The sequence below is a fragment of the Pholcus phalangioides genome, unplaced genomic scaffold, assembly GCF_987345545.1.
Source record: "Pholcus phalangioides strain wild (caught in Gottingen) unplaced genomic scaffold, Ppha-v1.0 ptg000020l_1, whole genome shotgun sequence".
Lineage (NCBI taxonomy): Eukaryota > Metazoa > Arthropoda > Arachnida > Araneae > Pholcidae > Pholcus > Pholcus phalangioides.
This window is the reverse complement of record NW_028301613.1, coordinates 5,209,583-5,324,182: the sequence shown is the minus strand read 5'-3', so window position 1 is coordinate 5,324,182 and position 114,600 is coordinate 5,209,583. Positions and strand designations below refer to the sequence as shown.

The 114,600-nt window shown below is 40.2% G+C and overlaps 2 protein-coding genes across 2 annotated transcripts; both read right to left on the bottom strand.

The window, feature by feature from the left end:
• Window positions 1-3,157: 3,157 nt before the first annotated feature.
• LOC149070826 (ras-related protein Rab-20-like) lies at window positions 3,158-52,554 on the bottom strand. The gene is made up of 6 exons (XM_089248684.1): window positions 52,225-52,554; window positions 16,545-16,638; window positions 11,930-11,986; window positions 9,071-9,183; window positions 6,824-6,920; window positions 3,158-6,629 (listed from the first exon to the last, which is right to left on the bottom strand). Exons 1-6 carry the CDS (start codon window positions 52,245-52,247, stop codon window positions 6,375-6,377), a joined length of 639 nt encoding a protein of 212 aa, XP_089104810.1. The 5' UTR covers window positions 52,248-52,554; the 3' UTR covers window positions 3,158-6,374.
• A 6,240-nt stretch (window positions 52,555-58,794) lies between these two features.
• On the bottom strand, window positions 58,795-111,727 carry Pask (PAS domain containing serine/threonine kinase). The gene is made up of 20 exons (XM_089248483.1): window positions 111,550-111,727; window positions 109,824-109,905; window positions 95,400-95,649; window positions 94,371-94,564; window positions 93,013-93,177; window positions 92,026-92,166; window positions 90,146-90,289; window positions 85,457-85,580; window positions 82,290-82,459; window positions 80,846-81,012; window positions 78,818-79,707; window positions 76,914-77,098; window positions 74,357-74,518; window positions 72,565-72,693; window positions 72,312-72,446; window positions 67,718-67,914; window positions 67,474-67,607; window positions 64,946-65,083; window positions 64,559-64,811; window positions 58,795-62,850 (listed from the first exon to the last, which is right to left on the bottom strand). The coding sequence occupies exons 2-19, from the start codon at window positions 109,893-109,895 to the stop codon at window positions 64,612-64,614; spliced, it is 3,597 nt and encodes a 1,198-aa protein (XP_089104609.1). The 5' UTR covers window positions 109,896-109,905; window positions 111,550-111,727; the 3' UTR covers window positions 58,795-62,850; window positions 64,559-64,611.
• Window positions 111,728-114,600: the final 2,873 nt, after the last annotated feature.

The following is a 114,600-nucleotide window of genomic DNA, read 5'->3' as shown; positions in this document are numbered from 1 at the left end:
ATTTCTTTTGTCCTGACCGTAAGAATGACAAAGTGAGTGGGTGAGTTACCAATTTAAGAGGTGAGTGACCATATGAGACCTAGTGATTGTAATCACTCATACAGTCACTAACTTGATTATGAAAATGGTCACTCATGGTCACTGGTGCAATCACTTGATCATTCACACAGTCAGTCAGTCACTTGGTGAATCACTTAGCCATTCCTATTCGAGGAGGGCGAAATTTCCAGATCCTGAATAAAGGTCAAACATTTTTAAAACATAATAACTTTAACTTAAGTTTTAAAGAAAAGATCTTTCAGAGAGAGTGATAACCACGTTCCAAATATTTTCTTTCCTTTTGGGTGTAAATTTTTTAATCTATCATTGACGGGGCCGTAACTAGGCTGGGGCAACCATGGTCCGAAACGAAGACTCACAAAAAAATTCACACTTTCTTTGCATAATTTTTTTACTTTTTAAGGGCCCCCTCCCCAAAAAAAAAAAAGTCTATTCATGGGTCCCTAGAAGGTACGATCTTTGATCTCTGTAATGTAGTTTCCTTATAACGAGATTCGTAAAACAGGAAATTCTGCTTTGGCATGGAACATGTGCTTTATGTCAGTCCAAATGTTCCGTTATTATTAACACACAAAATTAAATTAACGTTAAATAGATCTTTGGTGTTGTGTTAACAATATGGCAAGTACTCATACACCAGGCATCTTCAACCTATTGCTCGCGAGCACTTGATCAACATTTCAACTGAACACCTTTGTAAAGATTGCATTCAAGAATTGAAATCTTCTGATTTCATGCATTCATACGTCAAACTTGCCGTAAGGGTGCTCTTCTTTTGATGGTGAGTACGAGCAGCGCTCGTGACTAGAAAATTGTGGAAGACCTCTGTCCTAAACTGACTTCAACTCTTAGAGATTCGAACAGCTCACTTCACTAGTCTAGTGGTTCCAAAAACGGCTTGCTGTGGCATTCTGAGATTAGTGTACTTGTAGAACAGTGTACTACAAGATATTTCGTATCCCTTGCGTGAGATAACCAGTACATGGGCCACAATCCAATAGAAAACCTGAGAGAAATCTCGGGTGCAGAGCCGGCACCTCTTACCGTGGTGTAAGAGTAATAATTGCGTAATAAATTCGCAAATAGTTTAAACATTTGCAAAGTTTGAAGGAATCTGTAAATTTGAATGTGGTTTCTGAAAAAGTAATTCCCACAAAGGAGAAAAAAATAGTACAAATCACGTCAAGTAAAATCACTTGCAATATGTAGTTCAGTCCTGTAAAATTCAGGTTGTACGATAACAGCCCATTTCTGAATTTCCCTGTTACTGGTGCTTACATAAGGTCTTCATTGTAATGTTGACATTGGTGGAAAAAGTTGTTTTACCTCTGTCACGGAAAAGCTTTACGAACGCAGAAGAGATTGTAGAAATGAAATTAGGCTTTTCGCATGGACATCATCATCAGCAGCATCGCTTCGACAGACAGGTGTAGGAGGTCGCCAGAGTGGTGCAGTGGTAAGATATTCGTCTTCCATCATGAAGGTTACCGTCAAAGTCCACAGGTTTGAATCCGTGGAAGAACGTCAGAAACAAGTTCTTTACCTACTGAGCTTGGGGCGACCACCGATAGATGGCGCCTTCATTTCCCACCCAACTTAATTGGTTGAAAATTGCCATATTGCGATATATGACGAATAGGTGTGCCGTAAAGTAGGTGTAGCCTCCTTGAAATGGAACCTCAATATTTTTGGCTGTAATTTAAACATTTTACTTCCCTTTCACACTTTTTAGCTGTAATTGGCAACTTGACTAATTTCTTTCAGCTGTAACTGCTTTTCTACTTGTCAGATTTTCAACATTGTTTAACATAAAAATGACATACATTTATCAATGTCGGATTCTCTATGTCAAACTATGGCAACAAATGTATGTAATTTTTACGTTGGATGATGTCAGGTCAAATATAGTTTGTCACTGGATTCTCTATGTTTAATCACATTCGTTAGCTGGAAACTTCGCAAGTCGAGGCATTTGTTTGCTGAGGTATCACTGTACAGTGAAACCTATTTAAGACAGTTACTGTACGAGATGAAAACTTGTCTTCAAGGGAATCAAAACATAGTCCCGTCATTGATTAATGCTTTTGTGTGTGAACTTGCAAGTTATTCATCTGCCTGTTTCAGCTTCCAAAAATGCTTAATTAAAGATGTGAATTTTTTTTTATGTACTTCATGGGTACATAATTCATTTTAAAATATCTTAACCCACATGAACTTATGCAGTTGAATATCAAAAGACAATACGGAGACATTAACTTTCATGCTTGAGAAGATGTAAATAAAAAGTTGAAATCATTGCAAATCATATCATGAAATTATTGCATGAATATCTAACTCAAAAGTAGGTCCGGGGCTAATCATTTCATACTTAATCTCCCGGGCTTCATATATCTGTAAGCAAACTCAATATTTGAAAAATCAAGAATTCTATACAATTTTTTAAATTATCGATGTGATGGAAAACCTCACTAAATTTCCGCATTTCTACAGTAAAATCGGCAATTTTAACACTGATTTCTATGAAGATCACCCTTTTCCTGACCCTCAAAGTGATGCTGATGATGACGTCTTTTCAAAAAGCCTCGTTACTGAGAGTATTGAAAATGTGACAAACCATTATAAAGGCATAAATTATTATGCATATATACTGGTAGCATTGAAGAAGTGACAAGCCATTGTGAAGGCATATACACATCTGAAATGCATTGCTAGCTAGGGAACCACGGTAACTAAAGTAAACATTCCGAAAGTGATTGTTGAATCCCAGAAACTGTTGTTGCCCGACAGTTTTTGCCCATTTGGGGCATTTGCCCTGCTCTGACGAAATTTTAAAGTAGCCTATCATTCAAGTCGGGTCCCATTTGGTAACATGCAAAATTTGGTGACGATTGATCTAAAATTGTAGATTTGTATAGAGAACACACACACAATCAATTTTATATATATAGATGATGGGAGCACACTGAGGGGTTAATAAGCCGCTGTTGGGGAGGCTGCCCCGATGTTTAAAAAAAAAAATAACTCGCCATTTTGAAAGTTGAGACATTTCTGTTAGGAAGACAATATGAAAGAATAAGATAAGAAAAATCAAATTTTAAAAGCTTTTTTTGTTTTATTTCCATAAAATATATGTACACAAAAACTTCCAATTTTATTTGTATCACATTGAAAAAAATTTTGAAAACTGTAACTGCCTCATATATAAAGACGTTATAAACAAATTATCGTCGCCGTCATCATAATTATAACCTAAAGAAATCTATATAATCATAACATTTAATTTTCTCACAGGGAAAACAAGCGAAATTTTTTTTCTTTACTTAATAGAAGCACCACCAGATCTACTGGTTTTTTTTTTTCAAACAACATAACGATAATTCACACTAGTACAAACATAAACACATACAAACACACCGAAAAATAAGACGCAACACACACATGAAAGGAGATCATTTTCTAAGATATATATATATAAAAGATTTCAAAATAAAACGCCTAACTCATGTTAAAACACTGATTTCACTATAACTGGTGTGTGTGTGTTTGATTATTAAGACTACTTACGGAATAACATTCCGAAATATATTCAATTTTTTTTTTTTTTTTTTTTTTGCATAGATAAATCGACTATAACGTATGTAACACATAGATTTTACTATTATACATATTGCTTGATATGATTGCTTGATTCGAAAGCCTTTGTTATATGCGACGGTTGCAAAGTGTTCAATTTTGAAATTTTTAATAGCTGCTCACACACAAAATAATGCAAGAATTTTATTTCGCAACCCCTGTGTCAAGAATTCTATTTTCATTTTGACAAGATTTTCATCTGCACCACCCTTCCTTTGACAAGAATTCTATCTGCAAACCTCCCCATTCTGACAAGTTTTATCTGCAATCCCCCCCGATTTTGACAAGTTTTCCCCCTGAATCCCCTGCAATTTGACTCTCTCTGCCATGATCAACTTCATTCAAAATAAAACAGCGACTACACTGCAATCAGCTATCAAATAATATTTCAATATACTACTACATTTTAAAAAAAGTTCTGGAACATTTTAAATTTAAACCCAATTGTAAATGAATTTCATCATTTCCTGCTGAACGAGAGAAGAGTATCATGTGACTGATTAGTCAGAACTGGTTTCATACAGTTGAAATGCGTACCTTGTTATTAAAGGCATTCAAACCTTCCCATCGCAGGGAAAAGATGTTGAATTTCAAACAGCGTTCAAGTGTCAAATTTTGTGATGCTAGGAAAATCTTTTGTCGATGCTTTTCAAAACTATGGTGAAACCGAAATGAGTGGAACTAGAGTTTATCAGTGGCATCAATGGTTCGAAAGACAAAGTATCAAGGATGACAAGGAGTCGGGGGTAGCCATAAGTATATCCACAATGGATGAAAAATTCTCTTACGACACTGCGAGGAGAGGCAGGATGTCACATTTTGGGAATCACTACCACAGGAAAACATTGTTAGGGGCATATTGTGTACAGTATTACATAAGCAAGAACCCCCCCCCCTCTTGCCAGCAAAATTTTTGGCACCTGCGTTGCATTTGTTGATGATCCGGGATCAGTATCTTTTAATGATGTTTTATGTATCAGCGTGTAGTAAGAAATATTAATTCAATTATATTATTTTCTCATTAATTTTCTCCCGTGGATTCAATCCAGCAATTTGCAACTGTTGCATATAACATTCGAAACAATAAGCAGAAGAAGAAAAAAAATCCATAAAACAACAACATTGTCATCAATATAGGCCAATATCAATTTCTTCAACATGTGTATACATATAATATATAGACGCCCACATCAAACTCCCATTTTTTTTTTTTTTTTGTAGCAAATTTCGGTATCGAATTAATAATTTTTTTCTTAAATCTCACTATAATATAGGATAGGGCTTTTAAGTAAAAATGACCATTATAACGATTAAAATTTTGAGCTTCGTAAAAATATTTGCCGGTTTGGAATATTGATGTACGTAGCCTCGTTCTCTCTCTCACACGAAGAATATATTTATGTTTCCTTTTTATAATGTATATGCAAATCCTATCTCTAACCGTTTCAGAGTTATTTCGGATAATGGATTATATGGAAGGGAAATGCGATAAGTCTTAAGAAACCAGAATTTATGAAGTTTCTGAAAAATGTACATGCAAACTAAGTACATATTCAAGAAAGCAGGGCCGATCTCATCAGATGCAGGGCCCAGTGCGAAAATAATTTAAGGGTTTCTTAGCTTTGATTTTATATCTTTGGTAAGGAAGGAGAATCGGCATCTAAAGATTCATTCATTACCATGAAATATACAGGAATGCTGAAAAATATATATTTACCAATGAATATTCCGAATTAGAGGAAAAAAACCCAGAATCGAGAGAGATAAAATTTCTAGAATTGTAATGGCGATTCAGAATTAATGAGAGAAAAATCCCAGAATATTTGTAGTCAGAATTAATGATGGAAATCCAGAATCAATGGAAGAAAATATCCCAGAATTGATGAGAGAAAAATCGCAGAATTGACAATATCCTGAATTGATGAAAATTCAGAATTAATGAGAGGAAAAATCCCAGAGTTAAAAAGATGTTTGATATATATATATTTCTCTTCTATTACGATAAGCATTGCCTCCCCCCCGTTAGTTGCGGTAACCTGTTGCACAGCCCCTACGGGTGGCTCTGTCTGAAAGAGCAGAAAAAAAATTTGGATAAGATTTGGTTAATTTGGCCGATTGTAGTAGCTGGAAGGGTGTTTGCAGAATTGGTGGTCACATATTTCAGCAAATAATTCGATTTTGCACTTCGCCAATCTTTCAGCATCTGTAGCTTGCTGGTAAACCCAGATATTTTGATGAAAATTATGTCTCCTTTTAGAATTTTTTCTGTACTTTCTGAATATGTGCTAAGTTTGCATATGTAGGTATTTGAAAAACTTTACGAATTTGGATTTTTCAAGACTATGCGTTTCACTTCCATAATCCATTATCCACCATAACTCTGAAACGATTAAAGATAGGGCAGGGTTGCCATGGTGTTTAATATTTTACTTGAGCTTGTCTATTATCACCCTCTTTCATTTGGCAGATTATGTCATGTTCACCCTGTATACTAGACACCACACAGTTGAAATTGAACAATTTGATTGGATCCACAGAGAAGTGAGCAGATTTCTTTTTGACTGTATAATGTACAATAAAGGTGTGTGTGTGTATTCGAGAGTCGAGAGAGAGAGAACAGGGAAGAGAGAAGAGAAAAAGAAAATGTGTGTAAAAGTGTTCAATTAATATCGATATCATGATCACCTGCAGCAAGAAACTGGAACCTTCTCTTTGACAACACTGGTGCTCTGCAAAAAAAAGCTGTTCTCTTCCGTGACTACTGGCCGTGGTTCCGAACCGCCATTTGGATGGAAGTGTTGGAAAATGTATTCAAACATCTCGTCGACGTTGAATCCGGTTTTGCTTGAAGTCTCGTAGTATGGCACTTCGTTCTCCTGCTGATCCACCTGCGGGTTGAGGGTCTTTGCTAACTCTTCTGCTTCCTCTGGAGTCACCTGTAGGAAATATTAATCGGTTCACAAATGATCCCAAAACGATAGAAATAAATCCACTGCATATATTTTTATGTGCACCTTTATAAAACTGGAAACCTGTCTGGAACAGAAAATAATTTTAGTCTTTCGATGCTCCGTTCCGAGACACATGACATGAATGATATTCGAACATATATATTATATATATTACTTACTTCTCGCTTGTTATTTTTCAGAAGATCTCTTTTCGTCCCAACAACTACTCTCAGTTTTGCAGTATTCACAGAGTCAATCAATGGAATGTACCTTTGCCTGTATCCAAAACAAAAGAATAAAGATAAATATATTTCATTTCTAGAACCAAACACGAAAACTTCGGTTTACAAATGTTTTGCAAGACAAGCAAAAAATGTTTAAAATTTTTTGACCGGGGGGGAAGAGCAATCGCCCCACCCAAAAGCAGAATATGGGGGAAATTTGTCTGTCCCGCAAAATACGGGATGATCCAATGCTTCTACATAGAAAGGCTGGCTGCACACACTGGACCAATATCTATTCGTAGCTGGAAATGTCAACTTCAGTTCCATTCAACAGCTGAAGATATCTTCCTTCGCTCCATTTGCAGCTGAAGATGCCTGCCTTCACTCCACTTGCACCTGAAGATATCTGCCTTGGCTTTACTTGCAGCTGAAAATATCTGCCTTCACTCCATTCGCAGCTAAAGATAGCTGCCTCAGCTTCACTTGAAGCTGAAGATGCCTGCTCCTGCTTCCTTTTTGTTTTTTAAAAAGTAAACGCGAGCTTCACGTATTCCCAAGGGATCAGCATGATCCGTCCAGGGAATTTGTTAGTGTTAGTAGACATCCATGCCCGAACCGGAATTCGAACCCCAGACCTGCACAGTGAGAAGCTAGTTCCCTAACCACTCGACTGCCAGGCGGCAAACGGAAAGATACAGCGGCAGCTAAAGATGCCTGCTTCTGCTTCATTTGCAGCTAAAGACGCCAGGCTCTGCTACATTCAAGCAAGCCCCTGCACAACAACTTTCGGACGTCACTGATAGCTCAAGAATCCCTGGCTGTAAGTGAATTTGTTCAACCTACCATGGCAAGCAAGTCCTGGTAGTAATCCACAGCTCAAGACACCTGGCTCAGTGGATTTGTACTACCCTTCTCGGAAGCCCCTGCGAACTACGTTTCAGTAGTAAGGACCCCATAGCTCAGAGTCCTTGGTTGTTAATGGATTTGGACTACGACCCATCTTGGGAGCCCATCAACCCAAGTTTGGGTCACGTCCCATAGGTCAAGAACCCCTGGTGTAATTCAACTGACACTACTCAGCTTAGTTATATTAACCTGTGTAGCGCCCGTTGTGTGGATGTAGTTCATTTAAACTTGGTATATATGTTACTGTGCCATGGGGAAAAATATAACTGTGATAAAAAGTGCCACTTTTTCACCTGGTGGTCAAAAACTGAACTAATTCTCATATATTGCATCTTTATTCTCCCCATGGTCCATATATCCTATATACCAAGTTTCATCAAATACCTGCATCAGAATGGGAGCTACATACCTGTGAGTAGTATCGGTTTATTTATAACCACCCTGTATATATTTGTAAGGAGGAAGGGAAATCGTCATCCATCGATCCATGCATTATCACAGAATATACAGGAATGATGGAAAAATATCTACTCGTCAATCCCAGAACTCATAGAAATTGAGAATTAAAATCCCAAAATGGATGGATGGAAATTCAGAATTAATGAGAGAAAATTCCCAAAAATGACGGGAATTCAGAATTAATGAGAGAAAATTCCCAAAAATGACGGGAATTCAGAACTAATGAGAGAGGAAAATCCTGGATTTGAAAATATATTTGATATATGCATATATTTTTTAATTTCCATTACCGAAGTGCAGGGGTGGGGGGCCGCCCAAACCATGGGGGCCAGTGCGACCGCACCTGTAGCACACCCTTAAAGGGCAGCTCTGAGTGAAACAGCCATAAAATTGTGTTTCTTATCAATGAAATCATGATGAATCCACGAACAAATTGCCGTCATCACAGAAGCAGGTAAGAGCTATCAACAGTATACAGAAAACCTCTGATTACAATGTTAAGTTAGTTGGAACTATTGCTAACTTTGAGTCTAAGGATGACACAAAGTTTTCCGTCTTCCCAACGGTGTACCTTCCAACATGGAAAGTCCCAGAAAATTGGGAAAAAAACATAGTTAAGGACATTTTTCTTGAGTAAAACCAGGATTGGCTCCTAAGAAATTTGGAGATAGCTCTTAAATTATTTTCCGATTCATTAAGCCCTTGATTAAGGAAGGTATTTGCTTAGAAAGAACACAAGACAAAATCAAATCATAGAAACTTTCTCTCAGTTAAAAGAAAAGTAAAAAAACAACTATTATTCATTTCTTCTGATTTGTTGCGAACACAAATTCTTACCTAAGAGCCTCGAAGCTGCTTCTCGACGTCAAATCAAATGCTAAAACAGCAGCTGCTGCATTGCGACAATAGAAGTTACTCAGACCAGAATATATCTCCTCTCCCGCAGTGTCCTGAAAAACAGCGATAGAACATTTGAAAAAAGACAGCAATATACGCCAATGTTAAATTACAGCTGGGCCACGGAACTAGGATTTTTGCTGCCCCGGGGCAAACATTTTGCCACCCCCACAACTTTAAAATTTGATAATTTTATAACGGTGTTCTTTGTTCCCACTTAAAATTGCTGCCCAGGAGAGTTGCCCCCCCCCCCTCGAGTTATGACCCTGAATTATAGTAAAACCTAAACCTTGATTATGTAGTATGAATGAGAAGCGCTTGCATTGGTGAATCAACACATTTGCAGACACACGAATATGTATCGGCATCAACAATATATAATTATTATCTATTACATTTTGAAAAGGCATAAAATGAACAAGGATATTTACTGAAAATATTATAGCATAAAAGCTCATATTTTAGATCTTGAGCATGTACGACTGCCCCCATGTTTTTACCCATTAGACGCCAGCGGTAATAAGTTGTGCCAAATTCTACATCTTGACTGTTTATATTTGACACTATGTATCCAACACGAGAATGATTATAAAGCTGTGAATATGTCAATAGATTAAGCTACAAATTTTTTAGATCTTGACCGAGTAGGTTTTAGCAACTCACCTTATAGGATTTTAGTGCAAAATCAAACTGTCACCAAAATCTGCAACAACCAATTCTTAATTTTCATTGAATATATATAATTTGACAAACGTTGATTCCAGTCAAACAAAAAGGATAAATTTCTCCTGAACTGGAACACTGATATGGTTGATTGTAGGTTCCTTCGAAAGCTGGTCAAATGGATAGGTTTTCGGTAAATTTGACTGATTGTAGCTAGAAAGGATGTTTGTGGAATTGGAGATTAAAAATCTTGGCAACAATTTGATTTTGAGCTTTCTTTGAAAAGGTTGTTCAGCACTTGTGTAGTTTGTAATTAAAACCAGATACTTTGATGAAATTGGTGTCGCCCTATAGAATTTTTTCTGCTCTTTCCAAATAAGTGCCTAGTTTGTGAGTGCAGGTCTTTCAGAAACTTCACAAATTTTTGCTTAATTTCTAGACTCATTTTTTTCCCCATAATCGATAATCCACCATAACTCGAAAATGGTTCGAGATAGGACAGGGTGTTGATAGGGTGTTGGCATGTTTCACTTTGGCTCTCATCTACCACTCCCTTTTGTTTGACAGAACGGGTTACGTTCACTCTGTATATTGTCATTTTAACATCACTTATGAATAAAAAAGCAGTTACTCCTTATAGGGCTTGAATTTCTTATGAAGGTCAAGGTGACCCCCACACCATCAGTAGTTTAGGTTATAAAGGTTTTTAACAACTGGCTGTTGTGAAGATGAATTTTTTTTTTGGAAAGAAAATTCAACTGCCTTTGCGGGGAATTGAACCCACGTCCTTTTCCCTGTCAATGCACATGAGCTCTAAGGAAAGATTGAGATATTCGTTGCCTTTGTAGTCTAATGGTCTAGGGCATTCGGCCGGAAAGTGTATGGTAGCGGAGAGTGATGTCATCATTTCCTAAGTTTTAGGTTAGTCTAAAATCTGGTTATTCTAGTGTTAAAAAGTGTTTCACTGTAGTTGCAAAATGATAGGAGTGTCTCTATATGATGGTGATAAGACGTGTATAGTAAGTAGCGTCAATGTGTTTTGTGTAGAAATGCCTCAACACAAGCATATGCCCCGTAGTAAGTTGTGTGATGAATTCTAGATTTTGATTGTGCATTTCAGGCATCCAGTGTTGTGAAAACCCGCAAGCTGTGGCAGGCCTATGTGTAAAAATGTCTTCAATGGGAATCTAACCACTACTACTAAACCAGACATGCACCTCGTCCATATTCCTCTGCGGAACCTCTAACGAATTAGTACATGTTGGAATGTGTGTGTATGTGTAGTGAAACCTGGCGTGAAGTTTGTTTCTGTGTAATGCTTGTTATGCATAGTGCTGCCATCTGCTACCAGTTTTTCCAACTATGAGTGAAGTGTAATGATTGAATGATTTATCATTGTAGGCCTGTTGCTCTCTGTGGCGAGGCTTTTTAATGGGGAGGTCGGCTCACAGTTGCGCCTCGAAGTTGGGAACCACAGGAAACCAACTTCAGCTGACCACCACTGTGTTGACGGTGTGGTTCGAACCCGGATCCTCGCAATGCAAGCCCGTCACTATGACCACTCGACCACCACAGCGGCAATGGGAATCTAACCACAAGACTGTGTGTATGACGCATTAAATTTTATACGTTTTCGATCTTGACCATCCACTGATTTGAGATCCCATTAAGAGGAGGCGATCTAGGATCTTCTCATATATACAAGATAAACTAATTTTCCTCGTATTATCCTGCTCTTGACAAGGGCAATCGCCCTTATTCCACGTCTATCCCTGGATCCATGCCTGATATTTAATAATTACTTATTACAGGCATCCAGGGGTGGATCTAGAGCTCACTATTGGGAAGGGTGATTTTTGAAACTGTTGTGGATAAGCCCCATTCGGCCCCATATTTTCCTTGAAGGTCCCGGTTTTCAGTTTTTCTGTCCACAGTGAATGTGACAAGCAAACGAAACGGAGACTATGCAGTTGTGTCAAAGAAACAGAAACTGCTTGGGCTAATCAGTAGTACCGTTTGTGAGCTTGTCTCTTATTCTGCGCAAGTCAGCTTCGTCTCTCTCTCTCTATGGATCAGCCTTCAAAGAAATGGTAGGAACACAGATACCACACACAACGAGATCTAAATGAAACTCACCCATATTGAAACATTGTAATGGCCCCATCTCTTCATTATAAATGATGCTCCAATGGTCTGAAAAATATTGAAATAATACATCTATCACACATCACGACAGTTTTTTTTTCTTTCACTTTTACAGTAAAACTTTGATTAACCGTCAGTTTCTGTTATCCGTCATTGTCTAAAAAAAATATATAAAAAGATTTCTAACTATAATTTCACTAACAAATTCCCTGGACGGATCATGCTGATCCCTTGGGAATACGTGAGGATAACGTTATTATTATAAAAAAAAAAAAAGTACAGAAAAAAACAGTTCCAGGTTTTAAGGTCCAAAAAGATTACAGATATGGTCCGTGCAAAATCCCACCTGCACTCATAGATTACCCCCGTTTGTAATTGGTAAATCCAAAAAACACCATGTGCTTTCAAAAATTTAAATATGAACGCATTGCCTGTGAACTATTTATGTCCAAAAAAGTGCTTGGAAGGACCAAACAATTTTTTCCGAATTGTTCCATAGCATTTTCGTGCCTCAAGTTAGACTAGCTGATATGACCGAAAAGCAGTTGCCACAGGAAGCACTGCTATTAATAAGCAACGTCCCGACACAACCCTCTTGTGAACTCAAAAGTTATGATGGCAAAATAGCATGCCTCTTTCTTCCAGAAAATGCAACTCCACTTATACAGCCTATGGACCAGGGCATAATTGAAAATATGAAGCGGCGTTAAAGAAAAAGCTTTTATCGAAGGCTTGCTTTCATCTGATGATGACTGTCAAAGAATTTCGGAAGAGATACAACATAAAAGATGTTTTTTTTTTTTTTTTTTTTCAATATCGCTACTGCCTGGGCTAATCTTACATTGAAGTTTATATTGATCATTTGTGTGTGTGTAAAATTAAATACAATATGTATTTATTCACTTTTAAAGGATTTTATTTTCATTTTCGTCCCAAGCCCGCAATGAAATCTCGTTACTGTACATGTGTATTGATAGATTTCTGTCATCCGTCTATTCGGTTATCCGTCACAACTCTGGTCCGAATGGTTGACGGTTAATCAAAGTTTCACTGTAGTTAAAAAATATCAATGAAATAACATCGCAACATATAGTCTGTATTTAAAAGAACACCAACGATTCCAGCATATATTAGATTATGCAGGGAACGTTTTAACCACCATGTAACGTCATTAACAAATTAAAAATAATTAAGGATTGGTACTAATTAAAAAAATATATTAATTGTTTGAAAAAATGGCTTCTTGAATAGTTTAAACATTTAGAAATATAATCGTTATATTCCCTCTGACGTTCTCCGAACAAAAATTAATTTTTCATTCTGCTTTTTTCAAGATTCAGTTTTGTGAGCCAAACCAACTGCGTGCGTGCACAATCACTATTACAACTACTGAACCGCACGTGCACCTCATCCATATTCTTTTGCGGAACTTCTAACAAATTGGTACTTGTTGGAATGTGCGTGTAGTGAACCTTCCGTGAAGTTTGTTTCCGTGTAATGCTTCTTATGTTCAGTGCTGCCATCAATTTCTTTAACTATGAGATGGGTTGCTGGATTAAATAATTGCACCTTTGTAGGCCCGTTGCTCTCTTTTTAACGGGGTGATGGGTTCACATTCGTGCCTCGAAATTTGGAATCTCCGAAAACCAACTTCAGTTGAGCACCACTATGGCGATGGTGGACGTACGCAATCACTGAAACTGTCCAAAAAAAAAAAGCAACCACCAGAGAGACACTTGAGCTGCTCCACAACATGCAGGAACATTGCTCAAGATCATTATTTCCCGTCTGTCTGTGGGGTTCACAGCTTCTCGTTTTTTTTTATAGGTGTCAAATCTTTGATGATTTTTTGTGTCAGTCATAGGTAGAGGAGATTATTAAAATTTAAAATGCTGGGAGCGGGCACGATGATGTCAATTAATATGTTACATTTACATTAGATCAGTGGGTTCCGTTATTGATGCTGGTATAGGGGTCATTGCCCCCCTTCCCTGTATCTCGCTCATGGAGGATTTTAATATACCGTATATACTCGTGTATAAGCAGAGTTTTTTTGTGGGAAAATTCGTCCCTAAAGTGGGGGGGGGGGGTCGGCTTATACTCGGGTCAGTTTTTGACGAGAAAATATCGACCCCCGCAATCAATAGTTATTTTTGTAACTATAGATGGCGCTAATAATTAGTAGTGATAGATGGCATTGCAAATCATCAGAGTGATTTTTGTAGCTATAGATAGATGGCGGTTGTGTTAGTACTTTTCGGGTTAAATCCACGTGGTAATTTTTTTCCCAGGCAGTACAAGTGTGTGTCATGATTACCCACAGAAAAATCATTGATCTAGTGTTGTATCAGTAAGTATCAACGATCAAAAATGGAGAAAGCAATAACTGTGCTGCAGCTCAGACATATAACGTCAATGAGAAACAAGTGAGAGAATGGCGGAAAATGAAAGAGAAAATTTCAGCCATGCGGAAGACAAAAAAGGCTCTTCGAGGAAAAGTATCTGTGTTCCCTAAACTTGAGAAGGAATTGAATAAATGGGTGCTACACCTCAGACTGAAAGGTACAATCGTGACAAGGACAGCCATATGTCTGAAAGCATCGAAACTAGCTGAGAGTGTTAAATTCAAAGACACAAATCCAGAAAAGTTCTATGCATCAGGTTGGTGTACTCGTTTCATGAACCGTTTCGACCTGTGCTTACGCCAGCGAACAAAGATCGCACAAAAACTCCCAGAAGAATTGGAAAGCAGATCTTTCTAGGAGTTCATAATTGAACTGCGAAAAAGACATGGATTTGAACTGTCACAAATCGGTAATATGGACGAAACCCCGGTTACTTTCGATTTTCCAAGCAATAGAACTGTTGATGAACTCAGAAAAAAAACCATCTTTGTTAGAACAACTGGGCACGAAAAAACACGATTTACGGTCGTGCTATCGTGCATGGCCGATGGAAAGAAATTGCCTCCAATTGTGATTTTTAAAAGGAAGAAAATTCCTCCGAACATGAAGTTCCCACCAAGAATGATCGTGAAAGCCCAGGAAAAGGGCTGGATGGATGAAAAAGGTATTCTACAATGGATCCAGGAAATATGGAACAAATGGCCCGGAGCAGTGTTCGAGAAACCGGCATTATTGGTATGGGATATGTTCAAACCCCACAGAACCGATAATGTCAAAGCCGAGGCAAAGAAATCGAAAACATCATTGGCTTTAATACCAGGTGGGCTAACGTCGATTTTACAGCCTTTAGATGTGAGCATTAACAAGCCTTTCAAAGACTATTTGAGGCATTTGTGGATTGAATGGATGAGTTCCGATGATAAAGAAACTACAAAAAGTGGTGCCTTGAAGAAACCTGACATTGGCCTAGTGTGCCAATGGGTACATGAGGCGTGGAATTCTGTTTCCGCCGAAATTATTATCCGATCCTTCAAAAAGTGTTGCATCAGCAATGCGATGGATGGAACTGAAGATGATATCCTGTTTGAAAGTGACAATGGCGATGACAGCCCAGATGAAGATAAAAACGAAGATGGATTACGATGAGCTTGCAGACTCAGAAGAAACGAATTAAAAAGTTTGAATCATTTTCTATTGTAAATTTGCGTAAGCTATTCATTCCATTTTACTTGAAAATATAATATTTTTTTTTCTCTGAAATGCACGGATTTTTCGGGGTCGGCTAATACACGGGTTTTCAATTTATTGCGGTTTTGGTGGTCCTGAAGTGGCTTATACACGAGTATATACGGTATATAATTTTTTGTGGGTGTTACAACACCATGGGCTTTTTTTAGGGGAGAACAGATTTCAATTGTTATTGACAGCTCTGCTCCAATGCAGAATGTTTTGCATTGTTCTACAAGGAACCCCCGGCCAACAGGAAATGTTCTGCAATGCAAGTTCCCATAACAGTGTTTTCTGCATTTTTCTTAGGCTGCGATTAAGTCATTATAATTGAGATAATATAGGAAAATAATTTTCCTCTTTGATGAAGTATAGTCAAATCCAAGGGCGTAGCCAGAAATTTCGTTCGGAGGGGAAACCAAAGTGATAGAACAATAGATACCATCTTTTCCCCTTTTTTCGGTCATTTTCTCACATTTCAGGAAGGAAGGGCAAGCCCCCCTCCCCCCCCCTGGTCGAATCCCAATATAACGAACTCGACGAGAACGAAGAAATCAATACATTGTAAAGAAATTCCAGGTTTTTGCATTTTCCTATGTACATTGGTGCGATTAGAAAAGTGTTCGCTATAACTGTATTTGTTAAAACGGGATTCGATTTTATCAACATTTATATGGGCTTTGGAACGTTATATGGGGGGGGGGGGGGTTACGGGACATTTTTATGAAAGTCGGGACGGCCAAAGTCATGTAAAAATACGGTAATGTCCCGGGGGAAATATTGGGGATATGGTAACCCCCAAGACGTAAGTGTCTTGCAAGGGCCGTCCCTGGCTTTTGGGTGCTAGTTATAGGGTCTTATTACATTTCTGTCAATGTCTCAGCAACATGTCTGTTGATACTTCCCCCGTCAATGACTGTTCCGCATGCCATCTTTCTACGAAATACAGAGTTATTTATCTGCATAACACTTACACTGACTGTTTCTTGGAAACGCCGGTCATTATAGCGTAAGATCAGACTAGTTTTTCCGACATGTGCATCTCCGAGGAGCACCACTTTGGTATCACTGGAAAAAAAAAAAAAAACATTATTTTAACATAAATATTCAACTCATCACGATAAGTTTCATCGATAACAAGATTTTGATGAAAGGAACATTTTGAGGAAGAAAAAAATGACTTCCAGAGATTCATTCAGAAACGCAAAAAATGAAAAGGAAAGAGAGAAAAAAAAATGATTTAATAGGTCATCCTCCAGTTATCTCCAGAGATAACCACTCACAAGAGAAGACGCCTGGCATTTGAAAAAAAAAGAAAAGAAGATAACATTAATCTGGTCAATATCCAGCGGCAGCAGGTTCTCTCATTCTTTTATCAAATTCAAATGCACAATATATCATTCAAGGACACCCAAACGAGTCCACATTCTCTTTTTTTTTCTATTTTCTTATCACGGGCTCATCACCACCGCTCGTGTCTTTCCTTGATTCTCCAGTACACTAGCTGTGGCGCTGCCGTCTCTTTTCGATGACGTCATGGGAAAACAAAATGTCCGACAGGCTTTTTTCAAAAAAAAATTTTTTTTTTCGTTTATAGTTTTTATCTTACTTGTTGGTTGGATGCTGCTCACGATCGCAATAAATACCTCGTTTTCACCCACTTTGAGTTGACGTGACGAATCTTAACGACACAGTGTCAAGGCGTTTTGTTCATGGTCTCAACTCAAGACTTTCTTCTCAACATCGAATACTAACGGATCGGTTATCAAGATTGATTGTACTGATTGACCTCGACGAATAAGAAACCTGGATTGATTTCCGGCTGAAATGAACAAAAAGTCCGACGCGACTTATCAAAAGCAACCGGAAAAATTCTTGCCACTTTTGATTGTCAGAAACAAAAAAAAGAAAACAGTAAATATCACAGGCTATTCGATAGTCCTCAAAGTAATCGGCATCCCTTGTTTCTATTTGAAAAAGTCTCTTTTGGGAGTAATGAGGCCTACAACTGCGCCAGGGAAAGAAATTGCTTTGGGGGCGACCAAAGTGACAGAACAATAGACTTAACCATATTACTCCATAAAAATCAGCAATTTTTTAACATTGTGGGGAACCCATAGCCCCCACATCGTCGAGCAAGGCTTTGATCAATGGCGAGCCCGCAAGCCAGATTTTTCACGGGGGCCTTTCTATAGTGAATTTATAGCATGAAAAACAAAAAAAAAAAAAGATGGTAATTTGTCCCGGGCCCCAGGGCTAGAGCCTTGTCGGATCAACCCTTGTGGGGGCCATGGGGATCCCCTGGTCCCCCGCCCTGCTGCAGTCTTGAACTGCGCATACCGCTGGTGGTGAAAGTGGGTTCATGAATCATAAATTGAGCGTACACGACGCGGTGTATCACCACAGAGGCAATTCACTACCGTTTTACCTCCGAGTAGGTAGCTGCGAGGAATTGGATTATTGTGGAACAACTTATTTCAAGTAAGTTTCGAGCATTTATGTGTGTTCAGGTGCCGCCATCTATCTTTTTTAAGGATGAAACTCGCAATGAATGGATAGTGGAGTGTTTTATGAGTGAATTCAAATGTTTGTTAGATTCTTTTCACAAAGGAAATCGGATCGCAATGAATCTGTGCCTCAAAGATGATTAAAAAAACCAAGCTGACCACTGTCACCAAAGAGGGAAACGAACCAATTATTGCATTTAGGGGCCGTTCAAGTGTTACGTAAGCAAATTTTTAGCCATTTTTGACCTCCCCCTACCTTGTCAGCAAAATTTCGTCATCAGCTCTGCCCCTCTGAATCCTAACTCATATTTTCATAAAGGGTGGTTGCTGACGTAAGCATTATCCAAACCCCCCCCCCTTGTCATCAAAAGTCAGCAAATCGGAACCCCCCCCCCCCCCAGCGATGATGACGTAATACTTGAACGGCCCCTTACCACAATGCCCCACACAGCTCGGATCATGGCTACTACCAAATGTTTGGTAACTCGGCGCAAGCAAAGCATCCACCGTGTAATGTTCAAGTGATTGAAGAGTGAATTCTTCGGACCCTCTCTTGCCCCCCCCCCCCAAGTTCTGATCCTAAGAAGCAACTGAAGAAGGAGTTAATTGCCATAACCCCTTCGTCCCGTTAGACCGTGTTGAATGCGGCCCACGTTGAGTCAAAGGTCGAAAGTTTTGCTCTAAACCAGTGTTTCCCAAAGGGGGAGATGGAATGGTCCGGGGCGACAGAAGCTATGGGTCGGGCGGACCTAGAGCTCGCTGTTGGGAGGGGTGGTTTTTTTAACACTGAATAGGGTGACCATACGTTCCGCATTGTCAGGGACAGTCACGGTTTTTGTTTTTTGTTCCGTTTTTGAAAAATACCCATTTTATTTTTCCTGGGGGGGGGGGGGTCACTCCCACCATAGATCCGCGCCTGCTCTGGGTTCGCTTGAGGTGGGGGGGGGGGAGATGAGAGAAAAATTTCTGAAGAAGGGGGCTATGTGTAACAAAAGTTTGGGTAAACTGCTCTAAACTTTTTTGTTCCCTCTCATTGTCCACTTTTTCTCTCATCGCCCCCAACTCACCAAGCCCATAGAATCCTATGTTACAACCGTAGCCCGTAGCTTCTATCTTTCACCGGGGGCGATATTGCCCACTTTGGGAATCATTGTTCTATACTAAACCTTGGGACACTGTTGAAGTGTGCGTCCAGAACACTCGTGATTGTCCCCGTGTGCCCAGCTGAGAGCTCTTATGTACTGTAGACGAGATAACAATTCCGCAAAGTAGCAACGCACACCAGACGAGTCGGTCACCTTTCTCTTCCATGGTTGACCACGAGGTGAAAAGAGAAGAGAGACACCTGTTACGAGACCATTGCTGCTAACGTCACGTTCCCCTGTGAAACTTGTGTCAGGCTAGACCTCCTAGACAAGCCTAAATAATACAGGCACCTTACGACAGGCACACATACGCACACACTCAATGAGTGAACACAGACTCAGCAATAACAAGGAAAATCGAAAAATAAAATTGGACTCTACATTTTTGTGGTCAGAGTCGTCCAAGTATGACCAGTATGTGACGTCACCAGTAAGAGTAGTCAACCAATCATACAGTAGCAAGACAGCGATTAGCCCGGCTTTGATCGAGAAACAATCAATACGCGACCAATGAGGCTTTTTGGATCACGTGATATTTCCTTTTTTTTTTGAGGAACATACAAGGTAACCAATATGGAGACTTCCTGTGCGATTCATGAAACAAATCTAAATTAAAGAAACATAGAAATGAATTGTTTTTTCTTCTTTTTAATGGGAGCTAGAAATTTCGATTTTTTTTTTTTTTTTAAACTTCAAGTTATCAATCTGTCTGTTTTTTCCTTCAAAAAATGCTTGATTAAAGCTGCAGAATTTCTTCAATATAATTTAATACATGGGCCCATAATTAATTTCAAAACATCCTAAACTATACGGATTGATGCAATTGAATAATATAAGACAATACGGAGACATTAATTCTCATTTTCCCACTTGAGAAGATATAAATAAAAATTTTAAATCAATGTTATTGCATGAATATCCACCTCAAAAGTGGGTCTGGCTCATTATTTTATATTTAATTTTCTAGGCTTCGTATCTCTAAGCGAACTTAATATATTTCGGAAACCAAAGATTCAATTTTTAAAATTATTGACGTGACGGAAAACCCCACTAAATTTCCGCATTTCTAAGCTAAAATTAGCAATTTTAACATTGATCTCTATGGGGATCATCCAGTGTATGTCCCTCAGGAGCGATGCTGATGATGATTATGACGTCTATTCGAAAAGCCTCACAACAAAGAAGGGACTCTCCTTCAGGGCCAGAAACCAATTCTTGCACAGAAATTTCAAGTTTCAGAGCAATATGGCACTCAAGTGGTGCTGATAAAAACCATTATTTCTTCTGTTTCTTCTCCTCTTTCTCTTTTTTTTAATAAAGGATTTCAACAGGCCAGAAGATCCGAATAAGAAACATTGCATCACAATGTGTACAAAGTTTTCATTATACGTATATAAATTATAATTATTGCTACGGTCGACCTTGACTCTTACTTTTCAGCTCGGACGCTGATAAGGAGTATCTATCTCTCTCTCTCCAACGACCGCGGAATGATAAGCACTGACACACGAAATCTATTCTCGACTCGGAAACACAAAATGCTACTCTACTTCCTTTTCACATTACATAGAATTACCATTTTTTTTGTAATCATTAGAACTCGCCCCAACATCTACCATAAACATTATCTGGCGCCAAAATCACCAACAATCAGTTATTAGTCATTTGCGGCCCGGTGCAAAAAAACAACATTCTGTGGATCTCTACAATACCTATATGTATAATGGGGAGGGATGATGTCCCCTCCCACCAGAAGGGGTTTTTGCGTTCCGTAAAATATAGGACAATCAATCGAACACACAATAAATCCAAGGTAACGACCGACGTTAGTTTACCCAAATTTGCAATTTTGGGTAAACTAACGTCGGTCGTTACCTTGTATTATCTAACCCAAAAGGTAATTCATTTCTATGCAATAAATCGCTCTCAGACCAATTATACCTTCCCACCAGGTCGGGGAAATGCTTAGGAAAGACGATCCGGGGGTTGGGGGTGTCACATATAGTATACGGAATCAAATGATTTCTTCCTGTAATATCCAGTTTGGTCCTAATATCTATCTATCTATCTTCTATCTATCTTCTATATATATAAAATTGATTTTCTGTGTGTGTGTCTGTGTGTGTGTGTGTGTGTGTGTATGCTCTCTATACAAATCTACAATTTTAGATCGATCGTCGCCAAATTTTGCATATATACCAAATGGGACCCGACTTGAACGATAGGCTACTTTAAAATTTCGTCAGACCAGGGCAAATACCCCAAATGGGCAAAAAACCGTAGGGCAACAATGGTTTTTGGGCCTCAACAATCACTTTCCGAACGTTTACTTTGGTTACCGTGGTTCCCTAGCAATGCGTTTCAGACGTGTATATGCCTTTACAATGGTTTGTCACTTCTTTAATCCTGTTAGTATATGCATAATAGTTTACGCCTTTATAATGGTTTGCCACATTTTCAATATACTCTCAGTACTGAGGCTTTTTGAATAGACGTCATAATCATCATCAGCATCGCTTTGAGAGTCAGGAAAAGGGTGATCCTCATAGAAATCAGTGCTAAAATTGGCGATTTTACTGTAGAAATGCGGAAATTAGTGGGATTTTCCGCCCCATCAATAATTTTAAAAATTGTATTGAATTCTCGATTTTTGAAACATTCAGTTCGCTTAGAGAGAGCTACAAAGCCCAGGAGATTAAATATGAAGTAATTAGCCAAACCTATACTTTTGAGTTGGATATTCGAGCAATATCATTGATTTCATTTATATCTTCTCAAGTATGAAAATTAATGTCTCCATATTGTCTCTTTTGATATTTATTTGCATAAATTCATGTGGGTTAGGATATTTTAAAATTAGTTATGAGCCCGTGAAAAGTGCATCGAAAAAATTCCACAGCTTTAACTAAGGATTTTTGGAAGCTGGAACAGACAGATGGATAACTTGAAGTTCGAGGTGGGGGGGGGGGGTCGAAATACCTAGCGCCCCTTAAAAAAAAGAAAAATATATATTCATTTCTACGTTTCTGTGTAAATCTAGATTTGTTTATTTCATGAATCGCGCAGGAAGTCGCCATATTGGTTAACTTGGACACGGTTTGTATGTCCCTCAAGAAAAAGAGAGGGAGATATCACGTGATCCAAAAAAGCCTCATTGAAGAAAACCCGGGCAGCGCCGGGTATTATAGCTAGTCCCAAATAATAATAAGAGATTGGGGGCACACATTAAGAAAAAAGATGGGGATAGAGAACAAAGAAAAGGCACGAAAAAAACAAGAATTCGGTCAAAAGCCAGGGTGCATAAATCCAGAAAAAAAGGGGGAGGGGGTGGAAAATTCGAAAAAAAAAAATCTGTGTTTTAGAAAACCAAAACAAAGGGCAAGAGGGTCAGACACTCGTAAAAGGGCGGGGGACAGAAATTAAGAAAAGGGCACGGGAGAGGGCGAAAATTAAGATAAGGATGGGGGGGGGGGGGACATATTTTAAAAAAGGGCAGGGCGAAAATTCAGCAGAGAATGGGGGGAAACAGACTCAGTAAAGGGGCAGAAATTCAGAAAAGGACTTGAGGAACAGATTTTATAAAACGTTGGGAAGGGGCAGAAATTCAGAGGGAAAGACGGGACAGGAAATCAGAGAAAGAAGAGAGGCAGAGAGTTTAAAAAAATCGGGGGCGAAAATTCAGGAAAAAAAAACGGGAAAACAGGATATCTCTTGAAAAAAGCCGGTAGAACAAAAAATCAGAAAAGGACCGGGGGGGGGGGGAAGTACAAAGCCAATACCTCCTAGATACTAGGTCTAAGCTATCTAGGAAGTATTATTGACAGAGAGCAGAGTTCCCAGCGGAATCTCCTCGATCATTTCCTTAAGCCGGGTTTTCCTAGGAATAGGTTCGTCGTGCAGCGTGAACTGAATTAGAATATTTCGCGCCGACAGAAACGAGTTGCATAATCACGCTACGCGTTTGTGTTTTCCCAGCGTGGCGCATCAGATCAGGGCGGCTATATAAAGTATATGGCTTTGGCATCAGCTACTCTGTCGTCTGCATGCTCCGGTTTGAAGGGAAGGGAAATAAAACACACACAAGAGTGAAGAGAATATCGGCACAAAACGCGCGGCGCAAGACGCATTTGACTCCTCCAGAAGCAGTCGGCCAATCACGCCCGACGTAAAAGCGCTGTCGTGAGGCGTATATTGCGCTCTGAAGGAAAACAGTCGTGCTGCTTTTCTTGTTGGTGAGTGGGCGGCGTGTCGCGCTGGGCGAATCACGTTGCGCGTGGCGCAGGAAACCTGCTCCTAGGAGCAGGTTTCTACAACATTTGCAGCGTGAAAACGATGATTGGTCAAAAAAACCGGAATTTCAGGTTTTTAACCAATCAGTATTTTCACGCTGCACATGGCGCAAAAGTTCTACTCCTAGGAAAACCCGGCTTAAGAGTCATTTTCCCCTTAGAGCAGCGGTTCTCAACCTTTTCTGACTCACGGAGCCCTTTTCAGAGTATAATTTCTATGGCGGAGCCCTGTTCAACTCGAGGAGCCCTTCTGGAAGTACCCTTTAGGCCTTTTTTTTTGTTTATCGAATTTATTGATTTATTTTATTATTCTCGAGTGGCCGCGGAGCCCCTGGAAAGTGCACACGGAGAGCACCGGTTGAGAACCGCTGCCTTAGAGACTAAGAATAATGATTATTTTTTTCTGAGAAAGAGATAGAGTGAAACTCCCCTAGGCGGCCACCCCTATTCCCCGACCACCCCCCCCCTCCCCATTCGCAGCCAGTTTTCCTCGAAACGGGCAATAGGCTTCATAGCATAATACAAAAATCACCCCCCCCCATTCTGCGGCCACCTCTGTATGCGGTCAGCGGCCAACCTGCCCGCGGCCACTTCCTTGTAAATATAAGAGTTTTAAAAAAAAACAATGTTTTTTTTGCGCTTTTTTTTTTTTTTAAGTTGCTAGTGCATTTAGAGCCGGTAATTCTTTTTGTATAACCTTATCACCTTTATAACATCAGCACAGTGGCGTCGGAGCCGGGGGTGCTCAAGCACCCACGATAATTTGTGGCATGCATCCGAGCACCCCCAGAACTGATTCAGAAATTAAAATTTCCGATATAAAACTAAAGACGAGCACCCACAGTTTCGAAACACTTCCGACTCCCCTGCATCAGCATAAATACCTTTTGGGAATCAATCGGATTTTCTGTTCATGTATGACACTATCATACAGTGTACACATTTGTAAATAGGATGACAAAGGCTAATGCTGCTAGCTGGTGAGACAGTTTAAAAATTTGCTCCCGGGGGGGGGGGACAGGGTAAACCAGCCAAATATAGTCTATGACGTTCAGGGCCGTCTTAAGAGTATCATGCTTTCCCCCCCCCCCAGGGCCAAGTGGTTTTTCGGAGGCCCTACCTGGTAAATCCTAGAAAATTTCAACCGGATCTCATTTTTGTGGGGGGTGGGGGGTCGGGCCCACGCGTTAAGACGGCACTGATGATCTTTACTGAAAGGTAAAGGATGTGGAAGTTTCGGTTTTGAGGATACTTTCTTCAGAGATTCGGTAGAATAACAGTGAGAGGGAGTACAAAAGAAATGTGATGAAACACCATGTGTACAGTACTTGCTATAAAGGAAGAACAGATCCCGGATAATACAGATTAAGGAATTGATCGGATGATCTGGTATTTCAAGTTCTGCATAAGATACAGCGAAACTTCGATATACGTAACGATACCGAATCAAGAAAAAATATCTTATGAATTATCATCAAAAATCGACAGTCATAATTATCATCACTTGTCATCAAATTTATGCTGCTGTTGGCAACATCTTCTAAATTGGCGTTTTCAATTTGGCGTTTAATTGATTAGCTGATAAAAAAAAAAAAAAACATTCAGTTGGATGTGTATTGCTCCTGTTAAAGTGGTTTATCGCAATCCACTTTGATTGTATCGCACAAAAAAAGTAGCAATACTGAACACTTTCGTTGATTGCAGACGGGATTAATCGTTATATCGAGTATCGTTGTAGCGAGGTTTCACTGTATATGTATCTGTTTTGTGGTAGGGAATTGTAAGTAAATTCAGCATAAGATTTTTTTTTTGTGACATTGAAAACCGTTATTTTTTGGCACGCCCTCTCTGAAATGTGCTTTTGTTTATTTATTTCTTTTCATTGTGCTTTTTTGTGCTTTTGCACATTTATAGAGGGCGTTATACAGCCCCTATTCGACGGTCAACTCCGCAGACGGCCGCTTTTTTTTTTTTTTTTTTGCGGAACGCCGAGTGGTCGTCTTAAGAACCGTTCACACATGTGCAAATATTGCGGTAGCATTGGGAGTTTTAGCACACCCCGCTTTTTTTGGCGACTTTTTTATTCCTTCGTAAGCAAAGAAATGGGGAGCAGTCATCGGTGAAAATACTTGAAGCGGGTTTCAAACCCGCTTTTTCCATTTCCTCATGTGAACGGGGCTTTAGAGGAGTTTCACTGTATTTCTAGCTACACCCCCCCCCCCAAGAACAATATCAGTAAGTATATCAACTTCCTAGAGCTAGGGGGAGTAGGCTAACACCTTGTTCATTTTTCATCGTCTCATGGTATTTGGTATCACCAGAGCCGTCTTAAGAGCATCATGGGTCCCCGGACTAATTGGGTTTGTTTGAGGCTCCCCTACCAGGTAAATTTTACAAAATTTTAACCACTTCTCATTTTTGTGAAGCCTCTCTTCTCTTGAGGCCCCGGGCGGGCCCATGCGTTAAGACGGCACTAGGTATTACCCATTTTGGGACAAATACACCACCACCACCAAAAGTTTGAAAAACCCTGTTCCCAGTGTTTCAAGTTCCTACACACTGTGTGTGTGTGTGTATTTTTTATTTAATTTGAATTTCACCGACTGACGCCAGGGATTGTCGCAGGTAAATGGAAGAGCAGGAATAGCGGCTCCCCCCTCCTTCCCACGTAGAGAGCACAATAGCCCCACAAAGAAAAAAAAAACAACAATCGAGCGACAATATTAAGCGAGGTTAACAACACCATGTTATTCCTGATCACCCTTGCCAAAAAAACCGTCGACTTGAGTGACAAGGTTAAACGTTATTTGAAGGGGGGGGGGGGCGGCAGGCCCTACTTGGCAAATGAAATTGGGTAAAAAAAAACGCCGCTCGAAAAAGTGTGTGTTTTGTTCGGCTCTTTACAACAAGAAAAATAAAACAAGGTCGATGCGGCTTCGCCCTGAGAAACGGAGCGCGCATTTCAGGCGCCAACCGGCACCAAGGCCAATGTCAACAGCATTTATTTCATATATATATATATATAGCCACTTACATGTCATGCCGTGTTCCTTAAAATAGAGGAAAGGCAGAGCAAAGTTCTCTCTTTTTGACTGTGACTGTCAACCCCAAAGCCTCCAAAAACGCTAACTAGAATCTGGATCAAATGTTAAAAAGCGGTCGTTAATTTCGGGTGCCACGTGACACCCCCTACCCTACAGCTCATCGTTTGCATATCGGCGGGGGGGGGGGGTTGGCGGGCGTAGCCACACACACACGAGGAACGGCATGAATCACAAACAGACGCATGCAAAACATACGTAAACACCTGTCAGCAGCCCCACCTCCCACTCTATACCTCTTATTCTTCCTTTTTCTGACTCATACTCAGCTCTGACGGAGATTTTTTTCTGGGAAAGAAATATATCGATACATTCAAGGTGAATGTAAATAAACAGCGAAACCTAACTTGGGGGGGGGGGGGGAACCACCTCAAAGCCTCCTAGATGTAGTATCTAGGAGGCTTTTTGACCGCCTGCGCCTACCCATGCGTCGGGATTTTTTTTTTTGCTCTGTCCCGGAATTTCTCTCCCCCCTCCCCCCTCATACATACGCTCGCCGAGAAACGACTGCGTACCACCGTATATCATCCTTTCCCAATTCATCCTCAGGTATAAATAGTGCTTTAGGACAAGGTACCGTTTCATCCTTTCCCGATTCATCTTCTACTCCACTTTTCCCCGAAATTTTTGTGTCCCCCCCCCCATCGCCCCTTTTCATATACGTGTGTGAGAGCATCTTTTTCTCCCATCCTCCCCAAACTCAAGTCCACTCATAGTTGATGAAAAAAAAAGGGGCCCGATTTTATATTCGGGGCCGTTCAAGTATTACATAAGCTAATTTTTGGCCATTTTTGACCCCCCCTCCCCTCCCTGGCAGCAAAATTTCGTCATCAGCTCTGCCCCTCTGAATCGTAACGCATATTGGTGGGGGGCATGGGGGGAGGGGGGCTCGTGCCCCCTCCCCACGATCAAAAATTTATTTCGGAATAAAATACCTTCATATGTTTTATTATAATCAATTTCTGTTAATTTCAATGTTATTTGAAGGCTATGAACTCAAAATTTATCTTTAATAAATTCATTGCGACCCACCCTCTAAGCGATATAATGATAAATCACATAAAGGCCCTTTGGCCCGCGGACCAAATATGGCCCTGGGGGTTATCTGATGCGGCCTGCCCTCCTCAAACCTAATTTTGTAAAAATGAACTAAGCGGCGAATTTTCACAGATAGCTTAAGTGTCCCGTGGTACGATTCCAGAACATTTAAGCGGCCCGTGGCAAATTTTCAGATCACTTAAATGACCCGGATTATTTAATTCTCAGATTATTAAAGAGCAACTTTCAGCCCTCCCCCTAATGTTTTCTTCATGTCGGTACCTCTGCTGAAGATCACTATCCATGATTAAGATCGGTGTTTCCCCACACAAAGGAAGGAAGGATCTAGTCTCGACATGTGATTTTACTGGTTGGTACAGCGGAGGGGGGCGATAAGAAATGTTTGAAGACACGGGTTAAGATGTGAAGGTATTGGGGGGGGGGTGCAAAGGCAGTAGAATAAACAGAAATGGTATTTATCTCATGAGGATGAAACGGCACTATTTCGCACAGAGGATGAATCAGGAGGGACATCACCCTCAGAAACAAGAAGCGACCTCTTTGAGATGAGCTTTTACTGCGTATCTCGATTATATTTACCTACAGACATAGCTGTCAGGCCTCATTACGAGTAATTACACGGCAATTATCCGTGCTATATCATTATACAGGCAGTCCGACGTCCCCCCAGTCAATAATGAAACCAGTGCCACGGGCTACGACCGATTAACAATGCAATTGATAACAATTGTTCGGTTTTGGTTTTTTTTTGTCGGAATAACCGAAGCCTGCAGCAAGACTATAAGGCTTCATAGACCAACTAATAATCTACCTGAACTTCATTAAAATAATTGATACGCTCGGGTCGTTCAACCAGTTTACTCAGTCAACACTCGTAAAAAAAAAAAAAGCGCAGGAATTGTCTAGACGAGATGAAAATGCGAGAAAAAAATAACAATAATTCGAAATTATAGGTATGAAATTAACGTCTGGGCACGTCAGTGAGTGTGTCTTGAGGGGAAGAGAGAGGGAGAGAATGAAAAAAATAAAATAAAAGCTAAGTTGAACATTTGGGATTCATGACATGACATGACGACTGTCTGGGCACGTGGCGAAGGAAGAAGAACGAGAACTCGGCAAAAATAATGACCGTTGATGACGAGAGACCCATGTCTGGTCTTCACAAGGTAACCAAAAATAACTAGGAACTTATTATAGCCACTAGGAACTTATATAGGCATTCATTTCATTGTATGGGAACCTCCCGGTATTAGTGTATGAGAGAATCAAATCTCATATATATTTTCTCGAAAACTGTAACCACGTGTGGCATTTCCCGATCAGAAAACCAAAGACAGAATTGAAACCTGACGGAAGAGAGAAAAATCTCTTCGTATCCTCATTAAAATAATTGTAGCTCCATAGGATACAACAATTAGATGCTGGATAGAGAAAATCTGTTTTTAACCATTCTCAAAGAAATATCACTTTCGATGATACGGAAAATGAAGGCGTGAAAAACAAATTGTTTTTTTCAACTCTGAGGAGGCAGTCACTTTGCGCAACACGTAAATCAAAACAGATGAAGGCGCGTGAACAGTAAAAATATTTTTAAACCCTGAGGAGGCAGTCACTTTGCGCAACGAGTAAATCAAACAGATGAAGGCGCGTGAACAGTAAAAATATTTTTCAACTCTGAGGAGGCAGTCACTTTGCGCAACGAGTAAATCAAAACAGATGAAGGCACGTGAACAGTAAAAATATTTTTCAACTATGAGGAGGCAGTCACTTTGCGCAACGCGTAAATCAAAACAGATGAAGGCGCGTGAACAGTAAAAATATTTTTAAACTCTGAGGAGGCAGTCACTTTGCGCAACGCGTAAATCAAAACAGATGAAGGCGCGTGAACAGTAAAAATATTTTTAAACCCTGAGGAGGCAGTCACTTTGCGCAACGAGTAAATCAAAACAGATGGATGCGCGTGAACAGTAAAAATATTTTTCAACTCTGAGGAGGCAGTCACTTTGCGCAACGCGTAAATCAAAACAGATGAAGGCGCGTGAACAGTAAAAATATTTTTAAACCCTGAGGAGGCAGTCACTTTGCGCAACGAGTAAATCAAAACAGATGGAGGCGCGTGAACAGTAAAAATATTTTTCAACTCTTAGGAGGAAGTCACTTTGCGCAACGCGTAAATCAAAACAGATGAAGGCGCGTGAACAGTAAAAATATTTTTCAACTCTGAGGAGGCAGTCACTTTGCGCAACGAGTAAATCAAAACAGATGAAGGCACGTGAACAGTAAAAATATTTTTCAACTATGAGGAGGCAGTCACTTTGCGCAACGCGTAAATCGAAACAGATGAAGGCGCGTGAACAGTAAAAATATTTTTAAACCCTGAGGAGGCAGTCACTTTGCGCAACGCGTAAATCAAAACAGATGGAGGAGCGTGAACAGTAAAAATATTTTTCAACTCTGAGGAGGCAGTCACTTTGCGCAACGCGTAAATCAAAACAGATGAAGGCGCGTGAACAATAAAAATATTTTTAAACCCTGAGGAGGCAGTCACTTTGCGCAACGCGTAAATCAAAACAGATGAAGGCGCGTGAACAGTAAAAATATTTTTAAACCCTGAGGAGGCAGTCACTTTGCGCAACGAGTAAATCAAAACAGATGGATGCGCGTGAACAGTAAAAATATTTTTCAACTCTGAGGAGGCAGTCACTTTGCGCAACGCGTAAATCAAAACAGGTGGAGGAGCGTGAACAGTAAAAATATTTTTCAACTCTGAGGAGGCAGTCACTTTGCGCAACGAGTAAATCAAAACAGATGAAGGCGCGTGAACAGTAAAAATATTTTTAAACCCTGAGGAGGCAGTCACTTTGCGCAACGCGTAAATCAAAACAGATGAAGGCGCGTGAACAGTAAAAATATTTTTAAACCCTGAGGAGGCAGTCACTTTGCGCAACGAGTAAATCAAAACAGATGGATGCGCGTGAACAGTAAAAATATTTTTCAACTCTGAGGAGGCAGTCACTTTGCGCAACGCGTAAATCAAAACAGATGAAGGCGCGTGAACAGTAAAAATATTTTTAAACCCTGAGGAGGCAGTCACTTTGCGCAACGAGTAAATCAAAACAGATGGATGCGCGTGAACAGTAAAAATATTTTTCAACTCTGAGGAGGCAGTCACTTTGCGCAACGCGTAAATCAAAACAGATGGAGGAGCGTGAACAGTAAAAATATTTTTCAACTCTGAGGAAGCAGTCACTTTGCGCAACGAGTAAATCAAAACAGATGAAGGCGCGTGAACAGTAAAAATATTTTTAAACCCTGAGGAGGCAGTCACTTTGCGCAACGCGTAAATCAAAACAGATGGAGGAGCGTGAACAGTAAAAATATTTTTCAACTCTGAGGAGGCAGTCACTTTGCGCAACGAGTAAATCAAAACAGATGGAGGCGCGTGAACTGTAAAAATATTTTTCAACTCTGAGGAGGCAGTCACTTTGCGCAACGCGTAAATCAAAACAGATGGAGGAGCGTGAACAGTAAAAATATTTTTCAACTCTGAGGAGGCAGTCACTTTGCGCAACGCGTAAATCAAAACAGATGAAGGCGCGTGAACAGTAAAAATATTTTTAAACCCTGAGGAGGCAGTCACTTTGCGCAACGCGTAAATCAAAACAGATGAAGGCGCGTGAACAGTAAAAATATTTTTAAACCCTGAGGAGGCAGTCACTTTGCGCAACGAGTAAATCAAAACAGATGGATGCGCGTGAACAGTAAAAATATTTTTCAACTCTGAGGAGGCAGTCACTTTGCGCAACACGTAAATCAAAACAGATGAAGGCGCGTTAACAGTAAAAATATTTTTAAACCCTGAGGAGGCAGTCACTTTGCGCAACGAGTAAATCAAAACAGATGGATGCGCGTGAACAGTAAAAATATTTTTCAACTCTGAGGAGGCAGTCACTTTGCGCAACGAGTAAATCAAAACAGATGAAGGCGCGTGAACAGTAAAAATATTTTTCCAAGTCTTTGTAAAAAAGAAATATGCTTGTGATATAGAAACCAAGACGGTGTGAACAAAATTACCTTTCAAGCAGTTACTTTGCGGAAACGGACGGACTTTTTGCGGCCAAAAACGTTGCAGAAATCCATATTTTTCAACAACGAGGAAACACTCAATTCGTTGCTTGCTGAAATATAGATGGAGAGAGGTGCGAATAATATTTGTGTGTGTGTGAAAAAAATGCACGAACAACAAAATTATTTTTTTAACTCTGCGGAAGAAGTCATTTTGCACGATGTTAAAGGATAGAGATAGACTCAGGGCCATCTTAAGAGTATCAAGGGCTAAGTGAATTTTCTGAGGCCCTATATGGCGAGTTTGCTTGCTTGCTTTCGAAAATTTCAACCAGATCTAATTTTTGTGAGTCCCCCCCCCCCAACTTCCACTCTTCTCGAGGCCCCTGGTACATGCCCGGGTGTACTCCATGCGTTAAGACGGCACTGGATCGACTGAGGAAGACGCAGACAGAAAGATAATTTTTCCGATTCCTAGTACGAAAGAAATCTGCTTGATGCAGAAATAAAGACAGATTTTTGGGTGTGAACATAACGTTATTCTTCTACGCAGTTCGAAGGGGTCTTTTTGCACGATGCAGAATAGCCGAAATGAACATTAAGGGAAGTGTTGAACGACAAAATTAATTTACATCTCCGAGGTAGCGGTCACTTCGATTGATGCAGAAAGGTGGAAATAAGGACGGAGGAAGGTGTGAAAAAAAACGATTTTTCAACTCCGAGGAAACAGTCACTTACACAACGCTGCACAGCGGACATCGAGACAACTACTAATGGTTAAACCATAGTTCCACAACCTTCTTGTTCCATCGTCCCGCTTTTTTACAATTTTTTCCCCTCATCGCTCTCCCGACTCCAACCGAACCATAGGATCTTATACTAACACATATATAGGCTTCTACCTCCCCCTGGATCATTCCATCGTCCCCACCCCCGGGGACGATATTTTGGGAAACACTGAGTGTAACGGACAACTACTTTAAGACTAACTATTAATACAGAAATCAAAACTGAGGAAGGGGGGGGGGAAGTTGTGAACAACAAAAACTATTCTTCCACTCCGAGGTGACACTTTGCACAACGCGGCACAGCGGAAATCAAGACGTTAAGGGGGAGGTGTGAACACAACAAAAATTATTCTTCCACTCCGAGGTGACACTTTGCACAACGCGGCACAGCGGAAATCAAGACGTTAAGGGGGAGGTGTGAACACAACAAAGATTATTCTTCTACTCCGAGGTGACACTTTGCACAACGCGGCACAGCGGAAATCAAGACGTTAAGGGGGAGGTGTGAACACAACAAAAATTATTCTTCCACTCCGAGGTGACACTTTGCACAACGCGGCACAGCGGAAATCAAGACGTTAAGGGGGAGGTGTGAACACAACAAAGATTATTCTTCCACTCCGAGGTGACACTTTGCACAACGCGGCACAGCGGAAATCAAGACATTAAGGAGGAGCATTAGGGGGGGGGGGGGTGTGTGAACAACAACAATTCAGTAGAAGCAGTCATTTTTCACACCGTGCAGAAAGACAGAACTAAATGGTGTGAACAAAAAAAGTGTTTTTTTTTAACTGTCACATTCCATTATACGGAAAGGCGGAAATTCTGACGGAGGAATGAGAGGGGAGGGGAAACCATTTTCTCTCTTACACGATATGTAGCAAGGGTGCTCAACCTTTGTGGGGATGCGGGCCACTTCATTGGTTTGTGAAAAGCTGTCGCGGGCTACCTAAGTGATTCTTAAGTACGTATTATCTGTAAGTGTGCCGCAAGTGATTTGCGTGATCTAAAACAGTGCCACAAGTTATTCGAGTGATTTGTAAACATGCCGGGGGGGGGGGGTCACTCAAGTGATCTGGGAATGTGCCGTGGTGATCTGTAAGTGCGCTGCGGGTCGCTTAAGTGATCTGAAAGTGATTAAGTGAGCTTCGGTGATTTGTAAAAATATGGATTGCATCACTTAAATGACTCTGTGAATGTGCCGTGGGACATTTAAATGATTTGAAAATTTGCTACACGGGCCCACTCAAGGGACGGACGTGGAACAGCACGCACCGCAGGTGCAGTGATCTTGAAATGTGCTGCCTAGTTCATTTTCACAAAAATCAGCTTTGAGGTCAAGGGTCAACTCAGATGACTACAAAGGCCACATTTGACCCGCGGGATATGGGTTGAGCACGTGTGATTCATCAAGGTACGTATTACCTTCCTTCAATACGGAAATAAGAACCGAGTTTTATGAGATAGAATCAAGGTCACATATATAATGCCTTCTCGGGGCAGACTTTTTACTTGAGGGCCTCACTTGAAAGGGTTAAGCTCAGAAAAGGAGGGGATTTGGGGGCCCTCATTCACATTGGGCCCCCCCCCCCAAGCCTAGTTACGGACCTGGATAAAATCAATATCACAAGTTGAGATTTCCATCATGTGGAAATCAGAATGAAAGTGTAAAGAGATTTGAAAAAGAAATCTCGCAGGGAACCGTCACTTTCAACGATGGGGGGAAAAACGGGAGAGTTTAGTGAGGAAGACCATACATCCCGGGGACAAAAACTATCATGTTTTAGTGTAAGAATTTCCTAGAAAAAAAAAAAAGAAGCATGTTTTCTTCTCTTCGCCGACGACCCGGATTTCAATCTGTTTGTTACATTATGAATGAATTAGCCTTGAACCCAGATGATGATATTACCTCACACGGATTTACACTAGGCTTATAACAAACAAGTTTGAAAGTCAAGGCCATCAGTGTCACATCATCGCGGGTCCTTCGGAAAGGGAAGGGGGGGGGGGGTAGCAGCAAAACATCTGCAATGATTGAATGATTCCACCACAGGCTCGGTTGTTAGAGTAAACCTAAGGGTGCTCAACCCTTGTCTAACTGTGTAGTGGGTTATTTGAGTGATCTATAAATCTGCAGCGGGCCGCTTGAGTGACCTGGGATTGTGCTGCGGGGTACTAAAAAGATGTGGAACTGTACCGCGGGCGGCGAAAGTGCTCTGGAACTATGCCGCAGGTCAATTGATCTGTAAGTGTGCCGTAGGTCACTTGAGTGATCCGGAAATGTGCCGCTTCCTTCAATTCTAAAAATTAGGTTTAAGGTCGCGGACCACACATCAGATGACTCCAGTTCCAGCACACTTAAGCCTCCCGCGGCACATTTGCAATTCACTTGAGCAGCACGTGGCACATTTCAAGGGAATGAAGTGACCCTCGCTCTCCTAAAGGTTGAGCACCTTTGCTTTTTCGGCGTTTAGGTGGTTGCGGGAAACTTCATTAATTTGAAAACGAATCGCGGGCCACTTGAGTGATATGCAATTGTGTCATGGGTCACTTAAGTGATCTGCAAATGTGCCGCACATCCCACCTGAGTGATCTGGGAAAAGCCCTGCAGATAATTTTAATGATCTGGGAATGTGCCGCCTGCTATCTAACTGAAGTGAAAACCTGTCCAGGCCACTTAAGTGATATCAAGCAGCACCACAGTACGTAAATGTGATGCTTGCCACTTAAGAGCGATGTGGAACTGCACTGCGGGTCATTTAAGTGATCTGACAATGTGCCGCTTAGTTCATTTTTACAAAATTAGGTTTGAGGTCATGGGACGAATGTGGCCCCTGGATTTATCTGAAGTCGCACGCGAGACCTTAAACCTAGTTTTGTAAAAATGAACTAAGCGAAACATTTACAGCGAGTCGTGGCATATTTTTAGGTCATTTGAGTGACCCGTGACATATTTACAGATTATATATTTGAGTGATCCGTGGCACAATTCCAGAGCATATAAGCAGCCCGAAGTGCAGTTCCGCATCACTCAAATAGCCCGTGGCGCTTGTACAGATCGCTTGTGACTTGCGGCACAGTTCCAGAGCACTTAAAACGGCCGTTTAAATACCGTTTAAAAAAGCCGTTTTAAATACCGTTCAATTTCCCGCGGCACAGTTCCAGTTAATTCAAGCCGCCCACGACACATTTCCAGATGACTCGAGTGACGGCAACAAATTCCCAAATCACTCAAGTGACCCATGACCGCACAGTTGCCGAGCATTCACGCAACCCGCGATACATTTCAGGCTCGCTCAAGTGACCCGGGGCACATCTACACATAACACATTTTAATTACAGATCACTTATGTGACGTGCGGCACAGTCCCAGAGCAGCCGTTTGAGTGATGTGGAACTACCACGGGCTGCTTAAGTGGTCTGGAACTATTCACTCAAGGAACTGGAGTCACTCAAGTGATCTGCAAACATGGCACGACTCGCTCTTTAAATCGGCACATTCCTACGGCCAGATCACTTATGTGGAAAGAAATTTCCATGTTTCTCCAAGTACAATATTCATAGGCTGACCATATTTCCTCGAGAGAAATGCGGGAAATTGGAATTCCAAATACGGGACATCGCCAAGAACAACGCCGAAAGTGTACAAAGTTGCCAAATATTGCTGAAATTACGAAAAATCACAATGGCAGGGAACCAAGCGTTACTGCAAATTGCAGTATATTAAAATGAATTCCACGAAATAAAACGTTCAACAAGACAAATTATTGTTCTTATTTATAGTTGTAATTATCATAATATAATAAAAATCCAAGTAGGCGTCATGTAAAAAAACAGGAAAAACCGGGACACTTTTGCAAAAAAGTCGGGACGGCAAGAAAAAGAAAGAAAACCGAGATTGTCCGGGAAATACGGGACGTATGGTCACCCTAAATATGTACTGAGATATTCGAGAAACGGAAGAAAGGGTGGGGGGCAGCATTAAATGAGGTAAAAACAGTTTTACCCGCTTTTAACGCGGTTTTCCGAATACAGTTCGAATCCCGTTATAACGAACTTCAAGAGACCGGAGAAATCACTCCGTTAAAATGTGATTTCGTTATATTCTAGGTTTTCGCATTGTTCCTACGTAAACTTATTTGGAGGAATTAGAAAAGCGTTCGTTAAAACGAGAATTTCGCTATAACGGTATTCGTTAAAACGGGATTCGACTTGTATATCTCGGTGAATATTGCACTTAGAAACATGGAGATTTTTTTTTTCTTTCTTTTTTTAGTTGGCATCATTAGAGAGAGACACAGGGCAACAACTTTCTAACTGGGTTTTTGGGGGGGCCAAAACGGGGGAACTGAATAAAAAGTTAATTGCTTCATTTTAATACAGTCGAATCCCGTTATAGCGAAAATCTCGTTTTAGCGAACGAACACTTTTCTAATCGACTTGGTCGATACGTTTACATAGGAACAATGCTAAAACCTGGAATTCCGTGATAACGAAATTTCGCTATAACGAAGTGATTTCTGTGGTCTCTTGGAGTTCGTTATAACGATATTCGACTGTAATTCCAGGTTACTCAAGTGACCCGTGACTGCACAATTACCGAGCACAGTTATGAAATCCCCCCATGGACCCCACATCCTGGAGCGGGGCCCCTAGGCTAGGATCTTTTGCGGGCCCCCTGGTTAGATTTTTCACGGACCCTTACTGTAGTTAATTTATAGCGTGAAAAAGCAAAAAATGATAACTGTCCCGGGCCCTGTCAGCCCCCCCCCCCTGTGGGGGGGGGGCCATGTTCCCCCACCCCCATTTCCAGCTCACTCACAAGTTATCCACATAATTGCAGATCGCTTACGTGACACGCGGCACAGTTCCACGTCACTTAAAGCGGGCCCCACGTGAAAAGAGGAAATAAAACCTTCGCACAACCCCCCTTGAAACATGAATGGCATTTCTGAGTAATGTACCCGTTATTTAGATAAACTTTTTTTTCCTAATTGGAACTACACCCCTCTAGGATCAACGGTTCGCCAGTGCCGTCTTAACGCATGGGCCCACCCGGGCACCTCACAAAAAATGAGATTCGGTTGAAATTTTCTAGAATTTACCAGGCAGGGCCTCAGAAAAACTACTTGGCCCGGGGGCCCACGATGCTCTTAAGACGGCCCTGCGGTTCGCCAGTAAAAATGCTACGCATGCACCCTGTGTAGCCCTGGGTTTTTAACTGTGCCTAACAACGACGCGGCTGCTTCTTCGGAATATTTCCCCCCCCCCCACACAAGCTTATCAGCTGTGGTTGTATATTTGCACACTGCGCTAATCACAACGGGACATGATGGGAAACATGGCGGCTCCATCGCTCTTGTGTGTCTGTGTGTGCATAATCGAGCAGCAGCGCCGGTCCAAAGCGGTTTTCTCCCCGTCGATAAAACACACCAGAGAATTTTCTATAAAAGAAAACAGGTCACATTTGGCGCCCCCCCCCCCCTCCCGCACATAAGAAAGCAACGCTTTCGGGAGGAGGCTCCATATCATTATCACTATGCATGCATTTTTTTACATAGTTATTTAAAAAGGAAGAAAACTTTTTTGCGTCACGACTATAACGAAAACATTTTTAGCTACGGAAGAGGCAATAAAAATGTCGTGGCTATCAGTCTGAGACTTTCCTTTCCACGCCACCTGGTGGACGATTTCCTGCAACAGGCTTTACCCTTATTATTTCTGTGATTCACTCGAAAAACTGAAAAGCCGATTATATATAAAAGTCTTGACAGCGCAGAGCGCTTTTTCAAATGCTACACACACACGAGAGACTTGCGCACCTCTGGCAATACGCAGGAGCCTCTTTTCCCCCATCCTACTGCGAATCAGGAATGCGTAAGAGCCTTGCGCATAACTAGAAATACGTCGAAGCCTGGCTCAATCCCTAGAAATGCTCAGGAATGCGTAGGAGGTTTGCGCATAGCTAGAAATACGTCGAGGCCTGGCTCAATCCCCTAGAAACGCTCAGGAATGCGTAGGAGGCTTGCGCATAGCTAGAAATACGTCGAGGCCTGGCTCAATCCCTAGAAATGCTCAGGAATGCGTAGGAGGTTTGCGCATAGCTAGAAATACGTCGAGGCCTGGCTCAATCCCCTAGAAATACGTCGAGGCCTGGCTCAATCCCTAGAAACGCTCAGGAATGCGTAGGAGGCTTGCGCATAGCTAGAAATACGTCGAAGCCTGGCTCAATCCCTAGAAATGCTCAGGAATGCGTAGGAGGTTTGCGCATAGCTAGAAATACGTCGAGGCCTGGCTCAATCCCTAGAAACGCTCAGGAATGCGTAAGAGCCTTGCGCATAACTAGAAATACGTCGAAGCCTGGCTCAATCCCTAGAAATGCTCAGGAATGCGTAGGAGGTTTGCGCATAGCTAGAAATACGTCGAGGCCTGGCTCAATCCCCTAGAAACGCTCAGGAATGCGTAGGAGGCTTGCGCATAGCTAGAAATACGTCGAGGCCTGGCTCAATCCCTAGAAATGCTCAGGAATGCGTAGGAGGTTTGCGCATAGCTAGAAATACGTCGAGGCCTGGCTCAATCCCTAGAAACGCTCAGGAATGCGTAGGAGGCTTGCGCATAGCTAGAAATACGTCGAAGCCTGGCTCAATCCCTAGAAATGCTGCGCGTAGGAGGCGTGTCTATTTCCCCCCCCCCCATCAAATACTGTACACTTGCGTATCCCTATGTACGTGCGTACTCAAAATATTTAGGAAAATTTCATTATACATAATTAGTAATACGGAGCTAATTAGGTAACACATAATTACGTAATACAATTGACATACAAAGCCTTCGCCAATCCTAGGAACACGTAGGAGGCTTGCACGCCTCTCATAATACGCAAGAGCCTTTCCCAATACTACGAAGACGACGTAGGAGGCTTGCCCAATCCTAGAAATGCATAGGAGGCTTGCAATACGTAGGAAGAATTGTATAATATATAACTACAAATCCGTAGGAGGGAGTAGTCCCATCAAATGCACACTCGATGCCTAGAAATACGCTGGAGCCGTACTCAAACCGCTACATAGGGGCCATTCAAGTATTACGTAAGCAGATTTTCAGCCATTTCTGACCCCTCCCCTGTCAGCAAAACACCGGTACCCCCACCCACCCGTCAGCTAAATTTCATCAGCAGCTTAGAATATTTCATATCTTCAAAAGGGGGTGGTTGATGACGTACGCAACATTCAATCCCTCCCCTCCCCCTTGTCATCAAAAATTAGCAAATCCGAAACCCCCCCCCCCCGCCACCTCGAAGCTGGCGTAATACCTGAATGACGCCATATGCGTAAAAGAGATGCATGTGTATCCCTATTAAATCGAAAGAAAGCTTCCATGTCCCCCCCCCCCCCGAAAATACACGAAGAACCACTGCAATAATGGATAAGGGGCCATTAAAGTATTACGTAAGCAAATTTTCCAAGCAAGTTCAACCAGATTGAATTTTTGTGAGGCCCCTCTTCTCAAGAGGCCCCCGGGCCGTGATGCGTTAAGACGGCACTGCCTCCCCCCCCCCCCCCTTGTCAGCAAAATTTCGTCATCAGCTCTGCCCCTCTGAATCCTAACTCATATTTTCATAAAGGGTGGTTGATGATGTAAGTATTATCCAAACCCACCCCGACCCCCTTGTCACCAAAAGCCAGCAAATCGGAAACCCCCTTTCCCTCCCTCCTGCCCCCCATTGATGATGACGTCATACTTGAACGGCCCCTAATTTCTCTTGAATTCCACTCTATCCTCATACGGAAAACACAGAAAAGGAAGAAGAGTGGCAACGGGGACAGCTGCATACATTTGACTTTCCCATGTTTACTTAAAACGTCAACTGCTATTACCTGTCATATATCGATTCCCACCGAGAGTAGCACATTCTTCATTCCTTTCTTTTTGACAATGTTGGACAACATGAATCAATTCACGACGGGAATGCTCGGGGTCGGAATGCTAAAAATACACAGTATGAGAGAGAGAGAAATTTCCCGAGTCATATTCCCCCAATATATTGCTCAAGAATGTCAGAAACCGCCATGATAACAACATGCAACGCGGTGGTGAGTGCATGTTATTTTAACGTCCACGACAAGGGTGCTCAATATTTAGGGGGGAGAGAGAGAGTGCGGAGCCACTTCACTGGTTTGTTTAAGAACGTGTCGCAGGCCACTTAACTGATCCGGGACTGCGCCGCGCGTCACTCAAGTGAGCTAGCTAGCTATAAGGGGGGCCATTCAAGTATTACGTAAGCCCCCCCCCCCGAAATGTGAGAAAATGACCGAAAAACGGGAAAAAGATGGCCAAATCCATTGTTCTGTCACTTTGGTCCCCCCCCCCCCGAACGAAATTTCTAGCTATGCCCCTGCCCCCTTGTTAGCAAAAGTCAGCAAAACACTGACCCCCCCCCCCTTGTCAGCAGCTTAGAATATTCCATTTGATCAAAACGGGTGGTTCATGACGTAAGCAACCTTCAACCCCCCCCCCCCCCCGTCATCAAAAGTCAGCAAATCCGAAACCCCCTCCCCCCTTGATGCTGACGTAATACTTGAATGACCCCCTAAATATAGGTGCCAATTCCCAAACTTGGGAAAATGTGTGCAGTTAGTTGATCACGATATGAAATTAAAAGATATTTCGCATTGAAGAAAAAAACGTCTTACAAATAAAAGGGAAAACTGGGAACTTTCTTTAGTATTGCATAGGGTGACTATATGACCCGTTTTCCCGGGACGTTCCCGTATTTTTCACCGTCCCGATTTTTTTAAAATAAATGTCCATTTCCCCCCGTATTTTCAACGAACGAAGCCTACTTGAATGGCGCCCCACTGAAATCACCAATTGAAATTATTTTGCCAACTTGCAAAAGAAAATTATGACCACGAATATGACGTCATATATTTTTCACGTAATTAATGTTTGTTTTGTTTTTTCTCCATAGAGTCCATTTTAATTCACTGTACAACGCAGTAGCACTTAATTTCCCACCACCGTTGGAGATTTTTTCCGGTGATTTTACCAATAATTTGGCAACTTTTGGCGACAACTTCCAGTTCTTTCGTACTTGAAATCCTAAAAAATTGAGAAAATATGGCCACAGCCTCGAATTGCAAGAACTGAAAGAGTATTTTTCTCTAGGGAATTTTTCATTCAAGCAAAGCATAATTTGAGGATTTTTCTATAAAAGAGACAAAAATCGGATGCATCTGGAAGCATTGGCACCTATGTACCGCGGGTCATTTGAGTGATGTGGAGCACCACGGAATGGAGGTGGGAGGGAGGGGGGGGGGTTTCCGGCGCTTAAATGCTCTAGCACTGTTACTCAAGTGATCTGGAAATGGGCACCACGGGCCGCTCAAGCGGTCTGGAAGTGTGCCGCGGGTCACTCAAGTGATTCTGGAAATATGCTGCGCGCCACTTGAGTGATGCGGAACTGCACCACTGCATCAAGTGCTTGCAGGTCACTCAACACTGCTCTAGAACTGTACCGCGGGTCACTCAAGTGATCTTTGAACATGCCGCAGGCCACTTCAGTGATGTAGAAGTGCACCACGGACCGCTTAGGGTTTAGATTCACTTCTCTAGAGCAGTGTTTCTCAAACTTTTTTTATTCCATGGCCCCCTTTGGATCACATACCTTCTCATGAACCCCCCCCCCCCTTCTTATCTAGGTGCGAGATCCTTCTTGCTTATTGAATTAAATTTAAGAGAAACTATAATGAGCAAAAACTTTATAAATAAGGTTGATCTGTAGACTCCTGGGAAAGACGGGGGGGGGGGGGGAGGAAGAAACGATCACCCCCCCCCCCCATTCGAAGAATTTAAATAAATGGAGAAATTGGCCTGTTTCGTAAGATACGGGGTGATCCAACGAACCTACACAAAAAATCGCCCCTCTCGACACATCACCTTGGACCCGAGTCTACCGTGGGCTAGAGTTCAGTGAGCTTCTTTCTTGGGGGGGGGGGGCGGAAGCGGAGAGAGGCTTATGCAGCACGTGTCCCAACATCAGATGTCCCAGATCAAGTGGTGTTCAAGGCCCCCCGGGTCATGCCCGGATGGGCCCATGCATCGAAATGGTTCAGGTTCTAAGAGACTCTTCTGAATTCCGGTCACATTTTTTCCCATCATACCTTATTAGAACGCTTTATTTCTTCAAAGCCAACTTTTTTTTTTTTAAAGTTCTCTTTGTGGACCCTAACTACCTTTCGTGGCTCCCCTTTCACTTAATCTTCACCCGTGCCTCCCCCCCCCCCACCATAATATCCCAGGACCGCAAGGTGGCCATATGGCCCCGGGATGAGAACCACTGATCTACAGCAGCGTTCCTTAACATTTTTTTGCCCGTGGCCCCCCTTTCAAGCATAATTTTTTCTCGTGGCTCCCCTGTCTTACCCAGCGTCTTTGACCCTCATTTAGAAGCAAGATCCTTTATACGTATTGAATTGATTTTTTCAGTGAATTTATACTGAATGAAAATTTTGCAAATAAGATTGGCCTCCAGACACTGGCCTAGAATTTATTGAGCTCCCCGTTAATCCGAGTTCTATTCAGGACCGTCTCAACATCGTGGGCCCCCTAGGCAAAGTGATGCTATGGTAGTCCTATACTTAGCCGGAAATAAACAGCCTGCATATTTCCTACTTATGTTCAAAATTTATTGTACTATACAAAATATCATAAGGTGGAGTCCCTTATGGACATGAGACCCTCCCCCCCGGGCATGGCCCCTCACAAGAGTGGGACTGAAAGAGCTGCAGCCCGGGGCCTGATATGGTTTTCATCATTTTTTTGTTTTTCACACTGAATAATATAGAGGGGTCTGTGAAAAATCTAGCCGGGGTCTGCGAAAAACCCCATCCTTGGGGACCTTCTGCAAAATGTGGGCGGTGAGGATCGGGTGGGTCCACACCAAAGCTGCAAAGCTGCATCTTTCAAGCGGCTTTGGGTCCACACCCTAAGGCTGCCCTGGTTTTATGGGTGGTTTTGTTGGATTCTGTAAGTGTATATAGTCACTAATATAAAAGCATTATTTCTTCACACCTTAATTTTTCTTCTCAGCTCTCTGCAGCCCTCCAAACCACCTGTCATGGCCCCTTTATAAATTTTCTTTCGTGGCCCCCCTAAAGTATCCCAGTACCACTAGGGGGGCCATATGGCCCCCGGTTGAGAACCACTGCTCTAGAGCACTCTATTGCTCGCTCGATTACCTCGCTCTGTAGGTTTATGGTTTCTTTGCTACTCTTCGAAAACTTACCGCCCTGGGCTATAGCCCCGCTCCCCCATTCCCCCGTGACCGACATGGCTGGAGCATATCAAAATTTTGACCGGGAAGTGTTTTTTTTTATTCACAACCATGTGCTAGCACGAAAATATTGAATTCGGGCATGTAAATTTTTGGAGATTTGTCCAGCCCTGGGTACGCTGCACCAAAGAAGAGCCCAGTGCAGTACCAACAATTAAAAAAAAGGTTGCCATCACTGCGGCTGCCTGCATTCCACAAATGCTATCCACTTTTTCTCGGCCTGTGTTTGACTTGTGGGGGTCCTGATAACACGGACGATTCCCGAAAAGAGCATCATCATCACCATCAAGCACCGATAACACGCTAAAGAAAACGATAACGCCATAAGAGAAAATGCCACTGATAAAGACCAGACAAAAGATAACACGGAAAAAAAATACCAGCAAAACATTTCATATCTAGAATACCATAATAACCCTGGCTCTCGGCATCATCATCATCATGGCATCTTCTTCTGACGTTATCTCGAAACGTTATGACGTCATTCGCTGCCAGTTGGGCCATCGCTGGACATTGAATTTTGGACCATTTGGAATTCATAACCGATGACCCGCCACTTTTTTGTTAACACGCTGGTCTGACAACAATGGTTGGCTAATAACAACATTGCTTTGGGGGGGAAACGATGACTCACTGATGATAAGACGTCCATTATTTCATGATATAATGTTCTGACAGCAATGAATCACCGATAATGAGACACTCATTATTTTTGCGAAACGATGTTCTGATAATAATGGCTCGACAATAATGACACCCGTTGTTTGGAAAACGATGGCTCACCGACGCCATTATTTGACGATATAATGTTCTGACAATGCTTCGCCGGCAATGGGACGCCAGTGGCTCCATGAAGCAATGGCTCACCGATAACAAGACATGTTATTCCATGATGTTATGTGCGGACAACAATGATTTACCGATATAATAAGACATCCATAATTTTAAGAAACAATGTTCTGACAGTTTCTTCCCGCAATGGCTCACCCATCTTTTTATGAAACAATGTTCTGACAACAATCTTTTACAACTAATGGGAAGCAAGTTGCTACACGAAAGATGCTCTGACAATAATTGCTCACCGACAATAAAACATCATTTCACACTATGCCATTCTAACAACAATGATTCACCGATGATAGGGTACACATTATTTTACGAGGGAGTGTTCTGATAACAGCTCACCGATAACTCATAATTTTACCCGAAACAATGTTATAACAAGAATGGCTCACCGATAATAGAACGGTAGTTGCTCAATGAAACGATACTTTGACAACGATGGTTCACCGAAAATAGGAGTCCCGTTATTTCCTGATATGATGTTCTGACTACAATGGCTCATCGATAAAAGAACACGCCCATTATTTCGTGATATAATGTTCTGACAACAATGATGCCGCTAAAAAGACAAATTATTTTATGAAATAATGTTCTGACAATGATTCACCGATAAAACGATGCCCATTATTTCGATGAAATAATGTTCTGACAATAATGATTCACCGATAAAACGATGCCCATTATTTCGTGGAACAATGTTCTGACAATAATGATTCACCGATAAAACGATGCCCATTATTTCGTGGAACAATGTTCTGACAACAATGGCTCATCGACAGAGCCATCTTAAGAGTATCATGGGCCCCCGGGCCAATCGATTTTGCTGAGGCCCTACCACACAAATTCTCGAAAATTCAACCAGATCTCATTTTTGTGAGGCCCTCTTCGCTTGAGGCCCCCCCCGGGCAGAGCCCGGGTGGGCCCATGCCTTAAGACGGGACTGCTCACCGATAAAAAAGAGACACTGATTAGTTCGTGATATTATGTACTGACGCCAATGGCTCACAATACTAAGACACTCATTATTTTATGGAACGATGTTCTGACAACAATGATTCACCGATAATAGGACGCAGGTTGCTACATAAAACGATGCTCTCACAATTACTCACCGACAATAAACATCCATTATTTTTATATAATGTCCTGACAACAGTGTGGTTCACCGATACTAAGACACCCATTATTTCACGAAACGATGCTCTGACAACAATGGCTCATCAATAAAAAGACGCAAATTGTTTCGTTTACTAATGAATGTTCTGATAAAACAATGATGATTTATTCGACGTTCTGAAACCAGTACAATCCCGTTACTGTTTAAAAACAATGCTTTCTTCAACAACAATGTATTTTTCCCACAGTAATTTAAGCTTATGATTTGAACGACACAGGATGTGATTTTTGTTATGTCTCTTCCTGATGATAATTTTTTTTTTAACGTGAAGGGCATCATCATCATCACACAATTTTTTTGTGATTGTGTCATATCGTAACGGGCGTCATAATCTGTAAAAACACACACGCACACTGTAATTATCATGTGAATTATCTTTGAAAAAAAATTGATATCCAGTTCCGATAACGTTGGTAATTATCGCATTGCATGCTAATAATGGTCTCTTATTCAGAAACTAGTTACAGAAAATTTTTCACCCGAATTCCAAGATGGCGTCCTAGTGATAGCGGACTAGATTCTTTTCCCCTTCCCGAAAATGTATCCAGTGTCGCATTGTTGAGTGGAAAAACTGGGATCCTATATAGCCCCCCCCCCCCACCCCTAGACTTTTATCTTTTATTGATCCTGAAATTACCTCCTCATTAATCTCAAATTTTCATTGGTTCCGAAATTATTTCTTACATAAATTGTAAATCTTCATCAAAATTCTTGATTTTCAATCAATTCTTAACTTTTATAAATTTACAATTTCTATCAATTCTGAATTTTCATTAATTTGCGATTTCTATCAATTCTGAACTTTCATTAATTTGCGATTTCTATCAATTCTGAACTTTCATTAATTTGCGATTTCTATCAATTCTGAACTTCCATTCATTTAGAATTTCTATCCATTCTGTGAACCTTCATTAATTTACAATTTCTATCAATTCTGAACTTTCATTAATTTGCGATTTCTATTAATTCTGAATTTTGGTTAATTTGCGATTTCTATTAATTCTGAACTTTCATTAATTTGCGATTTCTATTAATTCTGAATTTTGGTTAATTTGCGATTTCTATTAATTCTGAATTTTGGTTAATTTGCGATTTCTATTAATTCTGAATTTTGGTCAATTTGCGATTTCTATTAATTCTGAATTTCGGTTAATTTGCGATTTCTATTAATTCTGAATTTTGGTTAATTTGCGATTTCTATTAATTCTGAATTTCGGTTAATTTGCGATTTCTATCAATTCTGAACTTTCATTAATTTGCGATTTCTATCAATTCTGTGAACCTTCATTAATTTACAATTTCTATCAATTCTGAACTTTCATTAATTTGCGATTTCTATCAATTCTGAACTTTCATTCATTTACAATTTCTATCAATTCTGAACTTCCATTCATTTAGAATTTCTATCCATTCTGTGAACCTTCATTAATTTACAATTTCTATCAATTCTGAACTTTCATTAATTTGCGATTTCTATCAACTCTGAACTTTTATTAATTACGGAATAATTTTTTTTCATTATATATATATATATATATATATATATATATGTAATTTAGAATTTCTATTAATATATTCTGAACATTCATAAGTTCTAAAATGATTTCTTTAATGAATTTTTACTAATATTCTAGATTTCCATCAATTCTGAAAGGGAAGAGCAACAATGAAATTATTACTCTAGGGTGGCAATTCGGCAAAAGCAACAATGAAATTCTAAGTTTAGGATATTAATATGGATTGATGACTGCATCAATATGTTTCCAATTTTGGAACTGCAACAATATTATACTGCTATTCATACTTTGGAATGGCAATTAGACAACTTTGACAATGAGATTAAACATTTATTATTATTAGAGGTATATTATTAGATACTTTATACACATTATATATTAGATACTTTATACACATTATATATTAGATACTTTATACACATTATATATTAGATACTTTATACACATTATATATTAGATATTTTATAGATTATATATTAGATATATATTATTATTTATGATATTTACATTAGCGATTACGACAACAACGCGATTCCGACATTAAGATGGCAATTAAATAACGGTAACAATGCGATTGATTCAAATTTTAGGATGGATGATTAGGAAACATGCAACAATGCGTAACTAAATTTCGAATGGGCAATGGGGGAACTGTAACAGTCATTGTTAATGGAATGGCGATTATAGAATCTAGAACCACGTTGTAACAAAAGTATAACGATGTTTTCCTTCGATTCGGAACTGAAAAAAAATGTAATTACAATATTAGAAGGTAACAATGCGATTCCAACTACGATTGAAATTTGGAAATTGCAGCAATATGATTCTCAATTAATTCGCCACTGCAAAAATGTGACTAGGAAACTGCATCAATGTGATTCCAACTACAGAATGGTAATTAGGGAATGGTAACAAAATATGATGCCCACATTGGGACAATTAGGGAACTGCCACAATGCAATTCCAACTTTTTTTTTTTCACCGCAACAATGTGATTCCTACTTTAGGATGGAAACCGCAACAATGTCATTCCGACCATTATTGAAATTTGGAAACTACAACAATGTAATTCTCAACTCGCCACCGCAAAATGTGATTAGGAAACTGCAACAATGTGATGCCAACTTCAGAATGATAATTACGGAACGGTAATAACGTGATTCCAGCACTGGAATGGTAATTAGGGAACTGCAACAGTGTGATCCCAATTTTAGGATGGTGATTTAGGATTCTGCAACAAAGTTATGCCAACATTGGGATAATGATTAGGAAACTGCAACAATGTGATTCCGAGTTTAGTACGGTGATTAAAAGGATATTGCAATGTACACGTATTCTTCAATGATAAACGGCAACAAAGAAAAAATGCACAAGAGAATTAAAATGTAGAGATATTTCTTCACGTTTCTTTTTTCCCCCCGACAAGAATATCGCGCACATCCAGGTGACAATTAACGGTTTCGATTGTTAAAAACATACATCATCATTATGATTATTGGCACTCACGATAATGGGCGTCGTCAGTCGAAGAAAAACAACGAACGATGCCAAAATGATGCCATTCGACACATAAACACATTGACCTTCAAAAACGCTGTTGTTGTTGCCAACTGAAGAAAAAGAAGAAAGTAATAATAATCTTCTTTTTCTATTAATTTGATATAGGTGAGAGTGTTGTTCGGTCTTCTTCTTCCTACCACCTCATTGACAACATATATTTTTAATCTCATCACAACAATAACACCCCCCCCCCCCTTGAGAACCACCTGATTACCCGCCTATGTGTGAAACGATAACAAAAAATGCCTTGCTTAAAAAAAAAAATTAAAGAAAAGACATTGTTGCTGTAAGCAAGAAAGATATTGTTGATAATTTATTTTTTTGGGTAAGAGAACATAACCATTGTGTTGCGGCTTGAGGGGGCGGGATACATTCTTAAAACACACTTCTTTTTTAAAGAATACCTTTTCCATTAGAAAGCATTGTTGAATTATTTTGTTAAAGTGTAGCCCTATATATTTTTTTGAGGCGAAAGAAACAATTATTTTTCCAAAACTGTTCTCTCTCTCCCCAAAGCAACTTCAAGAACAACCAGTGTTGCTATGGCTGTGTTTGTCTTTATGCCAAAACCATTGTTGCTTTTCCTAGTCTTCCCCGTAACCACCCATTGTTCTATACCTGGTATTTTCCGTGAACAACCATTGTTGGCGAACCTTTCTTGTATACCAATCATTGTTGCTCTATGCCGTTTTTGTTTCATTATTGCTGCTACTGTATCGAAGAGCAGCCATTGTAGCGCTATAACTGTTTTTTATTATCAATAATTGTAACTTTACCCGTTATTATTGACAAACATGGTTGCTATGCCAAGTTTTCTTCTGACCAATCATTGTTACTATGCCGGTTTTTCTCCCCGACGAAATAATCAATCATTGTTGTGCATGGCTATGCTGTGGTTTTTCTAGCGGTCATTGTAACTGCATCCGTTTTTAAGAAAACCTTTTCTAGCCTTAATGTTAACCTGTTTCTCATGAACAATCATTGTTATTTCGAAAACTATTGTTGCTATGCCTATTTTTCCCTGATTAACGGTTGTTGACACGCCTGGTTTTTTTATGCGCAACCATTGTTGCTGTCGTCCCTGGTTTTTCACGCTCGTCTTTTCAGGTGGTCATTGTTGCTGCATCCGTTCGAAAGAATAATCATTGTAGCCCAAATCTTTTTTTATCAATCATTGTAACTTGCTTCAAGTAGTTCTCATTCTTGTAAGTAGTTCTCATGGGCAATCATTGTTGTTTCGAGAATTATTGTTGCTACGCCAAGTTTAGTCTTATTCACCATTGTTGCCACACTTGCCATTTTTTTTTCTATGCACAACCATTGTTGCTGTCTTCACTCAAGCACACAACCATTGTTTATTGCTATGCACATTTTTTAACGGCATTTTTAGAAAACGGCATAAAACATTGTTTGCACTCACCTGTTTTTTTTTATGCCGTGAACAATTGCAGACCATTTATTTCACGAATTACCACTGGACTTACACGGGACCTGCGCATAAATTAATTTTGGGGGGGAGAGGAGCGATCTTTGTAGTCTTCGGCGCAGAGTCTTCGCGGGAGAAGGGAGCACATGGGCTGTGCATATAGAATACAAAAGCCATCTAGTTTTGGGGTCCTGGGCACGTGCCACGTTTGCCCATGCTAGAAACAGGCCCTGGCGACAACGATTATGTAATTCCACGATACGGCCTCGTATTGACATCATAAGGGCCTTCACACCCCCCCCCCCCCCCAAGTATATCTCCGGTTCGTGAGGGAACTTATTTCATGGTCCGGTGCGGCTGTCCAAAGATGTCCTGAAACCTCCAAACACGCACACACTTAGGCCGGGGCCCCAGGTCTTCATCTCGCATTGACATCATCGTAGGGCCCCACCCACTCAAGTTCATTTCTACTTCTGCTCCCATTTTACGGCCCGGTGTGGCTACAGGACCCTGTAATTTTTTCATCTCCACTTTTTTACGGCTCTTATTTCACGGCGCGGCTACCGGACACCGTAACTTTTTCATTTCCGCTTCTTACGGCTCCTATTTTACGGCCCGGCTACTGGATCCTGAAACTTTTTCATCTACGCTTCTTGCGGCTCATATTTTAACTTTTTCTTACGGCCCGGAGTGGCTACCGGACCCTGTAACTTTTCCATTTCCGCTTGGTGTGGCTACCAGACCCTGTAACCTTTTCTTACGGCCCGGAGCGGCTACCGGACCCTGTAACTTTTAAAGGTGAAACTTTTTTAGCCCGGGGGGGGGGGAGAGTGAATTTTTGTGAGGGAAAGGAAATTCATCACAAAAAGTAAAACACCTTCTTTTCCCTCAAAACCTGTTCCGTAGAGTAACTGATTGTGTGGTGAAGCTCCGAGAAGTATATTGGTGGTGGTACCAGACGGTTATTGGCAAAGCCGCTTGAAAGATCTTAATGCAGCTTTGGTTATTGGGCCTGTCACTTTTTCACCTCCGCTTCTACGGCTCCTATTTTACTGCCCGGTGTGGCGACCGGATCCTGTAACTTTTCACCTCCGCTTCTACGGCTCCTATTTCACGGTTCAGTGTGGCTACCGGACCCTGTAACTTTTTCACCTCCGCTTCTACGACTCGGTGTGGCTACCGGACGGTATGGACGGTATTTTACGGCCCGATATGGCTACCATAACACCAAACATGGCCCCCGGTTTGTCCCTTGCGGGATATAAGCGGATTACCTAGCGGCTGGGCCATGCTGGAAGAACTCTCCTGGCATCCGGGTACGGCGGACATCCCGGCGAGGCTACCGGACCCTGCAACTTTTTCATCTCCGCTTCTTCTACGGCCCGGTGTGGCTGCAGACCCTGTAACCCCCCCCCCCCCTCCTGAATTCCACGCTATGACCTTCTTAGTGAAATCATAGGGCCCATCTTTACAAGTTCATCTCTAGATTTACTGCGGCTATTTTACGGCCCAGTGCGGCTCCCGACCCTGAGAAAAAGAATACTTTTTCTTTTCCTTAATTTCACGCTACAGTCTCGTATTGAGATCATGGGGGGGGGGGGCACCCCTACCCTTCAAGTTGATCTCCGCTTATTGCGGCTAATATTTCACGGCCCGGTACGGGCGGGCTACCCAAGTCCGGCACTGGAACTGAAACCCCTGCTGGGGGGGGGGGACGAACTGAAACTCTCCCCCCCCCCCTCCTGCAAACACACATTTTAGCCGGGAGGCCAACAACAGACACACATTATACAAATCAACAATGATGATGATAATAATAATGTGATAACAATAGCAACTTACGCTTTCCTCATGTTCCTCGCCATGTCCAATAATGCTTCTGTGTTTGTAGAATTACAAAAAAATATATATATTTAAGAAACGGTCACATAACAGTCGACGTTTAATTAAAGAACAATCGTCGTCCGAAGTCCTCCCCTAACAACAACAATCGCAACAATTAATCAATTTTCCTTTCGCTTGTCACAACAATAACAACTTCTTTTCTTCTTTAAAAAAGAAGTGAAATTAATAGAAAACAAGAGCCGAAAAGAACTAGTTCTTGTTGGGGAATCGCGCCAAACACAAAACGCGCACGTCCGACTCCGGCGCTCTTCTTTCCAGAAGTGAAATGATTATGTGCAAAAAGAAAGAATGAAAAATAAAACGATCGTCTGCTTTTTTTTTGTTTTTTGAAGGTTAACTCAAAATCTTTCGTCGCCAAATTTGGCGAGATTTTCACTTTCTTCCCCCACCCCTCTCTCTCTAATCTTTCGGAGATTTTCTAGTTGCTAGGCGTTAGGCAGTGCTTTCACATATGGAGGAAATGAAGGCGCATAGCAACCGGCTTGCTTATATTGTCGTGTTGTTTGTTCCCCGTGGCAGTGCCGCGTGGGCCCACTCGGGCACGGCCCTCAAGAGAGGGGTGGGGGGTGCGCCTCAGAAAATCAAGAAGCTGTTGAATTTCTCGAGAATTTTCCAGGTAGGGTGTCAGAAAAATTACTTGGCCCTGGGGCCTTCTAAGACGGCCCTCCATGGATCCTGTAACAGGGTCCCCACGGCTGGGCAGATATTCATGGGGGCCCCTCAGAAAATCAAGAAGCTGTTGAATTTCTCGAGAATTTTCCAGGTAGGGTGTCAGAAAAATCACTTGGCCCTGGGGCCTTCTAAGACGGCCCTCCATGGATCCTGTAACAGGGTCCCCACGGCTGGGCAGATATTCATAGGGGGGAGGGGCTTTCATAGTGAATTTATAGCGTTAAAAAAAAAAAAAAAAGAATTATAAGAATCGCGTGCCGGCTTTCAGCAGTGTCAGCTCCACCCCCACACTATCATTTTAAGATTTAAAGCATATATGTGTGCTCAACCCATGTCCCGTGGGCCAAATGTGGTCCTCACAGTCACCTGAGAAGTTACCTAATTTAGTAAAAATGAACTCAGTGGTACATTTTTACACATCACTTGATCGACTCTCGCGACACGTTCCTATATTATTTAAGTGACCCGTGGTACACGTAATAAGAGCAATTGATAAGCGGCCCACGGTGTAGTTCCTTATGATCAAAGAGCCCCATTTTTAAGTGATCTCACATTTGCAACTCAATTGAACTCCACTTGAGTGATGTAGAACAGGGTTCCCCCCCCCCCTGGCCCTTTTCTACATCACTCAAGTGGCCCGCGGCACATTTCCACATGACCAAAGTGGCCCATGAGGCACTTGATAAGGGCAATTAATAAGCGGTCCGCGCTGCAGTTCCACGTGATCAAAGTGGCTCATTTAAGTGATCTCACATTTGCAGATCACTTGAGTGACCCTCCAAGTGGCCCGCGGAACAATCCCAGATTACCTAAGTGACCCGCGACACGTTTTCATACCAATGAAGTGGCCCGCACTCTCCGGGCATAGCAACCGGCTTTAATAGTCGCTATATCCCGACCTCCATGCATCCTGTCGCAGGGCCACTAGGGGCTGGGCAGATTTTCATGGGCCCTAATTTATAGTGTGAAAAACAAAACCAAATTATAACTATTGTGCCGGGTTTAAGCCCTGTCAGCCCTCCCCCCCCCCCCCCCATCCATTTAAGATTTAAAGTAAGGGTACTGAACCTTTATGAGATTGCGGGCCACTTCATTGGTTTCCGCTGTAAATGTGCCGCGGGTCACTTAATTGATGTGGAACTACACTGTAGACAGAGGCGAATTTAATGGCGCGAGCCCTCTGCCCCAACTTCTGAAGGGGCCCTCCCTCCCCTGAAAAACCCCAACTTTACACCTTTTTCTAATTTAATGGGGGCCCCGAGTATTCTATTTTGTGCCCTCAACCGACCTTAATCCGTCTCTGACTCCAAGTCACTTAACTGATCTATAAATGTGCCACGGGTCACGCTGCTTAGTTCATTGTTACAAAATTAGGTTTGATGTCGCGGGGCCCCATCAGACGATTCCGAGCGCCACATTTGTCCCGCGGGTTGAGCATATATGATTCAAAGCACTGTCAGGGCCACTAAGTGGAATATCGAGATCTTTTCGGGCTATCGGACAGAAAAATATTTCATCACCACAACTGGAAGGGGACTCGCGCGCCCCCAAAGAATTTATTCTGAATTATGTTGGGTGGGGGCCCTGGGAACCCCCCAAAGCAAACTAATAGTACAAAAAAAGTAGAATTCATTCCGAGCTCTGTTTGGGTAGCCATCGTTGTTGGCTCCAGAACATCGCTCGGCCCTCTTATGACTTCCATATTAATTAACAACAATTACGGTATGTCAACCATGTAAAGGGGGGGGCCTCCAGACCAACCGTGGCCTCCACTCGGCCACTCGCATGTAGACGGGGGGGCCTTCATGAAAATTAAATCTAGCAAAAAAGTTTTGGAGACAAGCGTGCAAATTGGTAAGCAAGCATTTCTAGCCAGATGGGGAAGGGCCCTCAGAAAAAAAAAATGTCCGTGGGGCCATCTCCCACAAGGATGGGGCTAGCAGGGCTACAGCCCTGATGCCCAGGGACAATCACTATCATTTTTTTATTCATGCTGTATATTTCCTCTAGAGGTGCCCATGAAAAGTGTGGCTCAGGGCACACGAAAGATCTCAGAGGGGAGGGGGGGGGGGAAGCTGCTCCCAGGGCCGTCTTACGGGCATCATGGGCCCCCGGGCCAAGTGATTTTTCTGAGGCCCTACCTGGAAAATTCTTGAAACATTCAACTACTTCTCGTTTTTCTGAGGCTCCCGCGCCGTGCCCGGGTGGGCCCATGTGTTAAGACGGCCCTGGCTGCTCCAGGTGCTTATCCGGGAAGGTGTGAAAAGAGGGCCGAATTGTGCATGTTCGTTTGATAGTCATTTTACGGGGCAGACCCCAATTATCCCATACTATTTGGCTCTTGGAAGGGCCCATCACTGCACACCCCCCCCCTCCCGGATCCGCGCCTGAGCGAAAACAGACATCATCATCATCAGCTGGGAATAGAACGGAGACAGGCATTTTTCAGCTGTGAATGGAGCATTAGCAGGCATCTTCAGATTCGAATGAAGCCGAGGCCATGGAGCCCCCTCCACAAAGGAGGGGCTTACAGGGCTCCAGCCCTGGAGAATTATATTTTTTTCACGCTTTAAATTCAATATAGAAGAGCCCACCAAAGATTCCAGCCTAGGCGCCCCAATCTAGTATGTGGGGCAAGGCCGTCTTAAGAGCATCGTGGGGCCCCGGGCCAAATGATTTTTCTGAGGCCCCACCAGGCAAGTTCTCGAAAATCTCAACCAGATCTCATTTTTGTGGGGCCCCTTTTCTCTTGAGGCCCCCGGGCCGTGCCCGGGTAGGCCCATGCCTTAAGACGGCACTGATGTGGGGGCCATGGCTGAGGCAGATACCTTCAACTGCGAATGAAGCCGAGGTAGACAACATCCTCAGCTGCGAATGGAGCGAAAGTAGACGTATATTCAGCTTCGAATGGATCGGAGACAGGCGGATTCGGGGCGATGTATCTCGAAGAAGCGAGTTATAGGACCCATCCCGTATTTCACGGGACAGACAAATTCCCCACCCCCCATATTAATCGTCACTTGGAAGGGCCGATTGCCCCTATAAAATCTCCCTCCCCGGATCCGTGCTTGCCCTGCTCCAGGACGTGTGCCCCCCCCCCCCCCCCCAAGACGGCCTTCCCTTTCATATGGCTCTTATTAAGAAACAAAACAGAGTCCCGATTTTTCAATAATATTATTATGGCCTCGATTTCTAAAACACAAAAAGAAAGGGAAATCTGACTCAATATCCTCTTGAGATTTCGAAAATAATAATAAAAATTAGAAGAGGATATGGGTATTATTATTACATATCGCGAGAAAAAAACTATATGCTAGTTGCTAACCGCTCCGAAGAAAAAAGTCGCCAAAGCAAGCCAAGTGAAGGGAGACGATAAACAGCCACGCCGACGACGTCCCCGATCCCCGCGCGCGCGCTGATTGGCCGAAAGCCCAAGAGGCGATGGGACCCATCCTCCGGGATCTGACCAATGGCGTGGCCGGGGCTCGCAGCAGCACGTGTTTCCATGGCATGAGCCACCTGGGGCAAGGTTATTATTATGAGAAAGGAAAGAGGAATTTAATATTAAAAAAAAGTCACCCACACATTATACAATAACAGCTCCTGTGTCGTCCTGGCGATTGTTGCCGCAACAATGGCAACGTGAAAATAAATTAATATGGTGATTAATTCTGTCATTACTTTTCCCCCCCTGAATAATGCAGCATAATCACCTGCTAGTGTTTCCACCCGTGACGCTTTTTTTTAGAGCATGTATGATTGCCTTGCCATGTGGTGGAGGCATACATGCTCGCCACCACCCCCGCCCCCATGGCCTGCGGGCCAGATGTGGTCCTCGCAGTCATCTGAGAGCCCGTTAAATCAAACGTAATTTTGTGAAAATGAATTAAACGGGACCAAAGGAACAGTTCCAGCTCACTTGAGCGGCCCGTGGTGCCGCGGCACATGTTCCCAAGACTTGAGTGACTCGTGGCATATTTATACAGATCAGTTGAGTGACCCGACGTAATTCACGGCCTCCACATGCTAGAGCAGGGCTACCTAGGCTGGTTGTATTTTGTACGCCCCCGCCGTCAGACTTTCACGGGCCCTTCTGTAGTTGATTTATATAGCGCGAAAAACCAAAAAAATTATGAAAATTGTCCCGGATCCTAGGGATAGAGGCAAGAGATAATTACTCGACTGACACAGTGCCAGAGCACTTAAGTAGCCCGTAATGCTGCTCCACATTAAGTGGACCGCGGCACACTTCCTGATCACTTTAGTGACCCGCAGTGCCATCTGAAGAGCATCATGGGCAATTCTCGAAAATTTCAAGAGGTTCTCGTTTTTGTGAGGTGCCCGGGTGGGACCATGCGTTGAGACGGCATTGGTGACCCGTTGCATGCATGGAGTAATAATAGTAGTATATATATCTTTAGTTGCATGCAGTCGATTCCGCTTACAACGTTTTTTCAGGCTTTTTTTAAAAACGTTATAAGTGGGATCCACTGTATTTACAGATTACTTGAGCGGCCCACGGTGCAGTTCCACATCACTCAAGTGACCCGCAGCAAAGTAACTTGAATGACTCGCGACACATTTCCAGAGTCCTTAAGCGGCCCGCGATTCAGCTCCAAAGTACTCAAGTGGCTCTCAAGGCACATATTCGCTAGACTTACCGTCCCAAATCCCTCGAATGGCCCGCGGCATATTTACAGATCAGTTGAGTGACCCGTGGCACCATTCGCACATCGTTCAAGTGGCCTGCGACATATTCGCACATCACTCAAGTGACCCGCGGCATATTTACAGATCAGTTGAGTGACCCGTAGCACCATTCACACATCACACAAGTGGCCTGCGACATATTCATACATCACTCAAGGGATCCACGGCATATTTACAGATCAGCTGAGTGACCTGTGGAACCATTGACACATCACTCAAGTGACTCACAGCATATTTACAGATCAACTGAATGACCCGTGGCACCATCCGCGCATCACTCACGTGGCTTGACCCGTAACACCATTCACACATCACTCAAGTGACCCGCGGCATATTTAAAGATCAGTTAATTTCCTCATCACTCAAGTAGCCCATACTCTCCCAAATGTTGAGGGCACCCTTGTTCTGAAGTTAGATGACCGGGCCGAGGAAATGCTTCCAAATATTTATACGCGACACTAGAATTCTAATGAAAAGGAAACACATGAGAATATTAACAATTACAATTCAAATCGTTTCCACAAGGAAAAGGAAACTGTGTCTCTCTCTACCATTTGCGCACACACACAAAAAAATTGTTCGCAAATGGCAACAATCATATATTTCTCGCTTATCATTAATACTTTTATTCTCAAAAGATAGAAAAACAGCGCGTCATTTGAGTTTCGCCATAAAATATAATACAATTGCCAAAAGGGTTATAGCAACAATGGGGCAGGGTTTAGATCAAGGGTGCTCAACCTTCTGGGCAGTGTGTCAGAAACGTGGCGCGGGCTGCTCGAGTGATCTGATCACACGGATCTATCAAGTGATTTGGAAATGTTCCACGGGCTGCTTAAGCGATCTGCAAATGTGTCGCGGGTTGAGTGATATGTAACGTGCCACAGGTTGGGTGATCTGTAATGTCCCACGGGTTACTAAAAGTAACTGGTGATCTACAAATGTGCCGCAGGTCACCCCCCTCATTATGGGGCATAAATTTTTCACTGTTCTTGGAAAAATGTCTTATTAGTCCCTAGAAATTCAACAAAATGCATGAATTCTCTTAAATTTCAAACACCAAGTGCATATGTCTGCAAAGCAGCAGTTTCCGCTTACATAACAAACAAGAAATTCTCAATTTTACCGAATTAATTTCCGCACTTTATTGCTAAACACTGAGAAAAGCAAAAACAATACAATAGGGAGAGAAATGACACCTAAACGGTCACATACGTAGAACACAAAGGAAGGATGTGTAATAATGATGAGTTAGCTCACCCGGATCATAGGTGCTACGGACAAGTACAAACACTCATATATATACATTACTCTCCTAAAGCACATAATCACAAATATTATCACCTATACTTCTCAAAAATACTTTTCTTTTTTTCTCTCTCTCTCGCTATATATAATACAATTATCAACAATCACATTAGAACAGATACTGATTCCCTTTGAAATGACATTGTCTGAGGATATAGATTTTGTCATTGCACTCTCGATCCATTACACATTCAACGAAGAGAGCTTCACAATATTATAATGATAATGCATGTTCAGTCCCAGTGTCGTCTTAACGCATGGGCCTACCTGGGTCTCAAGAGAAGAGGAACCTCGGAAAAATGAGAAGTAGCTGTGTTTTTCGAAAATTGGCCATGTAGGGCCTCAGGAAAAATCATTTGGCCCTGGGGTCCATGCTGTTCATAAGACGGCCCAGTACAGTCCCCCAAGCACGAGGCTACATCATGTCAGACAATTCTATTCTTTACTAGACATGCTCTACCTGTGGTCTGCAATAACCAAACCACTCAAGTGGCCCACGAAATATTATCAAGTCACTTGATAGCACATCTCCAGTTCACTTAAGCAGCTGGTGGCACATGAAAATGGCCTGTTGGCACACTTCGAGATCACTTGAGTGGCTCGCAGCACATTTCAATATCACTCAAATGGGCCAGTTGGCATGCTTTGAGATCACTTGAATAGCTTGCAGCACACATACAGATAACTCAAGCGGCCGATGGCACAATATAAGTTCTATTAGGCAGCCAACAGCATTTTAGATTAAGTGGCTCTTGGCACATTTCAGAATTGCTTAAATTGCCACAACACACTTCCAGATAGCTCAAGTAACCTGCACTTTCCAGAAGATTGAGCACTTTTGCTTTACTATAAAGAGAGGCCGAACGTGCCAGATCAATTGCTGATGAGCGATTCTCAATGTGCAAATGCTTTACCTTAAAGAAAAGAATAGCATCGTCCAACATGGCATGACATAGACAAGTCTCATCTTGATGTTGAAGGACTATGACAATAATGCAACGTAACTGAATTATTTCTTGAAATTTTCGGTTGTCAGAAACAAAAAGATAAACAACAAATACCACTAAACATAGGTCCTAATCAACATCATTTGATACAATTTTTACCAAATTATAACAGTCTGCAGGTCCATAAGCAGACACAGTCCTCAAAGTAGTCCTCAACAGCATCCAGAATCTTTTGCTGGCATGCCTCCAACTACACAATGCCATGACGGCAAAAATCGGGGGATGCAAAGTCAACTAGTGATTGCGAAACCAAACCACAAAGCCACCCCCCCCCCTCCCATTGGAAAGCAGGTTATTGGCATTTAGTAGGAAAAATCAGAAACTACAACCCACTCTAGTGGCCCAACAAGCAACAAGGACCCGACCTGCAATTCAAACTGATTCAATCCACAAGTATCTGTTCATAAAAACTCAATGACATCAATCAACATCATTTGATACAATTTTTATCAAACTATGACAGTCCGCAGGTCCATAAGCGGACACAAAGTCCTCGAATAGAAAGGGGGGGGGGGTATAACCAAGAGCGTGTATTGTGAAGGAGGTGGGGAGGGGTGAATCTCCGGCCTCTATGCATAAGTCTCTATATTTTGTGAAAGATTTACACACGAAAAAAATTGCTATTCAGAGGACGGAAAAAATGATACAGTGGAACCTATATGAAATGGAACGTTGAGACCGAAATACTATTCCATTTTAGACTGGTTTTACTGTAATCCGTCACCTCTCAAGGTCCAAACGGGTTGCAGCTAAATTACTGCATGGTATCTCTGGACAACTACAGCCCAGCACTATCTTGAAGGAGCACATTGAAGCTCATGTTTGGACAATACTGGACCACACACTTTCCAACTCCTGCAAAAGCAGGTGTAAAGTTACAGTTGATGAGCTGTTACCAAAGCACAAAAATGCTGCAGACCTGTACTCGATGTTGAAATGTGCATAACAGTCGCTCCAATAAACATGTGCTGTGGGTAGCCAAGGATTCTATGAGGACTCAGCTTAGAGAGAGAGAGAGACACACCATGTTAGACACCTTCCTTTGATCCATTAAATTATTCACTGCTTGTTATACAGACCATTTCATTACAAAGACAGGTATGATAAGTCCCAAATGCCTTTCTCAATTAGCGCCGTGTTATTTTCCCTCCAGTATAATGATCTGCAAAGACAATTTTATCCATTACAATGGCTGAACGGTAATACGAAAATAATCTTTTGCAAATAACGCAGGTACTTGCAGATTACTTTGCATCTAAAACTCCCTAATTGTTGGTGCCAGAGCATGATGCAGCAAGAGGCATGTTGCAAAGAGCTATTGGATGTATGGGGGATTATTTAGAGGACCAAAGGTACCCAAAATTTATTGCATATTGTTCTGTTTGGACACCGTCTGACATTTTAGAGTACTGCTGCCACCATTTTCATATTTTATGAGAGCTGGATTTACAGATGAAGTCAAACTTTATAATTCCATTATGCAATATGCAATTTTTAGAAACTGGCTCAAGAGTATTATCAACAGGAGCCACTACACACATTTAAGTATACTTGTGCAGGCAAACCGGAATGTGTGTAGGGTGTGAATGCTGTTTTTATTTTTTTGACCCGAACGAATTGGTTTCTTCATTTGATGCACCTGTAAAGCTTGCTACACACACACACGTTCGGGTTGAGCAGGTACACCTGTACATAGATTGGTTACAGATGAATTGGCTTCTTCATTTGATGTACTTGTAATACATATGCCTGAATTGTGTGGATGCATCGAACTGCACATGTATACCTGTGCAGGCATACCCGAACAGTTCAGTGCATGCACACGATTTAAGCATACCCATTACAGATATGCCACATGAAGAAACCAATCCACTGAGGTAAAAAAAACTGGGCATGTATAACAGATGGGCCTTTATACACGTTCAGGTTTGCTTGCATAGGCTGTCAGTTAAACCTGAACATGTCTGGCTGCTTTAACAGATAAGCTTGAATAATGCAGATGTGACAAACTATTTAGATATGCCTGTGCAGGCAAACCTTAACATGTGTAATGGCCTTAACAGGTATGTCTGAATGATGTGGATGCACCGAACCATTCAGGTATGCCTCAATGGTGTGAATGCACCAAACTATTCTGTAAGATATACCTGTGCAAGCAAACCTGAACATGTGTAACTGCCTTAAAAGGTACGCCTGAATCAAACTGTTTAGGTATGCCTGCACAGATACACCTCAGCAGGCAAACTTGGAAGTGTATAGTGAACTTTAGGGAGAATAGAAGCTTGCTCTAACTTTTTTTCTTTATAATATATAACTGAATTTAGTATCATAAGGTCATATATATAACAAACTTATATCTTTAAGCTTCTCCCACTGAAATTGATAGAGACGGAAATATTGGTTTTTTTCCTCAACTTTGCATATAATTCAAGCAAAGAGGTAGATAGAAAATAATAATATCAATAAAATAACATGGCAATTAATAAAGCAAGTTATGCCTGACACAAATGAAGTATGAAAAAAAATCTGCCCAGTCTTTGTAGAAAAGTAATTCTCGCTACGGAACAACACTGAACAAAGATAGTTGAATATAACAATACTGGGATGACAGACGAAAGTTTAACAAGTTTTATAATGCATCCGATTAACACAACATATATATTTGATCATCGAAAATTGGGAGGTGGGGAGAACAGGAACAAAACGAAAATGCCCATTTGTCCTTGGAATGTCTTCGGTTGAACACAAACAAGAAAGAAGTATGATGCAAGCCTGGAATTCCTATCAACACTTTCAACAAAGTCAGTTTTCTGCATCCCCTGCAACAGCGAAATTTTTGACAGAAAATATCTCTTGGATTCAAAGCCTGAAAATGAGACGATAAGAACTTTAGACAGTTAATATTGAATTCATTGAAACCTCCATCATAGATGAAAGAAAATGATTAAAACATAATTAGAGACAATAATGTTTTTTTCTTCTATCGGTTTTATTAATTTTCAGATGTCATTTCTCAGAGGATCAAACTTTTAGAATGATTGAAAACCTTTGTTTCAAGAAAATAATAATAATAAAGCCAGACAAATATGTACCTCAACACCACAAGTAGTTTAAAAAAAAACAGATGACTTCGATCTGACTCGTGAACAGCATTCATAAACGACTTCCAAAGCATAGCTGCCAACTTGCTTGCTGGAGAATGAGAATTCTGAAGCTTTCACGTGGATACGAATTCCATACAAAAATAAGCATAAAAGGTATTTATGGAAAACAATGTAGGGATTTTCCCTTTGCAAAAAAACATGCAGACGTGCAAACTTTTAGAATCCAGAAATCTGGAGATTCCCGAGAGGTGTCAGCTAAAAAAAGGGGGATTAAAGCAAACTTCAAAATATGAAGCTGCTGATGAAAAAAGCTCCGGTTATCATGTGGTTTACAATGGTTTACTCTTTCTGTTATTGTGCTTGCCATGCAGTTGTTAATAGAATACAATAATGATTATACAGGGATTTCGGCAACTAAGACCATCCCATGATAATTAGTTGCTGATAAATGCCAAGTAAACAAAGTCAAGCCATTGCCAGTTTGCTCAAATGCGGCCACCAAGACTTTTTTGATGGCTGCTCGACGGAAGCTGCCATCACTACTTTCAAATCAAATCACACCAACAAAAAATTCACCACCAGGCCCAAAATGGGACATAGAGACTTATAGGGACGTATGGTCAAATCAGATACAAGTCATCACTTCAATTTCAGATGTTGAAAAAGCCAAACTGAGGCTGTCTGCTTGGCGACTTTGTCTTATTTGCAATGAGACAGTGATTTTATGCAATGGCAAACATTAAAATTCTGTGGAACTATTATTTTACTCCAAAAAGTCTGGATTTTTCACAAATCACGGCCAAAATTCAGAAGATATAAGAATTTTTCAGGAGAGATGGAGTGGAAATTTTGGAGCCTTCTGGAATATCCAGGAGACTTGGCAGCTACACATAGGTAATGGTGAACATGAATCCAGTCATTTTGTTTGCGTATCACAAATGATCACCAAATTTCTTCTGTTCAACAGCATATAAGAATGTGCTAAATCAGGGTGTGGTCACCCCCCCCCCCCGCCACAATGTTTGTCCAGAGTCCATAAAGCCTGACACTGATCTTTCTTCCTCAGAGATACAATACACTTACTGAATGGGTGAACTGAATGCATAAGGGCAGGGGAGTCGTGACTTGAGGGCACAGTCAATTTGTATCTGGTGCCCTTGGTTCACATGAGATCCCCACGATGACATTTAACACAAAATTAACATTGATTGTGGCAAGCTTATAAGGGGTTCCAGAATCTCATGATGGCCTTGTGCATGAAATGGATAATTATTTTCTTTTTCATACAGACTGTTTGAGATGTTCAAATTAAGCAGATGTTCAGATTGACTGGGTTTTAATGTACCTTTCATACAATTTGCAATCGTTTAAAGAAAAATGATTGATCTGAAGGGATGAAAATTATTGACTAACTTGTCTTACCAAAACCTATAAACAAACAATATGTCTTGTCAAAAAAAGGTAGCTTACCAATGCCCAAAGCAGAAAAGCATCGCCCTCCTTTGCACAAGGCAATTTCACTCTCAAGATACGCTCCCAAGCTCGCTGCCTTCTGAGAAATGCCTCCTGCAACTCGACTCCGAATTTGTGAGGTTTTCCAATGAATTTGAAGCATTATTCTTTGTGCTGCATTCTGTGTCACTCAACCAGACAGAATCGCTCGGCTTCCTGCACACCAGCTGGTAATCAATGTAGTATTTTGTTGGGTTGGCTTCTTCGGCACCTACAAAGACAGAAGCAAAGATTTTAAAACATCTAATAAAATTGATAGATAATTCATAACTGTAAAAACAAAATTCTTACATAAATAATGGCAACAGAACCAAGTTAAAAAATAAAGATTATGGGTGAACTTACTGCAGTGCACAATATCTTCAAACCTGTAGGTTGAAATATCTATCGGCTGGTTGATCCATAGATGTTCTTCCAGCTCTGGAAGAGTCATGCGTTTTGTTGGATCTGGATCTAACAGTCGCTGGATCAAGTGAGACAAGTCTGTAAATGAACATACATTTGAATGAAAAAAAGGCTTCATTGGAAATATGTTGAAATGCACGCTGAACACTCATTTCTATGTCTGTGTTTTAATAACTTTGTATCAATCTGATTATTTTTTAAGCTATAAATTTTCTATAAAGGGATCTATGAAAAATTCTGGTCTGAGGAACATGAAAGATCTTAGCCTGTGGTCCCAGCTGTAAGATGTAAGAGCTCCCCCAGGCTGTTTCTTAGATATTTTTAATTTTTCACAATTCACTCTCGTTAATCCGGCACATATCAGACTAGGATGTGCCAGATTACCGAAATCGCTGGATTACTGGAAGTAAATTGAAAAAGACCATTTAAATAGTATAAACCTCTGCACACAAACATGCACACAGACACGTTTCCCTCTTCTATGCTCGAAGAAAACTGGCCTAAAAGCACAGGATTAATGGACGCAGCAGATTATTATTGAGAGTCTTCTGTATTCATCATAAATCAATACAAGGAATCCGCTGAAAGTTTTCTCATTCTAGGAAAGGGGACATCAAAACTCCTAATTTATGAAGCCCAAAGGATATAAGAATGTGTTGAAACCTGACAATGTGTTTGCTGTAGTGTATGTCACACATGTGTTATTCTCAGAGAATAACATGCTACACATGTGTTATTCTCCGAGATGTGAAGTGGGATGTGTCTGGTCCCTCGATGTTCAATGTAATGTGTGTTCAGTATGGTGTCGCCAAGTGGAAGTCTGAAAAATTTAAGAATTTCGCTGGGATTTACTGCTCCGCATTGCAAGGTTTGTTGTTTGTTTCAGCTTGAAATTTTTTAAAGGAAGAATTTTGGGCTTACATTTTGTAAGTTTGACCTGGAAACGCTCTTTCAGTCAACAATCACTGAAAAGTCGTATAGGAGATCAAATCATAATTTCATAAAGCAAAGCCATCAGGATACTACTACATCCACGCACCTTGAAAACATCGCAATGAAAAACTTCAAGCGAATTAGTTTATTAGAACATGCTGTGCGCACCTAAAATGTATATGATAGTTTTAAGATGTTTGTTCAAAAATGGTGACATCTACCAAATTCTTTAGCAACTAATTAAAAGGTTAGTATTGCTCTTGTATATGTCACGATAAACGCCTGTAAGACCTAGGTTTTACCAAGGCAAGTTAATAAAAGCTTGAAATACACTTATAAAATTTTTTTTCATTAGGCATTTATCAAGTCAAAGCACATTTTTGATGAGTCAATTAACCATCATGAACTTATTACTTCCTGATGCTTATAAATTTAATTGATAACTATAATTATTTAATAATTACAATTAATAATTAACTAATGAACAAATTACCACCATAAAATCATTAGTTCCTGATGCTAACTAAGTAATATTTATCATTAAAAATTATTTGATTCAAAGCTCATACTGTTCAGAAGAAATTTATTTAATCTGAACAGCAAAAGCTCGTTTATAATGAAGGTTCATTAAATAGTTATAATTACAAATTAATTAATAATCACCAGAAACTAATACGTTTGTAATGGTCAACTGATTCACTAACTCCCATTTCAGGCTTTTACTGTCTGCGAGAATTTTAATTATTGAAAAAGTTTGCAAGCGTATTTTAAGCTTTCACCAACTCGCCTTCGCAAAACCTAGATTTTGCAAGTCTTCTGGCTTTTACCGTAACATATACATGTATTGAAGTGTGAATTTAAACACTGCTGGTCCGATTGCTTTCAATGATGGACAGACTTTATCAAATGGAAGACTGGCTAGCATTCATGCCTCAAAATTTGAAAACTTTCAGCTCAACTTCAAGCCCTTGTGATGCAAAGTGATTGGTTGCACAGATTGCGGCAATAAGTTCCAGAGCCCATAGGCACGCTTCATTGCGGAGCTTTAGCCCTTTTCATCTTTGTGTAAGAGCTCTTTTGAAGTCTCCATGATTTAGTATTTTTATTTTTTTTGGAGGGGTATTAATTATTCACTCTCTGAGTTTTTTGTTCCCGATAATTATTTTGCCTTCCTCAGTTGCAGGAAGACATTTTTTTAATTACAGCGTGATCGTCACATACTCCCAAGAGATCTGTACGATCTGTCAAGGGGATTTGTTTATGTTAGTAGATATTCATGCCCAAACTGGGATTTGCACCCAGACCCACACAGTCAGAGGCTAGCTCCCTAGCCACTCAACCACCAAGCAGCAAAATTATATCAACGTATCCACTTTTAAACAGTTGCTCATCGTCAAAATTGGTTCACCTGAGAGGAAAACATAAACATTTTCATTTCCAATAAAATATCAGAGAGAAAGAGTGACAGACAGATTTTCAAATCATGTTCAACTCAGAAAAATAACATGATTAATGGTACTGAATAACAGACATACCACTAGATAGACTGTCTGGGATTTTGAAATCTCCACGTAGAGTTTCGTCTATCTCAACAAAGGGATTTTCTCCACACATCAATGTATACAGTGTGACACCAAGAGCCCACATCTCCAATTCGGGTCCTTTGTATCTGTAAATGTAGATAATAATAGGTTCAATACTAACGTTTCGTTCCGGTATTTTTGACAAAAAATTTTGAAAAATTTAACATTGATAGGAATATGACACAAAAATACTCACTTTTCACCCTGAATCACTTCCGGGCTGCAGTATTCCATGGTTCCGCAGAAGGTCGAAAACGGTTCATCTCCCATAAAAGTAGCTGACCCGAAGTCAATTAGCTTAACATTGAACTGTTCATCTAATATCACGTTTTCATCTTTGATATCTCGATGGATTATGAACAGACTATGAAGATAGCTCACAGCAGAAACAATCTGTCAAGATATGCAAAAAACACCTTATTATTGGCTGGATATTGACACGATAAAATCAAAAGTCCCTATTGCCTTGGTGGAACCAATAGTTAACGGCAAAAATCATGTTAATCAATTAGCAAGAATATTGACTTGAAAACTTAGTCTGTGAGTTATTCTCATTTTTTTCACTTTTCAATGAAAGAAAATAATGTTCGATCAAGAATGAAAACAGGGATGGAAAATTAACAGCAACGGCCAAATAACTGGCAGGTAATTTGAAGATGAAAGTGAAAAAAAAGATCAACGTTAAGACCAGGGGTCTGTTCAGCTGAAATTTGGGTTTGAAATTTTAAATATTTCAAAAAATTCCAGATCTGAAAAAACACCATAAAATATTGTACGTGGATGACTGCTTGGTCTATTCCAACTGTATATACAGGGTTAACTAACTGAACTGGATGAAACATCACCTTTTGCAGAACCAGTCATTTAGCTATTTGACAACAGAAATGCAGCAATAATCAAATGTAGAGAAGGCGATATGCACCTTATTTATGGGGGCTGCAAACGACAATGCCATAGAAGCAATAAAACTTGGGATATTAGGAGAGATTTCCACATAAGGCGGTATCTGATAAGAGAATATTTCAACACTTGCACGAAGACATGACACAGGTCGAGCAAGGAGTGTGAGAATGGTAAATCAGATAGAGGCAATCTTTGATGTCATCAGAGGACCTTATCACCCGAATTAGTTTTGCAGCTGCAGATGTTCGTGAAATACCAGGAACTTTTCAAGTTGTACGCCAGAAGTCGTCAACCTTTGTCTAGTCACGAGCTCTGCCTGTACCCATCATCAACAAATCATCCTAATGACAAGTTTGACATGCGTATGCTTGAAATCAGTATGATTTTAATCTTTGAATGCAAGTTTTACAAGGGGCCATTGATCAAGTGCTCATGAGCACAAAATCAGACACAAGCATCAAGCACTCTGAGTGCTCACAAGCAAAAGGTTGATGATGCCTGGTGTACGCAATTCACTCCATTGCCGATGTGATGCCTGTATTGCAGCTGGTGGTCACTCATTTGAGCATTTGTTGTAAAGTTTCTGATAATAAAGATTCTTTATCCTTTATTATTCATATTTACTGTGTTCTTCATTTTGACCACACAGGCGTCCTTTCTCGGCTTGCCACTTGCTTTCCGATCCCAAATTGTATGGTGAAAGTTGTTTTGACGAGTTGTATCACCTCTTACAATTCTGACCATCAGTTTAGTTACATTCTGTATAATGTCACACCCAAATCAGATAAAAACTGATTTGGAGGTAAGGCTCTGGACAGAAAGGGCAATTCAGATGACAAACTGTGTATATTAATTTGCACTACAATAAAAAGAACAAAATCTACAGGACGCTGGTATATCAAAGAAATTTGTTTTCATGTGCTGAACCACTTCTCCAAACTTGTTTTTGTTTAGTTCAGTATCATTCTGCATGGTCAGACAGGACATGGCACCAGGTTCTGAGTTTAGTAACCGGTAGTATCTTGTTACTGTGCTGATGCACTGAGTTTGTAAATGTGTTCCTCCTTAATACAGGGGCAAGGTATTTCAGCTCAGAGTATATGGAAGATATACATTTGAGGTCCCCAACCAGTTCTGAGATTTTCTAAATACAAATACAACAGTCAAAATACCCAATGAGGTGCTTGAGAAAAAGATGCCCATAACAAACATGGATGTCCTACATTTCGAAAATACAGCAACACAATTAAAAATGTGATTAACAAACAATATATATACATGATAAAATATCATACAATGCCCATAAATTATACTTATGGGTGTCTTATTCTAAGTATGGATAGCTTCTCGATTTACCCCAACATGTTTATCGTATTTCTTTTGTAATGTGTCAATTGTGTTAGCATTTACTACCTCCAGGAGTGAGTTATTCCATTTATTAACAACAGGGTTGGGTTTCTGACGTCAAAAACTAACTGGTTTTTGACAACAAGCCTCAAAAACTGGTTTAAACTGTCAAAAATTGTCAAAAACCTAAATGAATGTTTTGAATAATATTTCGAACACAATATGTTGATAACATGAGGAGAAACTTATTTTTATATATCAAGTTTTATTTTTAAACACTAAATTATTATAATAATTAGAACAAAATATTGATTGTAATTTGAAATATTGATTATAATTTTGAATTTTTCAACATACAAAAGAGTCTAGAACAGATTATATGTAATTTTTTGGTCCATTTTATCTAAACTACTGATTACCTGTGTTCAATTTACTAAGTGAAATAGAGCTGTTTATTCAAAATACGTGTGATAGGGCATCAGCATTAGGTTTTTGGCTTCAGAAATCAACAAAAACTTATTTACTTATGTATTGAAACAGTCAAAAATTTATCAATGTTGTCAAATAGTTCTTTTTTTAATCTGATAGATATGTTAAATAACAAAAAAATAACTTAATTTTATGCAGATTAAAGTGTTTTATATTTTCAATTACTGTGTAGTTACTGAATAATAAAATATTTATTTCAATAGTTTAAATTTTCTGATCTGCTCAAAATTTTATTCCATATTGAAAATTCTCGAGCAGCATCCGTTAATTCACTAATTAAACTTATTTATTACCACCAAAAAATTTTATTGGCTTAGGTTGTATAAATACAGAGTTTTAAAGAGTATTTCCAATCAAAGCAGAGCTAGCTGCACTTGATATCCAAAGCATTGTTTTGCACGTTTAGATCCATCTCCAATTGGAAACCATTGCATTATAAATGAGAGTAAATATCCCATATAATAGTAAAATTTAGTCATTTTTACTATAGTTCTTAGAATAAGTTATAGGGCTTTCTTAAACATATCATATGGTCCAACAATTTAGTATTGTTTCAAGTATCAGTGATTATCTAGATAATTTAATAACAAAAAAAATCAATGTTACGTTTTTGGCGTAAAAGAACTTTTAAACACCTATATGTTATGAAAAGAGTACAGCAGATGGTTTATATCAATACACATATATAAGCAGTTGAAGAAATTTTGGAAGGTTGAGAATCTCATCTTGAACTGAAGAATATCGAATCATTCCATAGTTTTTCCCTTCAGCATTTATGCTATACTCTATTCAAATTGTATATTTTGCAAGAAAAAAAATACACATATCTTGTCCAAAATAATTCTGTAGATAGCAGAATATTATTTTACAATCATATTAAATATTTATTCTTTGTATAACGTAGTCACTTTAAACATTACATGCAATCAATGTGTGTATTTTCAATGGGAATTTTTAAATTGAAAAGCAATATTTGAGGTTTTTGACGCGACAGTTTAAACCGTCACAAACCTGCCAACCCTTATTAACAACCCTATTAGAGAAAAATTCTCTGCAATGCCATAATGTAGAATTGCCTCTTACCAATCAATACTGGTGTCCCCTTGTGAAAGCAGTCGATTGTGTACTACTAATTCATGGTCCATCCTAACCATCACGTTGAAAATTTTGAACATTTCGATCACATCTTTCCGATTTTTTTCCCTTTAACTTCTGCATTTTTTTCTCTTTTCTCCCTCATTTGGCAAGAAAAATTTTGAAATTATATGTACAGCAAATGGGCGGCTGAAAGAGGAGGGAAAGAATAGAAGAATGGAAAACATGCTTCACTAAACTTTTTTCCTCTCCCTTCATTACCAATACACAGTAAAACCTCTCCTTTGCAGACAATGGTGGGACAAAAAACTTTGTCAGTGAAAGAGGGGTTTGAAAAGTATACTTTTATTATATGGGGGAAATTATTATTTGTTCGTAAAAGAAGGGGGGGGGTGACCACATCTCAGGGGTGTCCGTTAAGAGGGGATTTACTGTATTAACAATAATACTATTTTCAAGATTTTGTACCTCAACTATCCCAAAATGGTCTCTCTGGGAGGTCAGCAGTCATGTGAGTACCTCAACTATACATCATTCAAATTTGTTGCCGAAAACCATAAAGAAATTAGAGTGGACTTACACTACATTAATTCATAGCCACTTTATCAATCTCTTAACAGAACTTTTCCCACAATTGCATTAGAACAAATTGCAGATTTTGCATTAATGAAACCATAAAAATTTTATTATTTCATTTCTTTTGTACAAAATTTGATTGTTCCACTTTTATTACTTACTTTTCACAAAAACAAGACCTTATAAGAAAAGTCTGAACAGACTCCCTCCCTTCTAGAAGGGAGAGGACATATGTAGAAGTTTCTTTCCCACTACATAAGATATTCTTGAAAATTATCTAAAGACACAAGATAGGTTCAATTCACATGCACAGAGACAGCACCCTATAATCAGTAATTCTCTAAAATTTGTGAATAAAAGACAAACAGGACATCACTGACCTGTCTGAATATATAGCTCGCAAGAGCCTCATCCAATTTTGGGACACGATCGATGAACTCAAATAGATCCATACCCGCTCCATGTTTCTCCATCACCATCTGTACATACTCTTCATTTTCGTAAACATCCAAAACCTTGAGTCCAAAATGGGAAAGAAAAATCAACACGAATCATTTACAAATATCATTTGGAAGTCATATTAAGCCTGTCGAATACCGGCAGTCAGCATACAAAATGAAAGACCGTACATACCTTAACAATATTGGGATGTGAAATCATTATCAAAAGACTGACTTCAAGAGGCACACGTTGGTCCAGAGTCGTGTCGTGAATCCATAACTCTTTATAAACTTTTGCTTTTCGGATAAACTTAGTAACTACCTGCAATAATAATGAATTTTTGTTACATGAGTTGAAAGCTAGTTTCATTGGAACAAACAAGGCTCTCGTGGCCATCATTTAATGAATAGTTCATGGTTTTCAGGTTGTTAGGCAGACATGGTTGAAATTTTTTTTTTTTTGCCATTTTGTTTTCATGAGTGGCAACCTTTTTCAGGAAAGTCTGGCATGGCGAGAAAGAAGCTTCTTCTTACATCCTCTCTCTGCGTGAGTTGCGCTTTCTTTCAAACTGAGCACAACTCCAGTCTATCGCCATGGGCAATTTACTACCAATTGAGTTGTGAAGGAAGTGTGAGTGTGTGCCTTTAAGCAATTTTTGGTCTACAGTTATAAAGATGATGAAAATACCTTCATTTTGTCTAGAGTCCATGGTAACAACATCAACCAATAAGAAAAACTCTTGTTTGGCTGACCAATTCTGACGAAGCAGTGCAACTCAAGCAGGGAGAGGACATAAATAGAAGTTTCTTTCCCACCACATCAGATATTCTTGAAAATGATCGCTACTCATGTGAATGAACTGTAGAAAAATAAAAACTTTCGATCCCATTAGCCTAACAACTTGAAAACTATGAATTGAGAGAACCCTTTGTCATGCTCTGCTGTTCACACAATGTACAAAAAACTGGATACTAAGCCGAGATGAATTTTGGAAAGCAAATCCACATGCCTCTGCAGGGGAATAGAGCTACCGCCCCCCCTCACAGTCTGAATGAGTGCTCTATCATTAAGCTACAGAGGACTGACATTTTCTTCTCTCAGAAGAACCAATTTCATTCCACCAGTCCAGGTAAGTACTTTACCATCAGGCCACAGAGAACTGACATTTTTTTCTGTTAGAGCTTTGTTCTTCATATATATATAGATACGCTGAACAGGACTAGGAATGGGCAGCCTCTTAACTCAGTCTATAGGTCTTACAACAATAACCCTCAGATGGATACATATGCATACAGAACATACATTTATGCTCTAAGATATATATATACTTTTACATACTTTTTACAGCTGCAGACCGGTGAAAGTAGTTGAACTCAATTTTTCAGACCAGCAGGAATGTGATAAATAATTTGTGGGCCAACAAAAAGTAAACATAATTTGCAGACTGCTGATAGCTGAGACAGAGATAAAAACCAATATAGCGACGGTATAATATTTATAACAAATCTAAAATTATGTAGCAGCTAAGTGAATTGGTCTAAATGTTTTGCTGATTGGCAGGAAATTCTCATGGACCAGCGGTTGAAGAACAAAGCTCTAACAGAAGAAAATGTCAGTTCTCTGTGGCCTGACGGTAAAGTACTTACCTGGACTGTGAGGGAGACTGGTGGAATGAAATTGGTTGTTTGAAATTAAATTAACATGTCTTCCAAAAACATTTCCCAATCAATTCTAAGATAATTTCAAAATGAACATGTCAGCCTCGCTATATTGCATCATAACCATTTCATATGCATGAGGGCTAATCACAAGGTGACTAATAAGAGATATAGATATATTTTGAGTGAACATTTGTACCTCCATTTAAAAATACACCCATTAATTATTACAAACTTTTCTAGACTCGACCCTTTTTAAGAGAACCATGAACGTCGCGTATACTGAGCAGATGCATGTATGTGATAAGAAGAGAATATATACTTACCAGTAGTCCATCACTGTTGCGATAGGCTTTCTTCACACAGCCGAAGGCACCTTTACCAATCTGCTGGAGTACGGTGTACTTTTCCAAGTAATTCCCTTTCGTTAACGAGACATCTGAAACCTCAATGGAGCTGGTACTACTGAACTGACTGCTATAACTTTCCTAAAAGGAAGGAAACACATTAAAATAATACTGCCAAAAACAAAGATTAATGCTTTCTTTTTGACAAATTATCAAAAATACTGATGTAATTCGCAGAAACAAAGTACAGGCTAAGTCAAAATGAATGCCGGGATCTCAAAGCTTTACTACGTGAAATGTAATTAATATATTGATTCAAAAGATAACACTGTAAAAGGTAATGTACACAAGTTACAAATGACAGTTTGTAATTTTATATTTAAAAAAAAATATATATATATATATATAATTTTTTTGTGGGGTTTCCTAAAGGGTTGCGTGTATGTGCCTCCAAGTCCACCGACCATGACTGATTTGAAAGAGCCCATATCACAGCTGCTATCACCAGCATCGATACAGACATGCTACACAAGGTTTGGCAAGAACTGTATTACAGACTTAATGTATGCTGTGTAACAAAAGGAGCACACAAGGGCGTAGCCAGGGGGGGGGGACTTGGGGGTCTGGTCCCCCCCCCCCCCCGAAATGTGAGAAAATGACCGAAAAAAGGGAAAAAGATGGCCAAATCCATTGTTCTGTCACTTTGGTCCCCCCCCCCGAAATGAAAGTGCCCCCCCCCCCCGAACGAAATTTCTGGCTACGCCCCTGGGAGCACATATTGAACATTTGTCAGGACTACACTCAAAACTTGATTATAGTAGTTCTACACGTACGTATCTTTTGAATAAATTACATTAATTACATTTCGCGTAATAAAGCTTTGAAATCCCAGCATTCATTTTGACTTACCCTGTATATAAAAAAAATGAAATACACCCAAACTCGGTTATAACACAACATTAAAGATTCCATGAAATTTTGTCCTTGAAACTGAGGTTGATGTTTTCAAAATCTGTTCCAAGTTTGTAAAACTGAGCATAAACTGTATCAAGCTTAATTGCTACTCCGTGGTTCATACTATTTGAAAGTGAAAAAAATTCAAGGACTATTCAAGCACTTTTCCAGGCAAAATTCAAAAATTCAGGGATTATTCAAGCACTTTTACAGGCAAGATTAAAAAATTCAAAGACTATTCAAGAAATTTCCAGGCAAAATTCAAGGACTATTCAAGCACTTTTACAGGAAAAATTCAAAAATTCAAGGACATTCGTGGACATGGTCGATATAAAAATCATGATTTTTCAAAAAATGAAATGGATTTTTTTTATTTATATTCCACATTTATTCATTTTGATTGAGTTTGAAATGCTAATTTATTAAAGATAAATAATTTTTAAAATAATTCTAATTCCAGCTAGTAGACAATATTAAGTTCTAGAGGTCTTGCTTTGCAAAAAAAAGAAAAAAACATTCTGGTTTTATCAAAGGGCATTCAGCAGAAATATCATGTTTGAAACACTATTGAAATGTGCTTTCAATAAAAATAGCAGAAAGCACATGTGGTCATATATATAGGGTGATCATATGGTCCATATTTCCAAGAATATTCCCGTATTTTTATATAAATTTTGGCCATCATAACCTTTCACAAAAAAATGTATCGTTATTTTTCGAATTTTAAACAAAGCCATTTAAATTTTTATTCTTTACTGAAATTAATTATTAAAATTTCTTATTTTTCCAACTCTATAAATTATATTACAATAATTATGATTATAAATTTGTATTTTCTTTTCGAATATTTGTCATATTAAAAAAATTTTTCCCCATAGAATTCATTTAAATCTATACTGTTTCCCCACAATGGTGCTTCATTTTCTGTCTTTGGTGATATTTTTGGCAATTTTAATAATAACTGGCAACTTGCTTACCTTTAGCATAATTTTTGGTGGCAATTGGCAATTTTGCCATATTTTATCAAAGAAATATGGTCAACAATTAAGTTACAGACATGCATTAATATACAGGATGTTTCAAAAAGAATCATCCAATTTAAAAAATCATAACTATTCAGCTTTTAATTCGTTTTGGTTAAATGATGTATAGGTAGAAAGATGGAAATCTCGAATTTCATGCAGTTGCCGACAGGTAGTGCTAATGCTCTTCCTTAGGCTGTCACTTCAGTGTTTGTCAAGATGGCAACTGCACAACAGCAATCGTTTTGTGTTCGAAGATTCGAGAAGTGTGAGTCCGTAACAACTGTTTGTGCCTTTTGTCGACAATACTCTGGTGTTGAACTTCCGGGAAAATGATTTAGGCGGGGAAACAAAAATTTTTGGAAAAAATTCACACACACGAAAAAAATTTATAAGCACTTGAAAATGGTTATTATTTTTTTAAGGATGACAATGATTTTTCAGGGACTTTTAAAGACTCAAAAACTAACTTTTTTTTCAAGGACTGTACGAACCCTGTACTCTTTTTTTTTCACGATTTGAAAGACATGTAAAAGTCAATGAATAAACAAAAGACTCACGTTCAAAGCAGAGTTGCCAGCAGATTCAATTGTTTGACTCAAAGCACTGTTATGACTAGATGCAAGAGTAAGACTGCGATAAGAACGAGTGTAGTCACCAGTTTCCTCTGGATCGCGCATCACCCACAAGCAGTACAGAAGTGAACTATCTTCCAGTTCTACTTTGCGGATGTGATAAACAATTGCTGTAATAAATGAAAAAAGAAACTATTTTCACTCAACTTCCATTTAACATACTGAAAAAAGATCCAGAGTTTGTTTGAAAAACCTAATAGAAGCAAAACAAAGACATCCACTAATACATTTTACATTAAGACTGTTTCAGTATAACAGTCATCTTCAACCTGTCGCTTGCGAGTGCCAAAGTACTCACTAAAGCAGAGGCAGATTTATGATTTTGTTACTTGTGGGCTAAACAAAAAGTTTGCTGCCTTCTTCAAGTTCTAGTCTAATTTTCTTTGTTACCCTTTTGTCAAATTTGCTGCCCATTCAAGATTGCCAGCCTGGGCTGTAGCCTGCTTGACTGTAAAAGCGGCATTGCCACTCATTGCGAGAAACAACCCCACACCACAGAGCAATTTTGTAAAGGTGTTAGATATGTATACAAAATTCATAATACCAGTTAAGTTAGTTAAACAACCGAGTGATGTGATAGCATGCTTGTCTTCCACCGTAAAGGTTACCATCAGCATCCATGAGTTTCAATCTGGGAAAGAACATCACAAACAAGTTCTTTACCATTGAGCCTGGGGTGACCACCAATAGATGGCATCCTCATTTCCCACCCACTGGTTGCAAAATTGCTGTATGGCGATATGACCGGAGTTGGTGTGCGTTAAAGAAGTTGGTCAGTTTGTTTCGAGTGATATCTTGTCTATAAAGTCTGTCCATTTTAATGTCTACTAAAATTTGTTACCTTTCTCTTGGAATAAACCCACATCAACCACCTCACAAAAATCTGAAGGTTGCGTGTGCACATCCCATCTGTTCATCATTTTTGTGAGATAGTTGAGGTGGGTTTATCTAAGAGAAGTAGATACCAATTATTAGACATTACAACGGACAGAATTTGTTTATAACACACATCAAGACATCACATGATCCCTCAGATTAACTAACTGCCACTGCGAGCACATAAAAATATCACATCAGACTACTTGTTTCGGCACATGATAGCCAGGGTTAAGTTTCTTCCGGAAACTTTTGTCAAACTCATTTCAATGCATGTTCCTTTTCACTATGATGCATTTATAATTTTTTTCCCTAGCATTTTATGCAGGAAGGTCAAAAACAACATTCTTTTTGAAAGCTAATTTTAAATGGACACAATATTTCATGCGCTATACTGGGTATTGAATCCCGACCTATACAGGGTTTTCTCATAAATATACCTTTAAGGAAGAGAACATCAAAAGGATTTACAATTGCATAGGAACCCATGACCAGAAACGTGATTGTACGTCACAATATGATTTTCCCTCCTTTTTTTCTGCCAGCTCCCTGTTTGTATAATTTTCCTACAGCAACTACCGTTCGGATCAGGAAAAAATCATGTATTTTCCCTCCAGCACTGTCATGAACAACGCCTCCTAACAACGTACAATGACCTTTCTGGTCACGGGTTCTTATGCAATGCTCAATCTTTTTGATGTTCTCTACCCCCCCCCCCCCCATTAAAGTTTGTACCTGTATTTATGACACACCCTGTACACCCATAGGTTAGTGTGATAATCACTAGTCAGTACAAGATGCATATCCATCTTTCATAAAGAATAATCGCCCTCCACCTTTCTTCTCCCCAGCACAAGAAAACTAAATATTTGCAAAATAATCAAAAGGTTAAAACTAACAAAACTAACAGACTTATCGAAAAAATGTAAATAGCAGGACAATCTTGGCCTTACCTAAATTTGAGCCATCACTGTGTTTGCCAACACCGAAATAATAACCTTCTGGAATACTGTTCACTGATTCTTCATCGTGAGCTTTCGTGGGAGTTAGAGCAATTTGGCGATGTGGGATACTGCTGCCACCCTTGGGTGTAGATGCAGTACCAGAATCCACTGAAGGCAAAAGGCTGTCGGCATCTAGTTCGGTTTCAGTCAGTGAAATGGCACACTTTCCGGGGGTTTCTATGAGAATCTCGCTGTATTCAAATGGTTTTATGGCAGCTGCCGCAATATCAGGACATGGCACATCACTATCGGGCATTGGGAATACGACTTGAGGATCAATCGGTTTAGGATCTATAACCAGATGAGAAATGCTCGGAGTGGCTGTAACAATTTTTGATTCAGCTTCTCTAATAAGGCATGAACTTCCACCTCTGTCCTCAAAGTCAGATAAGCTCAAATTACTGACAGTGTCCGAACTACCTTTCCGTAGCTTCTGGGGTTTGCTGAGCTCGCCACTTTTTATTTCATGCTCCACTTTCTGGGTTTCTTGAACAACGTTGGCATTAACATCAGATTCTGTGATGCTGTTGGTGCAGGAATGCAAAGTGTCTTGGGATTCACTGAAAGAGAGCTGGCGCAGACTCTCTATACATTGAGAGGAGGAGTCCGACTGTTCCTTAACTGGTGATGATGATCTGGCTTCTGCAGTGTCAACGGGGGAACACCCAACAAGAGCTCCATTAATCACTGAAAAATTGTGCTGCATGTCAGCAAAAGATGAAGATGGCTCGCCAAATACATTGCACTTGTTTGGTGAAGGACTCAAATTAAGACGATTTATTTCATCCATGGCGCTATCAACCATGAGTTCAATGCATTTTCCCAGAGGATTCATAGGCCTATGATGGAATAATAGAAAAATTGTCACTAGAATGCTATACACACTTTAAATTTTCAAAGACTGGCTGAAGCATTTGATTTTTGAAAAGTGATTTTTGAAAGAGAAAGGGATTTCTTATAAATTATAAATGAAAGTAAACATTTGGGGAAATGTCACTGCGTTAGCCATTGCCAATTCGTGCAAAATTGCTAATCATCGCCCAACAGTTGGTTGAATCACCTGAAATTACTATACTGAAATCAAATCAGGTCAAAAAAAAAACTGCCATTGGGTTCAAAAGAGGGACTTGCAAACTTAACTGGAAGTATAGTCATTACAGGTAAGAGTTATCTCTTGCTTTATTGTAGAGAGATCAAACTGACACTGGCTATTTGGCAAATTTGTTTTCTTTACCCTGACGAAATTAAACATTTCTTTGTGATTTGACACAATGTGCAAATATTTGAGGGAGAAAAAACACAAGCACAACATTCAGAATTTTTCTAGAGATGAGTCTTGCATGAGAACATTTTTTCTCTCCACAAGTTTGAATTTTTTTGCCATAACAGTAAAAATTCAGGGGAGACAAAATTTTTCAGGAGTTCAGGAGATGAACTCCTGAGACGTGGCACTGGCAGTGAATCAAAATATTTGATGGCAGTTACGACAGCTGAAATGTCGATGTAATTGATAAGTTTTTCCATTATCATCAATTTAAAGAGAATTAGTTCCCGGGTGCAAAAACACCCCATTGTCGGTATTAGCTCACTTTCTTCTTAACGTTTCACAACTCCAGTGGTTGGCATCAAATGTCTATGCGGCACTACCAAATTAGAAGATTTGTTACTATAGCTGCGAGTTTAACCAGCTGAGCAAAATAACCAATCGGACAACTCAGTGTACCACTCTATATCCTTCTAGACTCACAAATGACATTCATGTCTATAATGGCCAATAAGGGCAAAGCAGAAATAAAAAACATAACCGCATGCTGCGATAGTTTGATTTGTCAAGCTGTTGAAAAATCTTACAGTTGTAGCTAGAAACATATATTTTAATACGGTATCCAGTAATGCAACTTCACTTCCAGATGATGCAAATAATTAGCATTAGGAAATTAGTTCAATCAAAATATTTGTACATATAAATACAGATACCTAGGTGGGTCAGTACTCATTGAATCAGCAGTAGTTCTTCCATCTGATGCATAGCCACAATGAGCATTCGAGTCATCTTCATCATCATCGAGGGGAGGCAGAGGCATGGAATCGGTATCCAGGAATTCCAAGTCGTCATAAAAACTTGGTATTAAAGTCGTTATGTTCTGGAAATGATGGAACACATATAAACTCTTATGAAATTTAATCCTAAGGAAAATGAACACAAAAGAAAATTATTTGTCTTATAGGATTTATTTATCTCAGGAAACTTATTTTTATCTCCAAAAGTAAGGGAGGGTCATCTGAAAAATACAGTATTTCAAATAAGTTTAATCCTTCAACTGTTACAATTCCTTCATCTATTAGCAATTAGTGAGGCAGATTTCTTTATAAGCCAGGCAACTTCCTATTTTTGACATTTTGATGAGGCCTGCAGGCTGCTATGCTACATTGCACAGGTGCATTGGTGTATGCAAAAGGGGGAGGTTTGGGGTTCTACCCCTCCCCCTTTCAAGCCGAGATTATAGTGTTATTTTGCAGGAAAAAACTTAAACCCCCCTCCCCCTGAGAAGAAAAAAAAATTGAACCCCCCCCCCCCTTCTGTGTACGCCTATGCACAGGTACGAAGAGAACTCTGCAGGTCATACGTTGAGGACTCCTGTTATAGGCGATCGAAAAAAATTACCGCTCCTATCAGTTTAGTGAGGATTTAAAGTATGACATTCTTTGTGTATTTGTTTTAGAATGTCTAGACTCAATTCAAGCAGACATCATTGCCTTTTTTCCAAGCCATGCTATAACTGAGACCATTTTCAATGCATGTCCAAATATTAGCAATTTAGCAATGAGACTATGTCCAGTTTTTAGTGGATATGGCCAATGTAATTCTGTTGTCCTTTCGTTTTCTAAAATTCTCGTTTTTACCACTTTTTTAAATAAAGAAATTTTTCAATCATAAATTTGATTGTCATATTGCAAATTTTATATATGTAATGGGGCTTAAGGGGCGCTTAGGACGCCTTAGAAACTTTTTGAAGTTCCCCTCAAGATTTTATGGAAGTACAATGGTGTATGCCCCCCCCCCCCCATGCATATGAAGAGAAGTCCAGCAACATAGGCCAAGATAGACATGAAAAGGCTGTGGGAGTGGTGATGATGATGATGCTAATTCCCATATATGTATATACCGACAGACCAGAGACGACCCAGGCTCTGTCCCTCCCGGGATATAAGCATATATGTATATACCGGCTCTATCATTGTCTGTTGGCTATTTGTTTCAGAATGTCAAAACTCAGATTAAAGTTGACATTCTACAATGCAGTAAAATATCTTTTAATTGGCCTTTGAAATAAGACTGCAAAAAAAAAAAAAAATCAAGGATGAACACTGCATGTTTATGAATACGTACTTGTTGATCAAATCACTGAGGTGAACTTACCTTTCCCACCAATTGCTCTTGAGTGTATCCAAATAGCATCAGTGAGAAGTTAGAATTGCAGCTGTGGATGGTGCCATCGGGAAGAACAGTGATGAGACCACTGGCACTAGTAAATACCCAAATGGTACCATGGAAATACGTATTGGAACAAATACCAGATTTTGTGTTTTCTAAGAAATTAAGGAAGAAAAAGGTTAAAAGTCTGAAAAAGTTAAACTTAAAATTGACGACAGTTTCACAAGTAAATCTTCATACACTTTAACTCGTGTGTACGTGAGATGCTTCAAAAACTTCACACGAAAACTTTGAGGGAAAGTAGATAACAGCAAACTGATACATATTCATGCAGGAAATCATGGCTGGAAATTTAATGTACAGTTAGTCAGCATCAAAGGTTGATGAAAGGAGCATTTTTGATCACGGAAGGACAATAAAAGTGATGGTGTGAGAAACACCCATTGTCTATGATGTTGATGGGCAAACCACAACCTGCAGTATATTTCAAAATAATAGTATAGAAATTTTCAGTTTGTTGTTTTAAAAAAATTCATTTAAGGGGATGTTCTTTTTTTTTTTTTTTTGCATATGGCATAGCTGCCAAGTCTCCCGAATTTTAGGTTCATCCCTGGACCTCCCGAAAAGTTCTTAAATCTCCCGAATTTTTACGAAAATCACAAAAAATTCCTAATTGTCCCTAAAAATTCTCTACTTCATTTAAGGAAATCCCCAATTATGAAAACAATCCCTAAGGAATTTCTTGTGGGGCATAAAGCCTCTTTTATTTTCTCCTTTCGAAATGACGTCAAACGTCGTAAATGGGGAAATTACCCATTTTACATTCCCTCTGATTTTTGAATTTTCTTTCATCAAACGTTCCAGAAAAGGGCCGACTTTTCCTTTTTGTACAAGTTGTGTTACAGACATAAACATCGGTCATGGAAAGACTGCCATCATCACTCATGTGAAATGAAAAAAAAACATTAAGCAAGTGTCACAAAAAGTCAGTATTCTTCAAAAATTGACGCTTTTTTTTCCTTCATCTTCCAATGATTTTGGGGTCATTCACGCAGAATGTTTGTTCACAGCGTTTCTAATTGAACACAATATTTATTTTTTTAGATCACTATTTTGAAGTTTGGCCTCCAATTTCACTAGTTTTGCATATGGATTTTATTCCCTATGCTTCAACTTTTATGTGCGGAAAATCCATATTTTATTTGGAAAAATCCCTTTCGTATTTACTAGGGAGTGGTTTTAGCATAAAATACGGGGTCGCGCGAAAATCTCCCGAATTTTCATTTTCAAAAGTTGGCAGCTATGATATGGAAAATATAGTTGTAATTAAATAGAAATTGATTTAGAAACTTTTGCATATGCAAAAAAGGGAACACATATGCAATAAATATGCATCAAGTTACCAAAGTATGCTTATTTTTTTACAGCTGTAAAGAATAAACCATTGTCTCTCACTTGCAATGAAACAGTAGACAACGCATACCACCACTTCATTTCTAAGCATAAAATTTGCAATTATGAATTAATGTCCGAATATGTCTGGCCTGACAAAATGTTTCCTTTTTGTTTTTCGGCCAGCTCCTAAAAAAGTTTGCCCATCACTGGTCTATGAAATGCAACTCACAGCATCTATCACCACTGTCGTTACTAGCAATGATTTTAAGGCATTATACTTATACTTATTTTATAGAGCATGATTTACATTGTAGTGTCCAAATTCTCAAGGCAGCTGATCAAGAGTAGTAGTTAGTTCTTCAGTACAGTTTTCGATACAAGACATATTTTAGGGGCAATGGAGGTTTCATACACCCTGGCTTTGAAAGTCCTCACAAAAAAGGAGAGACTCACTTGACCACCTAGACTGCTAACACTTGAAATGGCCTTTCACCTATTCTTTTCTGCAGGAATGTGATACCTTTTGGTGTTCTTGAGTTCTGGTTATTTTTGAAACACTTAGCATATCCAAACTCAATTTGTTATATCATTTGTAGTCATTTAATGTAGTTTATGATATAATTATATGTTATGGTAAATATGATAAATGTAACATAATGACCAGTTATTATGCATACTTACAATTGTCATTGGTGAATGATAAATTTCTCTAAATTAATCACTTTTAATGACGATTATGCGTAGTACCCAAGCGTCATTGGTAAATTTGATAAGTACTAGAAATATCCCTTTCACTGGCGATTATGCTTAATAACTAAGTGACGCATTGTCTGTAAACATGATATATCGTACTAAATGATATACTATAAATCATCATTCATACATGTATGGTATCATTATATCGAGGTACGATCATAAAATTTGCTATCATTACATCGACTATATTTATAACACATACCAGACTCAATTGGAATTTTTTTTCATATTCATCAAATTCCCACAAATTCACTAATTACACTAGGGTATTATGTATAATCTCAGATAAAGGTGATGAATTGCAAGTATTTATAAAATTTACCAATGACACTTGGTTATCATGCATAATTGCCAGTAAAAGTGGCTTTTAATTATTTATCAAATTTCACCACAGGCACTTGAGTATTATGCATATTCGCTGGTAAAAGTGATAAATTTATCAAACTTAGCAAGATGTTTGGTAAGTATGTATAATAACCGATTTATCACATTTACCATAATATATATATATATTATAATAGATCAGGACTTAACAAATCTCAGATGCCAGGATGTCATAAAAAGAATGGCATTGGTACTTAATATTTTCTGGGTGTGATCGCTAAATAGTAGTCTGAAGACAACACAAATTTTGTGGACTTTATACCAGCATGTCTCTCAACTTGGAAAGGGATCACAGAGTCCCAGAAAAGTAGAAAAATAAGATTATTTTGGACAAGGCAACTTTTGCTTCTTGTATTCTGGGAATTTTGATGGTGATTGGTCTAAGCGTGTAAACATATATGTGGGGGAACATAAACACAAATACACTCATATGAATGAAAAACTATGTTTCAAGGTAAAACAAATTAATTCTGGAAATTTGAACAGGAGGACAAAAAAGTGAATTCTTTAATACGTAGGAGGGTACATAAAATGACATCAAAAAGGAGGATGTCTGGTAACCCAAATTGAAATGATCAAAGTTTTTTAACTGGAAGATATACATGTAAGCTTATTACCATTACTCGAAGCTTCCATATTGCTTTCTTGATTCTTCAAATTTGGCTGGGACTTTATGAGTATGCTCAAAGGAAAACTGGTTCCATCTTTGGTGCGTCCCGTAGCACACTGTTTTCGAATTTCCTGAAAAAAATAAAAAGGTATTTCATCTATGAAACCAGTGAGAAATTTAACAGACAAATCAGTAACTTTGCAAACATCAATGATGCTTTTCGAGGAGTTGCATACTTAAAACAGCAACAACACTGCGAAATAATGTTTATGAAAAAACTTTGACACAGCTTCAAAGCAAATGGTGATTGAAAATTGCCTCCATATCCGTTCAATGCATATACAGTACACACTGCTTAATTTGATCACTTCGGGACTAGAGGTTTCCGATAACTAAAACTGAGTGATAATTATATCCAAAAATAATCCTGGTTGTAAGTATGATGACCATGTGTCCCACTTGGTAGAACGGAACACTCAATAATGGGAAAACTCCATTCCCCATAATTAATTTCAACACGTCAAATCGTGCTTTTTTTCATGTTGTTGTATAACAGGATTGTTTTTTCCCCTTTAAGCTAAAATTCTTTTTTTTTCTAATTGTGAGGAGTTAGAATGGAACTGTCTAATGTGTATTCAAATTACGATACTTTTTTGTACTGTACAGTATGCTTTTTAGGTCCCCAAAGCAGAATATGCTGATATCTGCGATGTATGGTGTAGAACAATCAGCGCTATTGTAGAACAATCTGGAAGAATTTTAAGGAAACTAGAAAAACACTATTATGGAAATTTTTACAGCAGAACATTTTCAGTCAGCCGAGGGCTCATTGCAGAACAATGAAAAACATTCTGCTTTGAGGTTTAGATCCTTATTAAAGTCTTTCAGCCGAGGAACTGTGAATGTGGTCAGATGAATGGGGGCTTATTTTTATTTTTTACACCTTACACATGTCTTCACTCTGGTACAGGGATCATAGCAATTATTATATGTCCTGATTAGAACGATACAAACTGATTATGGAAATTTTTTTCAACAAGAGAGGGGACACCTTCTGACCTCCTGAATAGTCTTGCTGGTTAATAATGATAACTTACTGAGAAAAAATTAGTCTGGTTCAACCTTAGCTTAAAAATATGAAAAAAAAGAGAAAACTTTCGGAAACAAAAATTCATAACGCAAACTAAAGTCTTGATAACTATAAATAAATTGTTCTCCCACGTAATGATATTGGTCTGTTCCATACTTTACGAAAGTGATCGCAATACCCAGAAATAACATTATCAGTAATTCTAACACGACACGTCTACTATATAATTATAAATATCAGAGGATACTGGGCCTTTTTAAACTGATGTATATTCAATCACCCAGAAATTTCAATTTACTAATGTAGGTTCATTTTAATCATGCAGAATAATCTTGGTTTCACTGCATATGTGTTTCAAGCATCCTATGTACAAAAAAAACCCTTCTACACAACTTATCCCACCAGAGCTGTTTGTGTCAGATGGTTAGAGCTGATGGTGTGCTTGGTAAAGTCAAAACATTCATGAACAGAGAAATGAACCCTCGTCCTCAGATATGTTGTACACATATTTTCCAGGAAGTTCGAGTCACATATTCCAAGTAATTAAATATCTGGATCCAAAAAAATCTATTGAATTGGCTGATTTGAAGCTCAATCTGTTCACTGCATTTTTGGATCCTTTCTGTTTTATACATTGCATTCAGATACAGTAATTTAAACATTATGTTTGCAGGGTTCCCACTCAAAAAATTAGGAGGGGAGAGCCCCCCCCCCCCCCCCCCCCAGCCAGCATAATCATAGCATGACAAAAAAAATCCTTTTTTGTTGCAAAATTTTAAAATTAATTTTTTTTTTTCATAGCACTACAGTCGAATCCCGTTATAATGAACCCCAAGATACCGGGGAAATCACTTTGTTATAATGAAATTTCGTTATAAAGGAATCCCAGGTTTTTTGCATTGTTCCTATGCATAGGCGTACGCAGATTTTTCTTGAGGAGGGTTTAGATTTCTTTTCCTTCTGAGGGGGAGGAATTTACTTTTTTTTTTGCAAAATAACACTATAATCTTGACTCGGGTGGGGGGACCCCCCTTAAATTACGGGGGGGGGGGTTCCCCCTCCCTCCCCCACGTACGCCAATGTTCCTATGTAAACGTATCTGGGGGATTAGAAAAGTGTTTGTTAAAACGAGATTTTCACTATAACGGTATTCGTTAAAACGAGATTCGACTGTATTTCAGTATTCTGTAAGATTGACTCAAGCCAAAGCAAAGTGATAGAAATAACTTAGCTACAATTTTGGCCAAAACAATGCACTAGCAATCACAGATTATTCTTTTCCATCTGTCTCCTCACAGTACAAATTGTATTCTTTTTTTGGAGTCTTTCATAGGGCTCCCACTCAAAAAATTAGAAAAAGTAGGAAAATGCAGGACTAGAAAGTAGGACAGGGGAGGGTAACCCCATTAGACAACATAATCATAGCATAATGGAAAAAAAATCCCTAAAAATGTTTTTGCAAAAAAAAAATTTCAAATAATTTAAAAAAAAAAAAATTTAATTTTGATTTTTTTTTTTTTCATAGTACTATTTCAGTTTCCTATAAGATTGACTCAAGCCAAAGCAAAATGACAAATGACTTGGTTAGAAAACCAATTTTTGGCCAAAACAGTGTACTAGCAACCACAGATTTAATTCTCTTTTCTGTCTCTCCTCATATATATTACTTTCTTTTTTTGGAGTCCTCCAAAGTGCAGAGCTTGTCAACTCTCTTCGACAATGCACAGCAAATTTTGAAGACGTACGTTTTTTAAGAGTGACACTCCTTAGAGACCACTTTCAAAAGCACAGTGCAAAATGTGTAGATTACAAGATCCGATGTAAATAGAGCCGCTGTGGTGGTCGAGTGGTTATAGTGACGGACTATAACCAGTGGTGGTCGGCTGAAGTTGGTTTTCTGTGGTTCCCAACTTCAAGAAGCAAATGTGAGCCGATCTCCCCGTTAAAAAGTCTCGCCACAGAGAGCAACAGTCCTACAACGATAAATCATTCAATCATAACACTTCACTCATAGTTAGAAAAACTGGTGGCAGATGGCAGCACTACACATAACAAGCATTACAGAGAAACAAAAAAACTTCACGTCAGGTTTCACTACACATACACGCACATTCCCGCATGTACCGATTCGTTGGGGGTTCCGCGGGGGGAGGGGGGTGTGGGCGGGGTGCATGTGTGGTGTAGCAGTAGTAGGTAGGGTCTCCAAAAAATGGCTCGGGGATCCATGATGTTCTTAAGTCAGCCACCTCATTCGGCAATTTGCCTGTTGTGGCGTTGTATTTGTAAATAAGGCAAGGTGAATCAGATAGTTTTACTGCATTGTTCATCATTTTTTAAAAGGGATTTGTTCACATTTTACTGTTCAATGCCAGTGTAATCATTTTTGACAAATGAAGCACTTCCATTTCTAGCTCTTTGATGAGCATTGTAAATATTGTTTATCCCTCTTCATGCCTTAAAAATACAGAAGACCACTGAATGGTATTGGGTAGCATCAAAATCACCAAACCTAGAATAGGCCTATATATCCAACTGCTTTGAAATGCAAACTGTTGTTTCATCTATTTGCACCATAATTTTGAATGATGAATGTTAGTCACTGTCCAAGGCCATAAAAAAGTAAATACAAAATTATTTTTTACATCGACAAGTTTTTAATGACTACTCTACTTGTTGAACATTCAAACTAAGGAAATGAAAAATTAATAAACCAAGTGGTCTACATAAGCCCCCAAATAACCTTGAAAATTATACAATTTCTGCTTTGGCAAAATCATTAACTGTAATCTACAACATTTATAATATTCTGCAATATAATGATGATTCCCTCCTCAATTAAACCAATTACACAAATTTTGTTAATAGGATTTGGTGGAAAAGTAGGATAAAAGTAGGACATTTTACCAAAAAGTAGAAGAAGTAGGACGAGTGGGAGTACTGTGCTTGCTTTTGCTGCCACAAATCTTGATTTTTTAAAAATATCGGCAACTGAGAACATGTTCATATTGATTAAATGAGTTAAATAGAAGCACATGTACGTAGAGACAGCAGAATAAATTTTGTTTTTCTCAATCGCATGCATAGAATTGGAATAAGAAGAGCAAGAAATTAAAGAGCTGCACTGCAAAACATTACCACATGAAATACAAAAGCAATGGCACATCTCTTCAATCACTGAACATTAAAAAAACTGTGCAAAAAAATATATCTGTTCATCTTGTATAAAGATGAAGATAATTAGGTTAGACCAATAAGTAACTGCTCAATCTAAATTATTGTTATTGAATTCTCAGACAAAACACGTTTGCTACACAAAATATATAATTTTGTTGTAGCAAACTTGATAAATTACTTTATACTTATCCTCTTATTAAGTCAGAACTTGATATAAACTGAAATCAGTATTATATATTTATGTTGATTCTTATCCAAGATCTTGCTTTTCGTGTACATGCTAGAAATGGACCAGAATCCAACATTCAAAAAGCTGGTGCCCTTGAATTTTCATGGCATGCCGACTAATGTAGGGGAATACGATGAAAATAATAAAACTTAACAACAAAAAATAGTAATTAAAATGCACACACACAAAAACAAATGTCTTACTTTTGGTAGTTTAGTAGGGTCGCAGGAGGATGAGGGTAATATGAGCGATGGAATCAGGTTCCTAATGTTGAGACCTTCAACATCTTGAGGTAGACTATGTCCGTGCAGAGTAGCAAAGTTATTATCACAGTTCAGTATTTTACCCTATTGGTTAGGGGAAAAAAAATAACCTTGAGTATTTCATTCCTCAACCATTCGCATCGAAATTCATTCACAACATAGTGGTTTTCAAACTGCATGCCTAAGATACTACGACAGAATTAAAACATGTGCTAACTTTTCCCTACATTGCGCATTAACTCTTTGTTAATTTGAATTATATTTTTTTTATTTGCACAATCTAATCGTACAGTAATTGTTAGATAGGCCTATGTGTGTTCTGACTTCGATACTGCAAAAAAAAATTCAATACATAAAGGGCACCATGAACTGAGGAAAATTGGGAATCTCTCTCCAACAGAGTACATGTTACTACTACTTAACCATACACGCACGTCATACACATTCCTCTGAGAAATTTCTAACAAATCAATACAGGCCGGAACATGTTACATTTGTATATGTGTGGCCCTAAAGTATTTATGTTGTCGGAGTTGAGCTTGTTTAGTGTTCTGCTGGTGCTATCACTAGGCTTCCATATTTTGAAGTGAAGGTGACAAATGCTAAAATTTTTATGTTATTTAAATATTGTGTTGCGGTTCTGCCTGCATTCTGCGGAGTGACTTTTTCGAATAAGAGACTGGCTTGCATTCGTGCCTCGAAGTCATAGTGTATACCATAAATAAACTGTAGAACAGGGCTTGACAAATCAGAACCGAAATTAGGCACCAATTAGAAATTTCAGGCACCAATGCCAATCATTCAGTTCACATGGTGACCCGGTGCCTGGGAATTGTCAATCTTTGCCATGGAGCACAATTAAAAGACTTTAACTGACATTAAGACTTTAACACCCCCCCCCCCCCTCTTCCCCCAGCAAACGCATATAATTCAAACAACTTAGCGATTCTTCTGGGCTGTTAAGCTACGGTCTAATACAAAGAACAGAACTAGACAGTTTATATGCAGCAGATATCTATAGTGCATAGCGGTAAAATCCCTCCTGTAGCGGCAGATGAACAGTCTGACTTTGTCCATCCTCGATTTGAAACGATGACTTAATGGTAGCTGTCTTTGCCCCAATATGCATCAAAATTCAACTTTACTCCTATATTTTGCTGAGTGAAAATACTCCTTCAAATTTAAGTTTTTCTCTTTTAACGGAGTTATTTCTCACTCTGATAAAAAAGATACACTTTTTGTTTTATAAAAAATAGTCCCTTAAAATTCTGGAAGAGTGAAAATGCTTTACAAAATTATATGTTCGGATAGCATTGAACGGTAGCCCAGGAAAATTTATAGTGTTTTCAGCCCACTGCTTGCAAACATATAATTTTCTAGTACTTTCTGTGTCAAAGGCCAATGGTTTCGACTCTGGCTTTTGATAGTAATGGGGCCCACAGAGTCATGTAAAAAGACATTTAAAAAAAAAGTTGTAAAAGCACAACAGAGAACTGAACTAGTGTACAGGTAGACCAAAAGAATACAAGCAGAAGCTCCCACCATGTCTCCTTACAACCCCATAGTAGAATATGCCGAAATCTGCAACACAGGTTGCAGAATAATCAGTGCTACTGCAGAACAATTTCGAAGAATTTTAAGAAAAGTGTAGAAAACCATTATGGAAATTTTTGATTTTTACCTCAGAACATTACCAGTCAGTCAAGGGCTCATTGCAGAACAATGCAAAGCATTCTGCTTTTGGGGCCTCACAATACGAAAATGTTTTACAGCTCTTATATTATTTACAGCAGTACAAATTACATCATTCTGTATCTTACTTTGTCGTCGAATGTAACAAATCCTACAGTTCTATCAACTTGTTCCATGACAACTAAACATCTGGGTTCATCCTCATTTTCTATATGCCTAGCCCATACAGACACAGGTACAACTTGTTTCTCGGATCCCATGATATCCATCTGACAAAAGAAAAAAAAAATCACAATATATGATTATAGCGATAATCATCTTCCACATAATGACATGGGTGTCAATTTCAGACCCAAAAAATTTGTAGTTTGTCACGTGACAAAACATTTCGCTGCCAAAGAAAACATGTCATATAAATAAAAAGAGATATTGCGGATTTTTTGGGGGAGGTCACCATGTGACCCATTTTTCCTCGACATTCCAGTATTAATTTTGGACCTCCAATTCTTTTTTTAAATAAAAATTGTCCCACATTTTTTCAACAAGGCCTATATCTAAATATTTATTCAACGCTGAAACCAACTGATTATTACGACTATAAATGTTTGTCAAGTTAAACATGTTTTTTTTCTCCGTGGAATTCATTTTAATCCACTGTGATTTACAAAAGCACTTTGTTTCCTGCCATTGGCTTTTTTTTTTTTTTTTTTTTAAATATTTTGGCAATAATTGGAAACTGTGCTCAGTTCTGATATCATATTTGATTAAAATTGACAATTTCCCGTATTTTTTTAAATAGAAAACATAGACATTGAGATTTCAAGGACTGTAGGGACTTTTAATTTCTGCAAAGCATAATTTGAGGATTTGTACAGATTTTTCTATAAAGATGCGAAAAATCTGAAGAATCCAGTTTACGACCAGAAGACTTTGATAAGGATAGAAAATCGGAAGGCTTGGGAGTAAATCAAGAAGCATTGGCACCTATGTAATGAGCATTTATAATTTCTTATAATTCATTGAAAGGATAAATAAGATGAAGTGTGAGATTAAAAACTGTAAACACACAGATGGATGGGTGAACAAAAACCAACAAAAATCATAACCTTACTTACAACTTTCCCAGATATGAACACTAGGTCTCCATTCTCATTGAGTTCAGTTTCTGACAAGCAATACTGGTCTTTTTTGGATACGAAGTATTCACAGAGCCGTTTCTGTCCGATCATGTTGGAATTTATGCCGAGAAGGACACACGCCATTCTATTAGCAACAAGTATCTGGTGGGGAGAAATAAAGTCATTAGAAAATGTTTAAAAAAATGAATCCACAAAAAGTAAGTAATTTTCTGCAGCAAGGGATCTCAACCTTTTATGTTCAGCAAACCCCCAGTGGCAATAAAATTAAAAGAGGCCACAGGCCTCTATAAAATAATATTTGGTAAACAGCAATAAAGGGCAAAGCATTAATAATGAAATAACTGTGTTCTCATTCAAACTCACTGACCCCTCAAATCGCTCTAAGGACCTCTGGTTGAGGAGCCCTGTTCTGCAGGGAAGGAGAAAAATCAAAACATGTTTTCCTGCCTATAATACAGGGATTATACATAAACCCTTTGCAGTCCAAATGTTTCCTCAAAAGTATTCTAGCAAGTCTTTCTCTTTATAGCTTGTTTGCTGTTAGACCCGTGTACTATTACAAGATCTTTCATCATTAAAAACAACTTGAGTCAAAAATGTCAAGCTCACATCAACATAGTATTTGGCAGTAAAAAACTGATGTCAAATCAACCCTTCAACAGACCTAGTCCTGAACCTAAGTAAAAGAAAGAGTTTAAGGATAAGAGGTCGATGAAGGCGAAACATCACGAGAATGCAATGGGTGATCGCTAGCGACTCTGCAGAAGAGGCAGCGAAGTCAGAGAAATTAGAGCTCCTTGACATAGGACTGCAAAGGGTTGACAACATCTACATTTGTTAGTGTATTATCTAAAGCTTTTGTTAAGCAAGGTTGAATCAGAAAGTAATTTTCCAAAAATAAAGAAAAAGATTTTGTCCAAAAGATGGAGCAAGTTGAAAAAGATCAACATTTATTTATAAAATACATGTTCAACAACCCCTTCTATTCCATCAGATTTTATGTGAGTGATGACACAGACAACTACCAGAATATCAACCTTTGATATCTAATGGACATACCTCGTTTTTTGTACACTCCATTGGAATGTTAGCATTTTTATTTTACACATTAACATCATATGTGTGAACTGAAGTATTGTGATATTTGGTGTGGAAATCATTTTTGCTGCTGATGAAGGATATAGGCAAGAAATCACTCAGTAAGTTTAATTTTATATTTCCGTAGCTAGTCAAAAGGTTTTCAAAGACAAAAATATAAATTTAGCTACAAACTATTTTAATGCATTTCATAGATGAATAAATTATCAATCCGTTTTCATATACATGCAACTTACCTTTGTGGTTCTTGCATTTATCGTGAAAACTGCCTTGTTTGGATTGCGGACCTGGTTGATCCGAGACGGGTTTCCTCCTCCAACATAATTACAGAAAGCCCAACTGCTGTTTAGAGCTTTGCAGTTGTCGAATGTCTTCACAAAAGGTTCTCGTTGTGGACTCTGGCTGAAGCAGTAAGAGTTTAGAGAATCTCCTGCAAAAAAAGCAAAAGACAAGAATGTTATTATTCACTGTGTGTAAAGATAGATCTAAAACATAATAAAAGATAAATCAAAACTCCATAGGGCCTAAACATCACATAACAACTACATAGTTTGGAGATAGAAGTTTCAAATTGACCTTTCTATGTTTGCCCATGACTTCTGACACGGAGGTCTGTCCAAAAAAAAAATTTGGAATAGCCTGCAAATCAGTCAAGACTTATTCGCCTGCTAATTAGCACCACTTGGAGAGATTCTTCAGAAAACACATGTCATTTGCTGCACAGGTCTGAAACTAAATCTCTGAACATAGTTTGGTATTGAGAATGTCTTATCAACCCGAGAATGCCTGAATCCCAGAAGAATGTCTTATCAACCTGGGCAGAGCAGATAAAGTTGTAAGCGGTAGTTTGACCTATGTAGCAAGTACTGGGGAGGGGGCCACAAGCTAATTCCAAATACCATTTGTAGCCCAAAGAAATAGAATTGCAGGGAGGAAAAATGATGACATGGAAAAGTCAGCTTTTATTGTGACATAACTTCAAAATTTCTTAAGGGAAAATTTTGTTTTTGGTGCAAGATGGTGCCGAATTGAAGAATTTTGGCATTTTCGTAACAGAATGTAGCAAACGAGGGAAAATTGTCAAAATTTGTAGCAGATTTTCCACTCCTGGCATGTACCAATGCACACTCAGACGAAAGTATGGCGTCAATATTACCAAAAAAGGCGCGTACCTCTAATTCGACCTGACACTTGACATATGTGAAGTCATGGCGTCAATACCAAAAAAAACAACAAGATAAAATATTTCAATAGACTTCCGTTACCATTGAATCTTGTGAGCGGTCGTTTATATGCATCTCCCATGCTCGGGGTATCATTCCCACAACCTTTGGCACCCAGGTTTGGGAACGACTGGTTCTGCAGGAAGTGGTCACAAGGTGGAGTCAGTCCGAACTGCTGAGCCCTTCCGCGGAGACCACCACAGATCTGGTCGAGAGGTGACGGTGTGGAGAGCAGTACCTTTTTCAGTCTGGCTTGAGCTGGGCTCTTCAGAGACTTCCACGACACATTTTTCTATAAAGAAAGAGAAAATTAATTTTTAACACTTTTATTAATTTTTTTTATACAAATACAACGCCACAACAGGCAAATTGCCCAACGAGGTGGCTGACTTAAGAACATCATGAAATCCCCAAGCCATTTTTTGGAGGCCCTACCTACTACTGCTACACCACACATGCACCCCGCCCACACCCCCGCCGCGGAACCCCCAACGAACTGGTACATGCGGGAATGTTCGTGTAGTGAAACCTGACGTGAAGTTTTTTGTTTCTCTGTAATGCTTGTTATGTGTAGTGCTGCCATCTGCCACCAGTTTTTCTAACCATGCAGAATAGCTGAATCGGAGGATGAGGCGAAAGTATTACAATTTATATTTATATACAGTGGATACTTTGGTTTGTGAACATAATTTGTCCCATAAATGTGATTGTAATCTGAAACACTCATATCAAAGCGAACTTCTCTCATAAGAAATTTCAAAAAACCTAGTGCAGTCCTCAGGTTTCTGCATTAGTAATTCCACTTTTAAAATTTTAGGTACCAATGCCAATTTTTCAGTCGCCATGGCAACCTGGCACCTGGGATTTGTCAAGCCCTGGTTACACAGAGTGACCACTTCAAAAGAAACACCCTGTACACAAGCATTTCCTCCATACTCATTCTTTCTGAATGAAAAAAAATATTATAAATAAATAATATTTTTTATTTAATATATATATATATACAGATCTGTTTGAGCATATTGGTAGAATTTCATACGGTAAAGCCTCCCATAACGGCCTCCGAACAATGGTAACCTCTGAACAACGATCATATTTTCTTAAAACAGAACGTGTCCTATTGGGTTAACATTAAGGTTAACCTTTGAACAATGATTTCCGAGTAACTGTCACTTTTAGACATGAAAATAAAAGAAAAATGATACACATGATAAGAAAAATAGTTATAACTATATTTGCACTGAAGAAGTTTTTCCTTTCTTGAATCCCACAAACATGAAAACAGATATGGATTCTTCCCTGTCACAAGAGCAGTTTGAGACATCATTTAGGCATATCAGTCACACCCATGAAAATTACCTTCGAAACTCTCAGCTAGATGAGCTGCATCTGATTCATAGTTTGGATCACACTTCTTTCTGCAGTTACACCCCCCCCCCCCCACAACTGATTTGGTGCTTTCCCCTTATTGGTGCCTTATATGACCACATAGCTCTACAGCCCCCGCGACATCAGTGATTTCTAAAGTGCTGTCTGTAGTCTGGGGTTTTACAAGTAGTTGCTAACAGAAGAGCAAGATCTTCATGCTAAATTCCCAGCGTTTTCAATGCAGGGTAAATATTGGGCGCTACAAAACAGCTTCTTTTGAATGGTTATAGTGTGGCATTATCACAATTTTACATTACATCAAAAAATTTCAATTTTTTCCCCCTCAGAAAATACTGAATCTCTTAACACTCGCAAACCTCCTAATAAAGGCCACATTTTCTCTGTCCCCATTAGCAGCTATTGTTGGGAGGTTTTTCACTGTATTTATATTTGCGTCTTTAATACCACAAAATGTGCAGAATCCTTTGAAAATATTTCCCAGATTGCCAACACACGAGTGTATGCATGCATGAAATATAAAGTTACCAGGTATAACACACCTACAATGAGTTTTGAGTTTCCAATTCAAAATTCCTCTGATAAACTAACATAATGAATAAGTAAATAACCCCACTGAACAAGAATTAGATGCAAAATATTCCCCCAACTTTCCTAGTGAAGAAATACCCACAACAGGGAATAATTACCGGTTTTTCCCCTCTGGAAGGGAGAGCTCTGCAGCGAAACCCACGACGATGGGAGGAAAGGGGGAAAAAAAACAACAAAAAAGACACGCCGTGAAGTCGGCTTCACCGAAGTACCAACGACATCCGCGAGCAGGCAGACACACACACACATGCGCGCGATTATACACGCAACCGGGAACCGAGGGCCCGTTAACCGCGCTAACAAACGCCGTAGAAATCGATTGCGCAACACCCGAATCGATTGTAAAACGAAAAGAAGAGGGAAGGGGCCGTCGAAGTATAGACATGGATCGCAACTCGTATATACCTCTTTGAAATGTTTTCTTTTTCGAAAAAACGGTCAGTTTCAACGGAACGTTACCAGTGCCGTCTTATTAAGGCATGGGCCCGGGGGATTCAAGCGAAGAGGGGCCTCACAAAAGGGAGATCTGGTTGAAGTTTTCGAGAATTTGTTTGGTAGGGCCTCAGAAAAATTAATTGGCTCGGGGCCCATACTACTCTTAAGACGGTCCTGCCTCCGATAGCACTCGATAGAATTAGTGATTCCTGGATTTCAGCTGCACACACCGCGGAGGACCCCGTTTCCCGAAAACTGCGATTCCACGAAATGCAGTCTACGAAAAACAGGGGAGTGAACACCCCTCTCCCGGCCTGCGAAAACTGTTCCGGTAGAAAAATAACAATACACAAAACACGATATAAATACCTAGGCGTACCACATTCAGTTCATACAATCCTTACGGGATATATCACCAATTACCGCTGAAAAATTGTCAATTACGGTACTGCCAACTGTCAAAGGCAAATAAAGACGCCAATTACTGCAAAAGATATGGTCGAAAGCAAGTTACGTTGCCAATTACAGCCAAAAAATTGTCAAAAGGCAAGTAATGTTGATGTCAATTACAGCCAAAGTCAACGGCGAGTAATTTCGCCAATTAAAGACAAATCGCGAGCACCATGGTGCTCCTTGCATTACCCAGAGTTCTCTCGATGCTAGTGTCCAATTTCGTCCGCGTGAGCACTTGCTCAACGTTCCAATTAAAACACCTTATAAAAATTGCATTCAAGGACTGAAATCATCCCGATTTCGTGCATTCGTATGTTAAACTTGACGTAAGGGTGCTCATCCCTTGACGACGGGTACAGGCAGTGCTCACGACTGAGAAAAAGGTTGAAGACCACTGCCCTACATACACAAGTTTCTGGCCAGCGAGCGGCAGAAATACCGCATACACTGTGTATATGACCCCGAAAACTGAAAAGGTGGTGCAGCGCACCCCCCGGTCTAGAACATTGCGGGACTTGTGATTTATGGCTTAACCAGATACACAGTTTACGCCAGGCCGGTACAACCTGCGGCCGGAAGAGGTGTTCCGGTAGAAAAAGTAAGAAAAAACGATAAATGGGACGAATATCCGGTTCGGCTGAATAATGCTTAGGTATTCGGCCGAATATCTGTACAAATCTGGGGAAAACAAAATAATTTTAAAAAATTACATTAATTGGAATTTTTCCTACTAATTAAAAATTTACTGATTATACAGTCGAATCCCGTTATAACGAACTCCAAGAGACCGTGAGAAATCTCTTCGTTATAACGCAATTTAGGAATTACAGGTTTTTGCATTGTGCCTATGTAAACTTATCTGGGAGGATTAGAAAAGTGTCCGTTAAAACGAGATTTTCGCTATGACGTTATTCGTTAAAACGGGATTCGACTGTATTTTATTTTATGGTGCACATCCCTTATGCCAGGGTGAATTTTTCGGATAAGAAAAACATTGAAAATGAGGAAAAAGAATGCTACTGCAATAAGGTGGAAGCGAGCATGAATTATATGTACAAGTTCATTAACTGAAGGATGTTACCTAGACAAGATATGTACACTGGTGAAATAAATTAAGAGAATTTGCATATTTTATCGAATTTCATGAAAAGAACTGAACTGAATGTAAAACCACTGCTTCTAGACAAAAATGCAAATCTTGTACGTCAAATACGTAAGCGTACACGTGTGTGTAGGCGGAGCCAGTAGAGAAACAGGCTTTATAAGCGCGCGTAAGTTAAGACGCATTTCGTTCGCTAGCACACCTCGACGAATTTCTTGGTGTTATTTTGCAGCAATCGGTTAATTTCAAATTGTAACAGTAAAAATGAGTAACCACCGTTTAAATGATGGAATGAGGTGGCGAATTGTGGGGAGGCTAGAAGCAGGCCAATCTCAAGTCCAGATTTGTAGAGAGTTCAATTTAACGTCCAGCGTCGTGTGTAACTTATGGAAACAGTTCCAGGATACCGGATCCATCGAGAGGAAGCCTGGGCAAGGTCGTCCAAGAGCCACGACGGCCAGAGAAGATCGCCATTTGTCGATTATGGCGAGGCGGAACAGGAGTGCTACAGCTCTCTCGTGACTTGTATGCAGCCACAGGAACCCGTGAATCAAGGGTGACTGTTTCCAAAGGACTTCATGAGAGAGGGTTGTTTGCAAGAAGACCTGCTGTTTGCGTCCCGCTCACTTCTACGGACAGGAGAATCCGTTTATCATGGTGCAGAGAGCATAGAGATCGGAGTATGGATCAATGGGCGACCGTTCTCTTTACTGATGAGTCCCGGTTCAGCCTAAGCACCGATTCTCGCCGTACGTTCGTTTGGAGAGAACCAGGGACCCGCTACCTATCCTCCTATGTCCGCGAAATCGACCATTATGGCGGAGGAGGTTTAATGGTCTGGGCAGGCATCATGTTGGATGGCCGCACACCTCTCCATATCTTTGAAAGAGGCACCGTGACTGGTGTGAGGTATAGGGATGAGGTCTTGGAGCCCTATGTTCGCCTTTTCAGGGGTGCAGTTGGGCCTGAGTTCATTTTAATGGACGATAACGCGAGGCCACATAGAGCTCTTCTGCTCTACGATTTTCTAGAGAGTGAGGATATTCGCCGGATGGATTGGCCAGCCAGATCTCCAGACCTTAACCCTATAGAGCATGTCTGGGACGCTCTGGGAAGGGCAATTGCAACTCGCAACCCCCCCCCCCCCCCTCCGGGAACCATCCAGGGAATGAAAACAGCGTTGCTGAACGAGTGGGACCAATTGCCACAGGAAATGATAAACTGCCTTATTTCAAGTATGAAATCACGCTGCGAGACCTGTATATCTTTAAGAGGGGACCATACCCCCTATTAACCCATCCATTAACCCATTTTTGTTATTTATTCTGCAACCGCTGTTTCATACCTTCCGACTCCAACGAGTGTTACGCACGATCATACGTGTGTATTACAATTATTGAACGGTTATTTGTTTTGTATTGTATCAATGTATGTACATATCAAATTTCATTAAAATCGGTACAGTAGTTCTAGAGATAATCGACCAAGTCTGCAAATTCTCTTAATTTCTTACAGCAGTGTATTAAGCTACTGAAAGGGACAAAGAATATTTAAAGAGGAAAAAATAGAAAATACATATGGTAGGCTGACCATATTCCGCTCATAAAAACTATGGGAAATCACCAATTACCGCTGAAAAAGTCAAGCAAAGATGCCGATTACTCCAACAACAATAGTCGAAAGCAAGTTAAAGCTGCCAATTAAGCCAAAAAATTTGTCAAAGGCACGTAAATTTGCCAACTATCGCTAAAAATTGCTGAAAAATAGCCAATGGAGGGAATTAGAGGGGCTACTGCAAGTTGCAATGAGTCAAAATGTAATTCACCAAAAAAAACAAAAAAAACGTACACAATAATGTTTGGCAAATACTGTATGTGTTGTGAGATGAATTAATTATAAGAATATACTTAATTATGAGAGTCATAATTATCATAATATAATAAATGGGTCATGAAAATAATCTTGATTCCTTATTTCAAAAATTCACAAAAGCCTCGTTGAGAAAATGAGTAGAAAAAACGGAACACTTTCTTTAAAAAGTTGGAACGCCCAAAATTACGGGAATGTCCCGTAAAATATGGGTCTGGGCTGGACAAGCGCCAGGTCGCCATGGCGACTAAAAAAACTGGTATTGGCGCCTTAAAATTTTCTTTGTGTAGACATTGTCGGCAGAGAGCAGCACAAAATGTTTTGAATTCATAGCAGCATATTTCTGGCAACGTGAAAGAGGGTCACTATGCCCCTGAAAAAAGTAAAAAAAAACATTATTCTGAACCTTTTTTTGTCCGGGCAAACATTTTTTTGGGGACTAAACATTTCTTCTGGCACCTAGAGTTTTTGTGAATTGTCCAGCCCCGATATAGGTTATGTGGCCACCGTACACATACAAGTTTCTGGCCTACAGACTGAAAAGGTTGTGCACCCCCCCCCCCCCCCCCCACTGGTTTACGCTATACACGTTCAACCCATTACCCAAGCGCCAAATGTGGGCCTCAGTGGGCATCGTGACGTTTCATGACGTAGCCAGAGGCCAACTCAGCGTGGGTATACAATACGCGATATGGTTATTACTCGCGCATGGGCGGAGATATGGGGGGGGGGGCGTGAGGGGGCATTGCCCCCCCCCCCCCAGCGTCAAAAGTGGAGTGGGCAGATCTAATGTATATGTGTATATATGAATTGACATCATCATCATCGTGCGCCCCCCCAGCAATAATGACCTTGCCCCCCCCCCCTTGACTTCCAGGTCTATCTCCGCCTATGTACTCGCGGCCACAAAATAGTGTAGGCTACCTATCATGTTGTATAAATCGATCCTTTTTTTTTTTTAGCAGCACCTTTCGCGGGAAGGAGGTCGTGAACCCTGATTCATGAAGGGGTGGTGTGGGGGGATCTCTCTCGCACTGGATAGTCAATATACAGACTTGTGCTCACTATAAGCGATATTACGAATTTTCACATATAATGAAGTTTTCCCGTTTCCCGTGAATATCGTATTGCTTATCTACGCTTATCAAGCCTGTACGGATACAACGACGTTCGTGTACAATGAATATTTTCGTAGTTTTTCCCGACGGAAGAAATGAGCGGATCCGACTGTATACTGTATATTTTACTGCCTCCTCTTCTGACGAATCGAAAAATTATTTAAGGCGCGTCTACATGCGCACGCCATGCGTTGTCCTTGAGTAGTTTGCTTGGATTACCCATCCACGTGTACGGCTTCAGCCCTTACATCGGCAATCCCGAGATATCTCGTCAAACTAGATCTGCTTTATTTCAGTCGCCCTGAAATATCTCGGGTTCTTAACACGCTTTTCTTCTGTTATTGAGTTATAAAATGCTGATCAGGAAAATTTTAAAAACCGCTTGAAGGGTTAAAGCAAGGGGCGAAATTGATCCGCGTGAGATTACATGGCGCGAGCGTGACGACGTCAACTTGCCCCCCCCCCTCCCCATACGTGTTAGCGATGGGATGCGCACATTGCAACATAGTTTATTCAGTGGACTCTGGGCGCATCCTCCGGTGGAGCATTTAAAGCATTTCTCGTCTTTGCTTTGAAATATGGAAGACAGATGGCAGCACCAGCAACTTCTGGCAAAAGTCTATTGGGACCACGCATATACATACACTCATGCAACACGTTCCAGCCAGCATGTACCGATTCATTAGAAATTACGCAGACGAATGTGCACCAGTTGCACGTACGATTATGTAGTAGTAACCGCGTCTCTGGTGGGACGCACGAGCGTTTTCAGGCGGGAACGATTTCAGGGGCCCGGAAACTAGGCATGTTAGATGCTTCCACCCCCCCCCCCTCCCAAGCCTCGATTTTATAAGTCTTGAAGGGAAAGCTGGCATTACAGAAGGGCACAATAAAATTGAGTTTCTCCACAGGAACATATAGCTATGTATATGTACGGTTAAGTAGTCTCAATCGGACAGTGAAAAAAAAACCCATGGGAATGACAGTGTGATGTAAAGTGTATCATTTATTCATATATAACAAAAAATAAGGATGTTTTTAACATAATTTGCCCCTAGCATAGGTTGGATATTCTGTTTTAAACAGGACTGCTCTGTTTCTTGTGCTGAATTTTTCGTGACTCAGGAACGATACTTGTAACAGATTTTATGATCAGCTGACATACGCACAAGCAAAGTGCTGGACAAACCAAATATTTTAAAAGCCACAATCATATTTCTTTAGCCCTGAGCTATGAATCACACACAGAGATTTTAGGCACCAATGTAAATTTCTGAGTTGCCAAGGCAACCTGGGATTTGTCAAGCCCTGTGCAAGTGTTATTGACAATCACACAACGATTAACAATTCAATTGACTGAGGATTTCCACATGGATGGACAGTGAAACACCATCCACTTAAAATCATTATATAATACATGTTGATGAAGTGTTTGCAGTTTGTTGTCACTAAACTAAGCGAACCAAGAACGACCAGGCTTTCTGTCGCACCAGCGATATAAGCCCCGTACCCCAGAGGGCACTGTCATGCTGGAAAAACTCCAGCTGGCTAATACTTTTTACATATGATAACTTAATTGAAGTCAAAGGGCAGCACAAAATTATCAAAAATTATGCTAGCGTTGTACAGGGGTCCCTTACAGTCATGAACAAGTCAAAAAATACACTATTTTGGACCGATTCTGTCGGGAAAAAAATTGCTTTGTGCCTATGAAAATTTTTGCTAGCACCTAAACTTTTTTTTTTCGATTTGTCAAGCCCCAATGTGCAGCAGGGCTTAACATATATATCTATTCTATAATATAAAATCACAAACAAACTCGAAAAGGGCCTGTTGCTAAGCAACCGAGTGACGGAAGTGGGTGAAATTTTTGAGTGACGGAAACTCTGTTACGGAAGTGGGTTCGATTGATATATCGATATTCACATTCATATATCGATATGATATCATATATCATATATCGATATTGGGTCGATATTCACATATCGGGACCCATTTGACCCATCGGGACCATGTTATGTGCATGTACCAAGAGGCTCCTACATCCTACAGCAGAGCCCTTAGGCTGGAATTTAGATTTCGAGCCCCCAAACCAGCTTTTCAGGGGCCCCCCTGTGATTAATTTATAGTGTGAAAAATCAAAAAGTGAAAAGAATCGTTGAGGCCCCAGTCAGCCCTTCCTTTGTGGGGGGGGGGGGGGGGGAGGTCCATGCCGAGAGGTATATATATGTGTAATATACACACACATCAGCAGTGCTCCCAACACAGGGTCGGGGTACCCGGGGAAGATTTCACGTATAAGTAAAAAGTTTTCATTTCCAGGGGCCCGTGATGGATCTCATTGTTTTCTGTTGTAGAATTCGCAACAGCCGAAGCCCGAGATAAAGCCAGTCTGGGGCCCCACCAAAAGTATGCGAATTGGTGTCCCGGGTAATTGGTTGGGGGCCCTGGATTTTATTCGTTGGTAAAACGAATACAAATGGAATTTTTTCATGGCACTCGCTCCGGGGGATGACCGACAAGCTTCCAAGTCGGGGGCCCTATGTTTACAGGTTTCATTTTGGGGGCCCTGGATTTTATTCGTTGGTAAAACGAATACAAATGAAAATTTTTCATGGCACTCGCTCCGGGGGATGACCGACAAGCTTCCAAGTCGGGGGCCCTATGTTTACAGGTTTCGTTTTGGGGGCCCTGGATGAATCTCATTCTTTTCTGTTGTAGAATTTGCAACAGCCGAAGCCCGAGATAAAGCCAGTCTGGGGCCCCACCAAAAGTATGCGAATTGGTGTCCCGGGTAATTTGTTGGGGCCCCTGGATTTTATTCGTTGGTAAAACGAATACAAATGAAAATTTTTCATGGCACTCGCTCCGGGGGATGACCGACAAGCTTCCAAGTCGGGGGCCCTATGTTTACAAGTTTCGTTTTGGGGGCCCTGGATGAATCTCATTCTTTTCTGTTGTAGAATTTGCAACAGCCGAAGCCCGAGATAAAGCCAGTCTGGGGCCCCACCAAAAGTATGCGAATTGGTGTCCCGGGTAATTTGTTGGGGCCCCTGGATTTTATTCGTTGGTAAAACGAATACAAATGAAAATTTTTCATGGCACTCGCTCCGGGGGATGACCGACAAGCTTCCAAGTCGGGGGCCCTATGTTTACAAGTTTCGTTTTGGGGGCCCTGGATGAATCTCATTCTTTTCTGTTGTAGAATTTGCAACAGCCGACGCCCGAGATAAAGCCAGTCTGGGGCCCCACCAAAAGTATACGAATTGGTGTCCCGGGTAATTTGTTGGGGGCCCTGGATTTTATTCGTTGGTAAAACGAATACAAATGAAAATTTTTCATGGCACTCGCACCGGGGGATGACCGACAAGCTTCCAAGTCGGGGGGCCCATATTTACAGGTTTGATTTTGGGGGCCCTGGATGAATCTCATTCTTTTCTGTTGTAGAATTTGCCACAGCCGAAACCCGAGATATAGCCAGTCTGGGGCCCCACTAAAAATCTGCGTATTGTGTCCCCGCTACTGTATGTGGGGCCCTGGATTTTATTCGTTGTAAAATTGATAAAAATGAAAAATTCTCACAGGGGGGTGTCCGACAAGCTTGCAGGTCAGGGCTTCATGGAAATGTTGGCAGGTTGTAATTCGGTGCCCCTGAATGTATCTCATTGATTTTTGTGGTTTAACATTGTAAAATTTGCAACACATCGGTAGCCCAAGATATATCCAGTGTGGGGCCCCACTGAAATTCAGCGAATTGAATCTGGGGACCCCCATTGGGAAGTTTTCTGGGGATACTTGATGAATCTCATTTGTTTTTTGTTGCTTTATTATTATTTTCATTAAAATTCGCTTCTTCAGTAGGCTGGTGCTTTCACACGTCCCTTTCCCCTTTTCCATAGCACGCTGATGAAGTGGGACGAATTAAACAAGATATGTCCGGGAGAGAAGTGGGGGGGGGGGGTTGGCCGCCAAAGGCGGCAGGGGGGCAGAGCCCCCCTAGTATATATATAAAAAACATTAGGCACCAGCCAATTTTCTGAGAAGCCAAGAAAGGTATTAATCTCGGGGAAAACAGTCTTAAATACTGTACAAACTTTTGACAGCAATGGAGATATGAATGAAAACCATAATCACATTTGAATGCATGCAGGATTTTAGTTATAGTTTTGTGTCCAACAGATGGCTCAACAGAGCTGTCACGCAATACCCTGCACCATTTGCATTGCAGCTATCAAGGTTAAACGACCTGGCAAGTTGTCCCGTGGAGTGGTTCTTCTGCATGACAACACGCAGCTGAGTACAAGCTGCTCCCATACTAAAAACTTCGGCAAAGTTTTAGTGGAGAGTGTTGGGACACCCCGGATCTATCGCCACGGGATGCCCACATTTTTAGTCTGCTGAAAAAAAGCATTGAAGGGTCGTTGTTTTCACTCGAATTTGAAAACTCATTCAAATCAATTTGAGAATCGATTTGAATTCAGAATTAATGAAAGGAAAAAGCCCAGAATCGATAGCAATGTAAAATTTTGGTGGAAGAAATAATTCTAGAACTGATGGAAATTTCCGAATCAAATCAGGGTTGAAGCTCAGACACCTTGTTTAAAACACAAAAACGTTATTTTATTATTATATGGATGTAATATTTTTTAACTTCTATTGCCATAAGGAATCATTCAACAGGGTTCATACAAAATTTCCTAAATAAAAATTAAGGACTTTTTACGGACTTTTTAAGGAGTTTCAAGCAGTGGTCAGCTGAAGTTGGTTTTCTGTGGTTCCCAACTTCAAGGCACAAATGCGAGCCGATCTCCCCGTTAAAAAGTCTCGCCACAGAGAGCAACAGTCCTACAACGATAAATCATTCACTCATAGTTAGAAAAACTGGTGGCAGATGGCAGCACTACATATAACAAGCATTACAGAGAAACAAAAAAAAAACTTCACGTCAGGTTTCACTACACGTACACGCACATTCCCGATTCGTTGGGGGTTTCGCGGGGAGGGGTGCATGTGTGGTGTAGCAGTAGTAGGTAGGGCCTCCAAAAAATGGCTCGGGGATCCATGATGTTCTTAAGTCAGCCACCTTGTTGGGCAATTTGTCTGTTGTGGCGTTGTATTTGTATTTTTAAGGAGTTTCAAGCAGTTTTTAAGGAGTCATGGCAAACTTCATAACTTATAAGTTTTACAGCAAAAAAAGGTGGCGGGGCACATATGCAAATTTATTTTTAACTTGTCAAACAAATTTTCCCTCTTCTCAAACATATAGATGCAGAAGTGGTTCAGAAATTACAACTTTTGATTTGTTACCCAGCATCATAAGAAATCATAAAATAATCAATCCACATACATACTTATCTGTTGTCACCAAAGTATTCTAAAACTTTCACGTTTCGGTCAAAAATATAACTCGTAACAACATCACATAAATTATAAAAATTCTAAAAAAGTGATATTCATTCCCCTTCCCCCATGCTCCCACAAGGGGTGGGCTGACAAGGATCCAGCCCTGGGGCCCGGGACGATTTTCACAATTTTTTTGCTTTTCCACGCTATAAATTCATCATAAAAGGGGCCTGTGAAAGTCTGGTCGGGGGGCCCGCAAAAGATCCCAGCCTAGGGACCCTGCTCCAGAATGTGGGGGCCATGCCCTCCCCCAATTATTCAAAATAAAAATCCACAGCTGACAAAGATTTTTCTTACAAAATTATTTATATTGGCAGCAACTCTTTATTCATCTCTCACTCAAAGCGGATCAACACGTGCACAAATTCTTTAAAATTAAGTTTTTAAATTTTCCTTCTTGATTTTCAGTTGTACTCAGAAAGAAATTGCTGCAAAATGAGAGCAAATTTCAGGATATTCAACACGATGTTTAGCGATTTAACACTCGTTATTTAGCGAAATTTACAAATTAACTCTCATAATTCGGCGGACTAGCTCTTATTAATGAAATTAATTTTTTTCCCCACGAAACATCTGGATTTGACGCAATGACTATCGACCATAGTAATTTCTGCTGCTTGCAGTGGCGACTTTTTTTTCTTTTTTTGAAAACGGAAACCGCGGTCAGTTGTTGAGAACCACTGGACTTGAGTAAACCATCTTCAGCTGTACGATCAGGTATATGATCAGGGTTTCACGATGAAAAGCCCTATGAGGGGCCGATAATTTGAATAACTAGCTGCAGTTACCACAATCCGATTTTTGGGGGCAAAATAGACTTTTCTTTAGAAACAGCTGAAAGGATTTTAAGGAGTTTTTAAGGGTCCTTAAAAAGGAAATGAAAATTAATGACTTTTTAAGCAGTTTTTAAGCACTGTACGAACCCTGTTCAAGTATTTCGTCAGCATCGATGAGGGGGAAGAGGGTTTTCGACTGGGGGGGGGGGGGAGTAGGGGTTTGGATGGTGCTTACGTCATCAACCACCCTTTATGAAAATGAAATATTTTTAATGTCATCTTACTCTGTGCGCCAAAAACGAGAAAAATCTTTCGTTTGTGGGCACTTGAAGTAACATTCTCCCCATTCATAAGTACCCTACAAAGCCACTTTAGTGATCTCTATATGTTCGTGGATTCAAGTGATCTGGAAATGTGTCTGGGCCACTTAAGTACTCTGGAACTGTGCCACGCATCACTCAAGTGATCCGTAATTATATGCCAAGGATCGCTTAAATAATCTGAGAATGTGCTGCGGGTAACTTCAGTGATGTAGATCCGCACTGGGGGCCACTTAAGTGCTCTAAAACTACGTCACATGTCACTCAAGGGATCTCTAAATGTGTCACGGATCACTTAAGTGTTCTGGAACTGTGTCCCGGGTACTTTAAGGGATCTTAAAATGTGCCAGGGCCGCTTAAATGCTCTGGAATTATACCACGGGACACTTAAACGATCTGTAACGATCAGCCGCTTAGTTAATTTTTACAAAATTAGGTTTGAGGAGGACAGGCCGCATCAGATCAGCTTGCATTTGCACCTCGAAGTTGGGAACCACAGAAAACCAACTTCAGCCAACCACAACTGTGGTGACGGTGGGGTTTGAACCTGGGTTCTCACAATTCGAGTCCATCACTATGAGTGTGACCACTCAACCAACACAGAAACAATCAGCACTTCTGAAAATATTTATTTTCCAACTTAAATCGAAATCAATGAGATAGTATTAAGTTCGCAAATCAAATCTATTTGACGAATTAAATTAATTACTTAACATTTTCTAGGGAAGCGTGCACCTTCTTCAGGAGGTGCCCCCGATTTTGAGGCACCCCATATATGTCGAAAGGTGCTGCGTTAATAAATTTACATTGGAATAACAAGTCCGAAACTAAAAAGGCTGTCAGCATCATCGACTGAGATAGAAAATGCCACACAGCACCAGTAATCTAGTAAGCCCCCCCCCCCTCCCCCAGAAAAAGAAATATCAACTACATAAACTGCAATAACGTTAAGGGCGAGACAGTTCCTAAAACAACGTAGATTTCCAGAAAATTCACTAAAGACCTCTACTTACCAGAACACTCTTTGGGGAGCCATCGTGAATGTTTCTCTCCATGGGCGAGCTATGGAGGGCAGCACGAGACATTATTCTCCTCCTAAAATGAACAGAAGGCTTGCATTATTAATTTCAGAACATTGCCGATCAAAATCTTTTCGATAATTACCCAAATAAGAATGTTTTGTAACCATTCTGCAACGAACCCTCAGCTGGCTGAAAACATTTGGTGTTGGAAAAATCCTCAGTTTACTAATATCTAAACATGTGGGGATTTAACGGCATGCACAAACCCTGGACCCTGACTTCCGAAGAACCCAGCAAAACCTCAGCTTTATATTTTTTTCCCCAATTTGAGAGGGGGCATGCTAATACTTTCTTTCGCACCCAAGACCTCAGCCAACCGAAATCCATCTCTGCATCGGAAAGCTGTAAAATTGATGTGTTAGTCCACTGGGTATCAAAGCCCAGGGCCGCAACTAGATGCTTGGTCACCTGGGGCAAGCGCATGTTTTGACACCCCCTAGTAATGTTAAAGATGTTTCAGAATGAAATTTGCGCCCCCCCCCCTCAGGTCTAGCGCCCAGCCAGGGCACGAAACTCGCCAACCCCCCCCCCCCCTCCTAGTTGCAGCCAGCCCTGTCAAAGCCAACAACGTTTTTTTTGCTTTAGCATCTGTTCTATGAAGTTTGAACATAGCTACAAAAATACACTCGACCAATTAGCTTCAAAAATTACTCTACTGATTAGTGACGCCATCTAGAATAGTCCAATGACGCCATGTATTTTCAAGCTATCCATGTGGGGACCATATAGCTATATGATTTGGTAAAGTGGGTGTCGCTATTTTTACCTAACAAATGAAAAAGCCGACAGAACGAGGAACAAATTTTACAAAAAAAAAAAAAATCGGCTTATATACACAGATGTCCATTTCACTCTTGGCAACTTCGCGTCACGCTTCCAGATATTTTTCTAGCCAAAGGAAAAAACAATCGCCAACCCATTGCCAAAAGAGATAGAACTACAGTTGTTTTCCCCAGTTAGTGTATAATTCTTAAAAAGAAAGAAAAACGTGTTTTTCGAGAATTTCCTCCGTTGCCTACTAATAGCCGTGTCCTAGTTTCCATTCACTCAATTCCCCATTCACAAATAACTCGCTATAAAGCCAGGTTTCCTGTGCCACGCGCAACGTGATTCGCCCAGCGCGACACGCCGTCCACTCACCAACAAGAAAAGCAGCACGACTGTTTTCCTACAGAGCGCAATATACGCCTCACGACAGCGCTTTACGTCGGGCGTGATTGGCCGACTGCTTCTGGAGGAGTCAAATGCGTCGTGCGTTATTGCCGATGTTCTCTCCACCCTTGTGTTTTCTTTTCTTTCCCTTCAACCGGAGCATGCAGACGACAGAGTAGCTCTGATGCCAAAGTCATATACTTTATATAGCCGCCCTGATCTGATGCGCCTCGATAGGAAAACACAAACGCGTAGCGTGATTATGTAACTCGTTTCTGTCTGCGCGAAATAGTCTAATTCGGTTCACGCTGCGCAACAAACCTATTCCTACGAAAACCCGCTTATATAAACGAATATTTCCCTGTATTCTTCAACAATCATTCGTTACAGCGAGATTCTCGTTATAACGGACTTTTAACTCGTTATTATGCGAAAAATGCTTTTGTGTTCGGAACTTCAATAATAATTATTAAAATAATAAATAATAATAATAATGCGGAGTTACCTCGGGAGAATGTGTAAACAACGCTAATGAGAAACGTGCAATAAAAAGCACCGCGAACTCATTGTTAGTGCAATTATTTGTAAAAAGAATGCACAAAAATACAATCAAATGCGAAACTTGTTTACAAAATATAAAAGGATGTCGTCCAACAAAAACCGCCAAATTCCTGAGTCTAGACGGAGAAGCTAGTTTTTTCTTTAGTCAGCACTTCTTATTGTCAAAACTTACAGCAAATGTATACGAAGATGACGTCATCTGATATAAATAGATTGACCATACAAATCTATTTTACGGGACTTTTATGGGGTTTTGTTTTTTTTTAATAAAAAAATGTCCAATTTCTTTTCCCCTGGGGCCATTCAAGTATTACGTAAGCAAATTTTTGGCCATTTTTGACCCCCTCCCCCCCCTTGTCAACAAAATTTCATCATCAGCTCTGCCCCTCTGAATCCTAACTCATATTTTCATAAAGGGTGGTTGATGACGTAAAGCCGGGTTTTCGTAGGAATAGGTTTGTTGCGCAGCGTGAACCGAATTAGACTATTTCGCGCAGACAGAAACGAGTTACATAATCACGCTACGCGTTTGTATTTTCCTATCGAGGCGCATCAGATCAGGGCGGCTATATAAAGTATATGACTTTGGCATCAGAGCTACTCTGTCGTCTGCATGCTCCGGTTGAAGGGAAAGAAAAGAAAACACACAAGGGTGGAGAGAACATCGGCAATAACGCACGACGCATTTGACTCCTCCAGAAGCAGTCGGCCAATCACGCCCGACGTAAAGCTCTGTCGTGAGGCGTATCGCGCTCTGTAGGAAAACAGTCATGATGCTTTTCTTACTGGTGAGTGGACGGCGTGTCACGCCGGGTGAATCACGTTGCGCGTGGCACAGGAAACCTGCTCCTAGGAAAACCCGGCTTAAGCATTATCCAAACCACCCCTCCCCCTTGTCATCAAAAGTCAGCAAATCGGAAACCCCCCCCCCCCCATCGATGATGACGTAATACTTGAACGGCCCCCTCCTCTCAATTCAACGGGGCTTACTTGGAATTCGATTGTTACTGGAATCTAGAATTTTAAACGACACATCTATATTCATGGCTCCTCCAAGAGGGTGGGGGCCTACGGGCTCCAGAGCCAGAGGTGGCGTCCTTTTAATTTTGCCCCCCCCCTCTGGTCACCAGATCTCCCCTAGTTGAAATCCCCCAAGTGTGCCCCCCCCCTCTGGTCACCAGATCTCCCCTAGTTGAAATCCCCCAAGTGTGCCCCCCCCCTACCTACAGTTACGACCCTGCCCAGTTAATTATTCCAAAAAAATACCCCTTCAAAACACTAAACAGGCAATCAACAGTGTCGACAGCTAGCCGCGACGCCCTCGACAAAGGTTGGGGATGCCCCGAGAGCCGCGACGCGTGGTTTGGGAAACACATTGTCCAGTATTTTGGTCCTTTCATACAACTTTCTCAAGACTTTAGCAACGTCGATGTAATACGAATTACAGTTATGGTCGAATCCCGTTATATAACGAACGCGAACCCCAAGAGACCAGAAATCACTTTGAATTCTAGGGTTTTTTTTGTATTGTTCCTATGTAAACTTATCTAGGGGGTTAGAAAAGTGTTCGTAAAAACGAGATTTTCGCTATAACGGCATTCGTTAAAACAGGATTTGACCGTATTTACATGATTTTGAAAAATTCAATGTTGTGGGAACTTTTCTCAAGAATGCGATTATTATATAAAAAAACATTTTGGTTGATATTTTATGAGGTCTGCGGGGATCTGGGGTTATATTTCAGCGACGTTTCAGTTGTACGATTTTCACTCTTAAACGTTCTGATGTAGTGCTGTGATTCCCAACGTGGGCGATGGAAAGTTCCAGGGAAGGGGGGAGGGGTAGAAACTACGAGTATAACATAGGATCCTATGGGTTGCATTGGGGGCGATGGGAGAAAAACATTTCTGAAGGGTGTGATGGGAAAAAAAAGGTTGGGAAACTGATGTAGCGCAGTGATTCTCAACGTGGGCATTAACGCCCCCTTGGGGGCGGTAGAGTGCCCGAGTGACATGGTGGTAAGATGCTCGTCTACCATCGTGAAGGTTGTTGTCAGGGTCCCGGGTTTGAACCCAAGGGAGGATATAGATAAGATATTTTCCCTAACGAACTCGAGGCGACCACTGATAGACAGCGCCTTCGCTTCCAGCCCATCTCACTAATGGCAGTAAATTGCAATATAGCGATATGGCCAGAGCTGGTGAAGTAGGGGGCGGTAGAAGCTACGGGTATAACATAGGATCCTATGGGTTAGATTGCGTTGAGGGCGATAGGACAAAAAGGTTGAGAAACTATGATGTAGTATCTTGAACGTCGTATAAGCGAGGTTCCACTTGTGACGGATGTGTGGAATGGGGAAAATAACATCGGGGAAGTTTTTTCCCCTTTTCCCGTCTTTTACGATTGCTATTCAGAATAAGCGATGCGATAATAATCCGACATCACGAAGCTAAATTAGCGATCCCAAAGGACGTGAGGAAAGGCGGGCAGAATGCAAAGAAACAATTTATAAGTTCCGAATCTTTGGAAGAAGTTCCTCATAAATCCGCGTGTATAGGGGTCTTGAGTTTGAAATACCAATACCTTTCTTGAAATACCAATTCCCAGGAAGACTTCTTGACTGTTGCCCTAAGGGCTTGCGTGAGAATAGGAAGAAAGGAGCCAACACACAACGAATATTGTTTGTCAGACAATATATTGGGATAGAGTACACGTTTTCAACAAAAAGCAAAATAAAAATTGCTTCAAGTGAAACAGTAGCAAAATTTTGAGGCTATCAGGGTTCTGCGATTTTAGGGAGTTCCATCACGTTTGATCCCACGGAATACTACTGTAGTTGCAAAAACCTTGCTCTGGAAATAGATGGCACTTTTTGAAAGTGCAAGAAAGATGTGGGTGAATAGCATTTCAACAAATTATTTCGATATGTAAAAATTCGCGAGTGAAAGCACTCATAAATCCGTCATAAAAAAATGCCGTCCTAGGCGAACGCCTC

Coding starts and splice junctions, on each gene's coding strand:
- LOC149070826 (XM_089248684.1), bottom strand. CDS start 52,247: ATGGCGAGGAACATGAGGAAAGC. Junction 11,987..16,544: donor GTTTCCAAGAAACAGTCAGT/GTAAGTGTTATG, acceptor AATATTTTTCAG/ACCATTGGAGCATCATTTAT. Junction 6,630..6,823: donor TGAAAAATAACAAGCGAGAA/GTAAGTAATATA, acceptor TATTTCCTACAG/GTGACTCCAGAGGAAGCAGA.
- Pask (XM_089248483.1), bottom strand. CDS start 109,895: ATGTCTCGTGCTGCCCTCCATAGCTCGCCCATGGAGAGAAACATTCAC. Junction 82,460..85,456: donor TATGGAAGCTTCGAGTAATG/GTAATAAGCTTA, acceptor TTAATTTCTTAG/AAAACACAAAATCTGGTATT. Junction 64,812..64,945: donor TGAAGATATTGTGCACTGCA/GTAAGTTCACCC, acceptor CTGTCTTTGTAG/GTGCCGAAGAAGCCAACCCA.